The 117485-nt window shown below is 39.8% G+C and overlaps 2 protein-coding genes across 5 annotated transcripts; both read left to right on the top strand.

The window, feature by feature from the left end:
* Positions 1–27501: 27501 nt before the first annotated feature.
* FAAH (fatty acid amide hydrolase) lies at positions 27502–72886 on the top strand. 4 transcript variants are annotated; one of them, XM_088967069.1, is made up of 21 exons: positions 27502–27687; positions 27956–28050; positions 28275–28384; positions 28470–28530; positions 36281–36468; positions 36549–36678; positions 36887–36964; positions 37047–37194; positions 39981–40093; positions 40184–40259; positions 41396–41467; positions 54494–54545; positions 57092–57172; positions 57257–57340; positions 57529–57632; positions 57820–57912; positions 64609–64677; positions 65013–65077; positions 65515–65576; positions 72279–72374; positions 72523–72886. In XM_088967069.1, exons 2-21 carry the CDS (start codon positions 27972–27974, stop codon positions 72580–72582), a joined length of 1821 nt encoding a protein of 606 aa, XP_088823195.1. In that variant the 5' UTR covers positions 27502–27687; positions 27956–27971; the 3' UTR covers positions 72583–72886. The 4 variants fall into 4 exon arrangements, with proteins under 4 accessions (XP_088823195.1, XP_088823192.1, XP_088823196.1 ...); XM_088967066.1 differs by having other exon boundaries at positions 54494–54548; XM_088967070.1 differs by having other exon boundaries at positions 27669–27821.
* Positions 72887–83633: 10747 nt separating this feature from the next.
* Positions 83634–115443, top strand: LOC148876511 (oxidoreductase, zinc-binding dehydrogenase family protein). The gene is made up of 11 exons (XM_088967065.1): positions 83634–83921; positions 84009–84221; positions 84775–84870; positions 91558–91646; positions 91752–91880; positions 97098–97218; positions 104925–105009; positions 105109–105218; positions 108699–108850; positions 113490–113586; positions 114925–115443. Exons 1-11 carry the CDS (start codon positions 83841–83843, stop codon positions 115225–115227), a joined length of 1476 nt encoding a protein of 491 aa, XP_088823191.1. The 5' UTR covers positions 83634–83840; the 3' UTR covers positions 115228–115443.
* The last annotated feature ends 2042 nt before the right edge of the window (positions 115444–117485 follow it).

Below are 117485 nucleotides of genomic sequence, written 5' to 3'. Positions count from 1 at the left end.
GTATGGCCCTTGAGTCAAAAGAGGAATGTAGCACCAGTACTGTTTTAAATACCTCCTTTATCAGTTAATTATAATAAAGATTATTTGTAGATTTTTTTTGTTTTATTGTTATTATTAGAATAATATAATAAATGATAAAATCCTCGTAAAATAATGAAATAGTGGTTGTTTGCAAACTTAGGCCCTATAACGTTGCATAAGTCGTAATAAACTTGCTAAACCATATCATGTTATAAGAACTTGAAACGTAGTGCTGTTATACGGATTGTAATCATATTTTTAGGATAAATTATAAAGACCCCCTGTATTGTGGAGTCTGTGATAAAGACCCCTATATACTTTGTTTTGTAACAAAGACCTCCTTATATTATGATCATCAGACAAAGACTCCCTTTCGTTAGTTTTTCATCCAAAAAAATAAGTTACAATATTTTTTATCCCCATACTACCCTTATAATAACTATTTAGACAAAAAATCACTATTCATTTTCCCCAACCTAAACACTAACAGCAGCTGTGATGTAATCACTCTGTAGTGGATGTATAGAAGTTAAGTAATAACATTAAAAAAATGTGTAACTCAGCCATCAACAAAACGCACATAAAATGATCTTTCATCAACGTATAAAGTAACAGACGTTACGCAATCGAGGGCTCTGACGCAGCGGGATCTCTGACCCCTGAAAGATTGTTGTACAAGAAAAACCCATCCAAAAGCCATGGGCGGGTGAGCAAAAACCGTAAATCAAGGGGTCTTTTATTTTGTAAGAAACTGTAAATAAACTTGAACCCTCCCAAACCAATAAAAAAACTGAAGAACAAAAAAAGAAAGGTAAAAATATGAAAAAAAAAATACACGAGAAATTTGATACCGAAGATAACAAAGAAAATATGGAAAAAAAAAATAGAAGATTAGACCCAGAAAGTAAAACAAAGTGGCAAAACAAAGCATAAGGAACTATAGGTGGAATGCGAAAGATCAAAGCTTTAGAACTCCAAAGACAAAATCCATACAAAATTGTGAAGAAGACCCTTAAACAAAACAATAAACTCAGATTACAAAAGGAAAAACTCATAGACAGGGAACAAGGATACGCTTCTCGGGCTGTCCTTTTACAGCCATAGGATCACACCAGAAATCCCCAACGAAGAATCCTTGATTTCTTCCCTCCATTTCGAATGACGGCTGAGACAGATCTACGAGACCTCACCCGAAATCCGCTCTTAAAGGTCAAAAACTGCCTCCAAAACAACCTAATCCGGAACGGAACCAAGATCATCCTATGCGAATAGACAATTTCAGGATTCAAACCCTCTGCTTTTGAGTTCAGGTCTCTGGTGAGTGGATACGGTAGATTAGGATTATTCACGGGTTCTTCGGAAAATAGAGGATGCTGGGTAAATTTTTTCGAACATGGTTCTTTCGTCGTTTGGAGCTCATAGCGAGCTATCGGAGATGGCTTCATGGCTTCAAAAAAATGAAGGATTTTAACATTCCCTTTTCGATACGGACGTACAATTCTTCATGCCCAACAATCACATCCTTGCTCAAAGACTTGAAATTTGTCCCCCTTTCGATAGAGTATCTGAAAGAAAGGCTACAAAAAGATGAAACCTTGTCGGTTGAACAACTAATCGGATATTCTGTACTGGTGGATGCCTTGAAATGGTGCCCTTCGGAGGGGAAGTTGGATTTACACGGAATGCACTTGGCTACTGCTTATTTGATCATGCTTCAGTGGGTACAAGTGCTAAGATCAAGGTTTATTGCAGGAAGTTGGGTAATTCCGACAGAGTTTAGGGTGATATGTGGATCGGAAAAGCACAGCAGTGTGAGAGGGGAATCGCCAGTGAAAGCCCTGGTTAAACAGATGATGGTTCAGATGAGAAGTCCGGTGAAAATTGATCCAACCAATGTGGGATGCTTTGTTGGCAGAGGAAAGGCCGTGAGGGACTGGCTGAGATCAGGGAGAGAGAGAGAGAAGAGAGAGAGGGAGAGAAAGAGAAATGTGAAGGAACGGGGATTATCGTCCAGCGTAAGGTTGAGGATGAACAGTGTTTTTTAATCTCATTAGGGTAGTATGGGGATTAAAAATATTGTATCGGTTTTTTTGAACGGAAGGCTAAAGGAAGAGAGTCTTTTCACAGGGGTCTTTGTCGCAAAACAATGTATAGGGAGTCTTTGTTACAGACCCTATAGTACAAGGGGTCTTTGTAATTTATCCAAGTTTTTAATTCAAGAGTCTTCTTACGTAGACTCATGGTTTAAAGTATAGCGATACACCCAATACACATGAAGAGGGGTGTTTCACTATTTTATAACTTTCTTATTTTAAGTTTTTTTTTTTTCAAAATTGCATCAAGGGGTCCAAAACACCCCTTATTTGGGGTTTAAGACAGCTCCCAATACTATACAATATGATACACCCAATACGGGACATATCGTATCGAAATTTTGAACCCTGCATAGATTCACATGGACCCTTTCTCTTCTCCTTGACCATGAGTGTGTAAAAATTGAAAAAAGAAAGCAATTATTAAGAAAAATGGTAAATTACAAATTAAAACTCCCCCATACTATGGGATCTATGATAAATACCTCCTGAACTTTAATTCATGACAAATACTACCTAAACTTTCACTTTGCAATAAATACCCCTCCGTTAGAGTTTGTTAACTTCAAAAAAGATTCTCATTCAACTATTTAAATTTTTTAATTTTCAAACTACCATTTTCTTATTTATTTGAATAATCTGTGATTTAATTAGTTTTCCAAATATAACATTGAAGCCCTCCCGGTTGCTCCAATAAATCCTTCATATTTTTGCCTAGATTCAATATTCAAATGAAACAATAGAGGTTTCTGTTTGATGGATATAAATTTATAGTTTCGTTTGGTTTATCTTGATTTATTGGAGAAAGAAGTGGATAAGTTTTATATTTTAAGATGATGAAAGACATTCATTTTAGTGAAAGGATGGTTCTTGTTAATTTATCTAGTTTTGTTTAAACAAAATGAAGGTATTTTTGGTTAATCAGGGATTATGAGAAAATAGTGAGAAGAAGAAAATAAGAAAAGTTTAGGTGGGCATTTTGCTATTTTAATGCATTTCGTCATCTAACTTTATAATTAGGGGGTATTTGTTGCAAAGTGAAATTTTAAGGGGGCTTTTGTTGCAAATAAAAGTTCAGAGGGTATTTGTCACTAATCCCATAGTATAAATTGGTCTTTATAATTTACCCAAAAAATAATAAAAAATAAAAAATAAAAAAAACTATGTTGCATCTCTACCCATTTCATGTCTATCATAAATCCACCTAGTAACTATGAATAGCCACTCAGCCCACTCCATGTCCTCTTTTTTTATTATGCCAATCAATGAATACGTCTATGTACCTGTCCATCTCTATCCTTAGGGGCACCTTTTTTTTTTGTGCACATTTTCCATAAATATTACAAGCCACCTTAAGAAACTAAGATGGATATGCTTATTAGGGGTTGGGTTCTTCTATTCACCTAGCATGTATTTTATCCTATTACATGAGTCTCATGATTAAGGGTGGATACTAATTGAGCTTTCACAAGTTATATTCAAGCTTGGCTATATATACATATATAAAGGTTTATACATGGGCAATATTGAAACTATCCTTTCATAGTGATGTAACCGTTTTTGGTCACGTACTAATTTTTGTAATGTATCAATTTTTTTGGTTAAGTACCTCGTCATTTGACCTGCTCCCAGGTGGCTTGTGACTCAGAGGGTGGTGGAGCTCCCTGGTGTAGCGCAACCCGACTGCCCTCTGCATGAGGTGATCTCCTCTCCTTTGTAGGCGGCGGGAGATGAGGGTCCTGCGAGAACTCCATCCTTTCCTCCTCTTTGTAGGCGGCGGGAGCTGAGGAATCTGCGAGAACTGAATCAGAGGACCCGGGGGTGTTTACCCAGCGGGGATTCTCCGATGCTTAAGTTAGCATTCTGATTGCAGAGAGCTTGGAGAGAAAATGAGAGCTAGAGAGCAGAGATTACCTCCATTTTTTCATTCCCTCCCCTTTTTCCTTTGGGGGTTGGAGTCCTTATATAGTGGTGTCCTGTCAAATCAGGCGTAACAGCCTCTATCAAGTCAGGCATAACTGCCTCTGTCTCTCTGCCGCAGCCGTTACTGCCAGAGCTGAGGTGGCGGGTGCAAGTGACTGCTGCAGAGTACAACTCTGCTAGTCAAGGGACAGCTCTCAAGACTGGCAGGCACGGTGCCGCCTAGCGAGAGACGTGGGCGCAGGTCTCTGGATCTGTCAGGTACAGTTATCAGGCAGGAGACTTTCCTACGATACGTCGAGCTGCCCCTAAGTGCCGAGCTGCCTGTAAGTGCCAAGCTGCCCCTAAGTGGAGAGCTCTTCGTAAGATGCCAGACTGCCTGCGGAGTGGCCAACTGCCTATGCCGAGCTGCCTATGGCGAGCTGTCTGTGGCGAGCTGTCTATGGCGAGCTGCCTATGGCAAGCTGCCTATGGCGAGCTGCCTGTGGAAAGTTGCTTATGGCGAGCTGCCTATGATGAGCTGCCTATGACGAGCTGCCTATGGCGAGCTGCCTGTGGCGAGCTGCCTATGGCAAGTTGCTTATGGCAAGTTGCTTATGGCGAGTTGCCTATGGCGAGCTGCCTGTGGCGAGCTGCCTATGGCGAGTTGCCTATGGCGAGCTGCCTATGGCGAGCTGCCTATGGCGAGCTGTTTATGGCAAGTTGCCTGTGGCAAGTTGCCTCCTGTGGCAAGTTGGCTGCGGCAAGCTGCCTATGGCGAGTTGCCTGTGGCAAGTTGCTTATGGCGAGCTGCCTATGGCAAGTTGCTTATGGCAAGTTGCTTATGGCGAGCTGCCTGTGGCAAGCTGCCTACGGCGAGTTGCCTATGGCGAGCTGCCTATGGCGAGCTACCTATGGCGAGCTGCCTATGGCGAGCTGCTTATGGCAAGTTGCCTGTGGCAAGTTGCCTCCTGTGGCAAGTTGCCTGCGGCAAGCTGCCTATGGCGAGCTGCCTGTGGCAAGTTGCTTATGGCGAGCTGCCTATGATGAGCTGCCTATGACGAGCTGCCTATGGCGAGCTGCCTGTGGCGAGTTGCCTATGACAAGTTGCTTATGGCAAGTTGCTTATGGCGAGCTGCCTATGGCAAGCTGCCTGTGGCGAGCTGCCTATGGCGAGCTGCCTGTGGCAAGTTGCTTATGGCAAGTTGCCTGTGGCAAGTTGCCTCCTGTGGCAAGCTGTCAAGAGGCCACACTTATTTGGCATGAGGTGCCACATGTCACAATTCCGCTGGAGGGCCAAATCTGCCCTCATCAATTGCCCCCCACTCCCGAGCTGAGAGTAACTCAGCGAAGGGAGTAGATTTCTTTTGGCCCGTAAGTCAACGAGCTAGTAAGTGCTGATCCAATTCCTAGTGTGGCCCGTAGGCTTTGGAAATGACTCGTAGTCTACTATTCTTTGACTTTTGCTAGTGCCAGAGAGGCGACCGGGTCTTAAGCAGTAATGTGGCCTGTAGGCTTTGGGAGTGACTCGTAGTCTACTCTTTTTTACTTTGCTCGTGCCGAAGAGGCGACCGGGTCTTAAGTAGTAATGTGGCCTGTAGGCTTTAGGAGTGACTCGTAGTCTACTCTTTTTTACTTTGCACATGCCGGAGAGGCGATCGGGTCTTAAGTAGTAATGTGGCCCGTAGGCTTTGCCTATGAGGTGCCGAACTGACCAGGTGCCGAGCTGACCAGGTGCCGAGCTACCAGTGAGGTGACAAGCTAACCAGGTGTCGAGCTACCAGCGAGGTGCCGAGCTGACCAGGTGTCGAACTACCAGTGAGGTGCCGAACCGACCAGGTGGGTGCCTTAGAGCTATGATTGCGTTGCATTAGTTTTGTAATTCCGGTCACCCAGTCCTACAAGAAGCTACTAGGAGCTCGACCTTCGGGGGCAGCACTACTAACTTCAGGTCGCCAGCTCACACGGGAGCCTTGGAAGGCTCGACCAGTAAGGGTGCCTATGTAGTCTGTTGGCTGCCAACTCCCGCGGAAGCCATGAAGAGCTCATCTTTGTAGGAGGACCTTGTGGAGAGGACTGATGAGTCTTTATCCGAATTGAAAGTAAAGTTACTTAGTCTGTTAGCTCCCTGCATAGTCTTTGAGTTCATATAAAATGTAAACTATAGAGCGAGAGCTTTAATTTCTAAAAAGTGAGAACTTAGCTTTTGTAGGATGAGAACCTAGCTTTTTGTAGTGTGTTCCCACAGGCGGCGCCAATTGATGTAATCGTTTCTGGTCACGTACCAATTTTTGTGATGTATCAATTTTTTTGGCTAAGTACCTCGTCATTTGACCTGCTCCCAGGTGGCTTGTGACTCAAAGGGTGGTGGAGCTCCCTGGTATAGCGCAACTCGATTGCCCTCTGCATGAGGTGATCTCCTCTCCTTTGTAGGCGGCGGGAGCTGAGGAATTTGCGAGAACTGAATCAGAGGACCCGGGGTTGTTTACCCAGCGGGGACTCTCTGATGCCTAAGTTAGCATTCTGATTGCAGAGAGCTTGGAGAGAAAATGGGAGCTAGAGAGCAGGGATTACCTCCGTTTTTCCATTCCCTCCCCTTTTGCCTTTGGGGGTTGGAGTCCTTATATAGTGGTGTCCTGTCAAATCAGGCGTAAAGCCTCTGTCAAGCCAGGCATAACTGCCTCTGTCTCTCTGCCGCAGCCGTTACTGCTAGAGCTGAGGTGGCGGGTGCAGGCGACTACTGCAGAGTACGGCTCTACTAGTCAAGGGACAACTCTCAAGACTAGCAGGCACGGTCCCGCCTAGCGAGAGATGTGGGTGCAGGTCTCCGGATCTGTCAGGTACAATTGTCAAGCAGGAGATCTTCCTGCGATACGCCGAGCTGCCCCTAAGTGTCGAGCTGCCTGTAAGTGCCGAGCTGCCCCTAAGTGGAAAGCTCTTCGTAAGACGCCAGGCTACCTGTGGAGTGGCCAGCTGCCTATGCCGAGCTGCCTGTGGCGAGCTGCCTGTGGCAAGTTGCTTATGGCGAGATACCTATGACGAGCTGACTATGGCGAGCTGCCTGTGGCGAGTTGCTTATGGAAAGTTGCTTATGGCAAGTTGCTTATGGCGAGTTGCCTATGGCGAGCTGCCTATGACGAGCTGCCTGTGGCAAGCTGCCTATGGAAAATTGCCTATGGCGAACTGCCTATGGCAAGTTGCCTGTGGCGAGCTGCTTGTGGCGAGCTGCCTATGGTGAGCTGTCAAGAGGCCACACTTAGTTGGCATGAGGTGCCATGTGTCACAATTTCACTGGAGGGCCAAATCTGCCCTCATCACATAGTATTTTTGTCGTTTTTTTTTAGCTTTTATGAATCTCATTTGTCAACTATTCTCTTTTCTTTATTCTTTAACATTATCCCGCATAGATACAAATGACCAAATTCATTAGCCTCAATCATTACATACATACATACATATATACAAGTATATAATATTTTTATTTGTATATGTATAATAATAACTAATTTTTATATGCAAAATAAAACAACAATGCTTTATACGTATAATTTTTATTTCTATATGAAATTTGGTTCATAGTCAAGTTCAAGTTGAGCTGAGTTTGAACTTGCAAACTTTTGAATCGAGACGAATTCGAACCCAAATCTCTAGCTTGAATTGAGATCAAACTCAAGCTTAAGCCTCAAAGTTTTTTGACGAGCCAAGCTTGAATAATTAAATATTTGGCCCAACTCAACTGGAATTGATTCCTACCTATGAACTCATGTGCAAAACCATAAATGTCTGCTTTTCTAATATTAGACATTGTTTAGGGATGGCAATTTGTTAGGGCGGATTTTTTTACCATTAACCAACGTTGGGGCGAGGACGGTATTTATCCATATCCCACCCCTATACACACATACACCTAGGAATGCTATAATGTATCAAAAGCTACTTGATAATTGATAAATCAAATAATTGACATACCCTTAAAAAATTGAAATGTAAAGATATTAGAACTTTAACAATAATTTAGATAGGGGCAAGTTCAAGTCCAACCCAAAATAAGAATGAAATGATGCTGGCCAACAATAGTTGGGGCAGGGCAAGGCAAATTCAGGGATCCCTATTTCTCACAAGGGCAGGGATGGGGTTGGGATATCTAGCCGCATTGGGGTACGGGGCAGGGTATATGTGTTCAAGGTTAGGGACAAAATATGTAAAAACTGGCCCCACCTTGCCCTGCTCCGTTGCCATTCCTAGTATTGTTTGTTTGTGGTGCAAATTTGATCAAATGCAAATTTTGTACCTTGGTTTGTTTCACATCCCGTTTATTTGTAACCATAATTTGCATTCTTGCCATGCAAAATTTGTCTAATTGCCCTTACTATAGTACAAATTTAGCATCCAAAAAACTGATGCAAAATTGGCACCACTTTTCTCTACCTCAATTCTCTCTCATATAAAATATAACATGGGGTGGCACGCCATCTAGGTTCCTACCTCACTCCAAATAAAGTAGAAACTATGTTTCCTCTATTTTATTTCTCATAAATAAATAATTAAATAAAACAATATTGAATACATACAAAAGTAAACCAAAATTTACATTCAGACTTTTTTCTTTGTTTTTTTTTTGATAAATCCCAGATGGCAAGCTAGTCTGCTAATTGATTGGCCTACCAAAAGACGTATTTGTAACGAACCTCTTTCTTCAAGCGATGAGAAACTGAAGGCGAGAAATCACGAACTTTGAATAGCCCTCAATGAAGTTTGCTGTCAGACTATGAGCCTCCCAACTCCCAAGAAGCCAAACTTCAGCCATATTGATGCATGTGGAACCCAAATTGTAAGTTTTATAATCTACTACGGTACTACTTCACCAAGGTAGTTCTTTGCTAGCTATACCTTCTACCCAGCACAACCCACTTCTTAAACGTAACGCATAAAAATTTATTTTTATACCCCGTTCACTTTTTGGTAAGTCATTTACCCAAGTAAATGCACTTACCTGGATAAGTGTTTTTCAGGAAAGATTTATGAGGGTAAGTGCATCTACCTATGTTCTTTTATTTTCTTTGTAAATAAGGCAATGATAATCTTAGCTATAAAATTTCATTATTAAAGGGGCATTTTTGTTCCCATTCATGTATTGGCAACTTTCTCCTAGATGAGAAAGTGGGAAAGTTAATTTACCCACCTAGGAACAGGTAAGTGATATCGAAGAAAATAAACTTTCCCCTGATCACCACATAAGTCTCAAAAAAGAGCATGAGATTCTTAGTCAATGAAAACTAAAATTTCATTAACCAACTTTCCACCTCTCAAAATCCAAAAAACGAATGCCCCTTGTTGTGCCAAAATTAGGAAGTTACTGATGAATGATGATTTGGCACGACCTAATAGGAAGGGGACACGTAGGCATGATCTGATTGAAGGATGACAACTCAACCAGACAGGCTCAGTTCACAACATTTGCGGTTCGGGTACCCAGCCACCTCGGCCCAAAACCCACCTCGCATAGAAGCACCTCAGCATTCGATCCAGTTCGGGACTGAACAATCGAAGTTCCAGCTCAGAGCGAACGAAGCCGAAGCATCATATAACCAACTCGAAAGGCCTCCCAGCAGATCCCGAATCTCTTGGAGTCATGATGAGTCAACAGATTCTGAATCTCCCAAAATCACGATAAGAACTCATCCCGGTCCCACCTGAATCGGAGGTAGACGATAAGCCTCATCCACGTACTGCTCTCTTTCAAAAACGGAACCAACCTTATCTAAAGGCAAAGGTACGCGTGATTACTCTACTCACTAGCACTCAAGCTCTCAAGCATTCAGCTCGCATTCATAGCATAATTACTGACTTAAGCATTGGAGCAACCTCGTCGTGTTAGTTTTCCCGGGTTCTCTAATACATTGTTTTGCAGATCAATCCAAATCATCGTCCATCTGGAGTTCGGATCGCCCTCCAGCTAGGAGTATCCAGATCGCGCACTATCAATTGGCATCGTCTGTGGGAAACGATCGAAAGGTCTTCCCTATCTCTTTGCAATTTCAAGCTTAACCTCAACCTCAATGGCATCCTCTAGCCACACCGGAAAAAGTGTCGAGATGAACACCACTGAGGGGCAAGCCCAACAGCCAACCTTGCCCCAAACTCCTACGGTGTGCATCGGCCAGTTTCACCATTCCGCTCACAGCATCTGGAGTCTCATCACTGACTACACCACCGAGCACCACACAAGTGAGCGCCCCACTTCCCCTAGTGGTAGGCGCAACTTTCTCTGAGCCCTCTATGGTTCCTCCTGGAATCAGACATTCCTAGTTCCACAACCTCGTTCAGTGCATCCGGGCTATTCAGATCCAGATGTAGCAGGTCCAGTAGTTTCAGCAGTACCAACAGTATTACTTCTACCGAAAGTATCAACACCAGTTCCCTCCACTTTAGCGAAATCAGTAGCCAGTCCCACCTCAGCACCCAGAGCCCCATCATGGTCAGAACCCGTATAAACTTGGGATTAACCAGAAGATTTGTCGATCTCCAAATTGGGGCGAAGAGACCTCAAAAGTATCGGTTCCTATCAAAAGTCAGGTCTCGCCCCGTGGGAGGAGAGACGGTCAGCACATTCCGTCGGCATCACAAGGAAATGTCAGAAGTAGGTCCGGGGATAGTCAACCTAATCCGCCTCGGTACTCACAGCGAGAGAATGATGGCTCGCGAGTAGATAGCCAGTTGGGGGTTCGAGGTGTGAACTCGAGATAAGGCTTCTTCGCCCCTCGTGATAGCCAGCCCTAGAATCCCTCAAAAAACCATGATCCACCTCGTGACAGGGCCACGGTACCAAATCAAACTGAAGTCAGCAGCACCAACACCGAGCCAATGAAGAAGTAGCAGCAGCGACATCGTGAAACACGTCGTACCTCACTCAAGAACAGCCCGCCAGCAAAGCCAGGCCAGCGAGAAGAGCAAACCAAAGGGAAGGAAGAAGTGAGTCCGGTGGCTACCAAGACCGCACCTCCACTACTTTGCAGGTCATCTCCTCTGTCTCTCGAGCTCTTGGCGGCTCCAATGCCAAAAAGATATCAAGATGCCCCCATTAGACAAGTATGACGGGTCGTTCGATCCTAATGACCATGTGGACTCTTTCCAGTCTCAGATGCACCTAGCTGGGGCTGATGAGTCTTGCATGTGTGTAGCCTTCTCTACTACATTTAAAGGGGTAGTTCGAACTTGGTACCGGAACCTCACACCGGGCTCAATCAAAAGCTAGTCGTAGTTCGCCGACTTGTTCACTACACACTTCATCACCAATAATAAGTGTCCGAAGTCGCAAGAAAGCCTTCTCAATGTGGTTCAGAGGGAAGGAGAATCGATCTGAAGCTATATCAAGCACTTCAACGACACTTGCCTACAGATACCAAACCTCGACCCGATAGTAAGACTCACTGCAGCCAAGAAAGGAATCACTCACAAGGAGTTTAAATGGCATGTGGTAGCTAACAAACCAAAGGACATCATCGAGTTCCTCAAGTTAGCATATCAATTCATTGGTACCGAGAAGGAGATCAATCAGAAGGTTGATAACCCACCTCCGGAAAAGAGGAAGAGAGAGAATGAAGGGACGAGCAGTGGCGGGCAGAAGAGGAAGAAAAGCAAGTCCCTGAGCAGGGGAAGAAACAACTCCAGAAGTCGGTCCCCCTCGTAATCCCATAAATTAGGTCGGCGCTCTAGGACCCCACCTGCAGAGAGAACGAACTACACGCCCTTGAACGCTAAAAGATGAGAGATCCTAATGGCCATTAAGGACTCCTTCGTCAAATGGCCTCCCAGGCTATGGGGAGACCTAGCAGCAAGGAACCCAAACCTTTATTGCCATTTTCACCGAGATCACGGGCACAACATAGAGAACTGCAAGAATCTTCGCGACGAGATCGAGGAAATCATCCGACGCGGATACCTAAAGAACTTCATCTTATGTGAAGAAAGGGGACAAACAGATTGGCAGGCAGACCAACAGGGGGACCAGAGGAGGAACGCCCCCAAAGCCAGCAAGCAGAACGAGCAACCGCCATGACAGTTGTCAGAAGAGAGACCAATCCACGGGGTAATTAACATGATTACTGACGGGTCCATCATCGCAAGGTGTACATCGGCAACCGGGAGGACCTCGGTCCACGAGCTGGAAAACGAAGAAGAAAACCCGCCAAAGTGGCCTTGGCTTGAAGGACCGATATACTTCACTGAGGACGATGCACGCGGGATTCAATATCCTCATGACGATGCTCTAGTAGTAAAGCTGCGAATCAATGACTTCAAAATAAAGCGGATATTGGTAGACTCGGGCAACTCGGCCGATATACTCTTCAAGGACACGTTCGATAAATTACAGTTACAGCAGAGCAACCTAAAACTGGTAGACACCCCTTTAGTAGGGTTCAGCGGTGAGGAGGTCAGACCTCTTGGGCGAGTCACAGTATCTGTAGAAGTCGGCACGTGGCCAGACATTGTGTGGTTTGAGTACACATTTCTAGTAGTCGCGACTACCTCCCCCTACAACGCCATAGTAGGTCGGCCCATCACGCATGTTCTACGCGTGGTAGTATCCACTTACTATTTGGCAATGAAATTCCCAACTAATTACGAAGTGGGAGTTGTGCGAGGTGACCAGCTCGAATCACACAAATGCTAGGTAACTGCTCTTAAAGGAAAAGCAAAAGTAGCAGAAGATGTCAAGCTCGAGCGACCTGCGGAGTACACCGACGAGCAAGCTGCCCCGACAGAGGAGACAGTCCACATACCGGTCTCTATTGACAAACCGACCAAGACTATCCAGATCGGTGCCTTGATCAACGAACCACTCCGCTCCCAGCTAGTAAGTTTCTTACTAAAAAACTTAGATATTTTTGCTTGGTCTACGGTAAAAATGCCCGAAATTGATTCAAAAATTATAACTCACAAATTGAACACCAACCCTTTAGTCAGACCAGTAAGGCAAAAGAAGCGCAACCTCACCTCGGACCGTTGGAGGGTAGTCGATGAAGAGGTTAAGAAGCTCCCAGCAGTAGACTTCATCAGGGAAGTCCATTACCCGAGTTGGGTGGCTAACCTGGTTCTGGTGAAAAAGGCCAATGGCAAGTGGCGCATGTGCGTCGATTACACCGACCTGAATAGAGTCTACCCGAAAGATTGCTTCCCGCTACCCAAGATCGACCACCTACTGGGCGCGACCTCAGGGCATGAGTTGCTGAGATTCTTGGATGCCTATTCCAATTACAACCAGATTAGGATGGATCATGCTGATGAAGAGAAGATCGCCTTCATAACTGAGCTCGGGTTATACTGTTACAAGGTCATGCCCTTCGGATTAAAAAATGCTGGGGCAACCTTTTAGCGCCTTGTAAATAAGATTTTTGAATCGTTAATCGGCAATAAAATAGTGTTATGTTGATGACATGGTCATGAAGACCTAGTTTTTAGATTTTTTATTGAATGATTTAAAAAGTGTTTTCCAAATTTTATGAAGATATAACATGAAGCTAAATTCAAATAAGTGCGTCTTCGAAGCCACCTCAAGTAAATTTCTAGGCTATATAGTCAACTAACGTGGCATCGAGGTCAACCCGGATAAAATAAAAGCCATTCTAGATATGAGACCACCCTGGAAAATAAAATAGGTTTAGAGGCTGACTGTTCGGATAGCGGCCCTGAGCCACTTCATGTCCAAGTCGGCAGATCGCTGCCTACCTTTTTTTAAAGCGATAAAAAAGAGTAAGGACTTCGAATGAATTGAAGAATGCCAGCTCACCTTTGACGAGCTTAAAAGATACCTAGGTACCGTCCCAGTTTTAATCCGACCTGAAGAAGGGGACGTGTTAAAACTATACATTTCTGTGAGCGACGAGGTGGTCAGCTCGGTGCTAATCAAAGAAATAGATCGGGTCCAACAACCCATCTACTATGTTAGTAAAATTTTGAGGACGTAGAAATTTGATACTTGGAAATCGATAAATTAGCGTACGCACTGATCATAGCAGCCCGAAAACTTTATCCGTACTTCCAGGCCCACACTATCATCGTTCTCACCAACAAACCCCTGAGGCAGATCCTGCTCAAATCCGAGGTATCAGAGAGATTGACGAAGTGGTCCATCGAACTGAGCGAGTACGATATCTGGTATGAGCCTCGTCCAACAATCAAAGCTCAAATCTTGGCTAATTTTGTAGCAGAATGCACGTTTAGCACAACGACCCCCAAGCTAACTGAACTCGATCGCACGATGGGAGCTTCGACCAGTGCGGCATCGGTCCCGGTCATAGCATAACCGACCTGGGACGGGGAGCCCTGGATCCTCCACATCAACGGCTCGTCCAACCAGTAGGGGAGCAGTGCAGGACTGATATTGTACGGCCCAAGTAAGGTGAAATTGGAATATGCTCTCTAGTTTGGATTCAAGGCATCAAATAACAAGGCGGATTACGAAACATTGGTCGTCGGGTTAACCTTAGCAAGGGAAATGAAGGCCAAGCACCTCATTGTATGTAGTGACTTACAACTGGTGGTCAACCAAGTCACTAGTGAGTACGAAGCCCGCAACCCTACTATGGTAGCTTATTTGGCCAAAGTCAGAGAGATCTTGCACAGCTTCGTCTCCTACTTCATCATACAAATTCTGAGGTCCAAAAATGCTAAGGCCGACGCCTTGTCATGACTATCCAGCACGAGCAGCAACACCATGTAAACTGTGTACATAGAGGACTTGCCTCGGCCCAGCATTGTCAGGGGAGCAGGAAAGGTCACTCCCGTATCACAAACGGAACCGAGCTAAATTGATCCACTCGTGAGTTATCTGCTCCACGGGACCCTACATGCAGAACATAACACAACCCGAAGGGTAGAGCGCCAATCAGCTAAATACGTCCTCATAGACAGACATTTGTACATCAGATCTTTCACACTCCCTTACCTGCGCTGCTTGTGACCTTCAGAAGCTGAGCATGTACTTTGCGACACTCATGAAGGCTTGTGCGGTGGACACTTGGGGGGTAGAGCTCTCGCACAGAAAGCGTTAAGACAAGGCTACTATTGGCCCACGATGAAGGCAGATGCACTCGAGCTCGTCATAAAATGTGATAGGTGCCAGAGACATGGAAACATTCACCATCAACCTGCTGCTGATCTGAAATAACTCACTAGCCCGTGGCCCTTTGCGCAGTAGGGAATCGACATCCTCGGTCCTTTCCCCCCACCAATAGGGCAGAGGAGATTCTTGGTTGTAGCAGTAGATTACTTCATGAAGTGGGTTGAAGTTGAACCCTTGGTAACGATCGCAGCTTGCAACATACAGATCTTCTTCTGGGAAAACATGGTATGTCATTTTGGACTACCTCAGGCACTGATATCTGACAACGGGAAACAGTTCGAAGATATTAAGTTTCAAAACTAATGCTCCGAAATGGGGATCCAATAGAATTTTACCTCGGCGGCACACCCCCAAGCGAATGGGCAAGCAGAGGTCACTAACAGAGCGATACTTCGTGGACTGAAAGCTCGCTTAACTCAAGCGAAGGGGTTGTGGTTGGATGAACTACCCAGTGTTCTTTGGGCCTACCAAACTACTATTAAGACCGCCATAGGTGAAATCCCTTTCAACCTCACGTATGGCAGAGAAGAGGTGATCCCAACGAAAATCGAGGTGCCCACACTACGATTGGAGGCTTACAATAAGGAGGCAAACGATGACGAGCTCCATACAAACCTAGACCTGATAGAAGAGGTACGAGACCTAGCTTACATTCGGACTGCAGCTTACCAACAAAAAGTATCTTGGTACTATAACGCCTGGGTCTGAAAATGACATTTTTGTGTCAACGGCCTAGTTCTTCGGAAGGTTATGGTACCTGAGCCCAGCGTTGGCAAGCTCAGACCGATTTGGGAAGGTCCATACTGAGTAAAACGGGTATTCGGGGAAGGCACGTATGAGCTCGAAACTTTAGAAGGGAAGTAGGTACCGCGAGCATGGAATATAGATAACCTAAGAAGGTACTACTCGTGAACTAGCAACCCAAAAGCAAAATTTCCTCAAGTGCATGTGACCATCGAATTGGTCCAAAAAGATGACGGACTGGAGAGAGGATTGTGAGTCACTCCCAGAAGCCTACGAGCTACAGCGCCAAGTTGACAAAAGACCTCGGCACCACGACAAGGCCTAGTCGCCTCCTCGGCATAGGCAGACAAGTCCTAATCGCCTTCTCGGCATAGGCAGACAAGTCCTAGTCGCCTCCTCGGCATAGGCGGGCAAGTCCTAGTCGCCTCCTCGGCATAGGCAAACAAGTCCTAGTCGCCTCCTCGGCATAAGCAGAAAAGTCCTAGTCACCTCTTCGACATAGGCGGACGAGTCTTAGTCTCCTACGAGGCATAGATAGCTCGGGTGCAAACCCTACGGTGTCTAATTCACCTCGGCATACAACAACGTAAGGTTAATCCCACATGGAGCCAAGCTCGTTAGCTCGGCATTTAGGGATAACTGACACTTAGACAATCCGATCGTCCTGGCATGAAAAAGCAATTAGATCATTCCTAGTAGTGTCGAGATCACCAACTCGGCAGCAACCTATACATAGAAAAAGTTCACTCATATTTGGCTTAGCTCGCTAGCTCGGGAGTAATCTACACTTAGAAAAAAAAAATTTGCACATGAAGATTGCTAAAACACCTATATTTCATTAATGTAGAATTTTGAGTACAAAAAAAAACTACTATAACCGAGTTTGGAGGCCCGGGATGTACATTGCATGTAAAGAGTCCATGAAAAGAGGCACAGTTATACGTTCGAACTATGAGGGAGGTCGGTTTCCATGCGATCCTCCTCTGCGTCCTCTCAGCCTACCTCTCCTGACGGCCCCACCTCAAGGACTTCATCATCACTTTCCTCTTCGGAGGAGTCAGGTTCTTCATTAGCCTCCTTTGCCATCTCTGAAAGAATGGTAGGATCCATCTAATGGACGCCATAAAGGTTGCGGAATGGGTGGGCGAATTTCAAAAATTTCCTACCTTCTCTCAACTGGGAATCATATTCCCTAAATTTAGAATACAATATTCAAGGATCCTACTTGAACCATAATCAAACCAGATCTGTACCAAAAGATAAATGGGAGGAATATACCTGATCCGGAGAAGCAGTATCTCCCAAAGTTGGTGTTCACGCCCAAAGAATGCTCCAAGATCCGTTCCTGCTGAAGATGACACAGCTGTGAATGGAACAGAACCAGCAGGGTGCGTCCTACACACTGGATCCTTCACAAGAATCCTCTGGAAGTACTAAACACTGAATCCTTTTCAGTCTTTCTTGCAAGACTGATGTCAAGAACAGATTTCTTGACTTTCTTCTCTGCAAAGATCTAATCTTGCAAAGGCAGATGGCGGCGGCAGGAGGAGATTTCCAAAACAAAAAGGCTGAACTGCTTTTTCTGTTTTTTTGGAGAGTATGAATCAGATCAGATCTTAATTCGCAGGAGGTATCCTATACCTCTTCAAGGTGGTTCGAAATCTCCTCCTTTCTTCTTGATTAAGAAACCTCCTTTTTAGGAGTTATCCCAATCCAAATCAGTATTTGGATAGGGGATAATCTTAATCCTTTTCTGCAGATAGAGTTAGCTTACTCCTGATCTTATCAGGAGGTTACCAGATTCAAATCTAATTTGAATTTGGTCTCTAAGAGTGGATAAGGCTAAAAGGCCCAATCCTTTTACTAACTTTAATCTCAAATTCGCCCCATGGATGGGTGATCATATCAGCGCACCTCGAAATGGGCTTTTGGCCCATTAAGTGTTCAGTGTCTAATTACTTTCCAATCTGCTGCCCAGTTGGGCTTCTTTGTATGGCGTGGGACCCAAGCATTGATCTACACACCAGCCACATGGGTTCGGCCCAGCCTTTAATACAAGGCCCAGCCGAATTCACTGAAAAACTCAATGAACCCCTTGAGTCCATCATATGGACCCTATGGGCCCAACACTTACATTAAGTGGTCCCTGGGCCAAGCCATCTTATAAAAACCCAAGGACTGTGGGCAGGTGCAAGATTAGCCCATCAGGCATTATCCTCAATGGTCTTACACTTAACCTCTCAGCCCTTAATGATCAAGCACTGCCCGACAAGAGAGGACCTCTCCATCGGCTGCAAGGTACAGTGCAGCACTCTCCTCTCACATGGATCCTGGGAATTAAAACCATTTGCAAACAATTCGAAACCGTACATATATATAAATATATTAATTTTGCAAAACAAAATTCCAACGATTGAAATCAACTGCCGGCAGTTTGGTTTCCATCAGAGAGAGTGCATTCCCGATCATTACCCTTTGTCCGACAAAGTGGCTGATTCTGTCACTATGATCACCCACTCAGATGAATTCTCAAACTGCCCCAACATACCCAGGTTTTGATCCCCGCTAAGGATCTCACTGAATGGCATATCAAAGGCAGCCTGATCCAACACCTAGTGAAATGTCATAATCGAGTTTAGGGGTCAGGTGTAACTTTCCAGTTTTGCCCATCTATCTCCAAGGTCCAGGGCAATACTGGAAATCTGGTCCGGTTCAAGGATTCAAGTAATCCCATACTGCATGTGCCTCGGGTCTTACCCTGATGGCCGAGACAGGCCATCCCAACACTTGGTGGCACACCAGTATCAGCCTTGGCAGGATAAATCTCCCCAGACTTATCCAACGGCTGTGAACATTTAAAACTAACATGAGTCTCTATAAATGTCCAGTTTTAGGGTTTTACACAGAATTAAACCAAGCAACATGAATCAAACATGCACTTTATTTATTTCCACTAAATAACAAAAGTACATCAAATCAAATTGAAGCTAAGGGCATACAAAACTGTCTAACAATCTCAGGAGTGACATCCGACATGGAAACAGTTCCAAAGTCAAGCTCGAGAAACTTCTGCCGCATCAGCCACTTGCAAAGTTTGAAACTGGACTAATATGAGCTTGATCCATACTCAACCTGGAGATTGTGAAACTCCGGAGACTCCTTGAAATCTTCAACGGTGCACTCTCTCTCCTGATCCCGTGCCTCTTGGATGGCAGTGTCAAAGATCTCAGTGCGCTCCTTGATCATTGCCTCGAGGTTTTCGTTCTTGCACTTAAGTTTCTCCTCCTATGTCAGTATGATGATCAGCTCCTGCTGGCCCTGAGCTCCTTTCTTAGCTCGAAGAACCTCACCCCGAGCTAAGTCCAGCTCGCGATAAAGCTTCCGAGCGTTCTCCTTGGCTTCCCGAGTTCGCTTCAAGCGGATCTCGGACTGATAGACAAGTGAATGAATGGCGGAGTTCACCTGGCAAATAGAAAGGGCGAGCTACTCACCACCATGCAGTAACTGGCCGCCCTGCCCTCGAGTTGACTTGTGGGCATGTCAATCCATTTTGCGACTTCTGCAGGAAAAACGACGTCTTTACTCTTGAGGAGACCGAGCTACAGGGTCATTATGCTCTCCTTCGAGAGCTGAGGCTTGGGCACCGAAGCACCCTTGGGCTCGTGAGGCGGGGCTCCCTTCTCCTGGTCTTCGTCCAGGTCCATGAATGGAGGTTGGGGATGGACCTCCTCCTCCGGGAGCTCGATTGAGATCAGATCCGGTGCAACGTCCTTGGGTTGGACAAGAACCAAAGGACTAGCCTCCCGACGAGACTTCTTCGAGGCCTTCCTCTTCTTGCCCTTCTGGATGCTCCTCAAAAGGTTTTCTGCATCAACGCCTGTCATAGCCTCTGCAAGAGAAAAAGGAAGAAGTTAGTCACGAACCGAAGTAAGTACAAAATAAGAAAAAGTAGTATGAGCGCTGAGGTGGAGGCCTACCAGGAGGACTCAGCCCAGCTCATACAAGCTTCTCCTCGGCCAAGAAATCTTTCATTTCCAGGCCGAGGTCCCCCTAGGAATTAACGACTGCCCTGGTTTCAGCATCTAGCCTCACCCCGTGGTCCTTGATGACCACTCGCCAGTGAGTCGGGAATGGCCACCCCTCAGGGTTTCGGACGAAAAAGTACCTCCTCTTCTAGGTCGATACTTTGTTCGGGCTACCGAACAGGATTTTGAACCCGGGGTGGGGAGAAATGTAATAACTCTGTTGGGTATCCCCGCATAGACAAGCGGAGTTCTTCTTGATTGAGCATATCGAACTAAAGGTGTATAAGGAAAGAGGTCGGTTATACTCGTGGAACAAAGAGATCATGCCAACTATGGTTTGGATGGAGTTCGGGTGTAACTGGTCGATGGTAATGTCAAAGAACTTAATAATCTCTATGATAAAGGGTGGAGCGGGAAGCGCAACCCAACTACGATCTGCTCCTCAAAAACCGCGAGCTCATGGTGACCATGAACCCAAGGGTACTGACCCAAAGGAATACTAAAAGTAAGGGTGTCGGGAAGACGGTAATGGGCTACCGAGGATAGTAATCTATCCGAGGTCATCGTGGAAAGGCCAAAGTCATCCGAATCCCGACCCCGAGAAGAAGATGGGATCCCCTCTCTAGAGGTCGATCCCTCTACCCGAGCTTTTGGTTCCTTAGGCCGAGATGGCCCGACGTCGGGTAAAGGTGTTTCTCCTAAGAGGTGAAGAGAGGAACTCTCCGACAAAGAGTTGACCTCTCCAACGGGAGCCAAGGACTGCACCTCGACACCCTCGGGCTCACTAGAATCACTAAGAAGCCTATTTATACTAGCACTAGACATACTGGAACAAGAAAAGGAAAGGAGAACAAACTAATGAAAGAAGACGAACACACCAAAAGGACGAAAACAACCTCAGATACAAAGGAAAGAGTGGCAAGCTGAAAGACTCCGATGCGACCTCAGGAGAGCTCAATCACAAGATTTTTGGCGAAGGAAAGGGGCCATTCGGTCCCCTATTTATAGTTCACCACATGGCGATCAACGACTGAGACCTACACGATCCAGTGGCTCCCATGAAAATCGGTTGCACGATACCCGATGATGAAATCGGTTGAGCGCGCTCTTTGACGTCTGCGGAATCTATAAACAGTGTGATGTTCGCGCGTGCCCAGGACGCGACCTAGGTCATTTCATGGTTGATCCAGATGATTGAACAGGCTTGACCAACGGTTCACTCTCCAAATTGACTAGACCTTGCACCAAATCCACCTAGACCCTTCATGAACTCCTCGCACCGGGTTGGGACCCCTGGCACGAGGAGTAGGGGGCAATTGATGAAGGTTGATTTGGCACGACCTAATAGGAAGGGGACACGTAGGCGCGATATGATTGAAGGATGACAAACCAACTAGGTAGGCTCAGTTCGCAACATTGCAGTTCGGGTACCCAGCCACCACGGCCCAAAACACGCCTCGCGTAGAGGCACCTCGGCATCCGATCCAGTTCGAGACCGAAGAATCAAAGTTCCAACTCGGAGCTAACGAAGCCGATATGTTGTATAACCAACTCCAAAGGCCTCCCCAACAGATATTGAATCTCTTGGAGTCACGATGAGCCAACATATCTTGAATCTCCCGAGATCAAGATAAGAACTCATCCTAGTCTCGCCTGAATTGGAGGTAGACGATAAGCCTCATCCACGTACCGCTCTCCTTCAAAAACGGAACCAACCTTATCTCTACAGCCCAGAGAACCCAGAGCTCTTCTGTAAATCCCCCGGCTACTCCAGTATATAAAGACTCAAAATCTCAAGGCAAAGGTACGTGTGGCTACTCTACTCACTAGCACTCAAGCTCTCAAGCATTCAACTCACATTCACAGCATAATCACTGACTTAAGCATCAGAGCAACCTCGTTGGATTAACTACCCTGAGTTCTCTGATACATTCACTATCAGTGAATTGTTTTACAGATCGATCCAACTCATCGTCCATCTGGAATTAGAATCGCCCTCCAATTAAGAGTAGCCAAATCGTGCACAATTACCACTACTTTCACAATTTTATTGGTCAGTCCCTAATAGAGTTGCCATAAGATATACATTCACTATCGGTGAATTGAGTATCAGTCTATTTACATTGAGTATCACTCTAATGTAATGGACATCATATTCTTTTCCTTTTCTTATAAAAAAAAAAAAGAAAAAACTAATGTCATGTTCATTCATTTCGTGTACGTATTCTATTCCGTATAAACAGGAATCATGTGGCCGATCCAATGTATTTGGGACAAGACTTAAATGATGATGCAGCTACGTATGCCCGCATGAGTCTGTTTTTTCTTTCACCCAGCTGCCGGATATTAATGGTGCTGATTGCTGAATGAAACATGAATGTAACAACCACCCTGTCCCCCGCCCTATCCGAGCCTTGGCCCCCTTGTCCCTATGATACGTTCCGTAGTAGGCTGATTATTAATAGGGGGCATGTATCCTGACAGGGGGGTTGAGAATCAATTCAGGTCAATCTTAAAGATTTTAACCTCGGGTTCCGGAGTGGTCAAATACACGGTGGGAATGCGATATGGGACGTTGTGGGGTGATTTGATTTCTACCCCCATTTCGAATGAATTTTTAAAATTTCTTTCCCTAATTCATATCCATTCTTTCATTTAAAATATTCATATCAATTAATAAAGAGTTAAATACAATTAATATTTATGATAAAATACAAAAAATTCCATTAAAATTTCTAACAAATACCTCCCTACCATCAATCATCAAAACGGAAAACATTAAAGAGATAATCTTTATTTAAAATACCTATTTTACCTTTTGTAGAACTCTTCCCCATTCGAATCCAGAAATAGAGGCAGCCGCGGGTTAGTGAGAACATTCCAACTGTATTACAGGGATTGAAACCGTGTATTTTACTTTTAATTAAACGAAGGTTAAGAATATTTTATTTTACTAATTTTTATGAGAAATTGATAACAGTTTTCTTCAAGGAAGAGGAACAATTGTCAAGAACAGATTTTCTGAGTTTAATGAATGAATTAGTCTGGTACCAAAAAAGAATTTCGAATCTCGTGTAAATTTACAGAATGTACAGCAAGACTGTTTATTTATTTAATCATATATCTCAATCAATTTTGTTTTAAAGAACAAAAATTTAATAAAATCTAGTCAGAATTATAAAAAAAAAAAAAGAATCAAAATTTTTAAATTTTAATGAACCAGAAGTCTTGAATGGTTATCAAGAAGCCAATGAAAACGTGATGTCAGTCGAAATTTTCATCTTCTCCGACCGAGTCTTCGAATCTAAATAAAGCTTTGAGATCTTGTCGGCCACTATATTCATGTTGGGTCATTTATCGGGATTTGTTGTGAATGTACTCGAGACCGTCGGCGAGATCCATTGCGATCTGCTGTGAATGTACTCGCAGGTTGCATCTCCAGGTGGCATTGGAGAGGCGCTTGGCAAAATTGTTGGTGGCGGAGCAGATTTCTGACAAGTCGTAGAATTGAGGTTTCTCAGGTAAGGTTTGTTGGAGGCCTGAGAGGGAAGGTCTACTGGAAATCGAAGTTGCCGATGAAGCTTTGTAGCTAGAACCGATTGTGTAATTGCCGCTAGTGTTATAGCTGCTTGAAGGGTTCGTGAATGAGGATCTCACAGTTCTAGGGCTGTCAAAAGGTCACCAAGGGGTTTGGGAGGTTCGCAAGCTTCTGGCCGGTTCCGCTGCATCGATGTCTGTTTTCGATTTGCACATGCGGATGACCAGACTGCCAAAGGAGAGAGAGAGTGAGAGATTTGTAGATTGAAAAGGGGTTCAAAAGAATTCGTCAATGGTTAGAGAGATTGGGTTTTCCTCTCTCCAGTCAGGGTCAGAGTAGAGAAGGAGCGGGAAGATGACGAAAAAGAAGTATGAATCATCTTTTGCTAAAATGCGCATGTGGAGCGGCGTATCGTAGAGAATTTGGATCGAAGTCAGAGATCTGGAGGCAGTCTCTATCTTCTTGTTCCTTCTGCTGCTGGGAAAAACCGCTCCTACAAAATATAGGGATTGACAGTTCGGGCGAAGAAGACGACGTATGCGGGTCAGTGAGACCTGTTTTCGAAAAGCCTGAATACGAAATCCGATCGTACAACCAAACCCGTGCAATATACGGGTCTAATCCGTGTATTGGGAAGGTGACAGAAGGGAGGTTTTTGTCGAGTTTTTCAAAAGTTGAGGAAGTATTTATTAAAATGAAATTAGAGGGGAGGTTTTTATGATTGTTAGAAATTTCAGGGAAGGTTTTTGTATTTTACCCTAATATTTAATTCAATATATGTTCAATGAATATTAAATAGTTTTATTATCAAAAGTTAATAAATATGGTTAGTAAATTATCAAAAATTAAATATTCTTATTAGTACAGTAATAAATTACCAAAAATTAATAACTATTGTTATTAATTAACTCATCATGACTTTTTGAAGTATTTTAGGTAAATACTGTTATATTCATGTTAATTAACAACATTTTATAGAAATTGAAAACTCTTTAATTAATTCCTAGAAAATTGATAATTATATTTAACAATTATCCAAAAGTATAAAATTTTAGTTATTGTTATTATTATAGTTAAGAAACCAATGCAAATGGGGGAATAAAATATTAAAATGTTGGATAATGAAATTATTAATTAATTTATATTGGAAAAATAAAAGATAAATTAGTGCAATTTTGTTAGTCAACTACATAATAAAAATAATATTTAATAACAATTTAAAATAATTTTCAATAAATCTCCATAATTACACAAATGCAATAATTTTTTCAAAAATGTTCATAAAACTACATTTTCATAAAATACCATTTTGGAAATTAAAAGATATAATTTTTTTAAGTTTTTTTAAAATGTATTAAATAATTATTTAAAATTATTGTAATACTTTGAAAATTTTAGGAAAATTTATTACATTTGATAGATTTTGAAAAATTATTTAGTTTTCATTGTAAGTTGTTGAAAATTATTAAAGATAAATGAGTATGAGAAAGGGAAATTTGTAATTTGAACCAATATTTACATAAATTATTAAGATAAATTTGTATAATATTGGAGAAAGGAAATTATTGGTTAGTTTATATTAGAATATATAAGATAAAATTAGTGTAATTTTGTAAGTAAACCATTTTATAAAGAAAATAAATGATTTAATAACAATTTAATAATAAATTTGAATAAATTTTCATAATTACACAAATGTAATAAAATTTTCAAAATTTTCATAAAATTACATTTTGAAAATTAAAGACAATTTAGTGTACTTTTAGACATTTACCATGTGACTAATACTCAATATATCATTTTGATCAGTTTTTGTCATCGAATTGAATATTGGATTGACAGGGTGTGGGTACTTTGCTTTGAACCTACCCAACACTAGAGATAGGATAGGGAAATTCAAGGATTCCCCATCCTTGATGGGGAGTGGGTGTCTTGCCCTAAACTCACCTGACATTGAGGACGAAGCAAGAAAATTTGAGGATTCCTCTTCCCTAACGGGGAGTGGGTGCCTTGCCTTTAACCTATCTGACACTGGGGACGATGCAGGAAAATTTGAGGATTTCCCATCCCTAATGGGGAGTGGGTGCCTTGCCCTGAACCCACCCAAACCCGACCTATTGCCATTCCTATATAATTGTTATTAAAATTACTACAAATGATTAATAAAATTAAATTTATTAAAAATATTTGTTCATATTAAATTAACAACATTTGTTTTCTGTAAATCAACATTAAATGAAAAATACAATTATTAAAATTTTAAATATTAACAATAACTTTGAATACTTTTAGTTAATTAACAACAGATTTTGATTATAACTTATGAATTAATTAATAGTAAGTAAACTTATTCAATCTTTTAGATTTTCCCGTGCATCACACAGGTCAAAACTTGTAGGTCCAAAGTACTGTTGGCCAACAGTACTTGTAGGCCCAGGGTCAGAACTTGTAGGCCCAAAGTACTGTTGGGGTAGGTGCCAGCTCGGAATTGATGCCAATTCATGGATGGTTATTGGTGCATAGAGTGTGGATTGTTGATATTATGAATGTCTGCATTGGGTCTGTCTGTAATGAAAATAAAAAATCTGCATTGGGTATGTCTGTAATTTTTCGTAGTTTTTATATAAATAAAATGCATATAAATATATGTATTTATGCAAACAAACTTGGAAAATGGGTTGAATTCAAGTTACCCGATTCCTTAACCCGTCCAATCCAAATTTAGATCAGACCCGGCCCATGAAAACTTGGGTCGGGCCCTTACAATCTCACCCAAGTTGCAACAAGAGCCTGTAGAGGGATTGTAACCTCGACATTGGAATCCTTTTGTAGCTGAATGCATATCGGTCTGAAAAACCCTTCATTATAGAAAAGCCCAAAATTGGATGACAGTAGCTGGTTTTGAATTCTCAGCTCTGAAGAATAGAGCTGTAATGAAGATGCTAGGGGCATTAGCTGGCACTTCTTGTTTTGGATTGATAAAACTAAAGCTTTATCTCAAACTGTTTTGAATATAACTTTTGTGTATAAACATAGGCTGAATACCATATGTATAAACCATGGTTTTTAAAACCGACCTAGAGACCGAATTTGAACCGAATGGTCAGCCTATTCTGAAAAAAAGTTAAAAAAAGTAAAAAACTGTTCAAACGGTTCAAACGGTTAACCACCTAGGTCAGTGGTTTGCTGACCAAAATCAACAGTTTTTGGAAAAACCAAAACCGGTCACCTGATCAGTTTTCGGTTTGTCCAAACTGACCATCCGGTTCGGTCCGGTTTTGAAAACCATGGTATAAACATAGGATTAGATCATGTTGGTGGGACACTCCATCTAAGCTGGCAGAACTCGTTTCATAATGATTTATCTTCATTATAATCTCTTTTCAATTATCTCCAAGGAAAAAAATAAAACCGACAGGCCCAATGCAGATTTCTGATTTCTATTATAGAGTTATAAATCTTTAAAATGTTAAAAACCCACACTCTATGCATCTATACATGCCTGTGAATTGGTATCAATTTCGAAGTAACACCTACCCCACATATACTTTGAGTCTACAAATTCTAACCCTGGGCTGAACAGCATTCTCCAAAAAAATACTATCTAAAGCACGTATTAATCATGCCACCTCAATTTAATAAATATATAGGAAATTTTAAAAAACAATGAACATAAATGTATTGCATATGATGTATCAAATATATTATGGGTGCTTATAAAAAACTAAACTGAAACGGGTAATCTGAACCAAAAACCCTGTAAATCAAACCAATCAGTTTGATTTCCATTGACCTATAGTTAATCGAATTGATCACTATATATATTAGATATTATATTTGTAATAATCTATTAATAATATATACATTATTATATAAATAGAATTTATATTTATAATATATATTGTAAATATTATAATATATTTATAAGAATCTATATATTAAAAAAACCGAACCAATCAATCGGTCAACCAATCGATTCGGTTCGGTAATTTTAAAAACCGAAAGACCGGATTTCCCCGACGAATGTTAAATACGACCGTCTACTGTACAGGTAACAGAAAAGTGATGTGCCAAGCGTTGTTTTATTACTAGCAGCTACGGACTGGCACGGCGACGTATAGTCGTTGGTTGGACGAAGTCGCGCGGAGGCAGTAAACCAGTAAACAAACGAAGGCCGTGCACCAATTCCCTCCTCTAGTCATCCATCTCTTTCTCTCTCTCAAGTCTCAACTTCTTGTAAAGGTCGGAAGATCCAAATATAATATCAAAGCAACTCTTTGCTTATTTTTTTGTTTCTAATTTCTCTCTCTCTCCGTAAGAATAAGAATCCGTAAAGTGATCTATTAGATTTTGGTTTTGCTTCTGAGTTCTCTAATGTTCGTTTATGCACTTAAAGAGATAACAAACTTGAACATTTTGGTTATTTTGTTTGTAATTACTTCCTTGCTTTATCGATCTTTGCTCTTAGAGTTCAAGTCGATCCTAAAACTTCACGGATGCAATTGTGCAGAAATTTGCTTTTGAAGATGGGGAAGAAGCGGGTTATATTGCCGGCGCAGTATGTTGACTTGGCTGATGTGAAGTATGAACCAGGAGAGATCAAAGGTTAACTTATTTTCGTTCATTGGTTCTCTGCCTGATTTATATATATATATATATATATATATATATATATATATATATATATATATATATATTTTTTTTTTTTTTTTTCATTTTAAGTTTGTAAATTGTTGTAATATCAGCATTTTATAGGTTAGTAGGAGATAAAGAAAAGGGAATCAATTGGTTTTACATGCTTTTAATTGGTAAATGCTTGCGTGTGCCAGCTCCTCATTTGACAGGGTTTGCATTGAAGCTCTTCGTTTGGTTGGTGGAAGTCCCACTTATTGGGTCTTTCATCATGTCTTACGTGAAGAAGCAGAACAAAATGTTTGAGGTCTTTCTCTCTTTCTCTTGCTGAAATTTGAATTGATTTTGACATGTATAATGTAAGATAAAACCATAACATGTATCCTTGACAGATATTGCGCAAAACAAAGATACCAGAAGCGCCCATGTTTAAACCTGAGTTCCCTCCTCAAGGTTTTCTTTCTTTTCCCTTTTAGATGCATCCTGTGCTAGACGGTATACTCCATGCTAAATTCTTGATAGTCTTATTCTTAATTTCTTGGTTATTGTTAGAATGCTCGATCAGGGGTATTTTGGTCATTCTGGATTATCTTTCTTGAGAGTGAAAGGTCTATTGTATCTGTATTTAAGTTATGTGTCCCATCTTCTATGAGGGACAAAATGGTATTTCCTGTAACTCTATGTTTTTTGAATAAATACAAGTGGGTCAGATAGGGAAGGGTGATTTAGACTCTCTTCTAGTCTGGCCGAACCTTTTCTTTCTTCTTCTTCATCTTCTTCTTCCTCTTTCTCTTTTCTTTCTTCTTCTCTACTTCAACCCTAGAATCTACTAGGGTTTACTAACATGGTATCAGAGCTGTAAGGTCGTATCCTCATTTCTTTCTTGCTGCTGTTCTCTTTCTGGGTTCGCCGCCAACTTTCACAGTCATCTTCTTCCTTTTCGATTGACCTGAGTGGAGGTTCGATAAGGGGCTGAAAAGGAGCTGTCGTTTTGTGGGCCTGGAGGTGAGGATGCCTCCGGTCGTTGCTGTGGTGGTCGTTGGAGTGGTATACTAAACCCTCTATTCAGTATCGAAGAGGGCTGAATGTGTATAGGTATGAACGCTACTGTTGTTTGTCCAAGTAAGGAACTGCGAATGCTTCCTTTTGTTTCAAAAGTTGGTTGTGGTGGTGCTCAATGTGACTGATATGGATCTCAGTCGTGCTCCTCTGCATTTCTCTTCGTATGTATGTTGAAAGAAGAGTTGTCGACTGCTGAAGTTCACAACAATAGTAGATTGGTGGTGGTTGTGTCGTGGTGATTGGTGTATCTATGTTTCAAAATATTTAAAAGTAATCTCCTATACGTTGTGTGTAACCAGTTCTGCAGTGTGCAGCCCAAGTGTTTGATGTGAGGACTGAGTGATTTCAGTCTTAGTGTGTTGATGGTGAATGGTCCTGCAGTGTGCAGCCCAGGTGTTTGATGTGAAGACTGAGTGATTTCAGCCTTAGTGTGTGGTGTGTAATGTGTATTTAAAGAAGCTGGAATTGGTGGTGTTATAAGTGAGATAAGTCTTGTGAAAGAGTGTGAGGTTGTGTTGTATATTTGAAGGTGAAATAATTAAGATGGCTTCATTTGAAAATGGGGATGATAATAAAACAGGTGTCATGCTTTCTCCAGACTATTTAAGTGTTCAAATGACATCCATCAAGTTGAATGGTGAGAATTATGTACCATGGGCAAAATCTATGGAGGTGTTCTTGAAGGCCAAGAGGAAGGTAAAACATGTAAGAGAGGAGAAACCTCCCTCTGATACCCCTGAGTTCAGTGACTGGGAACAAGTAGATGCACAAATAATGACATGGCTCTGGAACAACATGGAACCAAAGATTAATGTGAACTTCATGTTGCTAGATACAGCTAGGGAAATCTGGGATCATGCTAAGAAGTTATACTCTGGACAAGACAATACAACTAGGGTGTATCAGTTGTACCGAGAGTATTTCAATTTGAAACAAGGGAGTCAAAGCTTAGAAGAGTACTATGCAAGTTTGAGGAACATTCATAATGAGCTTAATGTGTATCATCCTCTAACATCAGATGTTCAGATCCAACAACAACAACGTGAGCAACTTGATGTGACAAGGTTTCTTGTGGGGTTGAAGGCTGAGTATGAGCCTGTTAGAGCATAAATATTGGGAGGATCTGCTCTTCCCTCACTTGAAGAAGTCTTTGCTCGTCTTAAGAGGACATCTATTGAGTCGGGAGAACATTCTTCTCTCTCTGACAGATCTGGTTTGGTAGTGACTAAAGGGGGTGGTCGTGGAAATAGAAGTGGCGGTGTCAGGAGTGGACTCCCAAGCAACCGTGGTGGTCACATGTTTAGCAGGGCTAGTGGCCGGATTGGAGGCCGAGACTTAGGGGGAGGTCCGAGAAGAGGAAGGAGTAATACTCAGAGAAAGTGTACACATTGTGGTTTAGAGGAGCACACAGTTAATTTCTGCTATGATTTGCGTGGTGCACCCAACACTTGGGCTAATCATGCTAGGACAAGGGTAGTGACACAATTACTGAAAGTCAGCAAACTGACCCAATCCTCTCCACATCTACTTGTGCTTCTAAGAAGGAAATGGTGAGTGTACCACGTGAAGTATATGAGCAGTTCATTCAAACATCTCAGCAGAACACCCCACACTTGCCCATTCAGGTATGGCTTGCTTAGCTTCCAAAGACTCACACTGGATCATTAACTCCGGGGCCTCAAACCATATGTCTGGGACTCATGATGTATTTTCCTCCCTTTCCCACTCCTCCACACCTCAAACAGTTACACTTGCTAATGGTTCTACATCTCCTATCTGTGGTGTTGGTGATGTTAATCTCTCATCCTTGTCTTTATCATCTGTTTTATATGTTCCTAAGTTTCCTTTTAACCTTATGTCTGTAAGCAGATTAACAAAGTCTCTTAATTGTTTTATAACCTTCTACCATTCTTCTTGTGTGTTTCAGGATCTCAAGACGGAGAGGAAGATTGGTGGAGGGCATGAAGCAGGTGGATTATATTACCTTGATGGTGGTGGTCCTCCAGTAGCTTTTCAGTCATCTCTTACTCCTCTTCAATGGCACTGCAGACTTTGTCATCCTTCTCTCAAGGCCTTGAAGTTACTGGTTCCTTCCTTGAGTCATCTTTCATCATTAGACTGTGAGTCATGTCAATTGGGTAAACATCAGAGTCTCATTTAGTCCAAGAGTTGATAGTCGTGTCTCAAGTCCTTTCTCTTTAGTTCATTCCGATGTATGGGGTCCAATTAAAGTGGTGTCATACAATGGGTATAAGTATTTTGTAATCTTTGTTGATGATTTTTCAAGGATGACATGGATTTATCTTATGAAAGATCGTAGTGAGTTGTTCCCTATTTTTCAAAAATTTTATGCTGAAATACGCACTCAATTTGGTGTTCATATTAAAATTCTTCGCTCCGATAATGCCAAAGAATACAACTCCTCACCATTTCAGCAATACCTAGAACATCATGGGATCATTCATCAAACTTCTTGTGCCTACACCCCACAACAGAATGGTGTAGCTGAACGAAAAAATCGACATCTTCTTGAAACTGCTCGATCCTTGATGATTAATATGAATGTCCCAAAACATTTTTGGAGTGATGCTGTTCTCACATCCTGTTTTCTGATCAATCGGATGCTCATGTCAATCCTTGGAAGTCAATCCCCTTTCTCCGTGTTGTTTCCCACTTTATCTCCATTTCCTCTTACCCCAAGAATCTTTGGTTGTGTTTGTTTTGTTCAACACTTGGGGCCTGGCCAGTAGCTTTTCAGTCATCTCTTACTCCTCTTCAATGGCACTGCAGACTTTGTCATCCTTCTCTCAAGGCCTTGAAGTTACTGGTTCCTTCCTTGAGTCATCTTTCATCATTAGACTGTGAGTCATGTCAATTGGGTAAACATCAGAGTCTCATTTAGTCCAAGAGTTGATAGTCGTGTCTCAAGTCCTTTCTCTTTAGTTCATTCCGATGTATGGGGTCCAATTAAAGTGGTGTCATACAATGGGTATAAGTATTTTGTAATCTTTGTTGATGATTTTTCAAGGATGACATGGATTTATCTTATGAAAGATCGTAGTGAGTTGTTCCCTATTTTTCAAAAATTTTATGCTGAAATACGCACTCAATTTGGTGTTCATATTAAAATTCTTCGCTCCGATAATGCCAAAGAATACAACTCCTCACCATTTCAGCAATACCTAGAACATCATGGGATCATTCATCAAACTTCTTGTGCCTACACCCCACAACAGAATGGTGTAGCTGAACGAAAAAATCGACATCTTCTTGAAACTGCTCGATCCTTGATGATTAATATGAATGTCCCAAAACATTTTTGGAGTGATGCTGTTCTCACATCCTGTTTTCTGATCAATCGGATGCTCATGTCAATCCTTGGAAGTCAATCCCCTTTCTCCGTGTTGTTTCCCACTTTATCTCCATTTCCTCTTACCCCAAGAATCTTTGGTTGTGTTTGTTTTGTTCAACACTTGGGGCCTGGGTTAGACAAGCTAGATGCTCGAGCTACTAAGTGTATCTTTCTTGGCTACTCAAGGACTCAGAAAGGGTATAAGTGTTATAACCCAAAATCCTATAAATCGTTTGTGTGCTCTGATGTCACATTCTTTGAGTCCGTTCCATTCTTCTCGGATGTTGGGGTCTCTTCCTCTCCCTCTGTGGTTCCCCTTCCAGTACCTGTTGTGAACATCCTTCCAGTAGCTCCTGTTTCTACTACAGATGCACATCCTATGCCTGTTACTACTGAGAAGCCGCCAATCACTCAAGTGTATACCCGCAGAAGTGCATCGGGCCCTCCTCCACTTCAGCCCCTGTCGACAGATCCTGCTACTGCTCCTTCCCCTTCAGATTCTGATCTTCCTATTGCTCTGCGAAAAGGTAAACGCACTTGTACTTCTCACCCCATTTCACACTATGTTTCTACTGCTAACCTTTCTGCTTCTCATTGCAAATTTATATCATTACTCTCATCAGTTCCCATTCCCAAGACTGTCCAGGAAGCTCTTGCCTCCCCAGGGTGGCGGCAAGCAATGGAAGAAGAACTCTCTGCTCTACAACATAATCACACATGGGAACTCACCGCTCTTCCTTCCGGTAAGCACACAGTTGGGTGTAAATGGGTCTACACAGTGAAGTTTCTTCCTGATGGCAGTGTGGAGCGATTGAAAGCGAGGTTGGTGGCCAAGTGTTATTCTCAGATGTATGGTGTGGACTATATGGAGACATTTTCTCTTGTGGCTAAGATTGGTTCAGTTCGGGTGCTGATTTCATTAGCTGCTATGTATGATTGGCCTCTTGTACAACTTGACATCAAAAATGCCTTCCTGCATGGTGATCTAGTTGAGGAGGTGTATATGGAGCAACCACCAGGGTTTGTTGCTCAGGGGGAGTCTGGCAAAGTGTGTAGGCTCAAAAAGGCAATTTATGGACTGAAACAATCTCCATGTGCTTGGTTTGGCAGGTTCAGTGAAGTGATGAAAACCTTTGGGATGAAACAATGTCAGGTTGATCATTCTGTGTTCAACTATAACTCAAAGGATGAGAAAATCTTGCTAGTTGTGTATGTGGATGATATTGTCATAACTGGGAGTGATAGCAATGGAATCAACAGGTTGAAGAAATTCTTACAGGATCACTTCAATACGAAAGATCTGGAGAAGTTGAAATATTTCCTGGGAATAGAGGTTGCGAGGTCAAAACATGGGATCAACCTATGTCAGAGAAAATATGTTCTTGATTTACTTGAAGAGACAAGGTGGTTAGGTGCTAAACCAGCAGAGACTCCTATGGAACTCAATGCCAAGCTGAGTGTTGATGCGGGTGAAGAGTTTGATGATCCTAGAAGATACAGAAGGTTGGTGGGCAAATTGAACTACCTGACCATTACCCGATCAGATATATCATTTGCTGTGAGTGTGGTGAGCCAGTTTATGCAAAATCCTCGGGTTCCTCACTGGGAAGCTGTTTTGAGAATTGTTAGGTACCTAAAAGGTGCTCCAGGTCGTGGTTTGTTATACCAAAGTGGAGGAACTCTTGAGATAGTAGGGTACACAGATGCTGACTGGGCTGGTTCTATATCAAATAGGAGATCAACTACAGGGTATTGTACCTTCATCGGTGGCAATCTTGTAACTTGGAAGAGCAAGAAACAAACAGTGGTGGCAAGAAGTGCAGAAGCAGAGTACAGGGCTATGGCCCATACCACATGTGAGCTAGTATGGCTGAAGAACTTGCTTCAAGAGATGGGATTCTCAATTGACAAACCCATGAAACTATACTGTGATAACCAAGCTGCTGTTCACATCTCTTCCAATCTCGTCTTTCATGAGAGAACTAAGCATATTGAGGTTGATTGTCACTTTGTAAGAGATAAAGTGATAAGTAGAGTGATAACCACATCTCATGTGAGCTCAGGAAATCAATGGGCAGATCTTCTCACAAAGGGATTGTCTCGGGGAAGAATAGATTACATTTGTAACAAGCTGGGACTATATGATATATACTCTCTAGCTTGAGGGGGAGTGTTAGAATGCTCGAGTCAGGGGTATTTTGGTCATTCTGGATTATCTTTCTTGAGAGTGAAAGGTCTATTGTATCTGTGTTTAAGTCCCATCTTCTATGAGGGACAAAATGGTCTTTCTTGTAACTATGTTTTTTGAATAAATACAAGTGGGTCAGCTAGGGAAGGGTGATTTAGACTCTCTTCTAGTCTGGCCGAACCTTTCCTTTCTTCTTCTTCATTTCTTCTTCCTCTTTCTCTTTTCTTTCTTCTTCTCTACTTCAACCCTAGAATCTACTAGGGTTTACTAACAGTTATTACCCAATTCTTGTGTGGATATCAATTCCTTAAATTTTCAGTTCTTTTAGAAGCCAATATCTTGAACGAGTGGTGAAAATTACGTCTTTATATTTCATACAAGGCATTCTCTTTCCAATGATCCATTTCTATGAGGTTTCTATATAGAACCCCCCAGTGATTTAAAAGGCGCGCCTAGGCGCACAGGCGAGGCGCAGTCCTAGGCACAACCCATTCAAAAGGCGCACGCTTGGTGCGCCTTGCGCCTTAGCCCAGGCGTGCGCCTTTTGAAAATTTGCTGCTTTTTCCCTTTTTTGAGTTTGGCCGCTGGGCCGGGGGCGGACGTGCCACGCCCCTCAAGGCCAGCCCAAACAAGTCCATGTTAGGGTCTTATATTCTTAGTTTTCACACAAAAAATAATAATTTTACAGTTTTAATTGCTTTGAGAATCCCCTATTTGGTAATGTTGTCCATTCATTCATCCTAATAAAATATCTTCTTAAAAGCAATTAAAACTGTAAAATTATTATTTTTTGTGTGAAAACTAGAATTTAAGACCCTAACATGGACTTGTTTGGGCTGGCCTCGAGGGGCATGGCACAAAGGCGGCTCGTAGAATTAGGAATGTAATATGTCATATTAACTACTTGATGCAATTGAGAAAAAAAGAGATTGTGGGTTTTATATGTTTGATTTCATTTTTAAATTCTCATCTGAATATGCTTTACATATTATATTTATGTATTTTAATTTTAGATAATAGGTTTTTTAAAACTTAAGTTTATATTTTTATTAATATTATGTTTTATAATTTTTTTGAATTTTTAGCTTTATTTTTTTTTTAATTGTGCCCCTTGCCTCAAAAAGGCACGTGCCTCACCTTGCGCCTTTTTTGCACCTTGTGCTTTTAAAACACTGGAACCCCCCATCCTCAATCAATTAATTAATGGAAAGAAAGGCTTCTGTGGCCATGTGCATTTTAAGATAGAGAAATATATATTGAACTGTATGAAGAAATGTCATGCCATTTGTTTTTCTATTTTCTCTGTATAATTATCTTGTTAAGAATGAATCAAAGAGCGTCTTTAATTAGACTACAAGTGATCTTTTCTTGTATTTCTTTAATAAGAATACTATTTTCTTTTGCTTGTTTACCAGTTTGACTGTTAAAATTTTGTGGAGAAAGGATCTAGGAAGGGGAAGGTGGGCACTGTAATGGAATTAAACATTAGTGTTTAATGATCTAATCAGGCATATAGGATGTATGTGTTTTCAAATTCCCTCAGAGTATTGTCATCCATGGCATTGAACTAATAATACAGATATATGATGCTTGTGATGTAGAGATGGAACCTGGTGTTGTTGTCATTGAAGAAGATATTAGACCTACTGACCGTGTTGATTTAGCATTGAAGTGTCTTCCATCTTATGATCCTGCCCGCTGCTGGACTGGTGACTCGGTTCCATTTTTGTACTGGAAGATTCGTGATTACGCACATGCTTATCGGAGTAGACTTGTAACCCCTTCAATGGTAAGTCGCTGCAAATTGCTTGATATTATTGTGATCTACTAATTAGATTACAAAGGAAGAAATTAACTTTCACCATCTAGGTTGCAGAAAATATCATCTCAGTTGTCGAGGAGTTGAATAATAAGAAGCCTCTAATGGCATTATTCATCACTTTTAGTGCTGAGGAAGTAAGGAAACAAGCTGCAGCTTCTACACGAAGGTTTGAGGAAGGTACTGCCAATTCATTCTTGCATAAATTTGTAATTTTTTGTTTCTTGCTTCCTGCTAAGCTATTCTAAAAGGTACTGCTTTAATTCTCTCTGAAAAATTTTCGTACAGTGTATTGCAGGGATACCAGATTTTTTTACCAAAACTGAGTCCTATCCATTGTCAGTCTCTTAGCCTCTCAAATATATAACTGTGAACAATGCTTTTGCAGGAAACCCATTGTCTATTTTAGATGGGATTTTTATGGCAATAAAGGATGATATAGACTGTTGCCCATATCCAACTAAGGGTAAGCTCTTAGGACCCACCACCTTCTGTCTTCTTTTCCAACTAAGATACTAGCATATTCAGCTTGGTGTTGTGTGCATCAGGTGCAACAACATGGCTTCATGAGGTCCGCACGGTTGAGAAAGATGCTGTTTCTGTTTCAAGATTGCGAAGCTGTGGTGTGATTTTTGTTGGAAAAGCAAATATGCATGAATTGGGTCTTGGGACAACTGGAAATAATCCAAATTATGGGTAAAGGATGTGCTTGAAGTTCTTATTTCAACCAGCATTTTGGTTTTAAGTTATTTCAGAAATTCAGATCAGGTTTATTTTAAGTCTAAAAAATTCGTGTTTCGGTATTTTCAGGAGAAAATGGTACAAGGATGAATTTCATATTTTGAATATGGATATGTTTGGCACTCTGCTTTCATAGATGACAGATATACACTTGCATTCTCTAGAGAATCTTTATCAAATATGTTTTCTCCAACTATTTGTTTATGTGATTTTCATCCACAGTATGTGCACCTACACATGGCTTCCTTAGTAAATATCCTATTTGAGTACAACAGTATGCTTATGAACTACTTATTTCGTAATATATAAAACATATTTTTTGGATGTGTTGCCTTTTGGTTTCATTGCAGTTAATTGTCCAATACTGTCATCTGACCACATAAGATGTTCTCCAAAAGTTGATTGAATTTCAGTAGAAGTTGCATAACTGCGAAGTTATATATGCATGACTATGAATTTTCCATGTATGTTATTGAATCAATTGAATTAAGTTTCCAAAATATTTGCATCTTTTCATTTTTTTTTTCATTTCTGTTATTTTATTATCAATTATTTCTACTAAGCATAAAGCATATGAGGGGCACTTGTGATTGAATGCAATACATATAGCCATATACTACTAATGTATGCTTTAGTTGCACAGAAGAAATACTTAAAGGGACTCAATAAGGACTGTTCTTGTTGATGCTCATGGAGATAATTCTCTGTTATTACCTTATTTTTCATTTCCCAGTAAATTTTGTAGGGTTTAGCATTAAAATAATCTCACAAAATTGGCATGCAATTCCCAAGTGAAATAAGTCAAAGAACAGATTGAGCTGTAAGTCATCCTTATCCATAGCCTCTTCAACAATAATGGGTATGGTAACCTCCACTATCTTCCATCTGCAAACTCCTTTCATGGCTTATTTGTTGAATGTTGTAGGAAACCTTTAGGCAATGTTTATAAACTAGGACATTGGATGTAATGGAGGTGCACTTTCAGTTACCTTTTGTTGCATGGTTGCTTGGCTGAGTAAATGGTTAAGAGAAATAGAAGATGGGACTAAAGCACATTATGGGAAATTAGATAGAAACAATGAAGATTCTAAATTGTTATAAAAAATTATGTGTATGTGATAGATTCTTGGAGCAATAATTTGTGAATATTTGGGAGTATATTTCCTTTGGTAGAGTGAAATGGCAAAACTGGATTCTTGCATAGCTGATCCCATACACTTGGGATAAGGCTTTGTTGAGTTCATAGTACTTTGGACATGTTTTCATCTTCAATCTGACAAAGTGTCATGCTATACTCTTAAGTTGTAAGAGAAATGGAATCTTCACCATGGTTTTCGAATCTTTGTTGACCCAAATGGTTGGACCGCTTGGCCTGGAAACCGTTCAGGCAACTGGTTCCATTTCACCCTTAACCCGTTTCTTGGCCAAACACTGTTGACTTGGTCAGTGGCCCATCGACTCGGGCGGTCAAACCGTCTTGTTCAACCCGGAATTTTTTTGGCCATTTTTTATTTTTAAATTGGAACAGGCTGGCTGTTTGAACCGGACGGTCAAACTGCTGACCTCGGAAAATGGTGGCCAAAGTGGTTCCGGTTCCAGCTTGGTTTTTAAAACATTGGCCTTCACTCCAGAAAAGAAACAAAGAAATTGGAAACATTGTCTCAAATTTTATAGTATCAGTACTGCTAATAGATGTATGTAAATTAAGTATTTTTATTTTGGTATTGATAGTTTCTTTTGGTGTAAAGATTGCCAAAATTGTATAATTACCTTTATTTCATATTTGTCTTTCTCTGCTCTGGCTGGTCATCTTGGAGCTGCATTTAGGAATTAGGACCCTATATGCTACTTTATTTCACTTCATCTTGTATACTTGGCTCTATATTTCTCCATTGCGTGATTATGTAAATTAAGTATTTTTATTTTGGTATTGATAGTTTCCTTTGGTGTAAGGATTGCCAATATTGTATAATTACCTTTATTTCATATTTGTCTTTCTCTGCTCTGGTTGGTCATCTTGGAGCTGCATTTAGGAATTAGGACCCTATATGCTACTTTATTTCACTTCATCTTGTATACTTGGCTCTATATTTCTCCATTGTGTGATTATGCTGATTCTATTGACAGCCTGTCTGTTTGCCGATTCCATCACTTGTTGGTATCTGACTGATAGAATTTGGAGGACATGTACATAAGATCATTTTCGTTTTAGTTTTGCTTTTGAACCTATTAGTTGATTATCTAAAACTGAAATTGTCAAAATATTAATAAGAGCTAGAAATCAGTTTATTTATTGAAATCTAATGAAGGCCTTAATTTCTGTTTTTAGTAGCACGTGTAATGGATCCATTTTATATGATGAATTTATGCTTTAAGATGTTAAAAACAAGCTTAAATGGAATATTTCATTCTATATGCTATCAAAGTTTTCCATAAGGAAGAGAAATTCATAATTGCATGGATTTCTGCCTTTCACTTTTACATTATAATGGTTTCATTTCCTGTTTCTAATGCTTCCTGGAACTCATGTGAACTTCTCAGAGTTCAAATTCTTTTTCTTTTTATAAGGTTGGTACAGAAAATTATCTTTATTCACATTTGTAGCAGAACTACCTAGCTAGCATAAGTTCTTTTCATCTCCCACCCACTTGTGCATTTTTTTTTTTTTTTGTCTTTTTCTATGATATCTTTGAAATCAGTTTAGTGTCTTAATATTTTGACAAGACTGTGCTCCATAACAGAACAACAAGGAACCCGCATGATGTTGAAAGGTATACAGGTGGATCTTCCTCAGGCCCAGCAGCAATTGTAGCTTCTGGATTATGTTCAGCTGCACTGGGAACAGATGGTGGAGGTTGTAAAATTAAAATAATAGATATATAGATAAAGATTCTTTCTCTAGAAATGTCCTTATTTGGTGGTATGCACCATATGCAAAGTGCAGGTTCAGTTCGGATTCCTTCTTCACTCTGTGGTGTGGTGGGCCTGAAATCAACATACGGGCGTACTGACATGAAAGGGTAAGGTCGCAAGCTATATGCACAGTGTAATAAATGACTAATATATGGTATATTTACTATCTCTATATTATATTTATCTTGATCCCCTAAATAACAGACAGAACTGTTCGAGGCAGTGAAACTTGGTTTACTTTTAGTATGAATGACAGAGAAAGTTACATTGAATTCTCTTTGTGGACAATTTGTAGTAAATATATCTTATATTAAACTTGCTAACAACTTTTGGAACTTGATTCAGGTTCATAATTCATGTAACAGAGCCCAAATAATTGTGACAAGGCTCTGTTGCTGATAATGATGTATTCAGAGGCATTTAGAACATGTTATGTAAGTATAAAGCATATATGCTACTAAACTCAACAATCTATTAATGCTGGGTCAAGCAGTTAGGGCACTTAAAAGAGGACAAGAGGAGTTTCCAAATGTCTGAACATAGGTATAAGTGGAATTAAAAATTATTCATTGAAAAGATTGATCTTGTTGTGCGATTATTAGAACATGAAGGTGTATGCCAAATTCCTCCTTTAACTTCCATCTGTTTATACCAAAAATTTTCTTGTTTGTAATGAACTTTTGTAATTATATCACTAAAGAGCTATTTTACCAATCAAAGAAACTGATATCTAAAATTTCAAAATTTCTGCTTAGAAGCTTAAGATTGGTATTGCTTGGTTTTTATTTTTCATCTCTTTTATTAGTTTATACATTCCTATATATTGGGTAATATTGGATGGATGGAAATGTTGCTAATCCATATAACCAAAATTGCAAAATAAGCACCTTACTTGGTAAGATATCATTGTTAAAAAAGATAAAGCATTATATGTAGTCCTGTGACTTGAACTCATTTGTTTGTTTCAGCATGTAAGAAATACTGTATAGCTCCTTATCAGCCTTATTGGATCATATCATAATTCTCTTAGTGTTTTTTCTTTATGACACTTTGAAGATACTTGAATGATATCGCATATTTCTTATCACAGGAAGTGAATTGTGGTCATAAAAATGGTTCCTTAGCTAATTTTAGGCTTGCATGTTTGTATATCTTTTTTCTATTTCAGTTAGTATGGTCATGATATGATTATTTTGTTGACACCATAAGGTCAAGATTATAATCTTTCTAAGTTTGTTTCCAGGGCACTCTGTGATAGTGGGACTGTTGAAATTATTGGACCAATTGCATCCACAGTTGAGGATGTAATGCTAGTGTAAGATTTTCTTGCCTTGTAAATGGAGTTTTGGTTACATTATATTTTGTTGCTTCCATGTCGAGTACTTCTCTTTTTTTGTGGTTCAAACTGGAGAATTAGCTGAATGGTTAGGACTGGGATGGGCTGAAGGACTTGGGTGGAAGCAGTAAGAAATAGGTGCCCATAATTTGACGATGGATATGGTACTGAACAGAATGATATGGCCAAAATGGATTCATGTAGCCAACCCCATATAGTAATGACAAAGCATAGATGATGATGATGATAATGATGGTTAGGACAGGGACAGGCCCTTTTACTGTAGTTTTACACTCAGTGTTTCATTAATGTATTCTTCCATGTTATATGTGCATTTTCCTTGAACCACCAAATATTATGATATCAAGATTTGTGTAGTTGCTTTTACCTCTTTAATCTATTGTTCCAGATACAAGCTGTACTGTGTCTAGGCTATTATCCACCCTTAGTGTGAATTACCATATTATTCATTGAAAAATTATCATTTATTTGGTGAAACAGGACTAGGGGCAGACCAAAAAGGACATGGGTTGAAGTACTAAGAAATGATTTAAGTGCTCATGATTTAACAATTGATATGGCACTGGACAGAATGTAATGGTGAAACAGGATTCACGTAGCTGACCCCATATGTTTGGGACCAGGCATATGATGATGATGATATCTGGTGAAACATGTTCTGGCATAGTTATGTTAACATGGTTTCCCAGTATATGAATTTGTTCTGGTTTATTGGTTATTAGTTGTTTTATATGACAATATCTTCCTTCAATTTAATAGCTCATTTTTTATGCTATTATTCATTCTCAACCCGTTGCTCTGGTTAGACTCTTAAGCGTAAATGCTTGGCCTACAATTTCCCATCCCAACTATTTTGGCTTGGTAACATTTTTTGAGAGAAAAAGAGCAACTGATTTTATTAAGAAACAAAAGATAGGCTAACATGAATCCTATTTTACCATTCCACCCCATGAAGGCCATATTTTTAAATTAATTCATAAGGTTCCAAGTCTTTTCTTACAATCATAATCACATTTTCTCCCTCTCCTTGCCCTATCTAGAGCTTCAAAGTGTGCCTAATCAGTTAATCTTGTTTGCAGTCGGCTTGACAAGACCATCTCTGTTGATTTTCTTTCATCTTGACACCTATTGGAGCTAGAGCTACATGGAAGTTCCAATAATGCTTTCATTCTTTTATTTTATTTTTCACAAGAAACTGGAAAATAGTGGAAGAATCCTCTGTGAGCAGTCCTATATAAGTGTTGAATGGAGGCCCTCACCTCAAACATACATCAAACTTAACTTTGACAGATGCAGTATAGGTAATCCAGGAGTTTCAGGGGTGGGAGGAGTTAATGAGGAAAAGTGGAGGTAATATACTAGCTCCATTTTCAATTCCCATGGGTGTTGGGGATTCAACAGCGATCGAGCTATCATTTATCAAAAAAAAAAGGGTTGAGCTATGTATAGTGTAGCAGGGATTAAAAAGAGCAAAGCAACTAAACTTCAAAAACTTAATCGTAGAAGGGAACTCAAGGATTGTAACAAGGTGGTTGCAAAACAATCAAAAGGGATCATGGAAGTATGGACACAAACTACAGGATCTCTCATGCAAGAATTGGGTTCAAAGGTTGAATGAGTTCACAGATCTGTAAACAGCCTAGCAGGTGGTTTAGCAAAACAAGGGGTGGAAAGAGAGTAGTGTTTGGGGTCTAGTACCCTAAGGGGGAAATCATATCCGATGTATTTTTCGGCTCTCTTTAATGTGGCTGCAAACAGGTCAGCCTTAGTTGCAGATTCTTTTGTTGGTGGAGAACAATAGGATTACATGGCCACCTTCCTTCAGGAGAAGTTTTAATGATTGGTAACTGGATTTGGTGGCCCAACTTTTTCAAGTCCTTCAAAGTCAACAGCTGAACCTGTAAGTTCAAGATGCAAGATGTTGGAAGTGGACAAACACTGGAGAGTTTTCTGTTAAATCCTTCCATATTGGTCTTGTTTGGTGAGGCAAGGGTTTTATTCTCAAGTAAGATCATTTGGGGGAGTGCAGCTCCATCAAAAGTAAAATTCTTCCTATGGGTGGTTGTTTTGGAAAAATGCTTGACAAAGTCCATGCTGTTGAAGAAAGGTTTTAATGTTCCAGATTTGCTTTGTGTTTTCTGTAACCAAGAGGAGGAGACTTCTAGCCACTTGTTTCTGCATGTAGATGTTAGTGCTTCAATCTGGCACTATTTTCTTGGAGCTATAAACTTGCATTCGTGTACCCCTGGGTTGGTGAATGAACTGTTAGAAGGCTGGCAAGTCCCAGGTATGTCAAGAAAATGGAAGATCTATTGGTTCTATATTCCAGCTGCAATTTTGTGGGCCATTTGTCATGAAGAAACTGCAGAATTTTTGAGCAGAAGTCAGCATCAGAATCAGTGGTGATTAATGCAGCAGTACGGTTTTTAAAGGGCTGTCTGTCTGTCCATAATGTATTTAGAAATTGTATTTTTCTTCTTTTTTGAGGGTGGTTTTTTTGGGAGTCCTTAATTGGATGTCATGTGCATTTCTCATTGTACTGAGGACCATACTTTTGATATCAAAACATTATGCTATACTTAACTTTTCTAAAAAAGAAAATTCATCACATATTGGGGTGTATTGGGCGTACCGTATCATTTTGATAGCACCCCAATATGCCTAAATAAAAAACATATTGGGTTTTTGGCAATTTCAGGATGTAGTCAAGCCAAAGACCAACCCCCTAGACTTTTGCAAAAAAAACTAAAGGCTTGCATGCTTTGGAAACACCCAATATGCAAGGTTTGTGCATATCAGGTGTATCAATATTTTGAACCTTGCTTGTATTTACACTTATTTATTCACTAATTAATAAAGTTTTATCAGTTACCGATAAAAAAGGTAATAATGTTTTCATTTTTAATTTTAGCCTTTCTCGTCTTTACACTTGTCCATTTCAACATTCTGATCTAAGTTATGATCTTTCTATGAGAGTCTTGAGTATCTCATTCTGTAATCTGCTTTCATTTGTATTCCTTCATTAATTCTGCTTTTCACTGTTGTATGCTTTCATTCCCCTTTCTTTTTCCATTATTACTTGAATGAAGTAGATTTATGTCAGATTTATCAAAGAAGTTATTCATGATTAAAATGGTCTGCCAATCCATTTTCTCCAATATCCCCAAAAGAAGAATAGGTAATTTGAAAAATAGTGATGGGTGTTTGTTAAGTCTATGAAGTTTTTTTTTTTATTTATCTTAAAAAAAAGTACTCCCAATCACAGCTTAAAAAAGAAAGAGAGAAAAGAGCCTTTCTTTCCAAATTGATCTTTTAAACCCGGTCCTCGGTGGGCTGAAATAATTTGTTTAAGAAAATGGCCTGCAGTCCATTTTAGTGAACAGCAGGCCCTAAGTTAATTGGGCCCTATTATTATGTAGTAAGCATTTAATGGACCTGCAGTAGAGCCCATTAATGGGACAGCAGAACCTAAAAGAATTAAATTTTATATTAATTAATCATCTTTTTAGGTGCCCCATTTATTTATAAAAGGGATGCCACTTTTCTTATCCTAACAAGAGGGCTATTTTCCCTCTTCTAATCACTTTAAGTGGGATGACAGGTGTCACCCTAGGACGAGGAAATTGTTTTCCCTCTTTTAACCACTTTAAGTGAGGTGAGACATGTCACCCTAGGAAGAGGGAGTAATTTCCCCCCCTCTAACCACTTTAAGTGGGGTGACACATGTCATCCTAGGAAGAGGGAGTTACTTTCCCTCCTCTAACCACTTTAAATGGGCACCCTAAGAAGAGAGGGGTGGGGAGTTACCTAACCATCTCCCTCCTCTATATAAACCCCTCTCCTTGTAGGAGAGAGAGGGATAATGCCATTTTGTTGGCTAATACTACTTCGAGTAGAAATTGCTGATAACTGATTTTGATGTATGCTTTGTGAATAAAAGTAATAGAAACTGAAAGGTTTCAGCAAGAGAGAAAGATAGAGAAGAAAAGAGTGTGGGACGTCGCCATAATTGAATAGATCTGGCCGCCAACCCCTCTTGATTTATATACTTGAAATAAAAGAATGAAACATTACAAAAATACCCTTAGTAGGGCGGCTACTTTAAGTAGCTGAACAGTCACAACTTAAAATAACATAAACTAATGGGCCTAAGGCCCGATAACTTCCTAACTTAATAACTTGAATAAAAATAAAACAAAGTTGGGCCCAATAGCTTAAAATCGGCCCAAACTCAACACTCCCCCTCAAGTTGGGAGTAAATGTCAAACATTCCCAACTTGCATAGATCATGATCCAACTTGTTTCTTGCAACACTTTTTGTAAGAACATCAGCAAGTTGCAAATCGGAAGCAATGTATGGGAGACAAGCTTCCCCTGAAGTCACCCTTTCTCTTATGAAATCTCTGTCCACTTCAATGTGCTTTGTCCTGTCATGCTGAATTGGGTTGTGGGCAATGTTAATTGCTGCATGATTATCACAGTACAACATCATAGGTTCTTCTGCCTCAATACCAATTTCTCTTAACAAGGAATGAATCCAGAGAAGCTCTGAAACTCCATGTGCCATGGCTCTGAATTCAACTTCTACACTTGACCTTGCCACAACTGTCTATTTCTTACTTTTCCATGAAACTAGATTGCCCCCAACAAGAGTGCAAACTCCTAATGTAGATCTCCTGTCATCAAGGCATCATCCCTAATTAGCATCTATGTAAGCCTCTAGCTTCAACTATCCATGGTTAGCAAATAGTATGCCTCTGTCTGGGTGTCCTTTCAGATAGGCAAGAATCCTATCAATAGCCTCCCAATTCTAGACTTGTGGGGCATGCATGTATTGACTCACCACACTCACTACATAAGAGATGTCTAGTCTTGTCATACATAAATATAGCAGCCGCCTCACAAGTCTCTGATATCTCCCAATGTCCTTCACCAGCTCACCTTCTGATGCATTAATTCTGTAGTTCTTATCAATAGGAGTATTGGCTACCTTTGTTCCAAGTTTCCTTGTTTCTTGTAAAAGGTTCAGTACATACTTCCTCTGAGAAATAAAAATTCCATGCTTTGATCTTGCAACCTCAATGCCAAAGAAATACCTCAGCTCCCCAAGATCCTTAATTTCAAATTCTCTATGCAAATTCTTCTTCAAACTGTCAATCTTACTCAGGTCATTTCCTGTAACTACAATGCCATTCACATAAACTATCAGAACTGACACCAGGGAGCCCCTTCGCTTCACAAACAAAGTATGGTTTGATTGAGTCTGAGTATAGCCAAAAGCAATCAAGGCCATCCTGAACCTATCAAACCATGCTCTGGGAGACTGTTTTAAACCATAAAGAGACTTCTTCAATTTGCATACCTTCCCCTTTCCAGCATCACTGTTGAAACTAGCAGGAAGATCCATATACACTTCTTCTTATAGATCCCCATTAAGAAAGGCATTTTTTACATCAAGTTGGAAAAGAGGCCAAGAGTATGTAGCAGCAAGAGAGAGAAGGATCCGAACACAAGTCATTTTTGCAACTGGTGCAAAGGTCTCTAAGTAATTAACGCCATATGTTTGAGTGTACTCTTTTGCAACTAGTCTGGCTTTATACCTTTCTATACTTCCATCTGCCTTGTATTTAACTGTATAAACCCATCTGCATCCAATAGTTTCCTTGCCCTCTAGTAGATCCGCAATCTCCCATGTCTGATTCTTAATTAAGGCTTCCATTTCTTCCTACGTAGTTGTCTTCCACTCAGATTTGGAGAGAGCCTCACCAACACCATTGGGTATAGACACAGAGTCGAGGGAAGAAAGGAAGGCTCGATAAGAAGGAGAAAGTCCAATGTAGGAGAGATACTGTGAGATACAATGAGTAGTACACTTTCTCTTCCCTTTTCTGAGTGCAATAGGAAGGCCCAGGTCATCTGTAATGGGGTTAGTGGAATCAATAGGAACTAAAACGTTAGAGGGATCAAGAGGAATACCTGAATCCGTGCTAGCCAAATCTGGAATCTCCAAGGAACCGATAGGAAGTGATGTGGATTCTTCTGCAGTGGAATCAACCTCCTTGTGAAGTCGTAGGTGCTATCGTGAGTAACACTGAGAGACAAGACGCAAGGGAGGTGGTAAGATAGGTGACATAGGAGGATCAAACACAGGAGTGGACACAAGGACTGGAACTGGAAGAGGAAAAACACTCTCCCTGAGAAGAACCCTTCGGGAAAAAAGATGTGGACTCAAAAAAGGTGACATCCATAATAACATACCGACTCCCAGAGACTGGGTCATAGCAACAGTACCCTTTTCTGATTTTCTGCATACCCAAGAAAGACACACTTTTTTGCCTTTGGATCAAGCTTTGAGCAGTGAGGACCAAGAACATGAGCAAAGCAAACACAACCAAAAACCCTGAGAGGGATGTGGAACATCTCCCCCTCAGGAAAAAAGAGGCTAAATGGGGTGCTAAATCCAAGAACATGAGAAGGCACCCTATTAATTAGAAAGACTGTTGTGAGAACTGTGTCATCCCAAAAACAAACTAGAATAGTAGATGTGATCATCATGCTCCTTGCAATCTCAACAATGTGTCTATTCTTCCTTTCTGCTACACCATTTTGTTGTGGGCTGTAAGAACAACTACTCTGATGAATGATGAATTACTCCACACTCTAATAGATACGAAGCAAGGTTCTTCTCAAAATATTCCTCGGAATTGTCTGATCTGAACACCTTCACTCGTACCCCAAACTATGTTAGCACCATCTGATGAAACTATCGAACCAAGGACGGTACCTCATCACGGGATCTCATCAAGTAAATCCAAGAATACCGAGAAAAATCATCCACAAATAAAAAGTGCCGGTAGCTTTTCATAGAAGGAACATGGTATGGTCCCCACACATCAGTATGAATAACATCAAAAGAAGATGAACACCTTTTATTACTAGCTTTAAATGAATGTCTACAATGTTTTCCAAGCTGACAGCTTTCACACTCTAAGCTAGACAAATTAACAGACTCAAATAACTTCGGAAACAAGAAACGCAAAGAAGGAAAAGACAAATGTCCCAAACAATTATGCCAAAGCATAATTTAACCCACAAACTCTGACTCAAAATCCTTGCTAACATGATGACTCTGATGATGAGGAAGCACATCCAGAAAGTAGATTCCATTCACCTCACGACCACTCCCAATCGTCCTCTTTGAAACCAGATCTTGCAAAACACAATTGCTAGGAGAAAAAATCACTGAGCAGTTCAAGTTCTTAATTAAACTACCAACAGATAATAAGTTAGTACTCAGTCTAGGTACATGAAGGACAGGGTAGGGAAATGGAATCAGTAATATTGCTAGGAGAAAAAATCACTGAGCAGTTCAAGTTCTTAATTAAACTACTAACAGATAATAAGTTAGTACTCAATCTAGGTACATGAAGGACAAAGGGTAGGGAAATGGAATCAGTAATCTTAATAGACCCCTTCCCAGCAATGGGAACATGGGATCCATCGGCTGTGGAAACTCTATCTCTACCATAATAGAGTTGGTAAGAAGAGAAAATAGTGGAACTATGGGTCATATGCTCTGAGGCTCTAAAATCTATAATCCAATGAGGTCCCTCCTTACCTGTAGTAGAAACATAGTTTGTAGTGGCATGTGAACTACTTGTATGATCAAAGGAAGTAGAATGTCCACCACCAGAACCACCTGTACCTAGATGTCCACCTGATAACGGATTAGGGCTGACTGTATCTTGCTGATTTAGTAACTGCCCATATCTCTCAAGTTTGGCCCTAATTGCAGCAATTGCAATAGACTCCAAAGTAGCTGTAGTAGGGGGGCCAGGTAAGTCACCAGTGACTGCCATATTAACATTTCCTCTCTTGTTTTTGAGTCTATTCGACAGAAGGCAAGGATGAAGCTTCCAGTAGGTATCTCTTGTGTGTTTAGGCTTCTTACAGTAGTCACAAATCAGGTCCTTCTTATCTTCCTTCCTGATTTCACTACCACCCCGGTCTCTACTCTGTTTAGGTTTCATGGTACTGACCATAGCTGACTATTCAAGACTCGAATTCTTCATCATCACATTCCTCTACTCTCTTTCCCTGATACAAAGGCATATGCCTGAGAGAGAGTAACACTATCCCTGGAAAGGATATGTTGCCTTGCAATGTCATATTCGGGATTAAGACCAGCAAGAAATTCAAAGACCCTATTCTTCTCTAAGAGCTTCTGGTAGGTAGTTGCATCCTTAGTAGTTTCCCAAACCACTGTCTCCAGATGGTTAATCTCCTGCCATAGGGTTTTAAGGACTGAAAAATAAACAGCAATAGGTTTATCTCCCTGTCTGGTAGCAATAACCCGGTTCCTCAACTGATAGGCCCTAGCAACGTTTTCACTCTATGAATAGGTTTCTACAACCCCATCCCAAATTCCCTTAATTGTATTTGCCCACAAAAAGTTTTTACTTATATGGGGCAGCATAGAATTGCACAACCAAGTCATTACCATATAATTTTCCTGTACCCACCGGGAGTTGTTAGTCTCGGGTTTCACCCCATTGCCAGTGATATACCCCAACTTCCCATGAGCACCAATGGCCATCTTTGCAGATTGTGACCATTCTAAATAGTTTGTACCATCTAACTTAACTTTAGTGATGGTCCCAACCTCGAAAAGGTCTCTGACACCTCCTCCACCTTGTCCTGTTTCACTTCCCGGTTTGTTTTCAACTTTAGGACCCTCCATTATTTCCAAAAACGGGTTAGAAAATCACTTTGAGATGAAGAAAAAGAAATAATTCCCTTCAAGCACCAGACACACCCTTCTGGAACCCTAGATAGTCCTCCCATAAAAGATTCCTTTTTCGTGGGAGCGGGAGAAGAGAGAGAAGAAGCAACCACTCGGTCCAGAGGCCTTCAAAACAGGTGGGACTTGAACTTTCCCCTTCAGAAAACTCCAAGGAATCCTAAAAAATTAGGGCACCACTTCCTAGGTCAAAATTGAAGAGTCCTACAAAAACATGACTCTCCCCCTTTCTCCATTTCTTCCTGAATTTGATGGGAAACCCTAGACCAGGTACAGGGCAAAACAGATCCACCAAAACAATCCAAAAACTAGGCTTACCTGAGGTCTTCGATCAGCCTCTCATATCACCATGCAGTCGGCCAATGTAGGGCTGCATGATAGAGCAGCTCAAGAAACCTTCGGCCTGCTCTGATACCAAGTAGAAATTGCTGATAACTAATTCTGATGTATGCTTTGTGAAGAAAAGTAGTAGAAACTGAAAGGTTTCAGCAAGAGAGAAAGAGAGAGAAGAAGAAAAGAGAGTGGGATGTCGCAACAATTGAATAGATCTGGCTACCAACCCCTCTTGATTTATATACTTAAAATAAAAGAATGAAACATTACAAAAATACCCTTAGTAGGGCGGCTACTTTAAGTATCTGAACAGTCACAACTTAAAATAACATAAACTAATGGGCCTAAGGCCCAATAACTTCCTAACTTAATAACTTGAATAAAAATAAAACAAAGCTGGGCCCAATAACTTAAAATCAGCCCAAACTCAACACTTTGTTTGCACGGTTTCCGACACTAGAATCAAGTGAGATGACAAAAAGAGAAGATTGGTGTGAAGAATATAAAAAGGAAGAAGAGGAAGGTAGGGAATCTTGTTTTCCTCCTACACCTCTTCAGTATGATGTTCCTACAACCTTCCTCATGAGAGGGAGGACCATATTCCTTCTACCCCTTTCACCCTTTTCTTTCTTCCCCCATTTTTTCTTTCCTTTCTTTCTTGTCTCATATTGAAATACATGCAAGGAATCAACCATTTACAACCTTGTCTATGGAACTTGGCTGATTGTGGTTCCTTACTTCATTTTGACCCTAAAAATCATTACTTTGTATGAGGGAAGAAACCGTCTACAACCTAGTTTAGAAAACTTGGCTGATTATGGTTCATCACACCATGATAATACACATGATTATTATTTAAAGGCCACCTACAGCCTTATTCATGAAATATGGCTAATTATGATCCATATTTGCTTGTTATGCATTGAGAAAAAAAGTTTATTTATTTATATTTGCTGGTTTTCTCTCAAATAAAGAGGGAATTACACCAGAATTTTCAAAGGAAAATTCTATTTTGTTTACTCTACTCATTTGTACTTCTAAACCAGAATCAGGAGGTTTTCTCTGCCCATAGTAGAAATGTAACTAAAGGAATATCTACGTGATTTCTTGAATGGGACTCACCCAAATATAAAAAAGCCCAGTTATTAGTTTAATTGGGTGAATTATGTTATGTGAGAAATTATACAAAAAAAAAAAATCCACTAACAGTGTTTTACTTTTTATGTTCTTTTCTTGTTAGATAGAGAATATTGCTCAGTCTTGTTCATCCACACTGTCTTGTAATTGGCCATCTCTAAGTTTTTGCCTCTTACCTTTTCGTCAATATTTTATTTTCTGATTTTTTGCTTGTCACATCCTTGCATCCTTATCCTTTCTTTCCTCATTTCTTTTCATTGATGGTTGATATATACATGAGCTTCTTCTTAAGCCTCACCAAATCTGGGAGTATTCCATGCAAATTTCTCCATCACTGGAAGTTTCTGGATGCAATGGACTATCTAACTTGGAAGAAATTAAATCTATGTTTTCTCACAGAAGTATGTTCATTGGAACACTATTCTACACCTTCAGTTTATCCATAACTGCTGACCCGATCTCATGTCTGTCTGATTATCCTTGAACTTTTTTGGGGGATCCTCAATGTTACATGGATTTGAAGATGAGTTGGGATCTGCAATGTCTCAAGGAATCTGACTTGCAAGCTGATAAAGCATGGATTTTGGGATTCAAGAAAAAGTAAAGCATCTATTATTAGACAGTAGGGTACTATTTTTTTTATCAGTGAAAGATAATTTTATTAATTTAAAAACAGATTACAAGTATTTTGCAGAGTAATAAAGTATAGAAAGGTCCCAGAATACAAGAATCATCAACCCTCTTTTTTAACACATTCAGCTACAGTTTTGCCCAAAATAGAAAAGGCCTATCAACTCCATGTTTTGTTAGAGTGTCTGCCAGTCCATTTGCTGTCCTTTTGGTCCACCCAAATGTAGAGCTAAAGTTCTTAGCCAGTAGCTCAATCTCCCTGAATGCAAATCTGTACTTCCATGGTGCTGAGCTCACTTGCTTAGTCCAAGAGATGACTAACAGTGAGTCCCCTTCCACTTCCAATTCTCTAGCTTCTAAATGCACTGCTAATTTCAAACCTTGCAAGAGTGTCATTGTCTCTGCCTGAACTGAGTCTCCATACCCAATTGGTCCTGAGAATAACGCCACAATCTCTTCAAGATGGTTTCTGAAAACTCCTATTCCAGCCCTCCCTGGGTTCCCAAAGGAGCTACCATCAAAGTTCAGCTTCAATTTATTTGGCCCTGGCGGTTTCCAATCCACCTTGGTCCTTTCTTTATGCAATTCCATTTGTGCCACCTCCTTCCATTTTCTTATTATGTCATTTGTTAAAGTATATTTGAAGATATCTAATGTTTTTATGCAGTGTGCAGATCTGATTTTTATAGTTTCAATTACTTCCTCCATAGATTTTCTCTTCTCAGAGAAAATCATTTGATTTCTTTCTTCCCAGATGGCCCAAACTGCAGCTGCTCTTGTTACCCTCCATAAGCGTTTTGCCCTTTTTTTCTTGTTGTCGTAGGACATTGGATCTAAAAAGGCCGACTACATCTTGTGGAGGAGTCCATCTGCATCCAAAGAGTGAGGAAAAGTAATCTCAAATACAAGACACAAAAGAGTAGGAAATTAGTAAATGAGGAAGGGTTTCACCACTAGCCAAACAGAGGATACAAACATGAGGAGAAAGGCACTTTCCTGGCCTTCTTTTCTGTAGTAAGTCACAGGTGTTAATCTTTCCGAGGAACACTTCCCAACAAAGAGTCTGCACTTTGGGAGGGACACTATTTTGTAAGCTTTCATTCTTGAACCTATATAAAATTGTGAAAATAGATACAACAATTCCTTATTTGATATTTGAAAACCTTTTATAGGAAAATAGAGCACCCATTGTGAATAGTAGATGTTAAACTTATGGTAAATTAAAGCAACATGGATGGCCTTCTTTCAAGGAATGAGATTATCCCTACAACTTGGTCTCAGAGATTTGGAAGTTGGAGGAGATTCACAACTAATCATTCATTTGACAAAGCAAGTCATATCAGCACCTTGGAAATATAGACATGCTTTCAGGGAAATTGATGTCATTGCAAAGCAAATACATTCTAATTTCAGTTGGGTGAGAAGAACTGCAAATGGTGTGGCAGATGTTCTAGCTAAACAGGGAGTTGACAGACCTAACTTATTCTGGGCAAAAATGTAAACCCATGTGACCAGGGTGTGTTGGAAATCTCCAACAGTTGTATTAAGTTTTAATATTTTTAGTGAAATCCTTTTGCTGATCAAAAATAAATAAATAAATAAACCAACATGGAAAAAAAAGTGAAAGAAAGACATTGTTCAGATTCAAAAGAGGTCATGTACAATCAATACTTTACCTTTTCTTCAAAAAAATCCATTGTTCAGATCCATGGTGTGTGGGAATCTGAAGTATGCCACTTGCTGCTAAGTTCCATCTAGTCAGTTGCTATGTTCCTGATGTGTCATTTATTCCATGCCTTGTATGGAAATTCCTGCAACATGGTTGAGTCACAGACTGCTATGCTTGCTAAGTTAGTTACTAATTAGTCCAAATATCATAAAACTATTAATTGTTTCAAAATTAAATAATTCTTTCAGGTTAAAGTTCCTTTTCTTTTTGGATTTTTCCCGAAATTTGAGCAAAAAAAGCATGCGAACCACTTCATCTATTATATACCACTTTGTATTATACTTGGCAGACTCAATAAATTGAGAGTTTCTACTATTTTTACTTGTTCTGATATTATTATTGATGGATTGTTCAGGTATGCAGCAATTTCAGGGTCGTCTCCTGCTGATAGAATCAGTTTAAAGCCAGTAATATTTTCAACCTTTAATGTTTTTATACATGCAGACCATGTTTCTTTCTTGTTTACCTTTTGGTTAGATGAACTATTTGGCTATGCCAAATTAACTGAAGTTACTACATACTAGTATGCCTTCTTTTGCATATGATTTAATTGCTATTTCAATAGCTTGTCACCTTGGCCAATATTGAGTATTTTCAAGAATGGTGGCTCTTGTGGGTTCCTTTGAAACTTAAAGTTTTACAATTTTCATGGTAGAATAATGGAATCCATTTAGAAGCTTATATTGAGTATTTTCTAAACAGTCCATTTAGAAGCTTATAAAAAAGTTCTACCTACTGAGGGAATATGCATATTGGGGAGTCCATCATAGTTGGATAAAATAAGTCAAGCAACCAATCATGGATAACTTTTTAAATCTTCTGATTTCTTATGATATAGACTCCTTATTGACCTATTAATAATTATGCATGCGGAGTGGCCTGTAAATCTAAATGCTTTCAGAAATGCTTTTCCTCCCATAATAAAAAAAGGAACAAGACATAACTTGACCATATAATAGTATGCAAGGGATTCCATTATTATCTATAAAAAAAAGGATTCCATTATTCTACCATGAAAATTGTATGCAAGGGATTCCATTATTATCTATAAAAAAAGGGATTCCATTATTCTACCATGAAAATTGTAAAACTTAAAGTTTCAAAGGAACCCACAAGAGCCACCATTCTCCATTTAACCTCCTGAACTGTGGAGAAAAAAACTCTGAGACAACAGGAAAAATGTAAACAAATTTTAAAATTCTAAAAAATCAAGACTTTATTCATTGATGCTATGGATGGCTATCGATCAAATTTTTAGATTTTACAGATTGCTCAAGATGAGAATATTACTTTATCATAGAAGAAATACAATAGGTGAAGATTGATCCTCTATAATTTTAACCATCACATATTTGTGCATCCTAAACTATATTTTTCTTATCACTTCTTTTGTGTGGACGCCAAAACCAACATTACACTTGAAAGAGCTTTTCTCTTTGTTAAATCCATAATATGCAACTAGAAAACCTAAAGCTCTTAAGAAAATTTCTGGACATGGACTTTAAAGTTGTAATACTCGATAGTTTAGCAGAATCAATTATAAATTATTTTATTTGCATTTTGTTGTTTGCATTGTTTTATTCATCTACATTTAATTCTCTTTTCTTCTTCAACAACTATTCCATTATTTATATGACATAAGAGTATATCATTAGAAAATATTACTTAAAAACTGGAAGTATACCCCCAAATCCCAGTCATATCCTTTTGGGTTAACCAAGTCCAACACCTTGAACCCATATCAGATTCCCAATCTTGTTGTGCTGACATGGAGCCTTTTATGGCTTTTATGCATTTCTAACCATCTACTTGTGATATGGCTTCTTTTATCATATTCCTTTCTAACATGTTAACATGCAACTCATGCATTGTATTTTGTTTCCACATCTTAAACACATTGAAATGCATTTAACTGCATGATGTAGGGCATGAATGAATGGCTTCTGATGAGAAATTTATGGCTATTGATGACTGTAATGGCTTCTTGAAAGACAAAAAAAGAAAATAGAGAGATGAAGAAGAGAGAGGATGGGAATCACTCACTAGGTACCTAGAATCCTCTCTGTATGTGCAGGGGTAATGTTGCGTACATCTGTCCCTCCCCAGACCCTGCATTAGCAGGAGCCTCATGCACTGGGCTGCCATTTTAGACTTGCAAGAATCCTAGTAGGAAATGAAAATAGAAACTTACTAAATTGCCACTATCCTATATCAATTGAAAGAAGACTTAATAATTCTTGAACTACTTATTTAATGGTTTAAACTTTAAATTTAAGCCAACTATAACTAGACAAATCAAACTAATAGGCTGGATCCCACAAACATGTTAATATGACCAAAATACGCATACTGTCCAAAAAATGCAGAAATACATAAAATATCAGAAAATTTCAATTTTGATTCTTCATCTTCTGCATCACTGTACCATGGATTTATTATTTTAAAGTTTTTATTGCACCGTTTTTCTTTCTTTTTGAGCCATTGTTAAGGTAGTAGATTTTAGTGTATTTTATTTTTCTACTGTAGTTTCATGGTTCTTCTATATTCAGAATTTTACCTCTTTAGAGATGGAATCTCCTGAAGGTAAAAACTCTACAAACACTCTGAAATCAGGGGCATCTAGCTGCACATTGGGAACATCTCCCCATGAATTGAATATACATGTACTGGGAGATATTCTCAATGTGTGGCTGGATGCTGTGCTCTCAGTTTTTGCTTTCAGGAGAGCCGGGATCACCTCTTTGTGCACCCTTGTAAATGTTCAGAAACTTTTTATTAATTTCATACTGAATGAGGTAGCTTAAAAATCCTTATGAAGTCTTTCTTGTGGTTAGAGTTCTTTTACCTCTGTATAACATCTTTACTTGTAAGTGTTCATAAACTTTTTTTTATGATTTTCCATATCTATCTTAATAAAGCATGCCTTAAAATACTTGTAAACTTGTTTTTGTAGTCTCCACCTTGTTTGCCAAATTTATCATCGTATGATAGTTCATTTTCTTTGGGATCACTGCGACTGGGAAAGTATACAGAGGTATTGATCATTGAATTCCTTTACTTAGGTAAACCTAATTATCACATTAGATAAAATTTTACTATTATATGGTCTCTTTGGCAGTGGTTTAATGATGTATATTCAACCAATATCTCCAATAAGTGTTCAGATGTTCTGAATCTATTGTCAACAATTCATGGGTGTGAAGTAAGTATTCCTTACCATTTTGCAAGCAATGTTCATTTCTATGTACAAAAACAATACTTATTTTCTGTCTTAGATACAAAATTTTATTTCACTTCCAGGATCAAATGATCAACATGTGACTGATGTGAGCTCTAACATTCTATACCTAGATCCTAATATATATTTATTTACATTTGTGTTTGTGCAAGATAATAGATATTGTAATACCAGAGATACATGAAATGCGAACTGCACATGTTGTTTCCATTGGTTCTGAATCACTCTGTTCTTTGACTCCTGATTGTGAAGATGGGTATGTTTCCTTGTTAACAAATATTACTGCAAAGGCTTACCAATGTTACCATAATATTCCGGCTCTGGTGATTTGATTTAATTATGCTTTCCAGAATGCAGGCTAATGGTGCTCTCAGAAAATGTTTAGTAAGCAAAATCCAACTTTGAAGTTCACATATTTTGACAGTTTCTTCTCTGTTTTGCAGAAAAGGCACCAAATTGACTCATGATACTCGAACAAATTTGGCACTCTTCCGTTCATTCTCTGCATCAGACTATGTTGCTGCTCAATGCCTGAGGTATAGGATGATTATGCTTGTACTTGTAAATCTGAAATATGTTGCTTATGTCATGTCTTTGTCTTGATTTGTTTACCCTATTGAATATTCAAACTTGTAATGGTTAATTACAGAGAGATTTTAATTTCCATTACAAATTACAAGGAGATTTGTAACCGATCAAAAATATGATAGTTACCCTTACAAACTTGATTACCTTTTTTCAAAAATTGCTCTCAGACTTGAATCCATGATCTGATGCTTGTCAGCCTGATATTTTACCATTAGACTAAACGATAGTCCTATAACTGTTCATTATAATATTTAAGAATTTTTGGTGGGTCCTGAAATGCACTGCTATTTTGTTCTCTCTGGAAAATTTATTTTGTTAAAATTTTTTTGTGGGCTTCATCGTCTTTGATTTACATAACATGCTTTTGTTCCTTCTTTGCATCTTGATATAATATACCTATTTTACCTTTTCTAAAAAATATATAATATACCTATTTTATATATGACTTGCAGAAATTGACCATAGTTTTTGTATGACACATTAAATTATCAAGCAATGTAAAACATTGAAATTCTCTCACCTTGGGAGGTTCTTGGGAAAGATACAACAACATCTAACTATGAGTTCTGGTCTTCCATAATATAAATGTATTGTGATTATGTTTTCTTGATTGAATTTGTATAATCTGCACAAGAGTAGCAAACTAATTTTTATTTCTGACCTCGCCCTCTGAATACATGAAATCTGAAACCTTGTGTTGTTGGTTGTCTCAGCATTTTTGTGCTTGTTCAATTTAAGAGCTTTCTCCAGGCATAGTTGCCTCGACATTCTTGTCTCTTAGGTGACAGTATCAAAATTAATTGCAGTATGTGGGTAATGAGGATTCTAAATGTGACATTTCATTCATCTATGACATTTCCAAGCTTCTAATACAATCCTAGTGTTTCTACTGTTGCTACAGTAGTCCGAACCAGTAAGGAGAAGAAGAAAGAGAAGGAGAAGAAGAAGAAGATGAAAGAACTGTCGTACCTGATAGCTAAACCCTATCAGTGGACCTCTTAATAGTGATTTGGCTCTAATTAAATGTATAAGGACTAAACTGCCCCTACTTAAGTATGGGACAGAGAACCTCTAATAAGACTGCCACATAAGCTCATAACTTAACCAAGGTGAGTTGACTAATCTACCCTTATTCGGCTAATTCTAACACTCCCCCTCAAGCTGGAGAATATATGTCATATAATCCCAGCTTGTTACATATATAGTTCACTCTCCCTGAGCTTAAGGCTTTTGTAAACAAATCGGCCTACTGATCACCTGAGCCTACATGTTCTGTGCTTATCTCTCCAATAAGAACCTTCTCCCTCACAAAGTGGCAATCAATCTCTATGTGCTTTGTTCTCTCATGAAAAACAGGGTTGGATGAGATATGGAGCGTAGCTTGATTGTCACAGTACAACTTCATAGGTTTATCCATGTGGAACCCGATTTCTTATAGGAGATTCCTCAACCACACTAATTCACATGTAGTGTGTGCCATGGCTCTGTACTCGGCTTCAGCACTGCTTCTAGCCACAACCGTCTGCTTTTTACTCTTCCACGTCACAAAATTTCCTCCAAGAAATGTGCAGTAACCTGTAGTAGATCTTCTGTCAGACATAGAGCCCACCCAATCTGCATCCGTGTACCCAACTTCTTCAAGTTTTCCTCCTGGTTTATACAATAGCCCACGGCCCGAAGCTCCCTTCAGATATCTTACAATTCTAAGAACTGCATCCCAGTGAGATATATGAGGGTTCTGCATAAATTGGCTAACCACACTGACTGCAAATGAGATGTCTGGTCTCGTGATAGTCAAATAGTTCAGCTTCCCCATTAGTTGTCTATACCTTCCGGGATCATCAAATATTTCCCTTGTATCATTGCTCAACTTAACATTTGGTTCCATAGGAGTCTCAGTCGGTTTTGCACCTAACAGTCATGTTTCATCCAATAGATCGAGAACATATTTTCTTTGGCACAGGTTTACACCTTGTCTTGATCTAACAACTTCTATACCCAAGAAATGCTTCAATGTCCCAAGGTTTTTTCTTTGAAAATGATTTTGCAGAAAGACCTTTAGTTTGTCAATCCCCAATTTGTCACTGCTCGTTATGACAATATCATCCACATAGACCACTAATAAAATCTTTCCATCTTTTGAGTCATAGCTGAACACCGAGTGATCAACCTGCCATTGTTTCATTCCAAAATTCTTCACCACTTCACTAAACTTCCCGAACCAAGCACGAGGCGATTGTTTTAACCCATAAATTTCCTTTTTCAGTCTGCACACCTTACCAGCCTCCCCCTGAGCAACAAACCCAGGTGGTTGCTCCATATATACCTCCTCTATAAGGTCACCATGAAGGCGGGCATTTTTTATGTCAAGTTGAAATAGGGGCCAATCATACATAACTGCCAGGGAAATTAACACACGGACAGAGCTAATCTTAGCCACTGGAGAGAAGGTCTCCATATAGTCCACTCCATACAACTGTGAATAACCTTTAGCAATAGGTCTGGCTTTCAGACGCTCCACACTACCATCTGGCAAGTATTTAACAGTATACACCCATTTACAACCTACAACATGCTTACTAGGAGGAAGAGTAATGAGCTCCCATGTGTGAGTATGCTGAAGAGCAGAGAGTTCCTCCTCCATTGCCTGCCTCCACCCACGTGAACTAAGAGCCTCTTGGACATTGTTAGGTATGGAAATAGATGACAATAGTGAAACAAACTGGCGATTTGAGGCGGAAAGGCGAGATACTGAAACAAAATTGGAAATTGGATGGAGAGTAGAACTACGTTTACCTTTCCGTAAGGCAATGGGTAGATCAAGTCCTGAGGGTTCAGCAACAGGAGCAACGACAGGATCTGTGGACAAGGTAGAAGCTGGAGGAGAGGCCGGTGTCGTTCAACGTGTATACACTTGCCGAATTGGTGGTCATTCAATAGGGATTTGTACTGGATGAGGTGACGAGTCAACTCCAACAGGAACACCCAGAACGGGATCACTGACCGGAAGAGGAAGAGGAAGTAAAGGTGGAGACGAAGATGCTTCAGTTCCTGAGAAGAAGGGAACATACTCAAAAAATGTGACATCAGGACAGACATAGCACTTCCAAGTAATGAGATTGTAACACTTGTACCCTTTTTGAGTCCGAGAGTAGCCAAGAAAGACACACTTAATGGAGCGTGCATCCAACTTGTCTATTCCAGGACTCAGATTGTGAACAAAGCACACAGCCAAAGATACGAAGTGTTAATGGAAAGGGAGACAAGGTGGGGAACAAGATAGAGAAGGGAGACCGACCATGAAGAATAAAGGAGGGCATCCGATTAATGAGGAAACACACAGTAAGTACAACATCACTCCAAAACCGTTTAGGAACACTCATATGATGAAGAATAGACCGAGCCGTTTCAAGGAGATGATGGTTCTTCCGTTTAGCCACCCCATTTTGTTGAGAAGTGGATGCACATGAAGTTTGATGAATGATGCCATGTTATTCTAAATACTCTTGAAAGGAAGTAAGAAAATATTCACGACCATTATTTGAACGAAGAACGTTGATTGGAACACCAAATTGTGTACGTATTTCAGCATGGAATTTTTGAAAAATGGAAAATAATTCACTCATTTCTTTCATTAAATAAATCCATGTCATTCTTGAACAATCATCAATAAAAGTGACAAAATACTTGTAACCATTATAAGACTCTATTTTGATCGGGCCCCAAACATCTGAATGAACCAAAGCAAAAGGACTCAACATACGACTTTCAACTCTAGGACTGAAGGAAACACGACGATGTTTCCCAAACTGACACGACTCACACTGTAACACTGACAAATGACTCAAAGACGGAACTAGTATCTTGAGTGCCTTGAGAGAAGGATGTCCCAGTCGACAATGCCACTGTAGAGGAGTGAGTGAAGTCTGAAGTGCAACTGACGATCCATCACCGTCAAGATAATACAATCCACCAGCTTCATGCCCCCCACCAATCTTCTTCCCCATCCTGAGATCCTGAAAAACACAAGAGGAAGGGAAAAAAGTAACAGAGCAATTAAGAGTCTTGGTTAATTTACTAATAGACATAAGATTGAATGGAAACTTAGGGACATATAGAACATATGATAAAGAAAGATAAGCCATGTCAACATTGCCAACACCACAGATGGGAGAGGAGGAACCATTGGCAAGGGTAACAGTTTGAGATGTGGAAGTTTCAGAGGGAGAAGAGAACACACCTGGAGTCCCGGTCATGTGATCAGAGGCTCTAGAGTCAATAATCCAAGGAGAGGTTTTAGATGACAGACAAGCTATACCAGAGTGGGCAAGAGTAGCAGTAGTGTGCTGTGAAGTGGATTGAAGGAACCGCTCATACTCATCACGCGGTACACTCACCATCTCCCTTCCGGAAACAGATGTAGATGTGGAAGGAGTTAGGTCTGCCTGCTGATTATCACTGACATCAACCCCACCAGCAACAGCATGATTGGCCCATTTAGAGGGAGGGTGGCCATGGAGATCATAACAGAAATTTACCGAATGCCCTTCCCTGCCACAGTGGGTACACTTCCTTGTAGAGCTGCCTTTTTCTTTGCCATGGCCTCCCCCTGAGTCACGACCACCACCACGGCCAAATATGGAACCACCACGACCTCCTCGGGAGGCATGTCCTCCCCCTTTCGTATCACGTCCACCTCCTCTGGCTGTCACAAAAGCTGATCTATCAAACTGTGTAGAATTCTCTGTCTGTCCCAAAGAAATCCTGCGAAGCCGAGCAAACACTTCCTCAAGTGTAGGAAGGGTAGAGCCCCCCAATATTTGGGCCCTAACTGGTTCATACTCTGATTTCAACCCCACTAAGAACCTTGTGACATCTAGTTGTTCCCTCTGTTGTTGCTGAACCTTAACATCTGGAGTGAGAAGATGATAGACATTGAGTTCATTTCTGAGGTTCTTCATATTGGCATAGTATTCTTCTAGAGTTTTATTTCCTTGTTGCAGACCAAAGTACTCCTGATAGAGCTGATATACCCTTGTAGTATTATCTTGCCCAGAATACAGCTTCTTGGCATGTTCCCATATGTCCTTAGCTGTATCTAAGAACATGAAGTTGGCACTTATTTTGGGTTCCATACTGTTCTATAGCCATGTCATGATTTGAGCATCCTCCTGTTCCCAATCATCAAACCCTGGAGAGTCAGCCGATGGTTTATCTTCTTTCACATACTTCACTTTTCTCTTTGCCTTGAGAAAAACTTCCACCGACTTGGCCCATGGAACATAGTTCTCACCATTCAGTTTAATTGAGGTCATCTGTACGCCTAGATAGTCAGAGGAAACCACCACACTAGGTTTCTGATCACTACAGCCATCTCCCATTGCTGCCATGATACTCTTTCAATGCTGCCTCTAATCTGAATTCCCAATCACCAACTAAGTGCTGCTGCCAAGAGTTTGATGTTCCAGAACCTACAGCAGTCCCTAAACACAATGATAGATATACACGCCTTTGTTCTTATCCACACCACTACTGATTTCACAAAAAACACAGACTACACCGACATTAATTCAGCACTTACTAACCACATGCAAGCTCTCTTACAACTACTCAACAGAGTTTGTGCATCACAAGCACCACCACATAGCCATAGCTGTCACACACAATACAGACCTGCTTTAACACTTTTAAGAGGGCACCACAAGACCAACAAGAACTCAACTAGTACCATTGCATTACACCTTGCACCATTCGGTCACCTACAGTAGCCCCTACACCATTCGGCCACCAGCAGCAGCCCTTACACCATTTGGTCACTGTAAACACAGCCTGTTCTTGGAATTTTTCCAAGAACCAGGGCAACAACCAACCTAGTTCTCTAGGTTATGATCAGTCCTCTCAACTTCTTGAAGATTTTCAACCCAGAAATACCAACAGCACAAAGAGAAGAGATAACCAACCTTCGTTTGAGAGCTTCAGCCAACCATTCACTGCTGAAATTGTTTTCTTAGGAAAGGAGTTTCTGCGCACCAGAAAAAAAAAAAAAGAAGAGCTGAGATGTTTCAGGCCTGGGATGAACCACTTTTCTCCATTGACAGACCAGAGAAGAAAAGGAGAGAACTGAAGCACAAACTGAAGTTGTCACGAACTGAAACAGGTCACGAGCCTTGCTCTGATACCATGTTTCTACTGTTGCTACAGTAGTCCGAACCAGTAAGGAGAAGAAGAAAGAGGAGAAGGAGAAGAAGAAGAGGAGAAGAAGAAGAAGAAGATGAAAGAACTGTCGAACCTGATAGCTAAACCCTATCAGTCGACCTCTTAATAGTGATTAGGCTCTAATTAAATGTACAATGACTAAACTGCCCCTACTTAAGTATGGGACAGAGAACCTCTAATAAGACTGCCACATAAGCTCATAACTTAACCAAGGTGAATTGACTAATCTACCCTTATTCGGCTATCTCTAACACTTAGGAAGATAACCTTTGACAAACTTGTATATATTTTTCTGCTTGAGATATCAGTTCCTAGTTCTTATAGGAATCTTATCAAGTAAGTGATCTATGACAATATGAACAATTATGATATTTAACGATGTTTGATTTATCTTTATTTTTTTCTCTAATTCATCTGTTTTGATTCAGGCGAAGGATGATGTATTATCATCTGGAGATCTTCAAGAAGGTTGATATCATTGTAACCCCAACGACTGGGTATGATTTTTTTAACTAGTAGCACAGAATTATGTTTCAGATTAGTACCTTTTCTTTTTTCATCTTTGGCCTGCCACTTGTGGAGGTTTTGTTATAATAATATGAGGGAGAAAGTAAGATATCTGTGATGCAGACTTTTCATTCTGATGGAGCATTTGAATATTTACCCCTTTCTGGCTCTCCTCCAAAATAATATTGTATATATTGTAGAACAAAAGATCTTAACTTTGAATGACTGGTTTCTATTTAAAGTAGGTTGTCTTTCAACTATAACTTGCATATGAGAATTTTCTTGGAACTAAAAGCAAGATGATGTGATTTGTTTTGTATAACAGTATGACAGCACCAATGATACCTCCAAGTTCTCTCAGCTATGGGGAGTCAAATTTACATGTTTCAGGTCAGTCAGTTGATAATATTAATCTGCAGTCTGAAGTCTGAAACTGGTTTATTCTCCATTGTTCTTAATTTTCCCATAGGAAGAAGCCCGTGCCTATCAGTCTGGTAGTTGTGCTTCTGAAAATGGTGGGAAATGCATCAAGAGTAATTATTGTAGGCTTCTGTTATCTTTATCTTGCTTGACATGATGGGGAATGCATCAAGATCAATGTGCAAAATCTGAATCATTTGAATATATGGTTTTTGAATATATGCTTCTTCTGACCACCTATTCTAAATTGTCAAGATTGCGTCTGATCTATAAACTAGATATGATGTTCCTTGGTCTTTGGGGGTTAATTCGAGTTTTACAAGTGATGGACCTTTCTTATGCTATTTAACACATCAACTTGTACAATGAAATTCATGGCTGAATAGATATATCATCATTACTTTCAGGTTACCTCATGCGATTTGTAATAGCAGCAAATCTTCTGGGACTTCCTGCAATTTCTGTCCCTGTAAGTAAAGTATATCCTTTCCTCTGATTTTGTAATGGTAGATATGGTTTTTATGATACATGTTGATATGTCATTTCCCGTAAAGAGAATTACTCAGTTGACCGGTGCAGCAAGACCACCCTAGACTTGGAAGGGGATGATCTAGTATTGAAATTAAAAGGTGAAAAAGAAAATGGAAGTATGGGCAAACACCTGGGTGTAGGTTATTTGTTGATAATGCTCTCTGATAGTGAGAACTTCCTGTCAGGAACCTCTCCCTCCAGTTCCTAATTCAGTTAAATTATAGTCTTTCTCCTTAAGTCCAGCTGTTGAAAATTTATTAGTTCTTACTCCACATGTTCAGGCATTGATTAGATACTCAGTTTTTTACTTATTGGTGGACTTTATGTAATCTAATTTGGGGCCTGTTTGGGAGGGCTTCAATGTTGATTGAGCTGCATTGATTGAAAGGCTTTGAAGAAGCTACCAAAACTAGCTTCACCGGAAAGTCGATTTCTCAGCTCAATGTAAGTGTTTTTGGGATTTCTAGGTTTTTCACCAAACATAGCTTTCATGGCTTAACATGTGGGTGCCACTTTGCAACGCCAAAAGCTGCTGTGTGAAAGCCCTCCCAAATAGGTACTTGGTTTCAGAACCAGTACAATGAAGTAGGCTTATTTGTTGATGTTTCAACTGGTGCTACAGTAGTCCGAACCAGAAAGAGAAGAAGAAGAGAAGAAGAAGAAGGGTCTGTCGAAATTTGATGGATTACCCATACAGTCGACCCCCTTAATCTATATTAGACTCTAATAATCTTTACAAAGACAAAAATGCCCTTACTTAAGTGTGGGGCATAGTAACTCTAATAACACTGCCACATAAGCAAGCTACTTAACAAACATAAGAAGACTAAACTACCCCTATTCGGCAGACTTTAACACTCCCCCTCAAGCTGGAGAATATATGTCATATAATCCTAGCTTGTTACATACCCACTAGTCATTCGAGCCCACATGTTCTGTATTTATCTCTCAAACAAGAACCTTCTCTCTCACAAAGTGGCAATCAACCTCTATGTGCTTTGTTCTCTCATGAAAGACAGGATTGGAAGAGATATGGAGTGCAACTTGGTTGTCACAGTACAATCTCATAGGTTTATCCATGTGAAACCTGATTTCTTGTAGGAGATTCCTCAAGCACACTAATTCACAGGTGGTGTGGGCCATGGCCCTATATTCGGTTTCAGCACTGCTTCTGGCCACAACCGTCTACTTTTTACTCTTCTATGTCACAAGATTTCCTCCAAGAAATGTGCAATAGCCTATAGTAGATCTTCTGTCATTCACTGAGCCTACCCAGTCTGCATCTGTATACCCAACTACTTCAAGTTTTCCCCCTGATTTATACAATAGCCCACGGCCTGGAGCTCCTTTCAGATACCTCACAATTCTAAGGATTGCATCCTAGTGAGGTATACGAGGGTTTTACATGAATTGGCTCACCACGCTGACTGCAAAGGAGATGTCGGGTCTCGTGATAGTCAGATAGTTCAGCTTTCCCACTAGTCGTCTATACCTTTCAGGATCTTCAAATACTTCTCCTGTATCACTGCTCAACTTAACATTTGGTTCCATAGGGGTCTCAGCCGGTTTTGCACCTAACAGTCCTGTTTCTTCCAATAGATCAAGGACATATTTCCTTTAGCACAGATTTACACATTGTTTTGACCTGGCAACTTCTATTCCCAAGAAATACTTTAATGTTCCAAGGTCTTTTGTTTGAAAATGATTTTGCAGAAATACCTTTAGTTTGCCAATCCCCAATTTATCATTACCAGTGATGACAATATCATCCACATAGACCACTAATAAAATCTTCCCAGCTTCTGAGTCATAGCTGAACACTGAGTGATCAACTTGGCATTGCTTCATTCCAAAACTCTTCACCACTTCGCTGAACTTCCCAAACCAAGCACGTGGAGATTGCTTCAACCCATAAATTGCCTTCTTCAGTTTGCACACCTTACCAACCTCTCCCTGAGCAACAAACCCAGGTGGTTGCTCCATATATACCTCTTCCACCAGATCACCATGGAGGAAGGCATTCTTTATGTCAAGTTGAAAGAGAGGCCAATCATACATAACTGCCAAGGAAATGAGTATACGAATATAACCAATTTTAGCCACCGGAGAGAATGTCTCCATGTAGTCCACTCCATACAACTGTGAGTAACCTTTAGCAACAAGTCTGGCCTTCAGACGCTCTACACTACCATCTGGCAAGTATTTCATAGTATACACCCATTTACAGCCCACAACATGCTTACCAGGTGGGAGAGTAGTAAGTTCCCACGTTTGAGTATGTTGAAGAGCAGAAAGTTCCTCCTCCATTGCCCACCGCCATCCAGGTGAACTAAGAGCTTCTTGAACATTGTTAAGTATGGAAATAGAGGACAAAAGTGAAACAAACTGGCGATGTGAGGTAGAAAGACGATATAATGAAACAAAATTGGAAATGGAATGGAGGGTAGAACTGCGTTTACCTTTCCGTAAGGCAATGGGTAGGTCAAGGTCTGAAGATTCAGCAATAGGAGCCATGAGAGGATCCGCAGATGAGGTAGAAGCCAGAGGAGGGGTCAGTGTCGTTCGACATGTATACACTTGTCAGATCGGTGGTCGTTCAGTGGTGATTTGCATTGGATGAGGTGATGAGTCTACTCCAACAACAGCCTCTGGAACTGGATCATTGACAGGAAGAGGAAGAGGAGGTAAGGGTGAAGACAAGGGTGCTTCATGACTGGAGAAGAAGTGTACAGACTCAAAAAGGTGACATCAGGGCAGACATAGCACTTTCGGGTAATGGGATTATAACACTTGTACCCTTTTTGAGTCCGAGAGTAGCAAAGGAAGACACATTTAATTGAGTGTGCATCTAGCTTGTCTATTCCAGGACTCAGATTGTGGACAAAGCACACACAACCAAATACACGAGGAGTTAATGGAAACGGAGATAAAGTGGGTAACAAGATAGAGAAGGGGGACCGACCATGAAGAATAAAAGAGGGCATCCGATTAATGAGAAAACATGCAGTGAGTACAACATCACTCCAAAACCGTTTAGGAACATTCATGTGGTGAAGCATAGACCGAGCAGTTTCAAGAAGCTGACAATTCTTCCATTTAGCCACTCCATTTTGTTGAGGGGTGAAAGCACATGAGGTCTGATGAATAATGTCATGCTGTTCTAAATATTGTTGAAATGAAGTAAGAAACTATTCACGACCATTATCTGAATGGAAAACTTTGATTGGAATGCCAAATTGTGTGCGTATTTCAGCATGGAATTTTTGAAAAATGGAAAATAATTCATTTCTTTCTTTCATTAAGTAAATCCATGTCATTTTTGAACAGTCATCAATAAAGGAGACAAAATACTTGTACCCATTATAAGACTATTTTGATTGGACCCCAAACATCTGAATGAACCAAAGAAAAAGGACTCAACATACGACTCTCAACTCTTGGACTGAAGGACACACGACAGTGTTTACCAAACTGACATGACTCACATTGTAAAACTGATAACTGACTCAATGACAGAACCAACATCTTGAGAACCTTGAGAGATGGATGTCCCAGTCGGCAATGCCATTGTAGAGGAGTAAGGGAAGTCTGAAGTGCAATTGAAGATCCACCACCGTCAAGGTAATACAATCCACCAGCTTCATGCCCCCCACCAATCTTCTTCCCCGTCTTGAGATCCTGAAAAACACAAGTGGAAGGAAAGAAGGTAACAGAACAGTTAAGAGCCTTGGTTATTTTACTAACAGATATAAGATTGAATGGAAACTTAGGTACATATAAAACAGATGATAAGGGGACAGAAGCCATGTCAACATTACCAACACCACAGATGGGAGATGAGGACCCATTGGCAAGTGTAACAGTTTGTGATGTGGAGGTTTCAGAAAGAGAAGAGAACGCACCTGGAGTCCCGGTCATATGATCTGAGGCTCCAGAGTCAATAATCCAGGAAGGAGTTTTAGATGACATGCAAGCAATACCTGATTGGGCAAGTGCGGCAGTGGTATGCTGTGAAGTAGTTTGAAGGAACCGTTCATACTCATCACGCGGTACACTCACCATCTCCCTCCCAGAAGTAGATGTAGATGTGGGAGGAGTTCGGCCTGCCAGTTTACTGTCACTGATATCAACCTTGCCTGCTACAGCATGATTAGCCCATTTAGAGGGAGGGCCATGTAGGTCATAACAGAAATTCACTGTGTCCTTCCCTACCATAATGAGTACACTTCCTTGTAGAGTTATTTTTTTCTCTGCCACGGCCACCCCGGACCAATCATGGAATTGCCATGGCCTCCTCTGGGAGCATGACCACCCCCTCTTGTACTATGTCCACCTCCTCTGGGAGCTCTGATACCATGTTTCGACTGGTGCTACAGTAGTTCGAACCAGAAAGAGAAGAAGAAGAAGAAGAAGAAGAAGAAGAGAAGAAGAAGAAGAAGAAGGGTCTGATGGATTACCCATACAGTCGACCCCCTTAATCTATATTAGACTCTAATGATCTTTACAAAGAAAAAAATGCCCTTACTTAAGTGTGGGGCATAGTAACTCTAATAACACTGCCACATAATCAAGCTACTTAACAAACATAAGAAGACTAAACTACGCCTATTCGACACACTTTAACAATTGAATATACAATCTCAAAATATGGCTTTGTCAAGGGGGAATGAAGGAGAGCACCAATTCATGGAAGTGTAGTTTTGGTCTTTTTAAAGAACTTTATTGCATCTTTTTGAAATATCGCAACGATTTTCTCGATGAACATAAGGATCGAAATTTCGCAACATATCGGCCAGTATTGGCTGATACATATCGTATAAGTGACTGTTATGTGCCTTAGGAGAACTCACCCCTAAAAGCTAGCTGTTAGAGGGAGGGAACCCAAGCACATATATACCCCACAACAACATCCTATTCTACCGATGTGGGATACCTCACATTAGCATCCCATACTACTAACATGGGACAAATGATCGTAATACTGTCGTCACCACCTGCGCCGCACGATTGCAATTGCAAGGCATAGTGTAGGCTCTGATACCATTTGTCACGTTCTGGGTTGATGGCATGCTCCTGACCCCTTCCTCGCCCCCTACCTCGACCTCGAGCTATGTTGCTAAGGTAAGAGCAGAACTTAAGAATCTATGGAACAGAATTTAAGACAAATCTTTGAAAGTTTTCCTCCTCCCTTCATTACTTGAGAACACTGATATTTATAGTCTACAGGCCCAACAAACTTAGCAACTACTAAAAGATAGCAACTACAAAGAATAGTAACCACTAAAAGAAAACAGCAACTTCTGGGAAATAGAAACTAAAGGAAAATAGAAACTAAAAGAAATAGTAATTCTAGAAAATAGTAGCTATTAGGAATTAGCAACAGCTAAATAGTAGAAAATAGCAACTGCTAAAAGAAAGTAGAAACTAAAAGAAATAGTAACTCTCTAGCTCTACAGCTAGTTATTTTGGGCTGGGTTAATAGCTGAGGTAAATTGCTGCACATGACAATCCTTTCCCCATGGAAACGTCCTTGTCCTCAAGGACACATAAGGTCTGAGAATTTCTCTCGAAGTTTAATCTCATCCTCCCAAGTAGCATCGGTTGTTGGAAGCCCCTGCCATTGTATAAGTAGTTCACGTTTATTCCCTTTGCCTCGAGAGTTTAGAACTGCTATTGGCTGAGGTTGCAGGTGACCTGATGTTTCCGATACTAATGGAAGAGAAGAATCAATTTTATCAGTTGTACCCAGCTGTTTCTTTAAGAGCGACACATGGAAAACTTGGTGGATCTTACTTCCTGGCGGAAGATCAAGCCAATAAGCCACCGAACCAATCCGTTCCAGCACCCGGTATGGCCCATAAAATCGTGGGGATAGTTTATGTGATCTTCTCAGTGCCAACGAAGTTTGCCGATAAGGTTGTAATCTCAGATATACCCAGTCACCCACCTCAAATTCTCTCTCGACTCTTCCTTGGTCATAAGCAGTCTTCATTCTAGCTTGTGCTTGTTGTAATTGGCTTCTTAGGTCTTTCACCACTTGATCTCTTGCTTGGAGCATGTCATCTACAGCCCCGACCTTTGACGTACCCGGAACATAGGAAAGCAAATTGGGGGGCTCTCTTCCATACACCACTTCAAAGGGAGTTTTGCGAGTAGAAGCATGTAGGCTAGTGTTGTAACAGAACTCGGCCCAAGGAACCCATTGGACCCACTCCTTGGGTCTTGAACTAGTAAAGCAACGCAGGTACATCTCAAGAGTTCGATTTACTGCCTCTGTTTGGCCATCTGTTTGGGGGTGATAAGATGAACTGAAGTTGAAACTAGTCCCCTGCAATTTGAAAAGCTCTTTCCAAAAAGCACTTATAAAAGTGGAGTCTCGATCACATATGGTACAGCTAGTTATTTTGGGCTGGGTTAATAGCTAAGGTAAATTGTTGCACATGACAATAGAAAATAGCAGCTACTAGGAATTAGCAACTGCTAAATAGTAGAAAATAGCAACTGCTAAAAGAAAATAGAAACTAAAAGAAATAGTAACTCTCTAGCTCTACAGCTAGTTATTTTGGGTTGGGTTAATAGCTAAGGTAAATTGCTGCACATGACAATATTCTCCCTACTCTCTGACATATTTGATATTTAGGTTGGCCACGATAAACAAGGTCTTCCAGTAGGCTTGCAACTGATAGGCCGTCCCTGGGGTGAAGCTTCCATCCTGCGTTTGGCTTCTGCAGTGGAGGTACTAGCTCTTATCTGAATTAGACAAGGGAAAATGGAAATTTGTAGAGCATATCTTCTGATCATGCTTTATTATCGGTTTTCATTTCATCAATGAATTGATAAATGCACAACATGGTTAAAACAACATTAACCCTTCATATTTTCAGGAACTCTCTGAGAAATCCAGGAAGAAGCCTGCAATATTTTATGATATTCTGAAGAAGTAGATTGTTCTTCTGCAACATATTACTTCTCGTCTTGGGTGTATCTGTTAGTTGTAGTTCAATGTGGAACATGTGGTTTATCCAGATGAGTCAGTCCTCCGCCATGCTTTAAAAACATTGGCTTGTCTGAACAAGTTCTGGAATCCTTTAGAATAACAATGGCTGGAGTAACGAGGAGGAATAGAAAAAACAAATAAGCCTGCAAATTAATGGTGTTTTCTCCCTTTTAACTTGGGATGGTTAAGCTGAACTGAAACCTGATTGTAAGGTGATCCCCGTTGAATGATACTTCCGTAGTTCCATAGTGTATCTGGTACGACAAACTGATGCAAGTGAAGCACATGGGCTTTCTGATACATGAGAGTTTGGTTCTCATTCAGAAAAGGAAAAAGAAAAGAAAAGAAAAGCAAGAAACAAAATAAAAAGAAATGTTGGTTACTTGGAATATCAATCAGAACAGTAACTGTAACTGAGAATTTGTGGCCTTATTTTAGATAGGTCACTGTCCAATTCATTTGGATCCAGGGCCATTCACCAATCACCACCATGGTTTTAAAAAACGACCTAGAAATGGATCCGTTCTGGCCATCGGTTTCCGGGTTGATGGTCTGACCATCCAATTCAAACGGATGGCATGTTCTAACAAAATAAAAATAAAAAATGGCCAAAACCATTGAACAGGTCGACAGTTCAACTGCCTGGGTCAACGGGTTGTTGACTGATTCAACAGTTTTTTGCCAAGAACCGGGTTTGGGGTAAAATGGAATCGGTTGCCTAGACGGTTCCCAGGCCGGATGGTCGGACCGTTCGGATCAACGGCAGTTTGAATGCCATGATGACCACACTTAAGTAACGCCAACATAACAAGACTCTCAGCCGGTATATTGTTTGTTGAGCAAACGTGATGGCTAATAGAAGGCAGGATCATCTATGGATTATTAGACTATTCCACATTCTTCCCGTGAATCATGAATCCAAATTTCATCATTTAGGCCAAACAAACACAAATTGCTGCTCTTTTAAAATTTAAGAGGTTGTTTGCCTGTATGATTATATTTTATTTCAATTATTTGATCTGACGGATAGCATTATGTTAATATGTTTATCCAAATTTAAGATCTTAATAGTTATTAGCATAAACATGTGCCATGCACCTGTGGCACTTGCAATAAAAGGGTAAAAACCAAGAAAGATGAGAAGGCATTTGGAATTTAAAAATTTTCTACTGTAAGAAAAAAGAAAATAGTTTTAATGTTTAAATCATAGACAAAGTGCCATTTGCTAGATGAGTATTAATTTTTTTTTTTTTATTAACTTACTATTAATTGAAGCCATTGTAAACATTAAATTTTCAAATCAGTTGTCTTTTTTGTTTTCTAAAACAAAATCATTCATATTAACAAATACCCGCTTAATTGCTTCAAAATCCTGTCATTAAGCCATTGAAAAATTTAATGACGTTGCTAAGATTTAGTCTGTAGGGGTGACAAAGTAGAATTGTTCACACGCTATACCACATTACGATGATGCGTTAAGATTTCAAGTAATATGAGTTTTAATATAATGAGATTTATATTGTCTTCTTGAAAAAAAAAAATACTTTATTAACATATCACTCTTGGCATAGGCCATTAAAGTATGTTACTCTTATGCCTTTATAACTTTTTTAGTCTTTTAGATCTTAAGCTTGATTTGTTTGCAATATGGATTTCATTTACACTTATGTAGATGCATGGTAGTGCAAATGTATTGAGCATAAATTTAGTTTGATTTTGCTTTATATTTAACTTGACGTTAGTCATTTGTGAGAATTTAAAAGAAGTGATCCCATTCTATATGAAAAATAATAATGGAATACAAATATGTACAATGAAAATACATACAAAACAATATGGATGAGGGAGATTTGGCCCTCCAGTGAAATTGTGACACGTGGCACCTCGTGACAAGTAGGCGACACTCAGGCAACAACTTACCAAGTTGGTGTCCCACCGGGGCACCGGCCTGCTCCCGGCTTGCGTGCTACCTGCATGCGGCCTGCGCATTTACTGGCGAGGCTTGTGTGCTGCCTGGCGTGGCCTGCGCAACCTGCACGACCTGGCCGACCTGGATCAGCCCGGCACATGATCTGACCTAGCCGACTTGGCAATCCATAAGATGCCCACCGATGAACCATAACGACATGCATACCCCGCGAGCTCGGTAGCTCACCAAAGAGCTCACCAAGGAGCTAGGCAACTCTCCAAGGAGCTTGCTACCAAGGAGCCAGGCAGCTCGGCAAAGCTCGCCACAAGCAACTCGCCACTTGTAGGGTAGCTCGGTACAGAAGAGTAGTTTGGCGTATCGCAAGAAGATCCCCTGCCTGACAACCTGGCCTAGACACTGACTCGCCGACTGACACAGGCGCCAACCTGACAAACTGGCCTAGACACCGACCCGTCGACTGACACAGGCGCCAACCTGACAACCTGGCCCAGGCACTGACCTGGCCGCCTGACACAAGCGCCAGCCTAACAACCTCGAGGAGTTCACCACCGTACCCCCGGTTTTGACGGGATGTGATGAGTCTTATCGTTTGAAGGCTTTTCTCCCACCTAACCCGCGAGGACACCACTATATAAAGACTCCGATCCCCAAAGCCTGGGGGTGGGATAAAAAGGATGGTAACCCCTGCTCTCTAGCTCTCTCATTTCTCTCCAAGCTCTCTGTAATCAGAATGCTAACTTAGGCATCGGAGAGTCCCCACCGGGAAAATACCCTCGGGTCCTTTGATTCAGTTCTCGCAGGTCCCTCAACTCCCGTCGCCTACAAAGAGGAGGAAAAGATGGAGTTCTCGTAGATCCCTCAGCTCTCAATGCCTACAAAGGAAAGAAGGTCACCTCATGCAGAGGGTAGTCGGGTTGCGCTGCACCAGGGAGCTCCACTACTCTCTGAGTCACAAGCCGCATAGCAGGGAGCTCGCCACCAGGGAGCTCGTCACCAAGGAGCTCGCCACCTCACAGGCAGCTCGCCACTAGGCAACTCGCCTCTAGGTAGCTCTCCACTAGGGAGCTCGTCACCAAGCAGCTCGCCACTAGGCAGCTTGCCACCAAGCAGCTTGATACCTCACAAGTAGTTCGCCACCAGGGAATTCGCCACCAAGTAGCTCGTCACCAAGTAGCTCTCCACTAGGGAGCTCACCATCAGGCATTTCTCCACCAGGGAGTTCGCCACCAAGTAGCTCATCACCAAGGCACTTCACCACCAGGTCAAATAACGAGGTACTTAGCCAAAAAAAATTATACATCACAAAAAATTGGTATGTGACCAGAAACGGTTACACCAATTGGCGCCGTCTGTGGGAACACACTACAAAAAGCTAAGTTCTCATCCTACAAAAGCTAAGTTCTCATCCTATAAAAGCTAACTTCTTATCTTACAAAAGCTAAGTCCTCTTCTCCCAGAAAGTTAAGTTCTCTCGCTTTATAGTTTACATTTTTTATGAACTCAAAGACTATGCAGGGAGCTAACAGACTAAGTAACTTTACTTTCAATTCGGATAAAGCCTCATCAGTCCTCTCCGCAGGGTCCCCCCTACAAAGATGAGCTCTTCGTGGCTTCCGCGGGAGTTGGCGGCCAACAGACTACATGGGCACCCTTACTGGTCGAGCCTTCTAAGGCTCCCATGTGAGCTGGCGACCTAAAGTTAGTAGTGTTGCCCCCGAAGGTCGAGCTCCTAGTAGCTTCTTATAGGAGTGGATGACCGGCATTATGAAGCTGATGCAGCGCAATCATAGCTCTAAGGCACCCACCTGGTCAGCTCGGCACCTTGTAGGTAGCTTGGTGCCTGGTCAGCCTGGCACCTCACTGGTAGCTCGGCACCTCAGGTCGCTCGGCACCTGGTCGTCTCGGCACCTCACTGGTAGCTCGGCACCTCAGGTCGCTCGGCACCTGGTCGTCTCGGCACCTCTTAGCCAAAGCCTATGGGCCACATTACTACTTAAGACCCGATCGCCTCTTTGGCACGGGCAAAGTCAAAGAAGAGTGGACTACGAGTCACTCCCAAAAGCCTATAGGCCACATTACTGCTTAAGACCCAATCGTCTCTTCGGCACGGGCAGTCAAAGAATAGTAGACTACGAGTCGCTCCCAAAAGCCTACGGGCCACATTATTGCTTAAGACCCAGTCACCTTTTCGGCATGGGCAAAGTCAAGAAGAGTGGACTACGAGTCACTCCCAAAGCCTACGGGCCACATTACTACTTAAAGACCTAGTCGCCTCTTCGGCATGGGCAAAGTCAAGAAGAGTGGACTACGAGTCGCTCCCAAAGCTTACGGGCCACATTACTGCTTAAGACCCAGTCGCCTCTTCGGCATGGGCAAAGTCAAGAAGAGTGGACTACGAGTTGCTCCCAAAGCCTATGGGCCATATTACTACTTAAGACCTAGTCGCATCTTCGGCATTGGCAAAGTCAAGAAGAGTGGACTACGAGTCACTCCCAAAGCTTACGGCCACACTTGCTAAATACCCAGTCACTTCCTCAGCATGAGCAAAATCAGCAAAAGTGAACTATAAGTTGCCCCCAAAGCCTAAGGGCTACACTACTGAACTGGCGGAGACCTCCTCACCTTACAGGCAACTCGCCACATACAGGCAGCTCCCAAAGCCTAAGGAGTTGGATCAGCACTTACTAGCTCGTCGACTTATAGGCCAAAAGAAAGAATCTACTCCCTTCGCTGAGTTACTCTCACCTCGGGAGTGGGGGGCAAATGATGAGGGCAGATTTGGCCCTCCAGTGAAATTGCAACACGTGGCACCTCGTGACAAGTAGACGACACCCAAGCAACAACTTACCAAGTTGGTGTCCCATCGGGGCACTGGCCTGGCACGGCCTGCATGCGGCTTGCGCACTGCCTGGCGCGCGGCCTGCACACTGCCTGGCGCGGCCTGCGCACTACCTGGCGCGGTCTGCGCAACCTGGCCGACCTGGATCAACCTGGCACATGATCTGACCTAGCCGACCTGGCTAACCTGGCAACCCATAAGACACCCACCGATGAACCATAACGACATGCATACCCCACGAGCTCGGTAGCTCACCAAAGAGCTCGCCAAGGATCTAGGCAGCTCTCCAAGGAGCTCGCCACCAAGGAGCCAGGCACCTCGGCAAAGCTCGCCACAAGCAGCTCGGCATAGCTCTCCCGGGCAGCTCGCCACTTGTAGGGTAGCTCGGTACAAAAGAGCAGTCTGGCGTATCGCAGGAAGATCCCCTACCTGACAACCTGGCCCAAACACCGACCCGCCAACTAACACAAGCGCCAACCTGACAACCTGGCCCAGACACCGACCCGCCGACTGGCACAGGTGCCGACCTGACAACCTGGCCTAGGCGCCGGCCTAGGCGCCTGACACAAGCGCCATCCTAACAACCTGGAGGAGTTCACCACCATACCCCGGTTCTGACGGGATGTGACGAGTCTTACCGTTTGAAGTCTTTTCACCCACCTAACCCGCGAGGACACCACTATATAAGGACTCCGACCCCCAAAGCCTGGGGGGGAATGAAAAAGGATGGTAACCCCTGCTCTCTAGCTCTCTCATTTCTCTCCAAGCTCTCTATAATCAGAATGCTAACTTAGGCATCGGAGAGTCCCCGCCGGGAAATTACCCCCGGGTCCTCTGATTCAGTTCTCATAGGTCCCTCAACTCCCACCGCCTACAAAGAGGTGGAAAAGATGGAGTTCTCACAAGTCCCTCAGCTCCAAATGCCTATAAAGGAAAGAAGGTCACCTCATGTAGAGGGCAGTCGGGTTGCGCTGCACCAGTGAGCTCTACCACTCTCTGAGTCACAGGCCACATAGCAGGGAGCTCGCCACCAAGGAGCTCATCACCAGGCAACTCGCCACTAGGTAGCTCGCCACTAGGCAGCTCACCACCAAGCAGCTCGGTACCTCACAGGTAGCTCGCCACCAGGCAGTTCTCCACTAGGGAATTCGCCACCAAGTAGCTCGTCACCAAGTAGCTCTCCACCAGGGAGCTCGCCACCAGGCAGTTCTCCACCAGAGAGTTCGCCACCAAGTAGCTCATCACCAAGGCACTTCACCACCAGGTCAAATAATGAGGTACTTAGCCAAAAAAAAAATTATACATCACAAAAAATTGATACGTAACCAGAAACGGTTACATCAAATACAAAATACAATGTTTTGCATTCTACATATTCATATTTGTACTAAGCCTTAACTTTTTTTTTTTATTTATAGGGTCCATGTTTCTTTTTGTTTTGAAGCCAGGGTCCACATTTACTGAAATTCCATGATCTAAAACCATGCCCATATTATGCTACGCCTGGGATGGATCTGCTCTGAAACACAAATATGAGAAGGCTAAGTGACCAATCACAGGTAAACACGTTGCGGGTCCTATGTGTATGAAAATACTGACATGTTCACTTCTGATTGGTACTAGGTTCACACACTTGTGCTGCATTAAATCTGGACTGATGCAAAATTGGTTGAGAGTTTTCACTTGTGTCACACTAAATGAATAACAACAAATGATCGATGAACTATTTGATCATCATGATTTATATATGATGTATGCAATCGAATCAACTTTTAATTGAACATTTTGAGCTCAAGATGGATTAGGCTCCAAGTTTAAATCTCAAGGTAAGTTTGATTAATTATTTGAATTCAAGTTTAATTAATAAAAAATTGACTTTAAATATCATAAAATATATATATATATTTATATTATATGTAATAAAAATATATTATATATTTATAAAATATTAAAGATATTAATATTAAAAATTTTGAGTTGAACTCAAACTCATTAAAATTTAGTCAAATCAAATTCAAATTAGAAAAATGGTGACTCTCGAACATATTAATATTTTAGTTGAAACGAACCAAAACATGCTGAAATTTGGCTACGTCCAATTCAACTACACCCTAGGTGTATCCACTGTCTTTGCCAGGATGGCGGGACCATCCAACTGTGTATTATGATGCACTAGTTATACAACATGCGGCAGGTAATAAGGGCTAGGGCTCCAAGCCTCCCACCATGGCACACCCTTTTCTATGTTATTGATCGGGGTTTGCATTTCTTTTCCCATACTCCAAAGTCCAAATCCTACCATTCACAAGTGCAAATATTCCAATCCATCTGACATCTGTCATGCTGTGTGTAATGTCAAAATAGTAATATTTTAGTTGAGTCGAGTCAGGCTTCAGCTCGATTCAGTCACTTACACCCAAGTGTATCCTACTTTCTTTGTTGGGACCATTTGTCATGATGCACTAATTACTCAAACATGAATGAGGGCTCCATGCCTCCAATTAACTACAGTGCATTTAGTTCAAAATATCAATACGCCAAAGGGGTGCATCCATATTTTTATCTTTAATTTCCCTGTTTTCTAAATTTTAATGGGTTTGAAAACTTCTTTTAATCCTAAAAATAACATATTATTATTAAAAAACTCTATTGATAAAATATAGTATGATGTTAGACTCAGTTTGGAAAGAGTATAATATACAAATACATATAAAATAATATAAAATATAAAGGTTTTAACTCTATATTTATATTTGTATTTATACTCATTCCCAACTTAGCATTAAATAAAATTTGATCCCGCATTTACATATTCATTTTGGATTAATTACTGTTGGGTCTGTACTATGACCATGAGACACAGATTTTCCTTGACCATTAAGTCGGAATGCATCTCTCCTAACTCTTCGAAATGAAAGGACGGAATATACTCATTTCTCATCTTCCCTTTTTTTTTCTCTTGTATTCAATGCCACGATCATGGGAAAGCTCGTCACCTCGCTTTCTAGGTGCCCTTCAGACTGGCATTACCTGTGACAACGCCAATTGTCTCAAAGATGGGCTCCACGAGTACAGTAAAAATCAGCAATTCCTCTACCTCCCCAACAGTCAAAGTCATCTCCACCGACGGCAAGCTCCACGAGTACACATCCCCCGTTACGGTATCCCACTATCCCAGGCCCTCGAAATGGAGACATCGCCGTGCTTCATCTGCAACTCCGACAAGCTTTTCTACGATTCCCTCATTCCACCCTTGCACCCCGCCCAGCAACTCCAGTCTGGACAGCTCTACTTTTTCCTCAACCTCACCCGGATGCACTACCGCCTGGCGGCTTCCGACATGGCAGCATTGGCCGTGAAAGCCAGTACAACCCATTCTTACGGCTTCCAACTCAGAGATCTCTGCCAAGCGAACTTCTCAACAGAGATCTTTGTTGAAATGGACTCAAGAGTCATGTGCTTGAACATTTGAACAGCACACAAGCGAACTTGAACATTCTTGTTCAGGCGAACTATTGAACTAGAGATCCAGTTCAAACTCCGCGAGTACACATCCCCCGTTACGGTATCCCACTATCCCAGGCCCTCGAAATGGAGACGTCGTCGTGCTTCATCTGCAACTCCGACAAGCTTTTCTACGACTCCCTCATTCCACCCTTGCACCCCGCCCAACAACTCCAGTCTGGACAGCTCTACTTCGTCCTCCCCCTCACCCGGATGCACTACCGCCTGAAAAGCCAGTGCTGCCCATTCTTACGGCTCCCGATTCAGAGATTTCTGCCAAGCTAACTGTTCAACATCGTCCCAGAGATCTCTGGCTGTTGAAATGGGCTTATCGTCCCAGAGATCTCTGCCAAGCGAACTATTCAACAGAGATATCTTTGTTGAAATGGACTCAAGAGTCGTGTGCTTGAACATTTCAACAGCACACACAAGCGAACTTGAACATTCTTGTTCAAGCGAGCTGTTTCACCAGCCTCACGATCCTATTCCCATATGGGAATTACCGCCGTTGCTGTTTGTGTACCGTGGGGTCGGGGAAGATGAACAGTATTTTTATCCAATAGTTATTATAAGGGTAGTATGGGAATTAAAAAAAATATTGTAACGGCATTTTTGGATGGAAGTCTAACGGAAAGGGGTCTTTGTCTCAAGGTCATAGTATTGGGGCCTTTGTTGCAAAATGAAGTATAGGGGTCTTTGTGTAGACCCTGGGGGTCTTTGTAATTTACCCTATTTACTTTTGGATAAATTCTTAAATTATCCTTATGATTTTACTAATTGACTAAGTGTTTTAAATTTTTTTAAAACCCAAAGCTACCCTTGTCTCCTTCCTCTCGACCCGACACACCCTTCATCCTTTGACCTCTCTCTCTTCCCTCTATCTTCAGCCCACAGTCTCCGTCAACCTTTTTCTTACGCTTTTGGTTCTTCAACCCCTCCTCGCAATCGTGAAAATATCCTAAACTGGAAAAGAGAGAAGACAAGCTTCTTCATCTTCGTAAGGCAGTAAGTTGATTCGCCTTCGTCTTCTCAAGCGTCAACCCTTTTTCTGTTTCTTGTGATTTCTCACATTCGATCTCCTTAAAGTATCTTTCCTAATTAATGTTTGGTTCTAGGGTTTTTTTGTAGAGCGTAAAATTTTAGGGTTTTGGTTTTATAAGAACTCATTGAACTTGAACTCAAGATTTACTAAGATAGAGAGAGGTGGAGAAGTAGCTTTCCGATTTCATGGAATCTGCGGCCGGAGTTGCCACAGGGCGTGGTGGTTTGCTACCGATGCCTTCTCAGACTGCAAGGAAGGAATGGCGTGCCATCTCCGACCATCATTCCGTCCGAAGTGCCGAAAATGATATCTAAAAGGTTTGCAAAAGGTTTTAATTCCCGGGATCCATATAAGCAAAGAGTGCAACGCTGTTTCTTGCAGCCGAAGGAGAAGTCTTCTCTTGTCGGGCAGTGTATGATCATTATGGGCTAAGAGGTTAAGTGTAAGACCATTGAGGATAATACCTGATGGGCTAATCTTGCATCTGCCCACAGTCCCTGGGTGTTACAAGGTAGCTTGGCCCAGGGACCACTTAGGGTAAGTGTTGGGTCCATAGAACCCATCTGATGGGTTTCAGGGGGTGCACTGTCCAAAACAGTGTATTTGGCCAGGCCTTGTAACAAATGCTGGGCTGAACCCATGTGGCTGATGTGTAGATCAATGTTTGGGTCCCACGCCATACAAGGAAGCCCAATTGGGCAGTAGATTGGAAGGTTAAATGAATACATAACCTTAAATGGGCCTTAAGCCCATTTTGAACTGGGCTAATTTGATTAGTCACTTAAGGGGCGAATTCTGAGATGGATCAGCTGATAGAATTGGGCCCAGACCTTATCCACTTAGAGAGTCCAAGATTTAAATAAGATTTAGATATGGAAACCTCATAATTAGATTAGGAGATGACTGATCTAATCTGTAGATATGATAATGGTTATCCCTTATCTTAAATGGTACTTTTAATCCATATATGATTTGGGTTAGCAACTCCTAATGGGAGTAGGAGCTGATCCTTTTAAGTCTATAAAAGGAAGAGGGGGCGATAGCCTTTAGACATGCAAGCAATACACATTTTTGTCTTCAGAGTTGAAATCACAAGAAGAGAGAATATGCACCCTGCAAATACTCTCTTGCCGCCGCCCATAGCAGTTCGATCTCCAGTTCTTGGGAGAAATCAATATTGGATCTTGATTCCAATCTTTTGGAGAAAAGATTGGTGGGAGTTGTATTCACAAGCCGTCCATGTGATTTTTGAGAAGGGTCAAGTTCTTTTGGAGAAAAGATTCTGCTCCACCCTACACTACGTCATTTTCAGTGGGAACAGATTTTGGATCCTTCCTTGGGCGTGAACACATCCATTGGGAGATACTACTTCTCTGTATCAGGTATTATCTCTCCCTATTCCTTTTGGTTTAGATCTGGTTCAGTTTATGATTCAAGAATGACCATTAAAACTATGATTTTTTAAATAGGGAATTCGATTCCCTGTTGAAGGGAGAGAAAAAAAATTATTTGAAATTCGCCCCCTTATTCTGCAATCTTTGAGCGTCAAGATGATGAATTTCCTATCCCTTCAATTTAGTAAAATCAATCTGGTGTCCAGCCTACCGTTTCACAAGGGAAGATTCCAATCCATCGGTCATACTCCGTTTGTGTAATGTTGAGCCTGGACACTTCTTTCTGTTCCCGACACGAAATATTCCAAGTCCGAGATCGTCCGAGTCCATCCCGTCCCGCGTAGGTGGAAGATTTTTTAGCTTGCTAGTTGCTAGTTTGCTAGCTGCAACGGCAAGGCAGCGGTGGCGGCAAATCGGCCACCATATATAATTCTTTCTGAGAAATTTTAGTGAATTGTGGTTTTGCGGCGATCACTGAACCCGCAGAAACACAGCCATGGTGAAAGCTGTGGTTGGTGAAGAGACCCAACTCAACCTAGCTGAGGATCGTCTCTTCCAATCTGAAGTTCCTGCACAGGTACCCCCTCGGCCAATTTTTCCCTTGTTTAGAGCTGTTTGATGCTTCATTCACTGAGGACCCTGATATGGATTTCCATGTTCATAGGTGGGGCTCGTTGTAGGAAAGCTTAGTTCTGGTTTAGACCGAGGATTCGTGTTCGATTTGATTCCGACACCACCCAATGATAGCGGAGCGCCCGCTTGTTCGGCACCCGAGAGTGGAAAGGACGATAAGAAGAAGGGTTCGAAGGGAAAATCTCAAGTCGAACCTTCGTCTTTACTGATCGATATAGATTGGGTTGCTGAACATGCTCGTCAGGTACAATTGGAGTAGCACTTAATTTCTCTTTTGGCTTTCGATTTGTTGGTTCGGTTATTGGATTATGTTTTGCATTGTGCTGTTCAATTATTGCATTGACAATCCCCTTTTCCGACATTCGTAGACAACAAATAAGTTGCTGGAAAAAAATCCAAGTAGGTTCTCGAATTAACTTCTGCTACATTCACGGAGAACTGCCTCTGTTACATATAATTGAACAGTTTCTTTTAGCATGAGTCGTATTCAACTACAGTATATCGGTCCTTGCCAATATTAACTGTGAAGGGATGAAATTTTCATCCTGCACTTCGAGGTTGAATGTCTCGGAGACGTGAAAAATAATTCCCCAATTAAAATTTATTGTGAACTCATTTTATGTTTCATGATAGCAACAGTATTTCTGTTCTTAATTTTATTCATAAAATTGAAACTCAATAACATTTTATGTTTATAGCTGGGAATGATTATATCGTGTTTATTGATAAAAAAGAAAAGAAATGAAAGACAACTACATGGTGCTTAATTTTTTGATCATGAGATTAATTGCTTTCAGGTCTCCAGAATGTTACTAGGTGGCATGAATGTGGTTGGGATCTATGTATGGGCTACTGAGAGTTTATTCAAGGCATCAAATGTTATAATTTGGCAGGTAAACTTATAAGTTGAAATGTTAGAGCATTGACATTTTAAAAATTCAGTATGGTGTACGATTGTCGTTATAAGAACTTAACATTTAATATGCCAGCATAATTCTTCATTGGTAATGCATAGGGTAGTCTGGTACACCATCTGCAAAAAAAATAAAAAGCCATTTTGGATTTGTTTGTTGGACTTGGTTGGTCAACCATGCAAAATGATATGTCAATGGAGAAAAAAAATGGCTATCTTTCAATCCCATTTTAATTACGTTCTTGATTTTCTTTCAAATATCTCACTTATATGTGCTTTTACTTTATTATAATGTGTATTTGGTTAAAACAAGGTTTATATATCCAACTCCGACCCCATATAGTTGGGATAAGGTCTGATGATGATGATGATCTGGTTACAACGTATTTGTATAAATTAGTTGTAATTTTATAGCAGGTTCATTACCTATGTGTCTCCTCAAATGCATTTTTATATCATTACTGCTTCTAGAGCACCAACTAATGGGAACCATATCCTACTTGGCCCTTCAAGGGGTGGTGGACAATACCTTCCCATACTGTAAAGAAAAGAAGCTCTGATAGATGAGATTTTGACCATTGTCAACTTATATCTAGACATTTGTGCTACACTGCCACTATTATTGTAGACTTTTGACCCACTTCATTGCTTTCTTAACTAGGAATCGTCATCATTGTCATCCATACATTACAGCATTATCCCAACTATATGGGGTTGGCTACATGAATCTTGTTTTGCCAATCTGTTCTATTTAAAGCCAGACATATAGTATCCTAAAGAACCTCTAAGAGTAAGAGCTAGTTATGCTGGTAGGTAACACTTTCTGTAGGGAATACATCCTCTGGGACACGGCAAACTTTCTTTACGTTAGTACCTATGGAAAAAAATTGCAATTTGTGCATCTTTGAAAGGAAAAGCTCCTCCTTTTCCTGATGCCCTAATAGGGCAAAATTGAGAGTCAAATAGTGTGGTGGACATTGATATTATAGGTTTTCTAAGCCTAGCTTCAACCACTTCCATAGTTCCATTATCAATGGAACTCACTTATTTTGAATTTTCATTTTATGTTTTAAGGCTTAAACCTTATGTTGTATACATGATTTAATCTTATTAACCATTGTAAATTCCTGGTATATGGGACTTGGGCCCTATACTTTTTTGACCCACTATAGCTAATACAATCTTTAGCCTTTCTTTTTTTCTTTGAGAAATTAAAGTGTCATGTATTAATAAAAAAAGTACAAAGTATTGCAGTTACAAGTGTAATCCATGTATAACCATGAGTTGTATACAGGGCTCCATGTCAGCTAGATGATAAAATGAGCTGCATATGATGCATATAGAATAAGTTGTAATTAAAGGATTAAGAGTAAGGAACGTTCCAGAATTCTTTGATAAACAAGAAACATGAGCATGCTCTTCCAATGGTCTTGCTAAATACCATTTAATTCCCAAGTAAGTTGATCTGGAACTCCTTAGTCCCCTCCAAAATAACCTTTTTTGTATGGTTGGTGGCTCTTTGGAAGTGTCCTTTATGGAAAGATGTTCCCGATGTACAGCTGCAATGGTTGTTGGGTCCAGATCTAGACTCCTAGATAAGCTGTCCCTAGTAAGACAAAGAAACTTTAGGATCTTCTCTGAAGTAGAGAGGTGCTGAAGAATTGAGAGAAATGATCCATATAAGGGTTGTACAGTGGCTGAAATCCTCAGAGCTGTTCACAGATTACACCGTGGATGACATGTTGAGGAAGTGGGGTGAGATTGCTAATTGCACCCAGACTAAAACAGTAATGAGTGTCTTGGACGAGGGAATCCTGGACACTTGGGGATTGGGGGTGTGTTTAGGGATGAGAATGGGATTGTTTCAGCCCTGTTCTCAGGCCCAATTAGAGTGGATGACTTGTAATTCTTTCTGGATAGAGAGAGATGAGAGAGAGAGAGAGAGAGAGAGAGAGAGAGAGAGAGATAGAGAGAGAGAGAGAGATTGGGAATCAAAACTATAGCTAGCAGCGCCCAGCTTATCATTTATATTAACTTAATATAAAGAATAAGAAAAAATACAATTATGCCCCTGGTGGCACTCCCTAACAAACAAATAAGAAGAAAATAAAAGACACTGGCTGACAACATGCTACCAACAACTGTAAAATAACAAAATAAACAACTCTCACAACACTCCCCCTCAAGTTGGGCTGAATATGTCTATCATGCCTAGCTTGTCACATAACTCATTGTGCTGAGAGTATGAAAGTCCTTTTGTGAGGATATCAACAAGTTGTTTCTTGGAATTGACATAAGGGTTGCAAATTTCACTTTTTTCCACTGGCTGACAACATGCTACCAACAACTGTAAAATAACAAAATAAACAACTCTCACAACACTCCCCCTCAAGTTGGGCTGAATATGTCTATCATGCCTAGCTTGTCACATAAATCATTGTGCCGAGAGTATGAAAGTCCTTTTGTGAGGATATCAACAAGTTGTTTCTTGGAGTTGATATAAGGGGTGCAAATTTCACTTTTTTTCCAATTTTTCCCTTATGAAGTGTTTGTCCACTTTAATGTGCTTGATCCTCTCACGTAGGACATGATTGCTGGTGATGTTTATGGCTGCCTTGTTGTCACAATAAAGAGACATAGGATTATGAACAACTCCAAGCTCCTCTAGAAGGTTCTTTAGCTAAAGAACTTCAGCCACCCCATGTGCCATAGCTCTATATTCCGCTTCAACACTTGACCTTGCTACCACACTTTGTTTCTTATTTTTCTAGGTCACTAGATTTCCTTCCACAAATGTGCAATACCCACTTGAGGACTTTCTGTCATCCACAACACCTGCCCAATTAGCATCTGTAAAGACTTCCACCTTTAGGTGATTATGTTTATTGAATAGTAGACCTGTCCCTGGATACTTTTTTAAGTATCTAAGGACTCTCTTTGCTGCCTCCATGTGCGGTTTCTTAGGAGAGTGCATGAATTGGCTCAGGACCCCAGCTGAATAGGCAATGTCCAGACGGGTCATGGACAAATAAATCAACTTTCCCACTAACCTTTGGAACTATTTCACATCTTTCAGAGGCTCACCATTACAATTACCCAATTTATGATCAACATCCATAGGAGTATCTGTTGGCCTTGCGCCTAACTTGCTTGTGCCTTGTAACAGATCAAGGGTGTACTTTCTTTGAGAAATGAAGATGCCCTTTTTTGAGCGAGCAACTTCAATTCCAAGAAAATACTTTGGGGGACCTAGATTTTTCACTTCAAATTTAGATGCAAGGAATTGTTTCAACTTTTGTATTTCTGAACTTCAATTTCCTATAATGATGATATCATCCACACACACTACCAATACAATAACCCGTTCTCGATATCTCTTCACAAAGAGTGTGTGATCAGACTGACATTGCTTGAACCCTACTTGTTGAACTGCCATATGAAACTTACTGAACCAAGCCCTGGGAGATTGTTTTAAACCATAAAGAGACTTTCTTAGCTTGCACACCTTATTCACTTCTCTTGGCACAGAATCTAGGGGGTTGAATCATGTACACTTACTCCTCTAGGTCACCATTTAAAAAGGCATTCTTTATGTCCGGTTAATGCAATTCCCAGTCAAGGTTAGTAGCTAATGATAGAAGAACTCGAATTGAGTTCATCTTAGCTACTGCAACAAATGTCTCATCGTAGTCAACCCCGTACACTTGAGTGTTCCCCTTGGCTACTAATCTTGCTTTGTACCTTTCAGCTGTCTCGTTAGCTCTATGTTTACCTGTAAGCACCCACTTACACCCCACGGGGTCTTTCCCCCTTGGAAGATCCACCAATTCTCAAGTTTGATTTTTATGGGGGGCATTAATCTCCTCTTTTATAGCATTTGTTTGTTTAGGGTATTTTAAGGCCTCTGTAACATTTTTGGGTACAGGGATGCAATCAACTACAAATAGGAATGCTCGATGTGAGGGGGAAATGTGATTATAGGAGACATACTGGGTAATGGGGTGTTTGGTAGTGCATGACCTAACTCCCTTTCGTTGAGCAATAGGAATGTCGAGGTCATCCAAGTAGGTGTAGGGGTATCAATATGTGCAACAGGGTTTGGACTTACCTCCTAGGAGTTTGACAGTGTCGGTTGCTCAATGTTTGGTAGCTCCACATCTCTGTCACATTGCTGACCTCTATGGCGTGTATGTCCGAAGACATGAAAGGGGTTAAGGTCCGAAATAGAAGGAAGAGAGACTTGGCGGACCTGAACCTACTACTCTTCCACATTACTCTCCTCCTGAGGAGAAGCAGGGAAGAACAGTTCAGACTCAAAAAAAAGACAGATCCATAGAGACAAAACACTTATGACTAACGGGATCAAAGCACCGGTACCCTTTCTGGGAATTTCATCATGTTTTCACCACCCATACCAGCTGTGTTACGGGTTGGTGTAACCCCAAATGATGCTGGATCATCATTTGCCATTGAGGGAGAGGGCCTACAGTACAAAAAAACAGAACCACAAGTGTACCAGACCTGATCCCACACAATCAGAATGCTAAACCCCCAAGAATTCTACTTCTGGAATGAGAAAAAAAACACTGATGAAATCAGTCCAGCAATAGTTCCACCATTAGAACAGCCCGTAATTAGTCTAATTCCACTACAGCAACCAGTAATCAGTCTAGTAATGGTTCAGCCATTAGAACAGCCCAGTAATCAGTCACAGTTCAACTACAGCACATACTCTTGTCTGTGATAAAAAAAAACACCATACTCCTGTCTAACACCTGTACAAAGGTGTAAATCAAAAAACCAAGGCCTTCACTGCATTGGTCACAGAGAAAAACCTCTCCAGCACCTGTTTGAAGGTGCAAACCCAGAAACCAATTCTTACTGCATCAAACAACCTTCAGAGCATTGAACAAGGAGAAGAGTGGTGTTTACAGCGTCACCCTTCTTCTACTAGGGCTTCCTTGGTGTTACGACCAAGGAGGACCCTAAAGAAAGCAGTGGCAAGTGGCCTGATCAGTCCGATTAGGTTTCTTTGTCCTCCACACGTCCAAGAGATCAAGAGAGAAAGAAACGAAAAAACTAAGAAAGATTCTTTATTGCCCAGAACCTTGCTCTGATACCATGTAATTCTTTCTGGATAGAGAGAGACGAGAGAGAAGAGAAGAGAGAGGAGAGGAGAAGAGAAGGGAGAGAGAGAGATTCGATTGGGAATCAAAACTATAGCTGGCGGTGCCCAGCTTATCATATATATTAACTTAATATAAAGAACAAGAAAAAAATACAATTATGCCCCTGGCGGCACTCCCTACTAACAAACAAAAAAGAAGAAAATAAAACACTGGCTGACAGCATGCTACCAATAACTGTAAAATAAGAAAATAAACAACTCTCACAACATGACTCTCCCAGAGCTGAGATCTATGCAGTTATGGAAGGAGTCCAGAGTGCTAAGGAGATGAATATAAGAAAACTCATAATTGAAGGGGACTTGGAGGTGGTGGTAGGGTGGCTGAATAAAGACAACAGTGGTTATGGAATTACAGCAATGAGAGGAGGAAATTTAGGTGGCTGGTTCAAGAGATGGAAGTCAAGATTAGTTGGGTGAAAAGATCAGCTAATGGGTTAGCTAAACAAGGGGTGGAGAGGGAGTCAATATTTTGGGCCCAGGTGTAACTCTTTTTCTTATTTTTTTTTTCCTTTATTGGGGGCTCAAGCTTCAGTTGGAAGATAAGAAAGTTTATCTTCCCCTTTGTAATTATTTCTGTGATTAATTAATGAAATGTGTTATTGATAAAAAAAATTGATGGAGTTAAGCATTAATAAAAAAGAGATATTGGGTGTTCATAAGTTAACTTGTAGTGATACCCTTTTTTCTTTTCTTAATTGATTTGCATAATTTGCCTTCCATCCTCAACTTTTCACTAGATCAATCAGTTATATCCATTAGACAAGCATGCTAAATAGGAAGTTTGATGTGGGCAAGCAAGCAAGATATAAGCAGTACTTAAAAAGAACAACAGTAGGCTAGGAATAACAAATGTAGGAGGAAAAAGATAGATTAGATGTCATAAATCTCTGAACATAACCTGATGAAGAGCTCCTCTAGAACAAGTCTGCTACAGTAGCAAAGGCGTCAAGCTGACCTCTTACGTAGACACGTAGTGATGGAGGGATTGGAAGGTGACTAAAGGGGTTGAGTTCTTAAAACCTAGCTTTCAAAACTTGAGACAACAGATTTTACAAGAGAGACGTTTTTTCAGCCAAAAGAAAATCGAAGACCCCCCATTGACACAGCTTCTTTCTTTATAAGACCCATAGGCTTGCTGGGGAAGCCATCTAGGATATTTACACATAAGCCCCTAGAGTGTCACCTCTTCACAAGCAACTCCTCGAGAATAAAAGTAACTTCAAACAACCCTCAAAGTAACTTTAGTTACAAAAATGCTTAAGGGACCAAAACTCAACATGTGCACCCAACTGCCCCTGACCAGAACCCAAATTATGAAACGACCAAAATATCTCTGAACCCAAACTGAATAAAGAAAGTACCCAAAACAACTATTTGGGAACCCACTACAAAAAAAGTTCAGAACATATTTACATCTTTATTTTATTTTATTTTATTTTTGGGTGCTTATCAAAGTTCCTGTCCACATGATTCTTGCAGACAGTCAAGGAAGTTGCAGAAGCAGCACCTTTTTATGAAAGTAAAGTGGATGAAAGGCTTCTTATTCACATTTCTTATAGTCCAAGGAGGTATATCCAATGATCAACTGGCAATTATTTTTATTTCAAGCAAATATTTACAACCAAATAATGTCTTCGTTCTTATCAAAATACCAACATAGAATTGTTGAACAGGTGGATCTGTAGAAATTGCACGGTGGGTTCAAGTATTACATCAAGCAGCTTACGACCTTGTGATTTCAAGATGGGAAGGGTATTATCTTCCCTCCAAACATTTAAATGCATGTACAACTTTGAAATAAGGTACATTCATATCTGCATTTGTTTTTCATTTCTGTGCCAGTGTGAATGATCTTGTATATGTGGCCATTTTTCATTTCTGTGCATCCAACTGCCCCTGACCAGAACCCAAATGTCCTCACGAAAAGCAATGGAAGCCCAAATTTTGTGGTACATATGGGATTATCCAAATAATGTGGAATAGTCAAAAGACTGATTGTGTGGGATCTTATTTAACTGTTCTTTGGCTGCTATCCATGAATGAAGAGAAGCCCTTGCCTGCTGACACAACTCATCCAATACCTTGCTCCTTCCTTCAAAAACGCTCTTGTTCCTCTCCTTCCAAAATACCCAACATATTGCTGACGGGGTTGTGCCTCCAAAGCAGTTTTCCCTTTATTTAAACCCACAATCTTCCAGGATTTCACCATGCCAGAAAAGCTTTTAGGCTGACACCAACACAAGTTCAACCTCTTGTGAAAATAGTTGTATAAGGAGCCAACTACTTTACATTGCACAAAGAGATGGGCAATTGACTCTGTCTCTTGGCCACACAAACCACAGTCCATAGAATCCAGCACCAAGTCTTTCCTGCTTAATTGTTCTTTCGATAGACATTTGCCCTTCACAGCTCTTCACATGAAGAAACTTACCTTGGTTGGGACTTGAGGAAGCCAAATGTCCCTCCAGGGGAAGTCCCGTGGGAGAGGGGGCTCTGTATTCAGGTAGAAGGATTTCATAGAAAATTTGCCATATCTGCTCCATCTCCAAATTCTTTCATCTTGAAGGTCTTGGGCCGGTTTGTGATTTTCAAGCAGAAGCAGTTGCAACAAACTCAACAGATCTGAAATTTCCCAATCATTTAACTGATGCTTAAAAGTAAGGTTATGTTTGGATAAAGTACTTTTGTACTTTTAAAAGTACAAAAAACACTATATCACGTTTGTTTCAAGTGTTTTCTACTTTTGATTTCATACTTTTATAAAGTGTGAAAAACACCAAAAGCACTAGGCTTTTCATACTTTGTGCTTTTGGCTCAAATGTATTTTTGGTCTTCTGTGAAGCAATGTCAGACGTGATTGTTAAGTGACTGCTTACGTGTCACTGTTGTACATGTGACTGTCATGTGGTAGCTCCAGGCCATTCAAGTGTCATCGTTATGTGACTGCCACATGTCACTATTATACATATGTCATTGACATGTGTTGTTGTTTTCTGATTGCCACATGTCACATGCATGTGCCATTATTTTTTGGTTGCCACATGTCACTGACACGTGTAACTATTTATTGATTGCCACGTGTCACATAACAACACAAATCGACACGTGTCACTGGCACGTCATTATTTTCTGACTACCATGTGTTACATAACAGCACAAGTGGACACATGTCACTATTATGTGATTGCTGCATGTCACTATTGTACGTGTCATTGACACGTCATTGTTTTAAGGCTGCCATGTGTCACACGATGACACATTGGCATGTGTCACCATTATGTGACTTCCACATGACAATATAATACAGCCACATTACATAACAACACAAGTTGACATGTGTCACCGTTGTCTATCACATGTCACTATTATACATGTGTCACTAACATGTGACAGTCACGTGTCACATGTATTTACTATTATATTTTTGCCAAATGGTAAATGATGCTTTTATTTTGAAAAGCATAGTTTACAATTTTTTCGTAAACGGATTTGAAAGTAAAAATACAAAAGAAAAAGACATGCAAGGTTCAAAATATCAAATACGCCCGTAGAGGCGTATCCCGAAACACCCCCTGTAGGGGTGTATTGGAAATCCCCCGATACGGCCCGATATGTATCAATATTTTGAACCTTGCATAGCCTAAGACTCCAGCTTCTAACACCTCCAAACCCAGTCAAACAGCTCAACTATTTTAGCATCTCTGTTTTCTGCTATCAGGAATGAGGAGGGATATTCCTCCATCGAGGGTCTGTCACTGCACCAAGCATCTTGCTAGAAACGAATCCTCCTTCCATCTCCCACTTTTAGTTTTACTCCACAGATAAACTTTGGATGGACTTTCTCAATTCCCTTCCAAACTAAACAACCAAAACTTGAAGTAGTACTGCCCGGATCCCAACCTTCTCTACTTAAGTCAAATTTATCTACTATTATAGTTCTCCGTAAGCTCTGTGGCTGAGTTTTAAACAACCAAAACCACCTGCCCGGCACGGTTTTGTTTGGCTACCTTAGTCTCTTTACACCCAAACTGCACGTGGCCAAAGGATTGCAGACAAATTCCCAACTGCATGGATTTTTTGCTCACCTTCCTTACCACACCATAGAAAGTTCCTCTTTAGCATTTTTAGCATGTCTGCTACCTGGGTTGGAATAGGGAATAAAGATAGGTAATGTATTAGAAGGTTTGCCAGCGAGCTTTTTAACAAAGTTACCTTAGCTCCTTTAGATAAAAATTTTGCTTTCTATGCGGCTAACTTCTTCTCCAATCTTTCCACTACTGGTTCTCATATGGCTTTAGAGGTACATTTCGCCCCAATAGGAAGATCCAAATACCTTGTGGGAAGTTTTTCTACTTTATGATCCAACTCAGTAGCAAGGTCTTGTATATTTTGAACTTTACCTATGAGAAAATTTTCACTTTTTTGAAAGTTAATGCGTAAACCTGACACCACTGCAAACCAGGCCATAATCATTCAAAGATGCACCATATTCTCCTTTCTGGCTTGAAGGAAAAATAAAGTGTCATCAACATACTGTAGCAAGGCTACCTCAGTATCCCCATGACAAACTTCGAAACCTTCCAAGTAACCACCTTCCAAAGCCTTGCTTGTCAACCTTGCTAAAGCCTCCACGACACATAAGAATAACAGGGGGGACAGAGGGTCTCCCTGTCTTAGTCCTCTAGAGCTCTTAAAGAAATAAGCTGAAACTTCATTAAAGAATTTAGAGAACTTTGTAGGTGAGTACAAACCTTGATCCAGTTATGCAACTTCTGACCAAAATTCATTTTTTTTTCAGAGCCTTGTCAAGAAAATTCCAATTTACTCGGTCATAGGCTTTCTCCGGATCCATGTTACAACTTACTCCAAGACTTCCCAGTTCCCTCTTTTATCTTTGAATCTATTAATTCGTGTGCGATAATCACACCTTCCAGTGTCAACCTCTTGGGATGAAGGCACCCTGTGAGGCTGAAATAATACCCGATAGAACTTTCTTCAACCTGTTTGCAAGTGTCTTTGCTAAAATTTTATAAAAACTGCCCACCTAGCTTATAGGTTTGAAATGTGTAGAGCAGCATTTTCATGGAATTCCTTCAAAACATTCATAACACCAGCCTTCAAAAAATTCCAGCATTTCTTAGAGAATAGCATTGTAAAACTATCATGCCCAGGTGTTTTATCTCCTTGCAAACCCACAATTACCTCCCACTCCTCCTCTGAAAAGGTTTTTCAAGTTGAAGTTTCTGAACTTCTAAGTTAGAATCAACATGAATCCCATCAAGGCCTGGTTGGCATTTCCATTCTTCCTTACGTAAGTTATTCAGCAACCCATTCCTAAGGACTAACTCACCTTCCACCTATCTGCCATTCACTAGACACCAAGAATCAGTCCAACTGCACCAAAGTGCGGTCTTCCTGATTGTTTGTCGTGGTAAATATGGCACCAGACAGAGGTAAAGTCCACCAAGCTGTTTCCATTTACAAAGTCCGCAAAAGGCCTCATCCCTGTAGAATTGCGGACATTCCCATTCTTTTTCATGTGCAAATCTGATGATGTTGAATTCTCTTCCTATGCACCAGGGAATGGACCAATTTCCTCTTGTCTAGTTGAGCTCTTCCCAGAAAACCAGTCTCAAAGAGTCATCATTGGGTCCATACACGCCTGTGCCAATTCCCTGGAACCCATCTTTTCCAGAAACTTCAATCGAGGCTGAGAACTCCCCTATTAAGTGGTTGTGAACTTGTAAGTTTCTGAGTTCCAAATCACCAAAATCCCTCCTGTCCTCTCAGCGTTTAAGCATCTCCATCCACATTGGCCCTCTCCCCAGATACTCTTTACAACTGCTGCTTCCTGAAAAAAATGGAATTATTATTTATATAAAAATACTAAATAAAAAAAAATTCAAAAAAAAATTGAAAATTGTAATTATAAAAACTGAAATAGTGATAATTATTGTATGATGTGTACATGTTCTAGGGTCACGGTATTGTTGATTGTAATGTTTCTCTTCATATAACCTGTTAAATTGTGCATTTCTCAAGTGTTTATACCTTATTAAAAAATTATTCAACATTGGATAATGTTTTAATGTATTTATGTGATTTGTATGCATTTCCCTAGTGTATCTAAGCATTTCCATATCTTTCGTCCATATCCATGCGTTTCCAAAGTGTATCCGTATCTATATCCAAACTATCAGATATGATACTCGATGTTGATACTTTGATCCTTGTGGACAAGCTCTTTTTATTTTTTATTTTTTATTTTTGTTTTTAACTTTAGGCTGTGGGATACAAAAGTGAGCCAAAAAAAAGTTTCAAGCATTTGGTAAGAAATGCTTTTGAAAACATAACAATCTGAGGTCAAAACACTTTTAAGCTCCACAGCAGAAAGCCTATTTTGGGCTTTGGGCTTTTGTGCTTTAAATCCAAACACAACCTAAAATTAAATTTGAGCATTTGGTTAGATATGCTTTAGGCTGAGGGAAACAAAAACAAGCCAAAAAGTGTTTCAAGTGTTTGGTAAGAAATGCTTTGAAAAACATAACAATCTAAAGTCAAAATACTTTTAAGCCCCAAAAGTGTTTCGAGTGGAAACTAAGCTAGATTGTTTCTTTTTTTTAACCAAGCTAGATTTTCTCATGGTATGGTTTCTTTTAGCAAACCAATTAGTCCAAGTGAAAGAAAATGTACTTGCTTTTTGTACCTGTGAGAGAACTTATGCAGTTGTATCCTAATGTTTCTTTTCTATTCTATTTTTTCTCTCTAGGAATTCTTATGTAATGCTTAATATTTCTTTTATAACATACAAAGTGCAAGCTCATATGCTTTCAATGGTGAAGCTGATAATTGTTTTCTTTTCAACATTTAGTGGAAAAAATTGCATATGCACTCAAAATGTTTCATGACATTTTGTACATTTTTCAATGTTCTTTTGAAGTCCTCACTTCACTCTGGAATGTTTATTTTTTGAATCATGATGGGTTTTCACTCTCATAATGGTCATTATGTTTTTCTAGACTGCCCATATTTCATGACAGTCCATCAAATGTTGGCACATTTAGAGAAGTTCTCTGCAACAGAATTTTGCAACATGCCAAAGAGCTGGGAGGTGCAAAGGCCTTAATTAATGGAAACTTGGTAAAAACACTCTTCTATGTGGATTTAAGAAGTTTATTAGGTTTACTATTTCTAGGTACCTATTGTGTTAATGCTAAAAATAAGAAATGCTCATATTATGGATATATCTTTAATATTTAACTTGAATAAAAAACTAGTTTCTTCATGACAATTTGTAGAAATGTGGTGAGATTCCTCACAAAGGTGATTTGTAGTTTGCAAGGGACATGGCATTTTAATTTGATGTTTTCTTGCATTGTCCTTGTGTGTGACAGGATGTGAAGCTGCAATCTTCTGAAAATTAGTTACTTTTTTTACAGTGTTTTGTCTTCTCTCATCCTTATTTAATTCAAACTTTTGAAAAAGATAAAAGCTATTGAAGCTTATGGAAGTTTTAATTTGTCTATTGATGCTATTTGGTTAAAATAATAATTAATTGCATGAAACCATTTTGCTTTTTCTAATGCCAAGCTAAAGGCCCCCTTTTTGATAAATAGCCAAGATAAAGGCCCTAAAAAGCAATGTTGCATGAATAGTGACATAAGAATTAGAATACAACATGTTTTCTGGAGTTTGACTTAGCAAGATGAAAGTACAAGAACTCATGGACATATCTATTTGTTGAAGATTAATCAGTTTTATGATGTTTTTCTGAGTAAATGTTTTATGTTAGTTGTTAGATAGGAGGTGGGGACCACAGTAGTTATGTGAGTCAAATTTTATTATGTTTTTGAGTGTTATATATGTTTTTTTATGTTTTGCCGCCCTATAAGGGCATAGTTGCCTTTGTACTATTCTATTATTTTTAGTATAAATAATAAGTGAAAGGGGCGGCCAGATTATTTGCTCTCTTTTCCTTTCAGCTTCTCTTCTTCTCTTCTCCTTCTCTCTTCCTTTTCTCTTCAAGAAACTACTTTTCTTTCATATTTTTTTAATTAAGCAGATTTCTACTTGGTATCAGAGCATCGGCTAGGGTTTCTTGAAGCATTCTCATGCAGCCCTAGATCAGTCGACTGCATGGAGTAGTAAAGGGCTGATCGATCTACTATAAATTGCCCAATTCTTGGATTTTTGGGTGGGATCTAGTCATCAGGAAGGTGATCTACTGTTTGGCATCAAAATAAGGAAGAACTGGAGTATGGGGAAGAGTCCTAGAAGAGTTGGACTCTTTGTTTTTGATCTGATCTTGGGCGCCCAGGTATTGTTAGTTTTCTTTTGATTTTTTGAAGAGGCCAATTTGGTTTCTGGAATTTTTTGAACCTCCCGGGGTGATCAATTCACTTTTCTCTTTATTGGGAGGTGTGGGGAGGAGAGAGATTTCCCTCCAGCTAGGGTTTTCTTCTTCTGGAAGGGTTGGTTTCTGTGTGTGTGATATTAAATTATTTTTTGAAGGTCTTCAATCTATTTTTTTCTTACTGTTGAACTGCTTGAAGTAAGATGGAGAGTTAGAATATCGAGATGAAATCTACCGATACTGTGGGATTGGGTATTGGAAGTAGTAGTGATATTTTTGGGTCTGGGATCATTACTACAGTAAAACTTGATTGTACAAATTATTTGGAGTGGGCACAATCAGCTAAGATGGCTATTGGTGCTTGCGGAAAATTAGGGTATCTCACTGGGGAGTGGAAGAAACTTGATATAGACTCTTCCCGATGGGTGCAGGAGAAATACATGATAATGTCCTGGTTGTATAATTCTATGTTACCTTATATTGCAAAAAATTTCGTATGAGCTAATACTACTAAGGAGATTTGGGATGGAGTGATTGAAACCTACTCTCAGAAGCAAAATGAAGCCAGAGCCTACCGGTTAAGCAATTAGGTGATAAGTATGAAACAGGGAGAAAAACCTCTTGTTGTGCATTTCTCCATGCTGAAAACCCTATGGAAGGAAATAGATCACTTAGAAACTGTGGTATGGGAAAGTGTAAATGATGTAGCAACTTATCACAGACTGATAGAGAGGAATAAGGTTTTTGAGTTCTTGGTAGGGCTGAACCCTGAATTTGACATTGCTAGGCAACATATTTTTTCTAGTGAGGGTGTGACACTCTCTCAAGCCTATGTCTTTGTCTCTAGAGAGGAGAGTAGGAGGAATGTAATGCTGAGACAGCTTGGGATTGACTAGTCGGCTATGGTTGGTACAACAAAACCTAAGCCGGATGGAGACAGGGGGAGTAGTGAGACTAAAAGGGAAGATAAGAAGGACTTGGTGTATGATTATTGCAAGAAGCCTAAGTATATCAGGGACACTTGCTAGAAGCTTCATCCAAAAGTTATACTTGCTCGGATAAGAAACAAGAAGGGAAATGCAAATGTAGCCACTATAGGAGACTCTTCAGCCCCTCTTTCCTAAACTAATTGGGAATCCTTGTAGTAGCAGCAGTGAGAACAGAATTGGAGAGGTTTGGACAGCTTATGAGTAAGAAAGATTCACCTAGCTCTAGCCTTCCAGATGGACAACAGAATGTAGGAGCCAACTACACCACTTCCTTTGCACATACAGGTAGTTCATATGCAATTGCAAATCTTGCATCCACTTCAGGTAAGGAGGGACCTCCCTGGATTATAGACTCGGGAGCATTTGAGCATATGACTAATGCCCCTACCCTTTTTCAGTTCTTATCAGTTATGCTCTGGTAGAGACAGAGTCTCTACGGCAGATGGTTCACATATGCCCATTGCTGGGAAGGGGACAATTAGAGTGACCAATGATATAACCCTGTCTTCTGTTTTACATGTCCCTAGACTTCATACCAACCTACTGTCTGTTAGTTCTTTGACAAAAACTTTGAATTTTTCTGTGACTTTTCTTCTTGGTAATTGTGTTTTGCAGGATCTGGAGTCAAAGAAGATGATTGGGAGTGGTCGTGAGGTGAATGGAGTCTACCTTCTAGATGAGATTCCGAGACATTAGGGCCATCATGTTAGCAGTAGCAGTAGTAGTGGGTCAGAGTCGGTGAACTAGATTATGCTTTGGCACAATCACTTGGGACATCTTTCTTTTAGTTCTTTGAAATGTCTTGTCCCAAAGTTGTTTGAGTCTGTTCAGTTATCTACTTTGGAGTGTGAGAGTTGTTAGTTAGGAAAGCATTGTAGATAGTCTTTTAAACCAAGTAATAAAAGAAGTACTTTTGCTTTTAATATTGTTCACACTGATGTATAGGGGCCATATCATATCCCTTCCATGGGAGGATTCCGTTACTTTCTCTTGTTTGTGGATGATTATACATGTTGTTCTTGGATATATTTGATGAGATCACGTGATGAGGTTCCTAACTTGGTACAACAGTTCTACCAGATAGTTTCTCACACAATTTGGAGTGAGAACTAAGACTTTTAGATTAGATAATGCCAGAGAGTACTTTGAGAAGGACTTGACCACGTATCTCTTAGAACATGGTGTAGTTCATCAGAGCAGTTGTGCATAGACACCATAATAGAATGGAGTTGTTGAGAGGAAAAACAGACACATTGTGGAGGTGGCAAGGAGTCTTATGGTGTGTGCTTGAGTTCCTGTGCAGTTCTGGGGAGATGCAATTCTTATAGCCGTGCATTTGATTAACCGTGTTCATTCACGGACTTTGGGGTTTAAGGTGCCATTTAGTCTTCTTTTTCTAGATGGGGAGATATTTCATATACCTCTGAGGGTTTTTGGTTGTGTTTCTTTTGTTCACATTCTTGGCCCTCATCGCAAGAAATTGGATCCTAAGGCCAAGAAATGTGTTTTTCTTGGGTATGTTCAGAACCAAAAGGGGTATTGTTGTTATGACCTAGTGTTGAGCAAATTTCACTATGGATATTACCTTCTTTGAATCCACATTCTTCTCGAGTGGTTCTCCTCAGGGGGAGAGTTTTGGGGAGGAGAACTCACAATCCGTTCCTCTTCCTGTTTCTTTGGTGCCTCCATCAGTTCAGCCAGCACCTCCATCAATTCAGCCAACACCTGCACCTCCAGTTTCATTACCAGAGCAACTACGGGTAGCCTCACAGAAATATTAGCGCCGACAGATGATGGTTGACTCCACACATCCTCAACCCACACCACTTTGTCAATCCTTCTGAAACTCCACATTTGGCAGATATAGTTCCAGGTATTCCTCTTGAGCCTGAGCCTGTTATGTTTTTTGATGATAATGTTTCTGTCCCTAACACCATTGTTGTAGTTGATCCCACTGACCTTGATCTTCCCATTGCACTTCGTAAGGGGAAGAGAAAGTGTACAACCCACTGCATTTCACACCATCTTTCCTACAGTGCCTTATCACCCTCCTACCGTGCTTTTCTTTCTTCCTTTGATTCTATGTCTATACCCAGGAATGTTATTGAGGCTCTCTCCAAACCTGAGTGGAAAGCAGCAATGCAAGATGAGATGGATGCTTTGGTCAAAAACCAAACTTGGGAAATAGTTGGTCTCCCCCCAGACAAGGAGATAGTCAAATGTAGATGGGTATTCACAGTGAAGTATAAGGCCAATGGCAAGATAGAGAGGTACAAGGCAAGGTTGGTAGCAAAAGGGTATACTCAGACCTATGGTGTTGATTATTTGGAAACCTTTGAGCCAATAGCTAAGATGAGTTCAGTTCGTATCCTTTTATCTCTAGCAGCCACCTATTCATGGCCCTTGTTCCAACTTGATGTAAAAAATGCCTTCCTCAATGGTGATTTACAGGAGGAGGTATATATGGACATTCCAACAGACTTTTATGAAAATGTTGGTAAAGGAAAGGTGTGCAGAGTCAGAAAATCTCTGTATGGGCTGAAACAGTCACCTAGGGCTTGGTTTGAGTGGTTCAGAGGGGCACTCATCCGTCTTGGATACACACAGACACAGTTTGATCACACCCTCTTTGTGAAGAGGAGAGATGCTTTGATGTCAATTCTGATTGTGTATGTGGATAATATAGTGGTGACAGGAAATGATCTGGAGGAGATTGATGATCTCAAAAAATCATTGTAGCAAGAATTTGAGATTAAAGATCTTGGTGAGCTCAAATACTTTTTGGGGATTGAAGTTGCAAGATCCAAGCATGGGATCTTCATTTCACAGAGAAAGTATGTACTTGACCTACTACGGGAGACTGGGAAGTTGGGGACCAAACCAACAGACACTCGTATTGATCCAAATCATAGAATTAATGGTGTGGATGGTGAGTTGGTAAAGGATGTGGGGAGATATCAAAGAATGGTGGGCCGACTGCTGTATTTGTGTATGACACGGCCATATATTTCTTATGCTGTCAGTGTTGTGAGTCAGTACATGCATGCACCTCGGGTTCAACACTGGGAAGTTATTGAGAGAATACTTGCATATCTGAAAAAGCACCCTGGCAGAGGCATTCTTTTCTCAAATCATGAGAATCTGAAGCTAGAATCCTATACAGATGCAGACTGGGCATGCTTAGATATAGCAGGTCTACATCAAGAGTGTGTACCTTTGTAGGTGGAAACTTGATCTCCTGGAAGAGTAAGAAGCAAGCGGTTGTGGCAAGGTCAAGTGCAGAGGCTGAGTATAGATCCATGGCTCATGGTGTCTTAGAACTTCTTTGGTTAGATCTCTTTTGAGTGAGATTGGGGTGAAAGCAGAGGAAGCTATGATGTTATACTGTGACAATCGGGCTGCAATCAATATTGCCCACAATCCAATTCAGCATGATAGGACAAAACACATTGAAGTTGATAGACACTTTATAAGAGAAAGGGTAACAACCGGAGAAGTTTGTTTGCCTTATGTCTCTTCAGAGTTGCATCCGACTGATGTTCTCACTAAAGGGGTGGCAAAGAACAAGCTTGAACATGATCTACACAAGATGAGAATGTGTGACATTTACTCCCAACTTGAGAGGGAGTGTTGAAGATTAATAAGTTTTATGATGTTTTTCTGAGTAGATGTTTTATGTTAGTTGTTAGATAGGAGGTGGGGACAACAGTAGTTATGTGAGTCCAAATTTTATTTTGTTTTTGAGTGTTATATATGCTGTTTTATGTTTTGCCGCCCTATAAGGGCATAGTTGCCTTTGTACTGTTCTATTATTTTTAGTATAAATAATAAGTGAGGGGGCGACCAGATTATTTTTTCTCTTTTCTTTTCAACTTCTCTCTTCTCTCTTCAAGAAACTACTTTTCTTTCATATTTTTTAATTCAGCAGATTTCTACTCTATTGAAAAGTATATGTTATAAAGTCAACTCCTAACTGCCCCCAAAAGTAGGGATGATCGTTTCTAGCCTGGCCTGGAAATTTCCAGGCTAGGGTCTAGGTCTACATCAGGTCCAGAAATTTCTAGACACTTTAAGCCTGGCCCATGATCACCCCTACCAAAAAGTGGGCAATAGGCCAAAGGAATACAAAGGAATAAAACCAATTCATATAATAACTACAGAGTTTTACAAATTGATACCTGGCCCTGGTAAGCCCCATGCCATATCATCCCTTAGATTATGTTTGGTTTGAAGGAAAAAGTAGGGAAAGATAGGGAAACCATTACAAATCCTGTATAGATTTTCTTGCCTTTCCCTTCCTTTCCCTACCTTTTCCCTCAAACCAAACATAGCCTTATAGCTTCTGTTCTTGCTAAGGAATTGGCCAAGCATTTGCACTCCTAGGCACCCAGTTGAATGAGCTATTCAAACTGCTGCCTAAGATTTGTGCCTTTTACCAAAGGTCTGAAACTCCAAGGAATCTTCTCTTGTTTCTTTATCCACTGAATTCTGGTTCAGCAGTAACCTTCCACTTCAACATCTTTCTTGCCATTCATACTCATCAATTTTAAACTTGTATCAAGGCAGTAGTTTGACCCTTACAGAATTGCCTTGTCCAATTGGGCCAGAAAAAAGCTGAGCAAAATATTGCTGTTATGTTCTCTTATCACACCCTCAACACCAGACTTCCCTGGATTACCAAGACTGCAACCATTAAAATTGAATTCTAATCTTCCCATGGCCAGAGCAGTCCAATCGTCCTTTGCTGATTTTTATTAGTATCAAGGATTATTTGCCACCCCATTAGATGTTCGTTTATGGTGACTAGTTGAAGTCATCATTTACCAAAAACCAATAAGCAACCTGTACCATATTAAGATTAATCAACTTATCAACCTCGAACGTTTCATCTTAAAAAATTATTACATTTTCCACAAACCCCAAATCATTCCTGCCATTTTACACTGATAGCATTTTCCCTTTTCAACTCAAATATCATACAAATATTGTTTCCCTTTTCACATATTGCTTTCTTCTAATTGCGAATTTTTTCCAAGAGAGAGTTAACAATTTGACAACTCCACTACAAGTTATAAGGAAAAAACTATTAGTTCAGGTTCTTTAGGATAAGTTATTTCCAAAAGAGATTCCATTTTTTTCCTTTCCCGTATCTTAAATCCTCCTCTCAGATTTACTCTGCATTTAGCAATATATGTCTAAGCACTAATTTGATGAATTTAGACAAGAGTTCCCTGAAAAATAGCTTATGTTAAGGACCTTCTAGCATTGGTTTCTATCATGAATTATGAGAACAAACTTATGGATTCTCAGGTCACATAGATTTTAAATGGGCATTGAGAATATATCCTTTATTTTTGCCTATTTCACCAAGCTGAAATAGCACTCTCATACTTGAAATAACATTTTTTTTTTTTTCATAATATTTTATATGCTTGACTCATTTTATTTAGCTCTTGTATTCCCTGTGCATGATGGGGGTTTTCTGTCTTACATGCATATTTTAGGTGGTTGAAGATGAACCATGCACTACAGATGGTTCACATGATGTTGAACTGCTTTTACCATTCATTAAGGATGTACCGATTGAAGGTATATTATACTCTTGTAAATTACCAAATTATTTTTTACTTGTACTTTTTCAGTCTTTTTAATCCATCCAATGCTAACACTTTGAAATTGATGTTAAAGCAAGCAGCCAAAAGGAGGTTGCCGGTATTGTGATCTTTACTGGATCCATATGTTCTTTTGCATACTTGAGTCCAAAGGAACCTATTTCACAAGCTATAGCTGATATAAAGGTATTAAAATGTAATCATCCTCAGTATTAATCTTTAAATTCTACCTACATGTTATGTGGCTTAGTTTAGGTTCAGTAGTCAAATATTGAATAAATTTACAAGCAAACATGAAGTCATTCCCTTCATTTCTTGGTACTCAACAGGTACAGATTTGTCATGGAGAATTGAAAATCCAATATGTAGTTGATATTACCACATCCCAGTGGATTCTGGCATGTATCTACATCTAACATGATTATGCATGCCAGTGAGATAATGCTGTCTGCAATGCTGCTTATGTAATTAGTTATGAGAGTATTCTGTGTGTCTTTCATTGTTTCCTTACCGAGCATCTAAAGCTTTTTATATGGATTGTATTACTTAGAGCAGGTCTCACATGTTCTTTTTCCTTTTTGACAACTTGGTATTGATTCTTAATTCTAAAGTTGTTAATAGCATCATGTATTTGGTGGCGGTTGTATGACTAGTAGTTTTTTCTTGTCTTCTGTGAGAATGTAGGACTGTAGGTGTAGAGCTAGGAAGTAGGAACAAACTTGGGTCCTCAAAAAAATTTTCTTACTGTAGTGTACTAAATGATTTGGTCAATACTTGAACTTTATGTGTATATACCCGGGTGGTGCTTGGAAATCTGAAAAATTGCAACCTACATCAAACTAATAAGACAAGTGGTCATCCTCCTTTCCATGCAATTGGTTACACCTTTGAAAGGCCCACTTATATCAGAAGTTTTACTCTGATCAGTAAGGGCCTTTTTGTTTCCTCTGATGTCTGACATTTGAAATTGTAATAATTACTTTAAGAGGTGTATTGGAGTTGGAGAACTTTTTTCTTGGTTATATATTTGAATGTAGACAATGTTGTTCGGAAATCTGAATGCTGATCTTTGAAAAATAGTGATCGACTGTTTCAACCCTGGATATGAGAAAGTTTCTTTAACTATTTAATAAAAGGGTTAGTTACTTATATATACCCTCTACATTTGAGAAACTACTTATATATACCCTGAACTTTCAAAAACAACTTATACATGCCTTGTTGACCGGACCCATATAACATAAACAGGACCACTATTAGTGCACCGTTTAGAGCCATTAATACCTTACTCCAAATGCTTTCATAATATCAATATTGCTTCAGATTCTATGACAAAAAACCAGAACCCAGAAATTGAATATTTCTGGGTTAGCCTACAAACGACTCTCTCTCTCTCTCTCTGGGGTTTAGCAACCTTGTAATTGCTCCATTATCTGAGTTTTCTCCATTCAGGGGAACCACTTTCAACACAAGAGCTGCTTCAAGTTCAAGACTACCTCTTCAGCAGGAAAGCAACCGGAGAGTCCACATGAACAGACTCTTTGCAACCCTTCAATCCATGGTTCCCAATCTCTTCCATAAGGTTACTGGGATCTCTTCTTAATTCACTCACTTTCTGGTAACTTTGTGGCTCTGTAACCCACTGCCTTTTGATATATATCTATATACTACTGGTAAAGGGACACCAAGTAGTTCCAGCATCTGTTTTGCATCCATTATCGATTGATTGGATAGTACCACAATCTCAGTACAAAATGGATTAGAGAACATTGGCATTGAGGATGTAGCATTTGCATCATTAATCGTCTCGGAAACTAGTTTTCCTCTTGAAATTCTGGCAGTGATTGCATCTTTCACTGAGTGCCCTTGTCATATGCCTTTTAAAAAAAAGAAGTTGAAATGATTTCAAGCAGAAGAAGAAAGAGCTTGAGGAATGCTTGGAAGAGTTAAAGCAATAAAAGGCAATGGCAGAAGTTGCGGCAGCCAGGCAGGCAGTGTGCCTGCCCACCCATCAGAATGCATCATTGCCAGTAGACGTTACAGTTTCTGGAAAGGTGTGGTTCTTTGGGTCGAGAATAGAAAACGATTGAGAGGAAAAAAGAAAAGAGGAAAAAGAGAGGAGAGAATGGCATGCTTTGAAAATTTAATCAACAGTTTAAGGACAATTCAGTCCTTTAAGTTTTATCAGTTGGAGTTAACGTTTGAAAGGTTAACAAGATATATACAAGTTGTTTTTGAAACTAACAGGCCTTAAGTTATCAGGTTACCACTTATTACACATAGGCTTTAATTTACTTTTAACATTTTGAGACTTTTATGAAGACAAGAATATCCCTCATATCTTTATTTAAATAGAAAAAAACTGTAATAGCCACAATAACTTCATGGTAGCTTTACCAGACTTGTTTTTTATTGTTTAGACGTAAAAATAAGCTCTTATTCCAATAAGATATAATGAGATGTAAGATTTTGAGCTGCCATGCTAAATTAATAAGATAATAGCAAGGAGTTTTCAGCAAGAGTTATTGTGGACTTTATTTATTGTATCCAAATCATGCATGATCATGCTTGGAATGTAAAAGGAGAGGGAGATTCAAAGCTGGTCATTTCTTGGGCCAAGAATAAACAGCTCATGCCATGGATCTATAGGCATGAGTTAGGAAAATAGAAAGCATCACACAGGGGCTGAACATTACATTCAATTGGGTGAGAAAGACTGCAAATGGGATGGCTGATACTCTAGCAAAATAAGGGGTATATAGGTAACAGTTGTTTTGGGGCAATTGGAACATATGTAACTTGTGGGGATTGGAACTCTGATCCTTTATGTTATCATGATTTAGCATTTCTTAATAAAAATTATCAGTTCTTCTTGCTGATAAAAAAAAAAAAAAGTAAAAGAAGGTATTTGTCTGTGTCTAACACTTTAATAGGTGCTTGCGTCTCTTAAATTCTTGGCATAATATCCTCCATCAACTCCCTCAATAAGATTCTCCACAAGTAGATAGCATGAGGGAGTGTTTTCCTTTAGGTTGTGTTTGGTTTAAAGGAAAAATTAGGAGGAAGGGAAAGGTAAGGAAACCTTTACAAACCTTGTATTGGTTTTCCTACATTTCCCTTCCTTTCCCTACCTTTTCCTTAAAACCAAACATAGCATTAAGTTTTTATAAGGTTCTCTGGGGTGAAGGATTAGAGGTTTCTCTTGCCTAGAATTTGGGAAGCCTAGGTCCCTTGTTGCAGTTTTTATGTGATACAAGTTCTGGTTTTGATATGAAAGCATTTGGTAGATTTAAAGGGTGGAGGGTGCTTCCATCTTTTGTAATTCTTAAACCCTATGGTTTTATTTCTAATTTTCAAATTCTATAGAAAACATGTTCAAGTCTTAGAGCAGTCACTTTATGTAAAAATAAATAAACAAATAAAAATACAGCCAAAGGTTATGTCTGTATTAAGTCTACCTCTCTCTAAACCCTGGATAGCTGGGACCAAAATTGAGTACTGGCCTATTTAGATTCTAGATTGATTTATTACCACTTATTTTCTACGTACTGCCAATGATGCAGCTCTTGAAGCTCTCGTTTTTATAGAAGATGCAGCTTTTATATGTATCCCTTTATTTCGTTTTATCTATGTCTTAAAGGACAATGGTTGGTCTTCTTTGTTTAGGGGGATATAATCATGAGTTTGCAAAGCAGATTGGATATAATATGTGATGAGGCAGAAGATGTCACTCATTCAGCTATTGATGATAGTGAGGAAGCAAGCAATGAGATATCAACTGAGAGACCCATCCCCCAACATATTTTGCAATTGTTGAGGTAAGTTGATGCTTTCTTCCAAGATTGCTATGAAGTTCACAAATATCTGCCAAACTTGGTTTTTGATTGCTTGTCCTAGCCATGGATAAAGGAGGAAGTTGTAACTGGCTGGAAGCAATCATAAGATATGCCAAACCAATTTAACATGAATTCTGAACCCTTATTTCTCTTGGTAAGCCATGTTCTGCATTATCACCTGGGTGCAAATATATGGTCATAGAAGGATTTGTGCAGCTGAGTGCAAATAGGGGGATAAATCTTTGTTGGTTGACCAATTGATAGATCGCTCTAAGATTACCTACAACAATAAATGGCTTTCATCAAATTCTTCTTTCATAATCACTGACAATCTCTATATCTCAATCTCATATATATTTATATATTTGAAATTTAGGACAAACCTGAGAAGTTGTTAGATCCCAAATGTTTCTTTGCCTACTTCATTTCATCTTTTTCTTCTGTAGAATTTGTCTACCTTCTCCTAATCTTCTGAGTTTATTTGTTAACCTTTCTTATTTTGTTTGAATCTCTGTATATTTGATTATGGTTCTTCCTACTTAATGAGACGTACAGCCCTGATATTTTCTCCCAACGACCATTGTGGTTTATTAGATCCCAAACTTCAAATCTCTCCTGCTTAAGCAGGTGCCAACAAGTCTGAATATGAATCAAACTTATCCATCTCTAATTTATTCTGTGCCTGAAGTATTGGCTTCTGTTATCCAGCTGGTTTTAAGTTATTAACTGGTAAGACATATTCTCTATTAACCAAAATTAGTTCATACTTCTCATACTTCTCAGTACTTAACTAGCCCGGAGAGGTTGCAACTCGTGCCTTTCCTTGGGGACTTTGTACTATTGTCTATTGCTGTTTAATAAAATTATTTCAATTATCAAAAAAAAAATTAGTTCATACTTCTCAGTATACAGGGTGTCTGAACAATTTCCCATACATGCACAGATGCACAATGCAAAAATAGGTGCTTGCCACCTTATGCTAGAGTTACCTTTAGTTTGCTGAATGTTCTCAGCCTAGTGCCGGATGCACCAGTCATTTATAATTAGTTTTTTTTTTGATGAATTATTTATAATTAGTTTTCTAACCATATCAATTTCCAGCATACCAACTTATTGATTCTTCATGCATTTTTAGCTTGTATTGTCTTTACTAACTACTAGAGTTTATATCCTTAGGATGAGTATCTATGTTTTTTTTTTGAATTTTTTAATGGTAAATAATGACCTGGCGCCTAGTATCCTATCAGTTTTTGCATCTGTCACTAAAATCAATATTTTCAATGTATATGACATTAAACAGACAGAATGATGAAACAGGATTCATGTAGCTGACCCCATATAGTTGGGATAAGTCTTGGATGATGACGATGAATAAAACCAATATTTTTAGGGAAAAAATCCTTGAACCTCACCTGATGTTTTTAACGATACTAGTAAATGTGTATGCGTGATGCACGTGGTAATTTCAATAATAGCTAAAAAAATGGTAATTTCAGTATGCTTATCTAAACCCATTATAAAAAGATAATTAAGTAATCAAAGCATGGTGTGCTTGTGCATTTAAATTATGCATTTCCATTTCCATTGCTAATAAAAATACTGTTTATTTATGAAGTCTATATTTATTTAATATGATAAATGTATGATATTAGATGCCTGCACATTTTTTTTACAATTCTTTTGTATTTTTCTATATTTATTGTTTTTATCAATTTAGAGTTTTTATTACATAATTATGACATAATTGGTATGCAAGTAGTTGAATCATTAGGGAAGTTGTAGGAGTGCAAAATGGATCAGATCATGATTTGATTTGAATTCAAAGCTGATATGATTGAATTCGAATCACCTTTATATATTGCATTTTTGTAATTTGATTTTTTACATTATTTATGCTGTTTTATAAAAATAAATGTATATATAATAAAAATGGTTGAAAAATATGTGCGTTTTTTTTTTCTTTGTATAGACTGTTTTATTTCTTTTCTTTTTCCTATTAATAAATTGTTAAACCTTACAGACTTACGGGTAATCAAATCGGATCAAATCAGATTCTGATGTCCAATATCCTTAACGGATTCAAATTCAAATTAATCTTTGTGAGATCTGTCAAATCATTGGATCGGATATAGGATTAACATTATTGGATCGGATTCAGATATACTCCTATCTAGATTCAACCCAATCCATTTGCATCCATAGCAAGTTGGGTGGGTTAGGCCTAATTTAAGCTCAATCTAGGCCCAACCCTAAGAATTGGGTTTAAGGAGCACAAGCCTAATCTGTCCAATCCAGGCCTAATTGCACTGGAATTTGATGCACTTGTGTTGGGTTTGGGTCAGGGGGTTGGGCTCATGTTGCTAAATTAGCCCATACTATAAGTCTATAATTTGGCATAAATGAATGTGTTCATGTATGCATATATATATTATATATGCAAATATGTCTCTATTTGTATATAGTTGGGCTGGGCTCAACCTACCCAAGGGCTAGGTTCAAGCCCAATCCCAAAAATAGAAAGGACCAACTTTGGGCCCACCCAAGCCAAGGACTGAAAATCCAAGACTAGCTTGTCTTAAATCACAATCTAAGTCGGTCCAAGCTCAAGTTGGGTTGGGTTCACCTAAGTAGACCTCTATGGACCGTTGACCACTAAGAAAATAGTTCTCTTTACGAGTTAGTTTAACTTTCTATTCTATTTTCATCATTAAGAAAAATAACTTTATTTATCACACATTTTTTTTACATGATAAATACATATTTTTTATTCAAAATTTCTGTATGTTTTTTAGTAATTCTATGCTTTTATCTTTTTTGAAAATTTTATTTTACCCATTCGGCCTAAAAGGTTGAACCATTAATCCACCACTTTAATAGGAAAATGATTTTGTTTTTGGATAGTTTTTAAATTTTATATTTCATTTCAATCATTAATAAATAATTCTTATTAATTGTCATACTTATTTTTTAATATGATAAATATGACTCCATGGGCTTACCCATTTAATCCGATGATTTTAACTACTTACCTGCCATCTGAATTGAATGATGGTTTCGCTTTCATGTCAATTTTAAATACATAGGTTTTGTATTGTTAAAATTATTAGATATTAATTTAATTAGTATAATTTATTAGTGAGAAATCAAAATATAGGACTTGGAAGAATCCCTTATGAAGTCCAATTGCATTGGATTGGAACTACTTTCTAATAGCCCTTTTATTTCAACAATGACTATTATAATATTAGCTGTCTTAATTATGGTGCCTTATCAAAGTACACATTTGTCCCCAAGAAATTCAGTGATTAAGGGGTAATTTATGTCTAATGGAAATTCCAGAAACCAGACCCTATTCGCATTTTTATAAGTTAAATTCTCCCCTCATTTTTATTTTTGAGAAAAGGGTAAAGTATTGTATTAATCAACTCAAAAAACATGTACAATGCCCTGCTCAATAAAATCTCCCCTCAGTACTATCTTTACATCCTTAAACATCCCCTATTAAATGATTCTGTGGTTAACCTTTTATAGTGTTTTGGATTTTTTTTTTGTTCATGGCATATTATTAATTGATGAAACTAACGAAGGATTAAATGTAAAACTAGCTTTATGAACAACTGCATTAGAAGCAAAAGATTTTAAAATAAGCAGGACTAATATATGTAATGTAAAGGAGAGATTGAGGAGGATGTGGCCCATAGAATTAGAGCGAGATGGGTGAAATAGAGAGCTGCATCCAGAGTCTTATGTGATAGGCAAATAAAAAGGAAAATCCTATAAAACAGTTGCACGGCCAGCTATGTTGTATTGAGCAGAATGTCAGACGGTTAAGATACAGCATTTCCAAAATAAATGAATGTGGAAGAAATGAAAATGCTTAGATGGATGAGTAGTAAAACTAGAAAGGACAGGGTTAGAATTGAAGTTATATGAAAGAACCTAGTAGCTGCTCTAATTGGTGATAAATGAGAGTGGATTGAGATGGTTTGGTTATGTGAATAGAAAAACATCTATAACACCTGTTAGAAAAAATGATTTGTTACAAGTAGACGGGGCTAGAAGAGCTAGGGGCAGACTGAAAAGGACTTGGGTGGAAGTAATAAGAAATGATTTAAGTATCCATAATTTAACAATGGATATGGAACTGAACAGAATGGAATGGCGAAACAGGATTCATGAAGCCATTCCCATTTAGTTGTGAGAAGGCTTAGATGATGATGATGGTGATAATGATACCCTTATAGGGTTTGGATATTTGAATCTAATACCAAAAATGTCCTACATGGGAAAAATACTAAACCTCCCCTAAATGGGGAGACTATGGGAAAACTATGGTTTTAAAAGCATGGGAAAACCTTTAAACCTCCCCTGAGGTTTCTTATAAATACTAAAACCATATTTGGCCAAAGATTTGAACCAGAAAACTGGGAAGTGGACAAGATCTTCATTCCTGATTTTAGAGGATTTTTTCTTTGTTAAGGACCATTGACTCACCTGGTTAAACCAGGAGAATGGGGAACTGGACCACTGCCCAGTTCAATGCCCAAACTAGTTTTCAAAAGATGGCTTGAGCATATTGCTCGAGTTTAATACTAACTAGACTTGTTACTTTTGGCAACAGAAAACCATGCAAGCTCTCATTTCCTCGAAGAGTTCTTATTCCTTGGGTGGCTAGTGCCTTCATTTGTGACTATTTGCAGCCATCAGACACATTTGAGGTTTGTTGTAGAACTTGTAAAAATAATTTTTTTTTTCTATAGTTTTACCAGAATAGCATATAAGAAGCAAAGGTTTATTCCCTCGATTTTGTCGTCTTAGAATAACCTATTACTTGTTTATTATCATAGGTGCAGAATTTTTCTTCTGTGATGCAGTATGCTATGTTTATACTATCAAGAGATCTCTCTGAAGTCTGAACATATTCAAAGGAAAAGGAATGAATTTATATCTCTTATGCACATAGTCTTATAAATGTGCATATTGTATATATTAGTTACTATTAACTGTTCTGGGGTTTTGGTTAAAATACTAAGACCTCCCTCAGCTTTACCCATTAACTTATACCCCATTTTACTAGGAAACTACATGGGGTTTGTTGACGTAAGAGATAGGATTAAGACGAATAGTTATTTTACTAAAACACCCTTAATAAAAATATTAGTTGTGCTTTTTAAAATAGATATTATTTTGAAATTGACAAAAGAAACCTCATTTATAAACACTAAATACAGTTTTTCCATCTCAAATTTCTATTATTTTATTTTTTAAACCTGTTTTCAACTTTTCATTCTCACCTTAATGGCAGAAAAATGTCTTCAAGATAAGTTGTTTTGTTTGTGTAATATACAAGATGGTGCTATTGAAGGGTAAAATAGACTTTTGAAATGTTTTAAAAGCTTTCTAAACAATTTAGTCACAAAAACTGATGGCAAGTTAATGAGGGATGGAATTAGTAACTCAAACCCCAGACTATACGGGGTAACTGTGTAAGTTAATTAGGTGAACCTGAGAAGTAGGCTCATAGCATTTATTTCCAACTTTTATACCTGCAGTTTCACCTATTTACAATGACTAGGCAATTTCCAAATTTGTGCATATTAACCTCTTTTTTATTTCAATTTTATGTTGAAGTATCCCTTGACATTTTTGCTAAAAGAAAAGTAAAAGGGATTTTGACATTGAATAAATTCTCAACAGCCACACACTTTATATAAACATAACCGGAAACTCTCATTATTTCCATTGTTATGGTTGTAAACAAGTAATTACATAAAACAGAAATTGCAATTCTCAATTCTTGGACGGATTCTTATCTATGCATATTCTCATATCAGTTCTTACATCTGGCTTATTACAAATTAGCAGCAAATGATCAGACATTTTTAACGTGCACTGTGGAGTTCAGAGAGGAGATTACGTTTTAACTTTTAACATGATGGCTACGTTCAAAATGATGTTGGACCATGCTCTCTGAAAATAGTGAATAGTAAGTAAAATAAATTTTTAAGATGAGCAGTCATATTGATTGTTCAACTTTTCCTTCTCATCCTCATCAGGTTCTAAAAGAACATTGTAAGGAGTTGATGTCCATGGAAGCTCCTACAGATACCTCATCAATTTTGGAGCCAGAAACAGAAGTCACATCATTGACAACAAAATCCTTCTGGGATGCAGTACTCACTAGATATTCAACATCAGGATCTGATTATGACTCTGTAAGGAAGATGGAAAGTGATTCAGCGGGAAAAGAAAGAAACAGGGAATCTTTTAAGTTGACTAATTTCAACATTGTAGCTGCCCTTGTAATTGTCTTACTATCAGTCTTAGTTGGATTGGTGCTTCCTATTTTCAAAGCTTAAGCTGATGAAAGTTCAAGCTTGGCTGTAGTGATACTGTTTCCATTTGACTTCTCGAGTCCACATGGTCCAATCACAAAACCAATTTTAGAGAACTTGTTTTCTTTAACAAAAATCAATGTTTAAAAGCCAATGGATTTGACAATTAGGGGCAGTTAAATTAATTTTGGCAAATATTGTATTAGTTCCTTTCACAATAAATGCATTATTTTTATGCAACGGTTGTGCTTATTCCTTTATTTATCACGTAAGCACCCAAGGTCATTCAAATTTCTATATAATCTTGGAATGCGTAGGGCATTCGCAAGATAGCACTCCATCCATTAGGATACAATATAAATCAAAGCCCGGGTGCATGTGCATCAACTTGATTTTATGGGTACTTCTGTAAAATTCGCGTACTACGTTATTGTAAAATCGACAAAATTCATCGAGTATAACCATGCGAAGGATAAGTTTTCATACTCGTTATCATTCACCGGCTCATTGGTATTTGATTTGGGATACCAGATCAAGCATCCTTAAAATTTATTTATTTATTTATTTTTGAAAATACTAAAATTTCTTCATAGGTCATAATGTCATATTCCTAAAACCACTACAATGATCCTGGGAAGTGGGACCTCCTAGTCATGCGGGATCTCAGTAGAGCCGACTGGATCGAATTCTCTTTAAGATCATAGAGTGCCCCGCCCACCATTCTTCCACTAGTAAGTATAGCAGGCAGCAGGAGTGACCATTCATTTGCATTTAAAACAGCAATATTAGAAATTAGATACTTTTCTCATTCTCATGAAATTCTAAAATGGAGAAGAATGGGTAAAAATAGGCAGAATGAGAAAATATTGTTATGAATCAAGCACTTTTTTTTTTTTCTAAAAATGAATTCTTTTTAGACTGACAAGTGTCATATGTTGTCATTTTCATTCTTAAAAAAAAGTCCATATTCATAAATTGCTATCTTAGGTTTACAAAACTGTAGGCGTAAATGCATACCGGTGGATGGCCGGCAGTCAATGTTTACCAGTTGGCATAGATGTTTCATAAAAGTACTTTTGTAAAAGTGCTTTTATAAAAAATATTTTTGTAAAAGTATTTTTATAAAAGTGTTTTAATAAAAGTACTTTTATAAAAATGTTTTACAAAATACTTTTGTAAAAGTGCTTTCATAAAAGTACTTTTACAAAAGTATTTTTCATAAATTTACTTTTATAAAAATGATTTCATGTAAAAGTACTTTTGTAAAAGTGTTTTCGCAAAAGTAAACATCTATAGCAGCAGTTTTGTAGGCAAAGTTTTCTCAAAGAATGAAAATGAGCAAAACGGGGGATGGTTGTTTTTCATGTTGCAGCCTTACAGGCTACTTAATTTTTGTGCTATGGGGCTGATTTTTTATTCTAAAAAGAATGTGGCCCATGGCAAGAATTTTGTAACTAAACACTAAATGTTATTCATTCTTACCCATTCTTGCCTAGAATGAGCAAGAATTAAAAGAATGAGGCCCAGAGAAGTGAACTAAACATGGCCTAAGGTGCAAATGGATAGATTTAGACTCTAAGCAAGGTTCAAGTATCAATACAGGGCAATACGCCACTAGGGCGTATCAGCCTGTATGGGCCCTTTTTTTTGAGTTTTATTTATTTTTTTTACAGTACCGGTTCAGAGGGATCGGTTTAAGTGCCAGCTACCCTCTGAACCAGGCCCCGACCCGATACAACACCTGTAGGGGCTATTAAGAAGGGGCCGGTGCATAATGATTTTTTGAACCTGGACTCTAAGGAAATTGCTCTATAAACACCTGAAGTAAGTGATCACGTCGCAGTCGTATTGCATCGCAAATGCAAATATCCACCACAATTCAGATGAATAAACTGCTCTGAGAGACACCCTGATTGTGAATAATAAACTGAAAGCTCCTCATAGTGAAGTTCTACTCAACGGCTAAACTACAAAGAATAGATAGTAAGGTGCGACGAACTGTTGTGACAACGCACAGCGCACAACACAATTATAGTATCCTACAATTTAATACATAAGCGTGGTAATCTTCGGCACTGCAATAACATATCACCAAATGCACTGCAACGCAGCAATGCATACACAAGCTAGCGACAACGCTCCACTTAAGCACTATAGTGCAGTTATGTGACACTCGTGAGAGTGGCAATGATAAACCAGTGCATCAAAACAAACCACAACACCCAAGACATGAGGGGTTTCTAGTAGTAGGACTATCGCCGAGTTCATGCTTGTGTGCAGAT

The sequence above is a fragment of the Nelumbo lutea genome, chromosome 1 (assembly GCF_056320005.1).
Source record: "Nelumbo lutea isolate HS-2025 chromosome 1, American lotus-T2T, whole genome shotgun sequence".
Taxonomy (NCBI): Eukaryota; Viridiplantae; Streptophyta; class Magnoliopsida; order Proteales; family Nelumbonaceae; genus Nelumbo; species Nelumbo lutea.
The sequence above is the reverse complement of the archived record's forward strand: the minus strand, read 5'-3'. Positions and strand labels throughout refer to the sequence as shown.

Bases quoted from the DNA above. Each gene is read 5' to 3' on its own strand.
- LOC148876511 (XM_088967065.1), top strand. From the start codon at position 83,841: ATGGTGAAAGCTGTGGTTGGTGAAGAGACCCAACTCAACCTAGCTGAG. The intron at 91,647-91,751 runs GTATATCCAATG...ATTGTTGAACAG, and splicing joins ATTTCTTATAGTCCAAGGAG to GTGGATCTGTAGAAATTGCA. The intron at 97,219-104,924 runs GTAAAAACACTC...TGCATATTTTAG, and splicing joins CCTTAATTAATGGAAACTTG to GTGGTTGAAGATGAACCATG.
- FAAH (XM_088967066.1), top strand. From the start codon at position 27,972: ATGGGGAAGAAGCGGGTTATATTGCCGGCGCAGTATGTTGACTTGGCT. The intron at 36,965-37,046 runs GTAAGCTCTTAG...TGTGTGCATCAG, and splicing joins TTGCCCATATCCAACTAAGG to GTGCAACAACATGGCTTCAT. The intron at 40,260-41,395 runs GTAAGGTCGCAA...GTTTGTTTCCAG, and splicing joins GGGCGTACTGACATGAAAGG to GGCACTCTGTGATAGTGGGA.